This window comes from Anas acuta, chromosome 3 (assembly GCF_963932015.1).
Source record: "Anas acuta chromosome 3, bAnaAcu1.1, whole genome shotgun sequence".
Taxonomy (NCBI): domain Eukaryota; kingdom Metazoa; phylum Chordata; class Aves; order Anseriformes; family Anatidae; genus Anas; species Anas acuta.
Genome location: NC_088981.1, coordinates 57,370,199 through 57,492,094, shown reverse-complemented (window position 1 = coordinate 57,492,094; position 121,896 = coordinate 57,370,199). Strand labels below are relative to the sequence as shown.

Here is a 121,896-nt window from a genome sequence, read left to right as displayed (position 1 = left end):
CCTGACACCTGGAGCTGAGCTCCGTTTTCTATGCATTTCTGCAATATTTTTGCTCATTTCTTTCACCATATTATCTTCACCAGAAAACACAGGCAGCAGTGTAACTTCAACACCTTCATCCCTGCTATTCTCACTACTTAGCAGATGTATCCACACTTTCATTGTAGAAGAATTTAATAATTTCTTGAGTGCTATCTTAAAGGGTAGTAGTTTCGTGCACCTGTTCCTGCTCTCTTTTCTCAGCCCTAACGTTAAGCTAAGACTAATTCTCCAAGTCTGTCCAGCCTGTGGCTTAGTTGTTCTGCCAGCTGGTCCCTGAGCTTTTCAGACCTACAGTGCTCTGCATATCTACACAAGTGCAAGAGTCAGCACGCTGTGTTCTGCCAGCCTAAGAGCTCTCAAACCTTTTCTCATTTTTCTACCTTTATACAGCTGTCTTTGGATAAAAGAAAGCCATGCAAGCAGTGGTGCAGTGGAACAATCAAAGCTAACTGCAGCAGGAATGATACCATGGAGGAAGCAGCAGTTGTGATGGTGTAAGGATATGATTCAGCACCAGCCAGATGCAAGCTCTGCAAACATCTGAAGAACGCAGTGTAAAACTGCTGTGGTTCAGCTGCATAAAATGAGGCTCTTGATGTGCTGTGAAGAACTTGCAGGAAAATCTGCTCTCACTATCTGCTCTTCAAGCCACATCAGTATGTAGCATCATTCCCAGGGGAGCAGAATGGTGGGGAAAAATCTGGGCTGTGAATCAAAAAAAACATGCAAGAAATTGTAGAGTCTAAGAGAATGTAAGCATAGTGTTACAGCTACCTCAGGTCTCAGAGCACATAGTGATCATCAGAAACTTCTGGTCCCTATGTTCAAGGGACTACAGTGCAAGGACAAGGCTCCCAGCCACTCTGATCAGGTGGCATTCAGAAACAGCTTGCCTCTAGGATCTCAGTTCTTGGAAAATGAAAATGGGCCCAAGTTGAATCTTCTAGAGAAAGCAAATTGCTGAGTGATTATCTCCATGGATTGGTAGTACTCCTAGAGCTGCCATACCAGTTTTCTTCATTTGGTTAAGGCATTTCTGTGTCTTTTAACAAAGTGCATTCCTCACTTCCACTTCCTCCGTGGCAGAAAAAAACCTTCTGTTCTAAAGCAACTTCTTTTTTAACCGATAAAGTGTTTAGGTTTCTGCTTCACAAGGACTGCAGTCATCCACATACCGTGTATAATTACAAATTATTACCAAGTTAGTTACATAGCTGCAAGCATGTGTACAGCAACTGACTGTAGGACAGGAATATGGGTATCATTATTTGTGAAAGAAAAACTTCATCTGGAAAAGCAAAGGCTGGAGGAATTATCAGCTGAAAATCAGACTCAACATATGGAGATATCATAAATGCTGAGCAAAGTTTTTTGCTGCCATCCCTAGCTTAATGAGAACAATTTGTGTTGAAAGCTTTTGTAAATTCCATATGAAATTTTTATTTATCTTAGACACTGACCACATTTGTGTCTTCGCTAATTGTGTTACATGTGGTCTCCTTTGAAGTAATTGCACAGTTTACATTTTGATTCATTAACTAAATATTGGAACAAAAAATAAAAATAAAATAATAATAATAATAAAAAAAAACTAAAACAGTTTCAAAAACAATTCAATCAAATAAGTCTTGAAAGCGTATTATTTTAACAAGGCTGATTATGTTCTCAGATGAACGCCTCAGGACTCAGAGCAAACAATACCTCTGATGGATGGGAGCCTCTTCAGTTGCTCCGCGAACGTGCAGACTGTGCTGTTCACTAAAGCAGAACTCAGCTTCTCCTTTGGTACTAGCTTCCTGCAATCAGTCACTGCATCTACAGCAAAGTACTTTTGACTATATTTATAATATTCCTTTAAAAATATGCAGCCTTGCTTCACTTCAATTGACAAACACAGATCAGTGTGTGCCAGTCAGTCACAAATGATTTTTGATACATTGCAGTGGTTCCTGCCTCATTAACACTGGAAAAATGCAGAACGTGATAAGCCGCCTACCAACCGATGCAGATTTTCCCACTCTCTTCCTTGCAACTGAGCACAGTTTGTCACTGTGGTCTGCAACATGGATGAACTGGTCACTGGGGAAATTGCTGCAGGCAGCAATCTGCAGCAGACTCTCCAACTGCCTAAACTCACCCCTCTGTTTTTAAAAAGCTCAGGGTACATCTTGAACCTTTCCTATTAAAAAAAAAAATAATAATCCTGAACATAGCATATTATCCGTGTTTTGGATATTTACAGTACGTTTTCTTTATTATATGCCAGGAAATAAAAATTTGTTTGGCTTTGAGCTGACTTTTAAGAATATGCATTTGGGAAGAAACTACCACTGTGGCAGATCATTAAAAGATTTCTGGATGCCTTGTTTAAGTTCCTTTGCATAATTTCACCTACCTGATGATTGGTTGGGATGATATTCAGTGTGTTCATGCTACAAAGCTCAATGTTTCTTTTTATATACTCAGTCAGTGTCAGAGACTGGCATATTGCCAATAAATAAAGACTAGTAAAATATTTTTCAGTTATAGAATAATAACTTGGAGGACTGACAGCAAGGGAAAAGCTCTTTTAAGACTATCTAGATATTACCATGAGTAGCAAAGTACTGGAGTTACTAGAATAGCATTTGAGGAGCTATATGCCTCCAAATTAGGTAACAAAGTGATACCTATGATTGCTGGCACATTTGTACTTTTTTCTACCTGTGTGGTCGTTGCTCCACTGCTTTATAACAAGTATAAATTATCTGAATTACGAGTGTTGCAGAAACATTATTATTAAAATTTTAACTTGTACAAACAAAAACTTATATTAAATTTAAAATAAAATGAAAGTTATATTAGAAAACGTAAATGAAATCAGAATTTTTAGCATATACTGCTATCTGAATATTTCCCAAAAGTTTGTGGGTACCAAATATGTGATTATGCAATCACTGTAATGCAGCTGTGTTTATTTTATTGCATAGATCAGACAAACTGTACAAGCTAAGCATGAGCATGTTGTTCATAAATCAGTACGAAATGTAGCACAGTATGCAAGACTTACTTAGACCTTCTTTCTATTCCAAGTGTTTCAAACTTGGCAGAGTACGCATTCCTTGGAGGACTATGAATACGCCAACTTTTAAGCATTTCTGGCAAAATAATTTTTAGTTAGTTCAAGAGAAAAACATATAAACACTTTGCTTAATAATGTTGGAAACAAGTTTTAAATGCAGTGAAATGTACCTTAAGAAGTTCTGTTTGGCTTTTCTTCTTGTGGGGTGAAAGAAAGTATAAAGAACTTCAGCCCAAGGAACAGTTTGTTTAGAAGAAAAAAAAAAAAAAGCTGATTGTATTTGAGTCTCCTTCCAGGAGTCTCCCTTATGGTCTCTTTCAGAAATGTTTGCAGATTTAATCCCTGGTTGTACATACAGAGAAAAAAACTGCCTTCACTGGAATAGTCCTACTCTCATTATGTCCATCCATTGTATTCCAATATGTATTTAAGTCATCTTAAATGCTTTGTGACCAAAACTGTCCTTATTATAAAGGAATATGGTGCACACAGTCACAGGTACTCAGTTTGGACTGAATGCTATTTTCATTTAGTATTTCCAATGCAAAGGAAAATGCTTTAAATATTTAACTTCTCCTGTCCTAATTACAGTTATTGGAGCAAAATCATTTTAAAAATAAAACTCCAGTATACTGCTTAGTGTATGCATTGCTTAGAAACAGTTCTCTATGCAAATATTTATGTGCATGTATTCTCTTAGAAAAGAGATTTTCACTTACTTTGAGTTCTGCATTTGTATATGTCTAAGAAAACAAAGTCTGAAATTACAAACATGACTTCTGATGTCTGTCTGGTACTCTGGAAGACTTCATGTAGTCAGTGGAACTTTTCAGCAGTATATCTTCTATCCTGGAAAAAAAAAAAAAAAAGGTCATTTGACACTTCTAAGACATTATAGTGATTGTGTTTATACTGAGCCACCAAGCTCTAGAAGGGGAAGGGAATTCATTTTAAGACACAACACAAAGAAGTGACTAGAGGCCAACTACGCATCTGACCAAACATCTGAAACAATTGCAGACCGCAAACAACTCATTGTCCAACTTTGATATTAAGATAACAAGTTTGGAATGATCTTCCATGCTCTCAGCACATTCAGTGAAGGAATTCAGCTGTCTTGCCTTCACAGTTCTTTGCAGGCAGAATCACAAATCTCACTTAAAAATTGGACTTTATTGAGTTGAATCAAATTTTCTAAATGAGGCCTATGATTTTGCATATCAAATTTTCCATTTAAAAAAGCGTGTCTCAAGAAGAAACTGATAACTTTGCTTGTTTTTCATTTATGTCAAAAGATCTGTCAACAAATTAACCTACAAATTCTTTCCAGTAACCTTCAAAGTCATCCTACACCATGGTGCCCACAGAACCTTAGACAAAAATTTACTGCTATGCTAAAACCTTGGTGGATCATATAGATCCAGGTTGTCTGTTTCCCTTTTTCCCATCTTCTTTTTTCTCTTTTGTCTTGTATCCATCTGCTGTATAACCTTTGTAATAGGAATTGCCTTTATGTGCTCCTGAGTTTGTACCTTGGGATTATTGGCTATGACTGAAGATTCAGAGGTGTGTGCAGATGACAACACATATGACAAACAATGGCTTATGTCCATAAGCCTTTTTTTGTTCACACTAGAGGTGAGGCTGAAATTGCTTTGAAAAGTTAATCTTTATTTACTGGACCTTCCCTGACACCCCTGGTTACACCGTACTAGCAATTGTGCTCAGTGGCATTTCATAGAGGGAACGCGAGTAGTAGTTTATCCTACTGTCATTAGGTGTAAACAATGGAAAATAAATAAAACATTTTTTTTTTTAGGCACTTAGCCAAGCTATGAAAACAATGGAGCAAGTATTTTATTTCAATTGTTACCTTAAGACTTTTTTTTTCTGTCTTGCTCCATTACGATCATCTTATGATAAATTACTGAACAGTACAAAAAGCAGGCTTCAGAAAACAAAAGATGCACTTTGGTTCTTTGTGATATGAGCTGCACGTTCTATCTTGTTGTACTAAATTAATCATAAGCAGCATTCAATATTTAAACAATATTTCAATATTTAAAATGGGGAAAGAGCAGGTGCCTGCCAAGTACAAGTGTTATGAATTTCAGGTTAAATAAAATGCAACAATCCTTTCCGTTTATCATTTCCAAAACACAGCCTGCACTATGTCCCCAGTTGTACGTGAGGAAAACCTTCAGTCAAGTGTTTTCTGATCCGTTCTTGGAGAGTTCAGTGTTGCTGACCTTAATGGAATTCTGTAAATATCGTGTTGCTGATCTTGGAATGTTTGTAAACATCGTTACAGTTACAATGAGGGGCAAAATAAGCGCTTGCAAAAAAAAAGTCAGCAAGTTGCCTAAGGATGATGGACTTTCCCAAGGTTTATTATGATTTATTTTAAAAGCATATAATAAAATCCATCCTTATCTAATATTCAACATGCAAGCATTTCCAAGCTTTTTCTCAAGTCTATCAATGAGTCGTTTGTGTCCTCTGAGAAAGATTATTTATGATAAAATTAGCAAATGTGTGTTTATACACTTTGGTGGATGAGATCAGTTGATTATAAAGTATTTTAAAAAGCGAGCAAGCACTGACAGGGAGAAAGAAGGAGATTAAAAAGTGAGCAAGCAAGACAGGGACAGGGAAATCAGAGAAAAAGATTAGCAATCCTCCTGTGCAAAAAGTCTTTTCCCTACCTGATTCCTTCCATAACATTTCCTTTAGGTGTCTCACAGCCTTATCCTTCAAAAAAAAACTACTCTTCTTACCACATGCCAGTCTTCAGACACACAGAATATGTTTAAAAATAATTCAGAATGAGAATGTATTACATACTAGTGAACCGCCATTGTATTTCTCACTAATCCTAGTTTTACATCCCTTACAGAATCAAAAAAAAAAAAAAAAAAAAGTATTAAATTTGGGATTATATCTGAAGTATTGGTTGTGCTGGTAGATCCAATGAGAGACTCTCCTTTTTCAGCTGGAGTACTGGGGAGCACTAGTATTGAAGCAACTAACTTACAGTCCCAAAGTGCTTTTACTTCAGAGGATCTTACTGCACATTACACATATTTAAACCAAATACTTAGATGAGGGCAAATGCAGCTGTACAATGGCTTTGATATCTATTGAACAAACACATAATATGTAGAAAAGTAGCATGTTTTTACATAACTAAAAATTCTGTCATGATATGTACCTAGAGGGTGATCAGATCAAAGATGTATAAGGTAAAACATCTTCGCCAGAACTGTAGAGCAGTACTGGAACACAGATGACCTACTGAAGGTTTGAGACAAAGCCACAACTGACCTGATGTGACAATAACCTTGGTCTGAACAATAGGCTGTGCCACAGGCCTTTTGTGCAGTCTCTGTCCTTGGAGGATTTCAGGATAAAACCCTGGGTAGCCTGGTCTGAGCTCACAGCCCCTACTTTGGCTTGGAGACCTCATGAAGTTCTTCCCAACCTGAAGTATCCTATGATGCTATTTCCATGATTCTGTGAATATTTAATCCAGACTAACTAGGGAACGTATTAATTATATTTTTTCAACATAAATATCCTGACATGTAAAAGAAGGAAACTCCTCCTCCTCCAGAAAGATACACTACATTGCCACCTACCTGCATTGTCAGCTAGCATAAAACTGTCAGCTCTTCTACAGAGACCTCTGCCATTTGAACTAATGAAGAAAACTCCTCTGGTATCTACACTAGCATCATCAGCGGGAAACCACTGAACAGGAATGAGATACTACCAGTGACTACCACTGGTAGTGATAGGACTTGGATTTCAGGATTTGAGAGCCCAGGATTAGTTTCCAGGCTTTTTTTTTTTTTTTTTTTTTTTTTTTTTTAATATGTTCTAACAGTTGCAACCTGGAAAGAATGTTAATGGTCTGTTTTTCTTCACTTCATCCCCCCATCTCTGCTCTGAAGATTCCAGCAGTAACTTCAGTTGCACCAAATATAAGATATCACCTTCTCTTTTTATCATTATCTGTTTAAAACACAGACTTTAGAGTTATTTGCTGCTGCTGCTTCTCTTTTCGGCTGCCATAGGTAAGCAAACTTAAGCAGCAATCACATTTTTGGTGTATTTTAGTACCACTTTTGGTTAACTTCAGCAATAAAAAATTAACTTCTAAATTCAAGGAAGAATACCCACTATTTGAATTTGGCAACAGGCACTTGTTCCTATTCAATCTAGAGGGGTGTCTTGGGAAAGAAAGCTGGGAGTTTCCAGAGGCTCAGAAAAATCTTCAGAAAAATACTGAGGCCCGTAAGTCTTTGGGAGATGAAGTCTGAAGAGTATGAGGGAAAAGAAAGTTTCCACAACTAAAAATAATGGGGGGAAACTTCTGGTGTTCAGAAAAGAAGACAGACTTCCTTTGCCCAGGAGACATAGCTGTGAAGTTTTGGGAGTCTCCTGAGATGGGTAGGTTAAAGCAGAAGATAAATGCAACTGGAATCTGACAATGCTTGGTTAATGACTTCTGTATGTGCAACCTTGGAACTGAACATTATGAATCTTTTTTTCCCAACATTCTAGGAGTTATGCAAGCAAAATTCCCCAAATAACTGGAAAACAGGAGCATGAAAACAGAAGCATTGAATTACGAGGTTGCCATGTATCACTGCTAGAACTGTCTCCCAAATGATCAATGGTATTATAACTAAAGACCTTCCTATCTCTTGTACACCTTTCAGAATAAAATCCAAAGCTGGGTAGAAAGATTACATTTTATGACCAAGCCTATGTCTATAAAGATAACGAGTAATCAAGCATTAGCATTTGTTAGCAAATTGAAAAGGCAACTGGTGTCAGGGAGCAGTGAGGCCTGGCTGCTCCCCAGGAGAAGGGCCCTGTGTAGGTTGTGCCCTCAGTGATGGGGCACCATCCTGTGGGGTCTGAGCATTTCACAGGGTCCATCGACAACCCCAGGCACAGCAAACCCCAAACCAGAACCAGGGAACCCAGTGAGGAGCAGCTGGGACAGGGTTAGAGACAAGGCCCCAGGGCCGGTCAGGGCCATTTGGGCCTGCTGGTGTCCTGGAGTCCCTGGCAGCGTAACATTGCGATATGCTCAGAAACTGCACCTGAATCATAAATCTGTTGAAGACTGTAAAGTGCACAGAAGCAACACCATGCGTGTTTGCCAGCTTCTCATAATTTTTGCAGGTTTTTGCAACTTGCTTTTTTGGAGTTAGGACACTGGGTTGTAGGAACCTTTTCTCTGAGTGGCACAGCTGCCGTCATAGCTGGTGGCATTCAGCAAAGCCACTAGGATGTGTGGAATCAACTTCCATTGCCAGAGAGCTCCTATGTCCTGGGGAGATCACCACAGTCAGGGAGGGACTATAAAAGCAAGGGGTCAAAGCAGGGCTGGAGAGGAGAACTGAGGATATACTTAGACAGAGAGAAGGAACAAAGAGGGGCACAACTATCACAGGCATCTCCAGAAGTGAGGCAGGTTGGAACAAAACTGGAAAAGGAAGCCCCTGGAGAACATTACCGGGGAACTAAAGAGGTTGGTACGCTGTAGGACGCTGCGTCAAACTGAAAGGAAAGGAAAAGCTTTGAGCCTCACAGGCAGGCTTACCTGTAACCTAAAAGACTCTGCTTTCCGAGTGGTTCTGCTAGTGTCTTCTGTTCTCCCTCTTTCCTCTCCTTCTTACGCCACTGTGGTTGTCTGAATTACCTTGATGCTGGCCTGAGGAGGTTGTATATTCAACACATACATTCTGGCAAAAGCTTTATTCATTTATTTATTTATTTATTTATTTGTCTTAAAAGCAGGTCACATATTTAATGTTTTGGTAACTAACGGTATATTGATTTTAATTAATTTATTTATTTTCAGTAAGCTAACATTGGCTTACACGTGTCATACTCGTGGAGGTTTTGAACTACTTGTTCTCTGGTGTCACAGTTTTGACTTCAGAGGGACCACTCGTGTCTGAGATGCAGGAACTTATCAGTAATAATACATAAGTCTAAATATTTATCTATGCTAACATTCATTTATTTAGATAGCCAAATCATAGTGTGGAGAGAGACAGAGAGAGAGAGAATATAAATACACGTTGACACTTTTTAAGTGACATTTCTTGAGGGCATATCTGTCATCATTCTGTAAAGCAGCAAAAATGCATGCCTAACCCACGATTCTACATCTGTATTATTTCCATTGTTAGTTCATTTTCTTTATATATCATTTCAGCTTTGCTGCACTATCAGCAGCTTAGCTGGCTGATAAATACAGACACATTTTGTTTATGCTGCTCATCCTAAAAAAAAGGAATAAGCACTTTACTTCATATGAACAGGTATGTCCCATACTACGGTGTTTTGTTTGTTTGTTTGCTTTGGAAGGTAACACTACAGAAATGTCATACTTCCAAGAGTACAAGGTACAACCCTGTGAAATATACCTGAGATTAATTATATCAGCCAAAGAACAAGAGGCTTTCGTCACTTTCTTGGAAGCCTCTAGAACCAATTGCCACCTCATGTTAACTGAACGGGGCTTTCAAAAAGAAGAATCTATCTTTATTTGCATGCATATCTCAATACAAAATACATATTTCTTTGAAGTTCTTCTTCAAAGCATCTTCAAAGGTGGGCCTCTAGTTTGCAAGGAGATATATATGTAAATAAAATCAGATTCGATTAACTTTTTAATTTGTTTCTTTAACATTAAAATTGTTCCTAATAAAACATTTACCCTTGGATTGCTTAAGTCAACCAGTATATGCATACGCTACCATTGAAACGTTTGCTGGTGTTGTCAGAAAAAAAAAAAAAAAAAGAAAAAAAAAAGAAAAAAAAAGCCTTATAAAGGAAGAAAAAACATTTTCCAAACTGTGACTCATTACCACAATACAAAATTATGCAAAAGCTCAGCTAAATGGAGACAATCCAAAACATATATATATATATATATATATATATTTTTTTTTTTTTTTTTTTTTTTCCCCTCCTGGTGAGTGTATGATCTCATTATTTGATTCCAGAAAACAGTGTTATCTGCAATAGGATTTGTAGTATCAAATCATGACCACACTACCTTTGATTCTTTGCTCTTAACTTACTATTATCTTTCATAAGAAATTAATTAGTCATTATAAAATTACTTTCACTATGAAAACATACAATAATAAATAAAGGTCTGATGTTTTCCTGATTACTCACCCCTGTAGGCTCCAATAAATCAGATATAGAAGTGAGTAACAGACATTTTAATAATCATGTTTTAATATCAGGTAGTGTGCAGTGATAACAAATGTACTTGGAGCAAAACAATACCTGCATGCTAAAATTTATTGTAGGTTTTTCCTGGGGTGTCCTAGGGAAATCATACACTGGGCATATTCTGGTTTTATAAGAATAACTACGTATGTAGTTGATCCCTCATACTGAGAGATGAAATTGCAGCAGGATTGATAGTGGAATCTAAATGCTTTCCAAATATAAAAGTAATTTTATTTTAAAAAATGTTTCAATTTGTCATGGAAAGAATTTCCCTTTATTTGAAACAAACCAACAAACAAAATAAAATGTTCTATTTCAACTGCTTTGGAGAAGGAAGAATTCCTAGTCACCTTGCATCCTCATGGTCAAGCCTCTTTGCTTCATTCTGCACACACAGAACTCCCATAATCACGGGAAAAAAAGCCCTCTCTATCCAAACTGCAAGGAGGGTACATTTACTTGCTTACACAGTGTGTGAGAAATGAGATAGATGAACACCAGCTTTTCCGAAGTTACTTAATAGAAGCTTAAAAGAAACAATATTTATTGTATAGAAATCTCCCAAATAACTGCAAAAATGTCTCTGCAAATCTTGCTTTCTTTTGTAGGCCTCATATATATGTACATATATGCATATGGGTGGATGAGGATTCTACTCGTGCAGCTCTGGGCATGAGAGTTTGTGACTGGCTGAGAGCTTACATGAATGTTGCCAGCTCTTATTTACCTGGGTATCAGAAAACTTTTGTATTAAGAAATCAAAATGATAATAAACGACTCTTTCTGTTCTTCTACCTTTCCCATAAGTCTTTCACGACCACATTTTTGTTTAATGTATCTCCAGTGTTGCGGTCTTTTTTTTCTTTCCTTTTTCTTTTCCTCTTTCCTTTCCTTTTCTTTTCTTCTTTCTTTATTTTTTCTTTCATTTTTTTTTCCCTCTCTTTAACATTTTTCTTTTTCATTTCTCTTTCACATTTTACTTTTCCTTTCTCTTTTCTCTTTTTTCTTTCACTTTTTTCCTCTCTTTCACTTTTTACTTCTCCTTCCTTTTTCTTTCACTTTTTTCCTTTCTCTTTCATGTTTTACTTTTTCTTTCACTTTTTTCCTTTCTCTTTCACTTTTTACTTTTCCTTTCTCTTTTTCTTTACTTTTTCTTTCACCTTTTTCCTTTCTCTTTTATTTTTTACTTTTCCTTTCTCTTTTTTCTTTCACTTTTCCTTTTTTCTTTTCTTTTTCACATTTTACTTTTCCTTTCTTTTTTTCTTTACTTTTTCTTTCACCTTTTTCCTTTCTCTTTTATTTTTTACTTTTCCTTTCTCTTTTTTCTTTCACTTTTCATTTTTTCTTTTCTCTTTCACATTTTACTTTCCCTTTCTCTTTCTCTCTTTTACTTTTCTTTTCTCTTTTTTCTTTTAAAAATTTCTTTCTCTTTCACATTTTTATTTTCCTTTCTTTTTTTCTTTCTTTCATTTTTTCTTTCTCTTTTCTCTCTCTCTCTCTTTTTTTTTTTTTTTTTTTTTTTTTTTCTCATTTTCTTTCCCCTTTCCTTTCTATTTCTTCCTTTCTTCTCACTTATGCTTTTTTTTTTTTTTTTTTCCCTACAAGACATATAGCTTTAGTGTCAAACCCCAGAGACTATGTTCCCATGTGTGAACTTTTAGTCTATTGGTGATGGTCTCTGGCACAGTTCGACTGCAAGGAAATTGTTCAAAATGTACCAGAACCAATTGAGCACCTCAGACCCCAGCTGTATTTTCCTACCCAGAAATTACTTCCACTGCAGCTTAATGCCAGAGAGCATTTAAACACTGTCCTTCATCTGAGTGTAATTGCAAATGCAATCTCCTTCTGGCAGTACCACTTTACAGGCTCAGAGTGGCCACTGAGTCTCGCAACTGAAATACCTCATGGAAGTCCTGATGAAGCTCTGTTACAGCCCCTTGAATCTAATTCAAGATCCGGAAGAAGGCTCAGGATCAGTGTATAAACAGAGAATCACTTTTTTGGTATGAAAGAAGGTCCAGGCAGAGGCAGGGATACACCCTATCTGCGCACCATTCAGGGTAACAGCACCTTTCGTGCAATAGCTTTATATTGAGACATGCCATGCAAACAGGCATGGAAACATAGATACTACATGGAGCTGCTGGCCAGTGCTTGCACTCTGGCTGTTGCAGCTCGCATCACCCTTCACTCCTGGTGTGTAAGCAACGTGTGAGGCTTCATCAGAAAACATACATTTATGAACAACATGTTCTTAAAAAGTTGTACGACAAAGCATGGATCTGTATTTACTTTCTTTAGTTCTCTTTATTTACTCCTTACACTTAAGGGAAAGCTCTAAAAATGCAGTCGGAAAGGTAAAAAAGTATCGGAGGGCTCAGGAGATGACGAGCGCGAGGTGCTGCTGCCCCCTGGAGCACAGAGCCCGTCACCGACAAGGCTCTGTGCAGGGCTCCAGGCGTGCCCAGACAACCGGGCGTGCAGCCCCGTCCCTGGGTACCCGACAGCGCTCCGGAAGCCCTGCGGGCACAGCACCGCCAAGGGCACCCCGGGGGCTGCGGGACGGGCACCCCGAGCTCCTCACAGGCACCCCCCGGCGCTGCAGCCGCCCATCGCTGCGCCCCCACAGGCGGGCACCCGCGCCCCAACGGCCGCCCCGCCCCCTCATTAGCCGTTAACGGCTGCGCGCGGGAGGCGTGCGCATGCGCAGGGCGGGCCGGCCCCGCCCCCGCAGCCACGTGACCCGCGCGCCGGGCCCGAGCCGGCCGCTTCCGCGGGGGCGGGGTGAGGGCCGGCGGGGCCGGGGGTCCGCGCGCGCGGGGCAGGGGGCGGGGCCTGCGCCGGGGGGGGCGGGGCCTGAGGCCCTATATAAGGGGCCGCGGCGGGGGGGGTGCGGCCGTTAGCGGGGATGGGGCCGCGGCGGCGGCGGGAGGGGCTGGGGGGTGGCCGGGGGCTGGGCTCTGTCGCCGGGCTCTGTCGCCGGGTTGGGGGGGCTGAGGCGGCGCTGCTGCGGCCCGGCCCGTGCCGCTATGGCCGCTGCCGCTGCGGGAGGGGGTCTCTGAGCGCAGTTTTCTCCTGTGGAGGCGGAGGAGGTGGCCCGCGGGCGGCGAGGAGATGGAGGAGAGGAAGATCAAAAGGCGGAGCCCCAAGGCGGCCACCGCCCACCCCGCGCCGGCCGCCGGCTCCAAGAAGAGCGCCGTGCCCGCCAGCAAGAGCACGGCCTTCGGCAACCCCGCCCCGCAGCCCGCCGCGCAGAAACCCAAGCTCAAGAGGTACGGGGCGGGGGGGGGGGGAGGAATTTTTCATTCCACTTTCACAGCCCGATTGTCAAATGATTCTACATCTCAGATTGGCAAAGGAAGTAATGTATCATTTTGTCTAACTGCTTAATTTCTCCAGAGTAATAAAAGAGAAAGCCAAACCTCCAGGAGGCGAAGCAAAAGGGGCACAGGCAGCACCGATCCAGCACTCGTTTCTCACAGATGTATCAGATGTCCAGGAAATGGAAAGGGGACTTCTCAGCCTCCTGAATGACTTCCACTCTGGCAAACTTCAGGCGTTTGGTAAATGTGTGAATTATCTGTACGGAATGGTTGCTTTTTAAACTACCTGATGGTACCATTTGCAAACAAGTGTGCTATATTGACAGACGGCTGGTTTGTCTTATGTCTCTGCTGTATGAAGTCAAGGTCAATATGACTGAACAGATCATACAATATTTCAAAATGGTAATGCTGTTGTATGTTTGACTTTAAGATGATTAAAAATCCGTTTGATTGTGGCTTCCAACCAACATGACATGCCTAAGGCAGTACCTCAGCTTGAAGATGTAAGGTACCAAACTTAAAGCCCTTTTGATACCTTCTACTAAGAAATCACTCTTTGGTACCTGATTTTACAGTGTACTAACACTTCACGTGCTGTTGGTAATGACTCTTATGGAGTGAACCGTAATTCAATGCAAACTGCATTATACTCATCATATTCTTATGTTAACAACGTATCTTCCTATTCTTACTACTTCACAGTTGATGGAGCTTTCAAAAAGCCACAAGAAACTCAACTCTTCTACTTCATTTTTTTCCTGTATTGTGTAGAAAGATGCAGATATGCTTTTGCAAATTCAGCATTAGGTCAGCATGTCACATTACCTCCACATTGATTTTATGTGAGAATACAGAAAACCTATAATATATAAAGAATCAGTTACACTGCAAAAAATCCCAAGATTAATCAAATTTAGGAAGGTTTATTATGATCAGATTTAAAATACAGGGATTGAAACTCAAAATATAGCCAGTAAATGTATAATCTTAAAGTACATTCAGTGGTTATCAAAAAATCAGCACAACACTAACACCAGACAGAATGACTGAAATTTCAATGGTGGAAAAGGGAAGAAATCCTCTAGAAAACAAGTTAACTCATAAATTTGATGCTTAAATTCATATTCTCTGATGTAAAATACTGTATCTTCATGCTTTCAGTTTCCTCTGGTTTCTTTCTCTAAAACTGCTGTTTGTCGTTTTTAGGAAACGAGTGTTCCATAGAGCAAATGGAGCACGTGCGGAGTATGCAGGAGAAACTTGCTCGCCTCAATCTGGAGCTCTATGGGGAGCTGGAAGAACTTCCCGAAGATAAAAGAAAACTAGCCAGTGATTCCAATCTGGATAGGCTGCTATCAGATGTAAGTACAGGGAAGGCAGGAGACATGGTCCATGGACCTAGGCTTGTGATTAAAACACCGCTGGAGGGGTACTGATTCTGCACAGACTGCAGTCCATGATGAAACTTAGAACTGAGGAAAACAGTTACATAATAAGTGCACACAATAAGACACGTCTTACCTGCTTCATCTTGGTTTTGAGAAATACAGTACCTTGTTCTCTCTTTTTGTAGACTACTGCTTGTTTCGGTGAGTGGCACAGTCTAGCTGTACACTGTCTGAGGGTGTAGGCATTTTTAGAGACAACCTATGTATCAGCTAAGACCATTTTCCTGTGGTACTTCCTCTTTCATCTGTGGAAGGTGACATAAGGATTTTTGATCTATGTATTCAACACTTTCAGTTTCTCCTTTCTCTAGTGTTTCCATACAAACAAATAGCTAAACTGCTACCATTTAATTTCAATTGAACAACAAAATTTAAGATTTAATTGTTAAAATTCAAGTTGTTAAAACTTCTTGATATACAGATTTAAATTTGTTGTTAGAAAATTCAGTGCAGGTTTGCCTTGCTTTTTCTAATCAAATTACATGTCAGCTCAAACCACTAATGATTTGCTTTGTTGTTTTAATGGATTTCTTGCATTATATCAGCATAATTGTTGCCTTCAACTGAAATACTATTTCTGATACTTTCTGTGTTTATTTTGCAGTTGGAAGAACTGAATTCATCTATGTATCCTTTTCCTTAACTGTTTATTGTGCATTGTATTTACTAACTGTAAGCACGTAACCGTCTATTTGTCTGTAACTGGTTTCTTCCTAGGAGTCAAATCTGATCAATAATGTCCCTTCTTTGAAATTAGTACTGTAATACAGCACGGATTTTAGGTTCTTCTACTTCATAAACTACTAGATCTAATTACAGGATGTTTTTCATATAGTGATTTATTTAGCTAGAATTCAACACTGACAGTTTGTTGGCTGTAGATGACAAAGCCCATCAGAAGCAAGGTCTCTTCACATGCATTTTGCCAAGAAACTCTGAAACATTTATGCCTTCTATAGTATTCAGAAGTATTGTCTCATTGATAAGTGAATCCTAATTCCTTTATTTTTATCTAGAAATAGATGCAGCTCTTCAGCACTGATTTTTACTTTGGATATGGGGCTAGCCTTTTTTTTATTATTTCTCAAGTCAGGCTACAGGTGCATTGATTACTTCTGCTGACCTTAGATAACTGAACAAATGCATGCTCTTAACCCATCAAGAAGATGAAGCTAAATGGCTTGTCTTGCTCATTGTGCTTCAGTGAGCTAAGAATACAGGTGACAAGTGTTGCATTCAGTTTTTACTGTTGTCTAAATATTTCCTTTTTAAAAATGTGTTCATTGAGGAAGGTGGTACTCTAGTTTGAGAATTAAGATACAGAGAACACATACATCAGTGCACTATCTGTGAAAAACTCTCTAAGCCCAAGTCTCATGAACAATGTAAATAGAATGTAATAGTGGTAACATTCCTCTGCCATTTTCCCTTAATCTGTGAGCTAGCTCTGGGGTTAAGTAATGCTTCATTCTTACCGAAAGGATTAATCTGTTGGTTGAAAACTAATCTAGGTCTCAGTAGAACTGTATCTGGACTGGTGCATACCTGACCTGTCACAAGACTAAGTGTCACATAGTTTCATATAACATTATCTTGTTTATACCTCATCTATTTGTGAAAATGTTATTCCTTAATGTCTTGCTTCAGCCAAAAACTACATCTTGCAGATGCTCAAGATATTCCAAATAGTGCCACAGGCTGAAAGAACAGCTTTTTCAAGTTGGATTCTTGAAGTTTGTTTTTTTTCTTTTTGTTCCTGCCACTGGAATCTAGAGTTGTTGGTGGTGTTTTAATCATCTTACACAATGAAGAATCAAAGTACAAATCTAAGCGTTTACTCTTGTGCATTCCTCTTTGAGTACTGCATTTGGTCAGGACTCAGTTTCTAGGGACTGAAGTAGGTTGTGATGGTGGTATGATTTATATTATTGCCTTATTTAATGGGAAAAACGGGAAAGTAAATTTATTCTGCTTGGTGTTGTTCATATTGTTGAAAATGATATGTATATAAGTTCATTTGCATTTCTCCATATTTTCTGGAGATAGTAGTGCTGTTGTCTTTGTGATCAGTACACAGAAAATCTGCACACTATCCTTAGTGTGTTTTGTTTACCAGTACTGCCACTGAAATTTTAATTTATTGTCAGAAGACATTTTAAATATAAAATCTTATTTAGAGATGGTGCTTATGTTCAGCTGTGTTAAGAAATGAGTTCTTACAAGGTATGAATAGTTGCAACTGACTTTTTTCATTACTGAATAATTATGAAATGTCACTAAACAGAATTAGCATGCATGACAGCTGTCCATATAACTTGATTAAGTTCTGTGAAATTCAAAAATTTGATGAAGTTATTGTTCAATAAATCCAGTATAAGTGACTCTGCAGTTGTTTGTTATAATAATCTGGCAGAAACAACACCTCTGTATTCACAGGAAGAAAATCAGTATTAGTATGAAGTAAGGCTGCTTTTAGATCCAAAATTTCTATCCCGGTCCATGAAACCACACCTTTGGTTCTAGATTTTGTTAGATGATACATTCAAATTCTGTGTTGTATATACTTATAATACAAGGAGTATCATAGAATGGCTACAGTTGAAAAGGACCTCAAAGATCATGTAGTTTCAACCCCCCTGCTCTGGACAGGGTTGTCAACCACTAGAGTGTAATCATTAACCTTCTATGTGAGAGTGAAGCTTTCATCTGTCCAAAGGAGGCATGTGTCCAGTGAGTAAAGGATGTCAAATTGGAGAATGTTTTAGCTGCAAGATGCAGTTGTGGATTTCATCAGCTGCAGCTCCTTTCTCAGCTGCACATAGCACCAAGTCTGCACTGTGATGATGAAACCTGTGATGTTGTGAAACCTAAAGACAGCTTAGTAGAATAAGAATATAACACACTCCTCACAAAATGAGCTTATTGGTTAAAGAGTGGAAAAAACAACAAATTAGGTGATTAACCCTTTTTCACACTAACTTTTCACTGTCAGCACTATTGCCTTGCCTATGCAGAGCTCAGCATGTTTATATTTTAGCCTCATACCTTAAAGTATGTAAAGTTGTGGTGCTAGCTATGGTGGCAAGAGTTATAGCTGCATTTATACAAGCAAAATGTTTTCAGCAAGTTTTGGTTCAGGAGGAAAGCCAGACAGTCACTAACAGCAGTGTAGTATTGTAACAGATACAGGTCTCCAAAATACACGTTTAAGAAGTATTTTTCACAGCTAAAGCTATTTTACACTAAAGAAAACTTTAATTCCTTTTTGGGCTCTGTCATTTAATTCTGCTTTGGCTTATGTTGTCAACCAGGTAATTTACAGATGTGTGGTCTGTTGCTGTCTTAATCTCAATTGCTGTACCATTTAAGTACGTAATGCATAGGTGTAATTCAAGATACAGACATAAACCTGGTCCAAGAACAATACAAAAAGTAGTACTTCTTCAAGCATCTTAAGCCTGAAGGCAATAGCAAATCTTAAAGAATACAGTAACTGCAAATAATGGAGAAATTAGAATTCTTGTCTCTTCAAAACAAATTGTCTTTTACACAATCAATTAATGGTATATACTCCCTTATCTTTTTTTGGATTCATACAAGAAAATCTTACAGCTAGGTCTTTGAAGGGCTGAGCATGTTCTTATGTGGTAATAAACTAATCACTTCCAAGCTTTTGAAGGAAAGGAAGATACTTACTGTAACGGATCTGTGCAGTCTTTTGCAATTATAAAATTATACAAGCAATAAGTGGCTGCAGAGAAACTCCTTTTGTTATCTTGTTTCTTGAAGAGTTGTTTATGAAGATAAAAATGTGTTAACCTTGAATATTTCGTGCCTTAAACTTACACTGACAACAAAAAGTGTTTGAAAGGAGACGCTATTTCCTGCATCACCAGTCTAGTGCTGTCTCACTCCGAGACAGCTTTAGAACCATAATGAGCCAGAAAAGGAAAACAAAAAGGAAAACAAGAAAGGCTAAAAGAAAAGCAGTGTCTCCTCCAAATCCTCTTTCCTAAGAGGAGAGCTGAATTAACTGCCTCTTTGTTCAATAATGAAGGGATAGTCTTCAGACAGATCTTTCATTTAGCAGGTAAAACCGAACTCTAAAATTAATTTTTGACCTAAATATGTAAGCGCTGTTGTGTTTTTTTTTTCCCCAGTACATTTATTGAAATGATAAATGTATACAAATGTAAACATACTCATGTCAGCTGTGTTTTGAAGTGCTCAGCTGTGGGAAATAACAGCAACAAATTTATCAAGCCCTACTGTCCCGATTCCATCAGCATTCTGCAGGTTGTAGTTCACAACTATGTAACACAGAGGTACAAGAACAAGGTCACCTGAAAATTAAAAAGCTTGGTTAAGAATTTAGATCATGATCTTGTTACGGATTTCATTAAATCCATAACAAATCAGAGATTTACTGTGGAGTTTAGAGGCATGTCAGATTCTTACAAGCCACATATGAAATACTGAGACTGCTCCCTATTTACAGTGGATACTGTTAATATTTATTGTGTATACCCATTAGTCCCAAGTTGTTATATAGCAATTCAAAGGATTTCACCCTTAACACAGCATACACAGGGATTCTGAAGTATCAGTGTGTGATACTTAGCATTCTCATAAGCTCCAACTCTCAAAACATCATAAACTGTATTTTTTTTTTTTTACTTCTACTTGCTAAAGAAATGTAAAAATGTTCCCTCAAACTCCTCACCTTCCAAAAGTGAATAGAGAATCTCTATTCGTATTTCTTGAAACACAGGTTCATTATTTTTGCACATAGGTGTTATAGTCTTTCACACACAAAAAATAAAGGAAATTACTACATATTTCCTATAAAGTCAATAAAACACAGCTCTTGCCCAGGAGCAGCCCTGGGGGAATGCTTTGCCAATATAAAGTCTCCAGCTTCTTATGGGAACTCAAACCATCTGTCTTCACAGGGATCATCTCCCCACATACTCCCTCGTGTCCAGGCCTACAATCAAGAGAAGCACCAAATACAAACGGTGCTCTGAGGGTCCTTTTTCCAGGAGGGAGCTGCTGAGCACCTACCTATTTACCTCAGGCACGCTGGACAGGGGAGCTCACTTCTGGAAAATGAAGGTGACACCAGACCAGGCCTAGACCATCTCAACCCCCCCCCCCCCTTCCCCAAGGAAGCCAGCAGGATTAGTTTGTTCACACTGTTTCTTCTAAATGTACTTGAGTTTTATCACTCCTCATGCTATCAAATGAGAGATTACATGTTTGATGTCACATGCATTGATCAGTTCTTTCCAGATGCAAACACGTAAGCTCTGAGTTACCATTACTAACAGAACATTTTAGCCAGCAACACTGGAAGTTCATTCCCTTTTAATTACAAGCAATTAAATTCACTGTCAGTGATTTATGGCTAATGCAATCTCACTGTTGTCTTCATCACAGCCCTCCTTACTCCCTGTGAGATAATAAGAATATTTATTATGAACAAATCCTTACCACTCTGTTGACCGCAGAAGTACCAAACAGCAGCCAGTATAAAACTCTTGACAGTGGGAACAAGACATCAGAGCAGGCCCTACATAACAACTGCACTGTAAATGGAAGGAAGATGTTTGTTAGATCTGCATCAATAATGCAGAACAATCTAAATACAGTTCTAGGCTTTTGCTGGCTCATCGCAAGGAACTGCCACAGACTTTCGGTTGTTAGAGTAAATGCAAATGGGCTGCAGCTCAGTTGGTATGTTGTAATTTGTAATTGCCAATCTAGAAGACTTTAAATCATGGATAACCAAGCCTAGTCACACCTTTGCTTCTTTGCTTTTGAGAACGTGGAAGTTGGAAGTACTGCTATAAATGAATTTGAAATTTCTCTGTTACACATATTGTTACAGCATATTATATAATTTCTTTGCAATTGTTAAAAGCTTACAGGAGAAAAAATGCTGCTCCAAATCATATCACTGCAGCATTGCTTTCTGAAGAAATAAAGGATGTTTCTATTTTAATCTGGCACAGAAACCTATTGTATCAGTCTCTTTAAAAAGCAATGCTCTAGATGTTCAAAATACCAGAGATAAATTTCAACAAGATATAAATAGACTCTCAGAATGCACTGATTCATAAGGGTAACACTATTCCGTACATAAGAAACAGTATCAAAAACGCAGATGGCTGTGCTCACCTGATTCAGCTTTTGGTGCACAAGCACCTTGATGGAGGAGCTCAGCTTCTCTCTTCAACCTAATTACTTAGCACACCTTTGCCTTCTGATGCAGTAGTGATCATCATCCTCTGTGCCAGAAGTCCTTGCAGGAAACGTATTGTAAAATACGATGTCTTAAATTCAGTAGAAAACATGAGGATTTTATCCAAAGAGCATGGCTGAAATTTGAAGATGGCTGGAGACTTGGTTTTGAAGGCAAGGCAGTGGCTGGAAGTACCAGGCTTCTAAGTACGAGGATGGCCTGCAGCAACTGCTGTCAGAAGCACATGAAACTACCCGAGCAGATCCAGTTTAAACAGAGTTATGGATTCAGAAAGGTACACACACAAACACCAGCAGTCCCCTTGAAGTTGCCTGACACTTGCAAAGTTGCTTGTCTGAAACGGAAAATTTGATACTTATTCCTTACTTTTTGTCACATGCATTTTTAAGTTGTACCTTGGGAGAAGATGAAAGTGTGCTAAGTATTGCTTTACAAGGAAATTGATTGCTAATAATTTGCACTTTATGAACATCAAAAGCATGTTTTATAACTCCCTGCTCCTCATATGATCGTAGCACTGAAAGACTGTCCCTTAGAAACCCTCTAAAACATGGTAAACAGTGGCTCAACTGTGTAAGCTTATAAATCTACAGCCCCATGTTACTAGGTAATGATTCAGATCTTCTGCCAGAAAAGTTGAGTCCTCAATAGCAAATGAAAAACATCTTATAATAGAACATGGTATTACTTCTGTAAAAATTATTTAGCCAAGTAAGTGTTGGTGAGTACATGAGTACAAGAACAACCATAAAGGCTCTCTTTGGGTATGGTTTCAGAAACATTCTGCAGAAGTGCTTGTGCTGGAAAAACAAACAAACAAAAAGCCACCAACATCCTGGCAGGAGTACAGCCTTGCACATTAAAACACTATTCACTCTTCATTGCCTCTCCTAAATGAAAGAAGCCCAGCAAATAGTGGCAGGGTGTGATGGTGGAAGGCTTTAAAGGTAATAACTGGACACACTTAAGAAGGGAAAGGAATGGAAATAAGTTTTTTCCTTATCATTATTCATTTCTTTTTATGATTCAGCAAGCACTGTCTTCACATAGAATTAAAGAGATGCAAGATTCAAAACAGCTCCCTCTCTAGACAGTATTGGGGAAATTACTTTTTATCTCTCATCAACAGGGATACATTTTTATTTTCCATTTAGGAAAAGGTGATTCAGAAAACATAAGGTTGAATTCAGAGAAACTGAGTATAGCTGAGCCCAAGAGAGCACGGAAGACAAAGAGCACACCCCATCCACATGGGACAGACATTTTACACAATGCTGAAAATTTATTTTTAGTTTTTCTTTCTTAACTTCAACATAGTTTATCCTACATAAGACATTTTTACCATTAAGAGATCCTCTAGTTCTGGAAGTAAACAACTGCGAGTAAACTGAGGGGCATGAGGTACGAAAGTATTAAGAATACCTAACTTACATTGGGTAGACTTAAAGTACTGCTTTAATAGCAGTACCTTTTGTTTTTCACCGTTGCACTTTGGAAATGATCTCTGAAGACCAAAAATAGGCAGTGGAGAGAAAAAGCAATTGAAAAGCAACTCTAAAGCAGGTGGAATGAAGAAATAGGCACATCAGTAGCAGAAGCAAATTAAATGTGAAAACGGATGCTCATCCAATCTCAAAATCCTAGGGAGAACTTTTGCAGGTGTTTAAGAAATGCATGCCCCTATTCATCATCCTAACTGGGTACACGAATTCATGTACTCATGGCCTGTATTCACACATGCAATACAGAGAGCATCTCTCTTGAACTGAACCTAATTCCTTGCCCAGAAGAGCTTACAGTCTAAGATCATAAAAAATAACACATCAAGTAGTTGGACCAAGATAAAACAAATAGAGCAGACAGGGAAGTGGAAGTAAATATTATAAGGTATTAAAGTTTGGTTACATTACTAATTGAGGTATTTTTTGAATATCACTGGCAGTGATGTTCTTAAAACATAAGTGATTTTTCAGTTAGAAGCTCTTCTGATCAGGAAAAAATGTTGAACGTACAAAGTGATGCATTAAAAATAAGCCATAGAAACCCTTAAAATAGATTTGTTGGCAACATTCAGAAGTGTTCAATTTGCTTAAATTCTTCACTTAAAACATTATATGACTTATCATTCTGACAGATATGTAATGTTTGAATGCTAAAGGCTTTTTACCCTTAAGCTTAAGATGCAAAATTCTGATTTAGGAATCCTGCTGCTGTAAACATAGGATTAATACTTAAATATCAGTATGAAAAACATGCTACTTTTAAGGTGTATTTAACTTTAAAATAAACCGTACAGACAAGATACAGTTGGTTTAAAATCAACATCCTTTGACTACAGTGAAGTGACCTACTTTAGGCTTTTTCTTGTTTTGCATATCCCTGGTTATATCTTTTTTTTTCTTCTTCTTCAAGGCTTACACCTGATCTACTAACTGACACAACATACTTAAAATGTAAACTTCGTGCTCATTTAACTACCCATTTTTACATGCAAGTAGAAAATATCTTTTCACGCAACTGTGACTTGTTTTTCATACCAGGGAATCTTGCTTTGGATTAACATATATGTCATCTGTAACACTTCCATGACATTTGAAAAGATGTTGGAATAATTATAGTAATAAAAATTAACCACTCTGTAACCAAACCCAGAAACACTTCATTTTTACTGCAACAGCATATCCAGCAGAAAAATCTGACTTGAGCTGTCCTCTTGTAACAGAATCAAATATTAAGAGAATTTCATTTAAGCATAAAAGTGAGACAGTGAAGATAAGTATTGCTAACAGGCAATCCATTTAGTTTTAATTCTGAAAAGTACGCTCAAAGAAATCAACTGGAAATGCAGACTAAAGAACTGTACAATTCTTCCACCCAAGTCAGTACCAGCATTTACTTTTTAAAAGTTACAGCTACATTTAATTTGCTCACAGGAGGATACAAAAGGAGCATAGCCACAGATTACCAAGAGAATTTAATCACTTCTGACCAACAGCTAAAAAAAAATTGAAGAAAACGGTCAAGGGAGTACCAACTATTTCTTGTACATGCCACAAAATTACAAAAAGTTTTCTGAACACCTGTAATAATCCCCTCCCCCTATTTGAATGAGTTTCAATTCCCAGGTAAAGATGAATCAACAAAATTAAAATATTGTGCTGTTTTATTGGTGTAAAAATCACACAATTGCTAGTTCTGATTCTGCAGAGATACATCCATGCAGTTAAACATCTATGATCCCACAGCCAGAAGAAGCCATTAAATAGAATATCTGCTGTTAGTCAGCAATTAATGCAAATTTACATATGAGATCAAAAGGTGTGTATCATACAATATACAACAAATCCTAATACAGTACATCAACCTGAATAGCAGGATACACTCGGGGAACTCTGTTAATAGTGAAGCCTGTCTATATGCCAGAGAAATAAGGCCTGGAAACAAGATGACAGAAGGTACCCCAGAATTCCTAAGAAGCAAACTGTTCTTTTTTTTTTTTTTTAGATTTATTTATTTTTTGCTGGGAATTAGAAGTTCACAGAGGTATTGACACATTACTTGACAATACATTTTGTTATAGTGAAGACTGGTGGATGTGATCTGTTATTAAAAGGTAATGTGTGAAACATGCAATTACAGGTGGTGCTTAGGAAATGTGCAATTATGTTGGGGATTTACACCCAACTCTTCACAAAAAAAGAGGACTGAAAAAGGTCTGTTGGAGAGACTACCAATTGTACCATAAGTCTTTATGTGCATGCGGCTGAATCAGGGTCATGGATGGATAAATGTAACAGCTGGCGATCTGTGGTTACATACTCTGCAATGTATGCAACAAACACAAACCCAAATCCGTTTGATATGGTGAACAGCCTGCAAGAACTCTGTCAACCTGTGTAAGTCGGTTTTATTGCAAAGGGGCAGGCTTTCTAGGATTGTGAACAACTTACAAATTGTGAAAGGCAGTTTGGGAGGTACTATTGGCTGATGACACATTATTAGATTTTCTCTTTTCTGGCACAATAAAATAAATGCCACAGCAAAAGAAGAGTTTACGTGCTTAAAGTCAACTGATAAGCAATCCTCTTCTGCACAGATGTTTCAACAGGGAAAAAAGGAAACCACTAAGAAGTTCCAGTTGGAAATTTTGGCGACAAACTTTGCAAACTCAAGTTCAACAAAAATCACGGATGCCCACAGAAAACGATGTAAGAGGCAGTGTCACATTCAAGGAAAAAGTTTTTTTTTTTTTCTGTACTGAAATTAAAATACTTAAATACAAAAGTGGACAAATTGACAAAAGAGAACCACAACATTTAATGTAGAATAGAGTGCACTGAGCTAGATGCATGGATCTTTAAATAGGATCTTGAAACCAATACCCCTTTCAAAATTAGTAAATTCACAGTTAACGGCAGTAGGCTTAGAGGTGAGAGAAAGGTCGAAGTTGTTCCAGTTGGACTTCCAGGGAGATTCTCTCTTCAAGAACATCCTACAAAAGAAATATTTTCTACTGACTGTCCACAGAGAATTAACATTAAGTTTCCTCATGTGACCAAAGCTGCTAAATGTCAGCTTCAGTTTTGAAGAACTAATATTCAGATCTCCTCTAAAAACGTGGAGAGCTTTTCCCATAATCTGAATAGAAGGCTAGATAGTTAGTACACAAGCAAAGAATCAGTACTTTGCTCAAAAGCGTGGCTACTTAGTATTTCTCCACTTCTTTCAAGTCACCCAAAACTAGGAAGTTAAAACTACCTGCAAATCTAACATTTTCAAATAAAGTATAAAATGCTTTTTTTTTTTTAAGATGAGAAACTGACAATTTTCCCTCTCTTACCTGACTTATGCACCTTTACTCTCTTTAAGACAGTAACAAACGACAATTACACTTAATCTTTTTTTTTTTTAAACTGCTTATCTTCCAGTCTAGACAGTACCACTTCATGTTTACATTAAGTTTGATTATCTTGGTAATTAAAATTAGATGTAAGGTAAGAAGGATGGCAAAAGATGTTAAGAAAAATGGTGCCATGGTGCCTACAGACAAATTCAAAAAGATAACAGCTGACCTAGATAAATGGATGGCTGCAGCTCTTCTTATTGAGCTGCAAGCTTTGTATCCCATATATGTATGCATATATTTGCTTAGAAAATATTATTTTAATAAGACTAAGGTTTGCTTTTTCCTTCAGAAGAAAGCAAGCCACTTAATCTGCTTTTCTCAATACTGTTTTCAAAGTATCTGATGACCACAACAGCTACCCTAGATTATATTAACTTAAGGTTTCTGCAATTTTTGTGGAGTCAAAAGCAAATAAATGCATTGAAAAACATATTTAGTACTAACTAGTGTCCTCTGTAATTTCAAAAATTCTATCAAAACTAGGTATATTCTGTGATCTATAAAAACAACTAAATATTTTATGCTGATATCTTCTTTCCCATCTATTAATCATTGGTTTGCAGAAATGCCAACTACTGTGCATCACTGACATCTTGCCTTCTTGTGATTTTTTGTTTTAAATAAAGATTACTATATTACCTTTAGTTGCTGCTGAAGTTCACTATTCAATCTGGCCAAAACAGTGTTGGTTTCCTTGTTACGTCTGATTGATGCCTGAATTGCCTTCTTGTCCTTCCCAACAGATCTGAAAATATATTAGTAGTATTTTAAGTCATTTCATTACTTAACTGAATACTTCATTTACACTTCTAAACAATGAACAGAATACTCTTTTCAGAATTTTGAACTTGGTGTAGTGTTAATTTCCCCTCTTTTGCCTGGTTCAATTAATCTTGTTTGTGCAGAAGTCACATATACTTGGTTTCAAGGAAACAGCAAGAAGCACATTTTAGAAACTTCTCGTAACTACTTTTCCAAAGTCCCAACATACAGTAGCATCACATTCATTCATCTCAAAGAGACTGATGTAACAGCCTACTTTTGTGCTAGGGACAGAAAGACTAGATTTTGGACTGTTAATAGTAACTATTACTTAAAATGAAGTAATGCATCTTAATACTTCCACCACTTGTTTCCAACATACTCGCATAAGTTAGGGGTTCACACTCCAAAATTCAAGATCTCTACAAGGTCTCCCAGTAAGCAGGGGCTTTGAGATGATCTCATAAAATCAAAACTCCTTAAGCTGTTACATAAATCTAATTCAAACACATTGAAGTTGCTTGCAGTTCCTAGAACAGAAAGTGTGTATTGCTGTTTAAATGTAAACTTCCCAATAACAGATGTATTTATACACTTCTTGGGTTACCTAGGAATAGATGGCTGTGAAGCAAGAACAGCAGCTATGACACCTGTTTTCTGTGTATGTTCCTCAGCTTCAGGTCTTAGCTCATCTTCTGATTTTAATCTTCTACGAACAGGCTTTGGTGGTGGAGCAAGTGGGGTAGTGCCTTTACCCTGAAGGGGAAAACACAGCCTATTAATTCTCAGAAACCACTTTTTAACTTTGATTTATGACATGCTAATTTGTGTTACATACTTCTAGAACCAGTTACTTGGCTAACTGAATTAACAATCACGTTTTCTGATGGACATGTAACTGCATCTTCCTATTGTATAGATAAAAAAAAAAAAAATAAGAACTCTAGCTGACAACTGCAAATACACGAGTGCACCCTTTCCTTTCCCTCTAACAATTATGTTTTTATACCATAAAAGAGCTACCGTTACAAAGATTTTCATGAAAAACTTTGTTCTATTTCAAGCATTTGAACACTTGCAAGTATCTTAATTTTCTGCTGTCTAGAGAGTGATGCTAATCATGAACACCTTATGATGCAGTAATTCATCATACATGTGCCTATTTCAAGCAAATAATGGGTCTAATAAAATTGGGTTAAGTGCATAAAGTTGGTGTAATAAATCAAAACAAGCGTGAAATTTCATATATATCAGACAAGTGTGCTCTCCTTCCAATTTTATATTGCATACCGCACTAGTGGGGACATTAGCAGATGATTTCTCTTCGACTCTTCCATCTGCTTTGGCAACTCTAAGAGAACTTGCAGAATCAGAGGGCTTTTCGACCTAAAGGGATATTAAACTACATTTAGAAAATTAATGCTTAACAAGCACTTGATTCAGCAACAACTGGAATAAACAGAAGTATGCTGTGTTTCTTGTATAAGAACACTGTTAACGTTTCAATTAATAGTTGAAGTTGTCTTTAGAGACATAGGCTGGAATACAGTAAAAATATGTGCTTTGGAGCAAAACCATCTAAAACTATCTTGGTCACATTGTTCTGACCTGGAAGCAGCTCACAAAAAAGGCACGCAGTCAGGAAACCTCAGCTTTTTAGCTGTCCTATGTCATGCAGTAGGAAATGAGGCTCTGTATACATCTCAATCTATTGTAGAAATATCGTAAAGCTCTATTCACTTCAGCTGTTTGTCCAATGATATTGAACAAAACCGAATTACTGGGGTTTTAGAAGATGTTTAAAATACTTGATAGTTATTTCATTTACTAAGACCTACTGTCTACTTTAAAACTTACTATTTGGTACGTCATTTGGAAGGCTGGCAAGAATAAGCAGAAGAGAGGTTTTGCCTGTGCTATGTCTTAAATGTACAAATAATTATGTTTGTGCCCATATATGCTAATAATTACCAAATCTTTTGAATTACAACGAAGAATTGAGAGGAAAGCAAGTTCTTCTGCCTAGGTGTTTGGTGTTTAAAGAAGCACAGCCACCCATAATATAAGCGCTTTCTAGCAAGGGACAGGCATCACACAACTACAAAAAAAACAACAAACAACCACTGGTTCAAACAGCAAAAGTAGGTTTTAACAAAACCTCCTAAACTGTTGGTGGCATTAAACAATTGACATTTTCATTCCCACTCACCTGCAAGACTTCTGAGTGTGTTTCAATTTCATCTTCTTCCTCCTTGTTTACAGCTGATGCAGCAAACACCTCAAATTGACTGAAGTCTGCAAAATTTGGCTGCTCTGGTATTTGTTGAGGTGAGGTACTGGTATGAGCTATTAGGCCTTCAGCATCTACTGGGCGATGCACATGAGGACCTGCACCCTGCAATAAAGGAACAAAAATACTTAGTAACAATGCTCTTAACAGTTACCCAATGCTTAACAGTTACTTGATGCAGACTCTTGCCAAACAACAGTTTGTGACAGAATATTAAGTATTACTTGCTTTTTCAATCAAAGATTTATGTCCTGTCAGTAGAACAAAGTGCATCTTGTCTAAAACACAAACAGACCACTCTGTGTGGTTGGGAAAACAGAAACAGCTAACGGAAAAGGAAGCTCAGTCCTGTGGATGAGACCAAAGATGCGTGGTAGGACTACCTAGACTCACTGGACAGCACATATATTTCAGTTAGACATCTTAATCTAGTTCCTATAGGGGGAAAAAAAACATGATGATGTGATCAAACTCTGTGGAATGTCTGTCATCGTACCCTCTTTCCTTCCTGATAATTTCTGAATCAACTGGCTCACTTCAAGAAGTTTGATGAAAACAGAAAGCCAAGCAGGAAATAGATGTTACACATATTTCAATAAAGGAAAACACTGTACCACCAATTCAGACATTGCTGCCTATCAGAGAAAGCATACAGGAGAGCACTATTAAATATTTCCACTGCAAAATCAGTTTCAAACGAAATAGAAAAACAGGGTAACTACAAGGCCTTATTTCTGTTGTTTGTGGTCTTCTACATATGGCTCAAAAATAACTGCTGCTGAAAAACAACTCAAAAGAGATTCTACCTGTCCCATGTCAGATCTGCAGAACAGTTGAAGGATTCAGCTGTTTGAGACAAAAAGAATTTGTGCATAATTTTCTACCAAATCAGCTAAATGAACTGACTCAGATTGAGACTGTAAAAATGACCAAGTTTATGACAAGGGAAGTAGTGGAAACATGCCTTTTGGAGCAGACATTTTCTGTTAAAAACTGTTACCGGGTCAGGGTCATGGATGTAAACAAAAGCATTTATTTTGCAGAACTGTAGAAGATCTCCCAGTGGCTATACAGGCACAGGTAAAGAAGCGTGAAAGTGTAACATTTCTCTCTTTATTACAACTCAGAGCTCCAAAGCTGTTCAGTTCTTCTTCCTCTACTTGAATTCTTTCACATAGTCCCACCAGAAGCAATTATTTATTCAGGAAAGGCGAACATTTGGCTGTAAGTTTGACCTTTCACATCATTCACACCACAGTGGTTTCAAAAAAAGATCAGCTATTACTGCTCATTTTAGAGGGAAGTTAAAATTCAGAGTTAGATAAAAATAGTACTAAATAGTACTATCCAGTACATCAGGTTAGAGTATGACTTTTCAAAAGGGACATCACCTGCGAAGGCTGTGGTCTTGGAGGCACTGCGGGAGGATAGGCAACAACTCCAGCCTGTTGCTGTCCTGTAAGAGGAATCACATTTAGCTAAGTTTGTTACTTTTCAAATTACACGGTATCTAATTTTTTGACTGGTCAAAAAATGAAGAAATACAAACTTTGCCTGCATATAAATCAGTCATTTAGAACCACTACTGTAATGTCAACTTTCAAATTTGCAAATAAAAAAAAACAAGGAATCTGAGCACGTGTCTTGTCCTCTGCTCCCGTTCAAAGTATTCAGTCATACTTTCCTGATCTGCTTTTTCTTTTACTCCCATTATATACTGTTAACATTTCCCCCTTTTTTGTGATCCCAAGCTGAAATGTACTGACAAATCGTAAGTACAATAAGAACTCTTAACAACAGTACAAAAAATGACCTTTAATCATTTCATTGAGACACTTAACACTCATCTTTAACATATCCATTACCAAAATAACTCCTCTTGAAAATTTACTGGCATAAGCTATCCACTGCACATGGATAAACTACCGAAATGTTATTTCCAGACTTCACTTCTCACATTTGTCCAAAGGGCTACAATGGCATCACTTCTATGATTCAAATTTAGTCTTAAGTTACTTGCTTAAGCAAAGCGTTGTACAGATCTCAATACAAGCTAAGAGTAGCAATATTTTCAGCTTTTTCATTCAGAAGCAGTGTTTTAAAAACTTATTCTAAATCCCTCTTCAGAGGAAAAACGAAGAAATGGTCTGCATCAGAAGTACGTGCTAAAAAATAAAATATACTAGGTATTGACCTGGGGTAACTGAAAAGGATCTGTTCATATCTAAAGATGACGATCGAGAATGAGAAGGATGAGGCCTTGGCGGGGGTGGTGGTGGCGCGGTGTTATCTGGAGACGTTCCTGAATGTGATCTGCAAAACATAAAGCTGCCTAAAATCACTTTAGAGCCACAACAAAACTAAAATTCAAAATTTATTCTAAACATTTAATTAACAAGTAAAGGTTGACAGATGAAAAAGAGCCTGATGATTACCATTGATTGAAGAGTGCAAAATCAGTTTTAAACTTCTACTATCCTTTGATTTCAAGATTGTTTCTCTATTTATACTTAAATCTCCATTTTCTAGATTATTCTTATGTTACTACTAGTAATTTATCTTTAGGAAACCAATAGTTTCTCATAAACAACCCAAACGATGATAGTTCAGGAGTACAGAATCTTAAATATGGTAATTTCATCCAGGTGGTAGTCACTTTGATTTTCAAAGTATGTAAAATGTACTCAACATCCTAATTAAACTTAAGTTTAATGTCTTTGAAGAAGAGTATGTTTCTGTTGGATCTGCCTGCAGATATAGAAGGTTTAAGGAGCATCACAGCATACAAGATTCTAGTTCTTTGCTAGAGATTTTCCCAATCTCTACACTTGGTAGCATCTTCAGAAATTTTAACTTATTCTTAGGTATGATCACCATCTAGTGGATGTATGTTGCAAGTTCATCAAACACGGAGTTTAGAAAGGCATAAGGAACTTGAGTGGGATACTGGGATTTATTGCATACAATATTTTTGTGCAGCTTCCATTTAAAAACAGTTTGCTTAAACTTCCTTGCTCCATCTTGAGCAAGACAGATTTATTAAATCCCTCATATGATACAGCTACAATTTTATTCAACTCACATGTAAGCGATAAAATCTTTTCTGAATGACTGACTTCTGAAACATTTTTCTATAAGTGAGATAGAACTAGGAGAGGAAACAGGTACTGGAGGTTCCCATAGGTTTCATACAAAACTTGAAATTCCTGATCATATTAAGTCAGGCAGAAAATCAAGTTATCTCAACAGAAAAAAATGCTTTCTTAACGTACTCTCCAGAAGGATACTTCTGTGAATTTTCTGTGAATTGTGTAAACTTCCAGACAATGAAGTCTGAAGAAAATGAAGAATTAAGGGCACAAGTAGGATAAAAAGAAGGGAGAGAGGTTTTCAAACACTCCTGACACACAGTGTCACGTAAGTATCATTATCGGACACAGCCTTTGTTTTACTTTTTGAAAATACAAAAAGTACTCTAGACTTAGGGTAGCATTAAGGACAATGTCATCTTTATAGATAAAGTTGCAATTGGTATAAAAGTATAAATGGAAGGAAGTAGAACTGGGAGTGGACATGGCCAGATTTGTCAGTTCTAGATCGAAAATACCTGTGCCAGAAAGTGGCAGCTCATCAGAAAGCTCCACTCATCTACACAAATCAGCAAGAGAACCCAATCCAAAATCAGAGATGAAAAGAACGTGGAAAACAAACAACAAGCCATCATCTTGATAGTGTAAAAATATACAAAAGCAGGATAGAGTCCATTTTCCCCATTAAGTAACAATGGGGTAGAAAAGTTTTCAAGCTGCTGTACTGAAAGGTAACTGCAAATCTTTCTTTGGTACTGAAGTCACTCCAATTATTTTTGTTTTGAAACTCACCTCTGAAATGGATTGTATGGTGTTTAATGGCATAGCTGGTTTTTATCCTATTCAGGCACAGATTTAATGGGGACAATTAGCACCAGCTGGTACAGCACATTCTCTTATGACATACAATGCAGTTGCTGGTTATATGATTGCATAACTTCACCCCGCCCCTTAATTTGTGTTGGGCCTGTACCTGGCTTTCATTTTATAGAAGCCCATTATCAAAACAGATTAAGTTACTGCCAGGATTTAAAAAAACAAACAAACAAACAAACCTCTTGCAGTACATAATCACAAGGTTCTTCTCCATTAATGCCTAATGGATATCTTTAAAGATACCAAAAATTGGTTTCAAGCAACATTATGATCACCTGTGTTTACATTCCCTTGTATTTAAGGAGAAAGTATTTTCAAGATTTCAGACTGCACCTGGCTAATCCCAAACAACTCTTTAGATTGCACCTTTTTTTTTTTTTTTTTAAATTTGTGCTTTCCACATTAACACGAACAGCATACATTTTAATATGTTAAAATACAGACTGCTTCCACATTTCTGACTACTGAAGTAATAGTTTATCTGGCTGCCACTTCATAAGCAAGCTGTCAAAAAAAAACAACACAGAAGCTCAGAACAGGCTTCTTTAATCAATTCTTATTTTTTTTAGTCGTTACTCTACTGACCGTTGCCGCGTTACACTGCTTCCAATTTGCTCTGGATCTGAAGTATAGGAGTCCGAACTGCTGTAACCATCTGCTGGTAAAAGGACGTACAAAGTTTCATATTCATTTTGCACAATCAATGTATGCCAACAGATACAGATAATATATTGTATTTAAAATATTAAATGTAAATTTCCCGAGCATAGCTCTAAAACAACTTGACATTCCAACACTATAACAATTTAGCCAACAGAAGTAAAGGACACCCAGAAAAATGAACAAGTAGAACATGCGATTGTAAAAGCATCGAAAGTCTGTCACTGATCTTAGAAGTCAGGCAAAGCAAAAGATATGTACAGTACACAGAAAAACTATATAGTTTTGTTACTACTGTAACTTCTGTACCTTCAAGGCTAGTAGTCAGCTCTGTTTTGGACTAAATATCTATATTATATATAGATATATTTATATACATACATAAATATATATATTTATTTTTAACTGTTCATCTTTTGGTTAAGCCTACCTATAAAAATGAAAGATTCTATTACAGTATTGTTCAGACAGTTTTCTTAAGCTCACCCTTAGCCTTAAAAGCTGTCTAAAGCCAACTATTCTCATCAGAGATTAGTCTCACCAAAATCACAGAATTGGCATAGAATGAATGTTGACAGAAAAATGGCTGTCAAAGATTAATTTGGGATGATTCCAGAACACCTGGTGAAGCACAATGTAGGGTGGGTAAACAACAGGAAAAAATGTGACTCACACAATCAGCTACCAGTAAAGAGAAAATTCTACATAAGACTATAATAATTTTTCTGGATTACTTAGTCTCAAACGATTACTTTAACGTCTGAGGACAATGAAGTTTTCAAAAGTGTCAAGATGTATGGAATGAACCCAGACATGAGAATCCTGCACAGCTAACTTTCCTATTCATTAAGGCACCTTCTTACCTGTTCCTTTTTTTCTTGAAATTGGAGGTACACTGATCTAGTGAAATTGGCTTGACACCTTCACCATGCACAGCAAATTGAATAATACCTTATTTCACCTTAATTTCATATTAGAAGTTATTTTGAATGAGATCTAAAGAAAATTAAAAAAAAAATACCTAGATACACAGTCTTAAAAAAAAAACAGAATTTGTGGCTATGTGATGGTATTTAAGTTTCCAAGGATCAACTGAGAAAATTAAGCTTAAAGCAAAAGTCATGGAGACAGTTCATGGAGAAAGTGATCTTTCTCCAGACATCTCTACTAGTGTATATATTTTTGGAGCCATTCATGTAATATAACCTACTAAAATATGTGTAATCAATCCCACTTCTAAGGAGGGAAGAGCAAGACCTTCTGGACCAAAAAGTTTTACACCATTTCAATATGAAACTACTGGGTTTCCACTTCTAGTATAAGGAGTATTTTTGAAGTGATTTCAAAGCTATTTGGAGTAAAAAAAAATTAATAGTTACATAATGCAAAGGATTAGTCACTCAGCAAATGTAATCTTCACATATCGGCTAGTCCTAACTCATGTACCTGAACACAATCTTAAATAGAAGGGAATCCTTTGTGAGCATGACCAGTTACTTAAGTATGATAATGAGGTAAAGTTCCTATCAGGAATGATACAGGGACTTCTGCAGTGTTATTTTTCTCAAGAGTGGTTTCTGCTCTTCCATGCTAGTAGTGCAAGTTAGTCTCCAGCTTTGCTGGTATTTCATTATGAAGGGAGTTAATTTAGACTATCTTTCCCTTCTGACTGCAGTATTCCATCATCTTGTTTACGTAATTTAACAGGATTTTAAAATAACATTCACAAACTTGTCCTTTATGACATACTGAAGTAGTATGTTGCTTTAAAGTTAAAACAAACTGTGAAAACAGTAATTATTTTTGCTGCTTTTATTTTTACTTGCATAGCAACAGTTTCAACACTGTGGGTGCCAGGCAATCAGATGAATTAGTTTCTCCAGTTATCACTAAGCTTTTTTATTCTCTTCTACTTTGTTCCAAAACACTTCACTTGCAAAGAAAAATAACAGTGCAGTGTCTATGCCTAATGACTTTTCTTATATCATGCAATAGAGAAGCTTTTCCTTGCTTCCTGGATTAAGTTTGAGGTGCTCTTTACAAACTAATCACTTCTACGCTAAATTACTCTTGATGCAATAACTGAAAAATTGAGACAAAATAGAACTCTCTCAATACCAAGCTGATGCTCATAAATCTCCATCGATTTCTCAACTTCAAATACTATTTTAATATCTTGATCCTCGAACAGCGGAATAAGTGAAGTAAAACAACTAATGTTCATTTAAATTTTGATCAATAAACCACTGAAAAATCTGTACTCTTCTGTACAATGCTGGAAAACAAATGTAAACCTAGCAACAGAATATTCTTATTTAAGAATATCCATTTGTAAGAAAACATTTCCAAAACAGTGATATTTAAAAAAAAAACAAACAGAAAAATACATTCTACAAAATAAAATTGAAACTTATTTTTAAATGGATTCTGGCACAGATAAACACCAATAAGCAAATAAAGCAAACACTGAAAAATGAGATCAGCCCAGTAACTGAAGGAAATACATTACAGACTTTGTCACTGACTTAGCACAGAAGTTAGTCAGATAGTATTAATGCATGACTCCAGAGAACCTTGAAAAAATTAACTATCAGGACAGTAAATCTGCAAAAGAAAATCTTAGGATTGACAAAAAAGTATCAGATTTTCAATACAAAGAAGTATCAGAAATTCAGTTTCTAGGGGTAGCTTATGTTAAACAATTTCTTCAGGATTCACCCAAATGGTGTTACCCACAACCACGCTTACAAAACTGACAATAGCCATTTCTTTCAGTAAAAGAATGGGCATCCCTTAACTCAGTTTGAGAAACTACAGAGTGGCCTTTGTTACGCCAGAACCAGGTTTGTTGTATTTCAGTCTTCCTCTCAGGGAAGAATCCTTCCTAGTATAACAAAAATTACAGAAGTAATTGTACAATTACAAAGGTTAAACTATACTCAGGTAATGGAGTATGAAAGAACTCAGAACTTAGATCCTGCATATCATAGTAACTTTTCTACTGCAAGACTGTATTTGCTTATTCTTTCTTTTGCATCAGAGGGCTTCCTACTGAAAATGGAACTGTGCTTTGAAAGAACAACACAGGCCCAAGAAATTACCATGGAAGAAAAGGGTGTCATTGGAACAGTTCATGAAAAAAAAAAAAGTAAACAGAGCAATTCAGAAGGTGCATTTTTGCCATTTATATTACAACTGAAATACTTCTGCCTTAATGTGGCACAGTGAAGAATTTAAAGTAATGAGTTCTTCAAACTTTATTTTTACTGAAACATGTTCCCAGCTAAAAGAGAACAGGAAAACAATCTCCAAAACAAGTCTGTTTTGGAGCTCTAGATCTCATTCAGGCTACTTGTAATCTGGGACCTCTATGACTAATGAAACCAAAATAATGCCAAAGTTTTTGGACACAGGAGATGCTGAAAATCAAGGAGGCTATTATAAGCAAATAAACACTTGAAAAGCTATACCTAAAAAACAGTATCTCAAATTTTGTTTAGTATCTAAAACAGGTAACTGTCTGAAGATTTTATTGTCAAGAGGTTTTCACTCATCAAAAAAAGTTATACAGTTCTGAGGAAATCAGAATTAAATGATACTTAGTCAATTCCACTTTCCATACATTTCAATTTCTCATCCTAAAATTAAAATAGAAAACAAAGACAAAGAATTGATAAAAATGAACATTTTTGAACACAAATGCAGGAAAATATCTACAGTGACATTAGCAGAACCTTCTTAACACTATTTCTAATACATCATATCAGAAACATCTCTATTCTCAGGATATGTTTATCTCATTTTAGAGCATTTCATCCACTGAATATATCTACATTTTGCTTAACATAAAAACAAGATCAGAAGGTATTTGATACTTACTAACTGTATTTCCAGGTGTATATTTTACAGATGAACTCATTTTGTTTTCTTCTGGGAGATCAGGTGGTTTCACAAGTAGTGGGCTAGTAGGGTTAGTATGATCTGGACAGAAAAAAATAATCAGTCTAAATAAACAGATATAATCAAACTAGCTTTCACTTATGAGGTTAAAGCTTCACAGTAGCTTTCTGTGCCCTTATCTGAAGTGCTATACTGAAGACTAAAACTGTTATACTTTAAAATAATTGAGACATCAGAAGCGTTAACTTTGAAATTTACACTTTGTGTGCATTTCTCAGGATTGAGAGTTGTGAATCTTGATCTATTTACAAGGCTACGGAAATATTAAAAGAAGCATGTTGAGAACAGTTCTCTATTCTCATATGCTGAATGCTGAACATTACTTCAGGAAATACTGACATTAGCATGTGTCTATAAATTGAGACTGTGGACTCCATTGTTCAGGGAAAATTATCAGACAACCTTGTTTATTCTTGACCAGAGTATAAAGTAGGTTTACAGATAACTTTCAAATGCTATTAGGTTCCAAAAGAATAAACTGTATTTTTGACCACAGCAGTGTAAGTTGACTCTTCAAAGCTCAATTTCCTGTTAAATACACGATTTACCGAAGCAGGCTATGTTCCCCATCTTCACAGCCACCTCCAGAGTTTATTAAGGAAACCTATACATTCTTGAGGCCCAAATCAAACATACACCATAATGCTTCTTTATTACTCCAAGCAATAAGTCTTCTACAGATGGTGAAATCCTCACTGTAGCAAATGGCTAATTCAAACTCTGCATCTATCTGAACAATACTCAAACTCCTAACTCAGAAATTTCATGAATTGTTATGCTGGTTACAACTCAAGATATTTTCAAGTAGAAAAAAATAAGTCAGGATATTTAAGGAAGCAAACTCAACTCTAAGCGTACAACACTTTCCTGATTAGCAAGGTAAAACATCATACCACTTCCAGTTCTTTTGAGCTCCATTTCCTGCATGTGGATTTTGCTTGGAGTCATTCTTATGGGAACTGGGTGCACAATTGCAGTATCCTGTGGAGTAGATGGAGTAAGTGGTGTTAACCTAGTTTTACATTGTTCCCTTAAGAGTCCCTGACACCATGTGAGAAGTCATTTCTAAACAAAAATCCCGAAGTCTAATTTTACACAGTTCTAGCGAATTTAACATACCTATAAAACCAAAGCTGTATGAGCTGAAGTTCCTCTAACCATTTATAAAGCATAACCTAACATTCTACTTAAAGCACATTCAAAATGTTTTGCTAGATAACCATGACTATTGTAAATAGGACCCCAATTTTGACAGCTTTCCATAATTTTTGGCATACTGAAGTCTGTTCATCAAGTGCATCTTCAAAAAAAAAAAACCTTGAAAACCCTACTCCTAAGGTTTATTTATGATGCCTCATAAAATTACCTCCCTTTAAAATGGTATGACTAATTCCCAGTAAAATAGGTACTTTGTAGTATTTTAAGACAAATAGTTTCCGTCTTCTTTAAAGTGGTAAAAATCTTTGAAATTTTAGTATAATAAACCCAACAGAATGTATCTTTAGATAGACGTTGACTTTACACTTCAGCATGTTCTTTGCTATTCAGACTAGTGACTCCATTTCAGTGTAATTTATAGACAGCCTTTTTCACTTGGATAGGATACTAAACTAAGTGCAGATAGCTTTAAATATCTCAGAAATTTTGTTTTGTCCACAACTTAAAATAGTCATACTCATGTGAGATTTTTACTGTCATCTCTATTCAGAATACATGAATGGAGGGAACAATGACAGCATAAAAAAATAGATTATATTCTTTCCCTAGAAAAGACATCAAGGTTCAAAATTGCTGTGGTATCAGGTGCTTAATCTGGTTTTGACTGGTCAAGTAGATCACTTTCACCAAGAATAGTACATTTACATTATTCATTTGTAGAACTGTTTAAACTGATTTGTGCTACTCGACACAAATATAAACTTTTAAGACCACATTTTTAGCTATAGCTCAAACACTTGTCACATGAGGCTTCTAGGAATACATTAAGATATATTGCATTTTTCTCCCCTGTAGTGGGATTATCATGCAAAAATCACTTGCTGCAGTTACTTCAGCCCTCTGCTCTAATGTGCAGCTACTACAAAAATAATTTGTCTTGATTAAATGGATTTATACGTAAAGTACTAATAAAGATCAATAATCTAATTTTACAGAAAGCAACTTAACATGCTACCAACTTTCCCTTATAATAGGGCCATTATGTTAATATACCAGGAGATAAATGTATTTTTAAAAACGTTTTCTATTCATCTTTTTCCTCCAATGAAGCTGCTTTTCCAATTGTAAGGAAAAATAATTGGTCTATGAACTTACTCTTTAGATCATTATTAATAAATACTCAAGAAAGCTACTTCTCTCCCTTGGGAGAGCATCAGTAGTTGAAAAAAAATCACTGCACCACTGCTGAAACCGTTAAAATAAGAAGCCTGAATGCTGTTAGTGAAAATTTGCTGTCATTTCTGCTTACTGTAAGAAGACACAGTTACCAAGCATCAAAGATGCTTGCTGTTCTTTAAAAATGTTCTCAACTACAAGAATTGAGTACAAACAAAGGCATTTACCAGTATAAATTTCCATTGAATTTATATTTATGTACACATGTATACGCACACACACAAGTATATGGCTAGATATGAGGTTTCCACACATCACAATTCCACTTTTAAAGTTAACTGCACATGGGAAAATTTTGAAATTCAAATTTCTGTCATTTAATAATTATGTGCATGAATATATTACTACCTTGTTGTGGAAACAAGACAGCAATTGCTCTACATTGTTAAGTAACTATATACAAAGAGAAACAACCACTAACTGATTTCAAGAACAACTTAAAAAATATAGCGCATTTAACCCTAAAAGGTCTATCTTGGAGATGAAAAGAGGCTGCTTTTTTTAACTAAGTGACATTTTAATTTAAGTATTCCAGGCAATTCTGCACACTGGAGACAGTGCAGTTTGAGTTCTAGCTTCCAGCATCTTTCCAGCATCTAGAAATGCTATTTGCACATAAATATCAGTGATGTCTCAGACTGGAGTACTAATAAGAAGTATATATTTGTGTGTATGTACTATACTTGCATATATATGCAATTTTTGTAAATATTATCTTTTCAGAAGGGGCGTGTTTAATATTAAAAGCAGTTAAATGCCTATTATGTGCACCTATTAGATTTTGCTATATAATCAAATGACAGTGGACAGTGACATAGGGGTAATTGAATATGTAAGAAAAGCAGTAGGAAAAGTAGCAGCTAAATTCTAAAGTAATTTTAATGCACCTCAGAATCATTTCTGTGTTATATGTCCTGAAGTTTAAAACCAGCAGAACATGAAACAATGTAGTAGATTTCTGGCTCCGAAGCTGGACAAGATATGTAAGTACATCATCATTCAGGGCACTCCTCCCTAAGTAACATTAAAACAGCACAGCTTTTGCTGGAGAAATACTAAAAGCCCAATTAATAACCAAGTCACTGAAAACATTAAGAGTATGAAATATTACTTCCATTAAAGCCTGATAGCATTTTCAGTTAAGTTGACATTATTAGCTCCTAAGATTTTGTGCAAATAAAGATCTGCAGCTTCAAAGAGATACTGAAGACAGAATCTGAAAAGAGGACTAATTTATCACTGGGAGTGGCCCTTGAGTTAACTCATTTTCAAAATATATTAAATGCTTTGTCTACTACAGGTTTTGATAGCAGTGTTGTATTCCATCTATACAAAGAAAATTAGCATTCACTGCACTCAGATATTAATCTTAAGCAGTACCAGAAAACTTCTATTCCAAAAATCAGCAAAAATAATTAATAAGCCTGCCACCATTCCCAAAAAAGCAGTTCATGAAATCATGCATAACAGCTATATACAATGAATGGAAATTCAGTGTTAATAAAATTAATTTCAAACAAGCAAGCTAAGTGATTGACTTACAGGATCAGCTGGTGCAATGTTAGAATCAAATTGGGTCAGAGTTTGTGAGCTTGAAGAGCGTTCGCTAAATGTCTCCCACTGCTGAACAGACAGAGGAGAGAAGTCAGCATGATGAGAAAGATGGGAGTAAAAGATCACTGAGGAGGACTTAGCATAGTAGTTCGGATGTTGCACTGGGAAGTACTGTATTTGCACTGGGCAGTACTTGACTTAGAAACCACAATAACGCATAAAAAAAATCTTTCTATTTCAATCTGATATTGTTGTGCAACCAAGTTTATTGTCAGATTATCAATCTTTTTACATTTCATAATGAAGATACAGGTGCACAGTCAACTCGGAAATTATGTCGGAGTTTGCCAGCGAAAGTCATACAAGTTAAAAAACTGGTTAGCCAAATACTGTAGAGATTCCATCAGTGCCACCTGTTTGTGATTATAAGATCTACAGAAAGGTTCCTCAGCTTTGTAGTTGCCCAGTGTCAAATGTATTTAGCAAGCACTGATTTTCTTACAAAGTCTCAGATAAATGAATGCTGAGCAGAGTACTCCAATCACACCAGTTCAGCTTGCCAGTGCAACTCCTGAGAAGTGATTCTATTCTGTAAGAGTATTTTTACAAATCTAGATCACTGTCAAGGCAAAGAATTAAATTCAAACATACTGTTGATTGTTAAAAGCAAATAAGTCAATCTCTGAACAGTTTTACAAGATATAGGCATGCTTTATCAATACACAGTTGTCAAGAGTCCTCATGCTTAGTAAATTAAAATACAACTGGATCAATGAAGTACCAAAGTACATAAAGTTAATGTGATCCAGAAAACTAGATGTCAAATCACAACAGGAATGCTGAACTTGTTATATCTTGGTAAAATAACATATTAGCCTATTTTCAAACAAGATTTTTAGCACTCAGAATGACAAAAATGTTAGTATAGTCATGAAAATAAATTAATACTCTTGTCCCAGCTCTAGAGACAAATCAATGCGCATGTTTCCAGATGATACAGGACATGGTATATGGTGTTAGTCAACCCAATCTCATGCACTCCTCCACATGAAGAGATATTAAATTAATAGTCTGTATATAAAACTAGTCCAAAACAGTATTTCAGAAATAGCTCTTTACGGAAATTCCTAAAGAGCTGTTTTCAGTCAGCTGAAATTAATTAAATGAAATCTGGAAAAGACCCACTGAATTTATAAGAGCCTTCATGTATGATACCTTGCAGAGACAGGGCCTTACTTTTCATTCCAGACTTGCCAACAAAGGCAAAGACCATGGGATGTCATTCAGCTTTTTTTTTTTTTTTAATCCAAAACTACACCTTTTTAGGGAGGATGTAGAGCTTTTCCTTCCTGAATGTTCCATCTTGCTTATTGTAGGAGTCAACTTACTCAGTGGCACTCCACCCCTCCATGAAGAAGCACCACTGCAAGTAGTATGGAACTACACAGATGTGTTTAGTCAATTTTTACTAGGTGAAAAATTCAACAGCCAAATTCTGTCAGCCTTTTCCCTGATTTGGCCTCTTGCCTTTACACGGCTGCTCATTTTCATGAAATATGCAGTTTATTTTTATTTTAAAACTACCACTACCCTTTAAACTTTACTTGGCTAGTGGCTTCAACGTTACTGGCTACACTGGCAAATAGACTGTTTAATTACAGAAATCTCGCTTCTCAATTTTTCAACACTTTCATAAAGGCATACAGCATACACGTTATAACTAAAATAAACACATGTATATATATGTTTTTTTTATATATTTAAGAGATGAATGCTGAATTTACATCTTATTCCAGTCCTCCAAAAACACACTGCAGGGCATTTATTACTTGTCCTCAGGATCCATAGCTGGGCACAGATAAATGAATATCAACACCTGACTAAACCAGGGAACATGCTATTCATGCTTCATCTTGAGATGAAGCCAGAAGCTAGTTACTGTTAACTCCCTGGTTAATAACAAGTTACATATATCTCACATCTACTGGACTGTACCTAACTGTGAGAGATTTAAGAGTGCCCACAATACAAATAACTATCTAGGATAAATCTTCCACTAGCTGAATCTAAAATACCTGTCTTTAAGACTTGTATAAATCTTACAACTACTTTCAAAACATTTACTAAAAGCTACAATTCAACAACCTGAGCAATTACTAGAACTGCCTAAATATCTGAAACAGTCATGAACTCAAAAGCAACTCTCCGTATCTGTGTCAAAGCTAATATGACACTAGACTGCTTTCAACAAAAATTTAATAGGCTTTTCAATTTTTTAAGCTCTCAGAACTAAATGCTCAACATTGAAATTGGATGGAAAAGATGTCTAAAATGAGAAAGAAGTGATCAGTGGATTGTAGAGATGAGAATTTGAATAGAGATGAAAATATGAAGAATGGAGTATCCAGGTAGATTTTTACGGTGTTCCTTTATTTTGAAGTTTGAAGGTGACAACTTGTTCCATATACTCTGTGAGCTTACACTAACTGAACCTGGCAACTGGAGTCTAAAATTCAACTGCGAGCTAGAAAAAAATAAAAGAGTAACTAATGTTTTTTAAAGTAACTGGGATGCAAACTGCCTGGAATGGCAGTTGATCCAAAGCTGCATAGCTTTTTCAAACAACTCATTTGTTGATGACAACTACAAGAGTCAACAGTTAGACTGGTGCCTGCAGTAATACCAGAAATTTTTTCACAGCACTAAAACCTTGAGGACTTTGACCTAACTCAAGCTGGAAAGAAAATGCTGAGGAGCAAGCATGCACAGCGTACAGCTGAAGAATCAGAAGTTCCGTTATGTTAGATCAAGAACTCAGCACTTAATGTTTAACTCTTATTTTAGTATAGTTAATGTTTGGTAGTATATTTAGTCAGAGAACTTTTCCAAAGCTCTTTAAGTCTGATTTGATTTTCAGGAGAAAGTATCACAGTCTCTAGCTGGATATATAAAGTCAGTTTTGTAAAAGAAGGTCTTGGCTGATAGCAAGTTATAATTAACTTTGCTCCGCCAGTGTAATTGTCCTATATTCAGTTGATTTGAGTTGCATTGGGCCCTGAAAGAATTTGTTCAACTACAATGCAGCTTACCAAGTTAACTTAATAAATCTTTATCATAAGCATGTGGGAACATACCAATGCAAATTTTAATACATTTGGAAAGCATTTACAATATTTTAGCAACAACCGAGTATCTGCTTGCCTACCTCTTAAAACTTACTTTCTACCAGCAATCTAAGAGCCACTCTGTCAAACAGAACTCAGATTCACTACTTCACACATTTTTTATTTAAAGGTACTACTGTGAGGTTTGCATTGCCCTTGAAAAGAAGGGTGGACTCTTACCAGATCTCTTTCCCCTAGAGATAAAGGAAATTTCCTCTGCTCTTAACCTTTAATCCTAAAAAAATAATGTATTTTCCATTTCATACTGATTGCTTTGGTTCCTCTAAAACTTTTACCAAGAATCTTCTAGTCACTTGAATTTTAAGTAAGAAAGGAGCTACAAAAAGCTCTTTTAGTAAGAGGCAAGATAATCAGCTACTGACAGAACTATCTTAGATGTTAAAAAGTTTTAGAATCCTCTTGAGAGTCTCATTGTTAAAGTAACTTCAATACTTTTTTCTCTTATAATGAAAAATAAGCCTACACCATCTTTGTAGTATGGTTGCAGTCAGGAAATCAACTGAGTTTCTGAAATCAGAATAAAACACTGGCTTGTTCTGATTAAAACACACAGACTAAATAGGTTAAAACAAAGCAGTAAGAAGCTCTAGGAGTTAAACTCTTATGGACTTTATAAACAATGGACAATTTGTAAATAAATCCCTTTTGGTAACCTCAGCTCCAAATGCTGACAAAATACAACCTACTATGTAAGCAATCCTATACAGTAAATACAGACAGCAAACAATGACCAAGTGAATACCTGCAGCACAAAACAGCAAAAATTTAAAATTTAAAGAAATTTACCAGTGACTGTCTTGAGATCCAACTTTGTTTTTGATGTAATCCCAGAGCTATAATTTCTCTATATTACTTGTGAAGCATTTTATATTCTGTGGTAAAATTACCTCCAGAGATAATCTCAATGTCCAGATACATCAGAAATTTATTTTGAGATTTATTTTGAAGTTTTGCAAAAGCTTTTGCTGTAAAAGCCTTCAGTCATAAAATACTGAAACACTGAGAAATAAAAAATGAATTAAATCTCTCCAATAGGTATGACATGAGATCATTTAGTGATGAAAATAAAGCTTAATTAATATTATTGACAGCATTTTAAACACTAGCTCATGTCACAATAAGACAAAAATTAAACATTTTTACAATTCAATGTGTGGAATCTTTCACTGATTTTGTATCTGTTGTTCTGCTGAAGTTTCTGTCAATGCATTCACAACTTGCAATCAACGATACACTTATGAATTACGTATGCATACAGTTTAGCTATTGATGGTGGGTGGCAATGAAACAACTCTTAGATAGAAATGCTAACCTCACTGCTCTGATTCAATTCTGGCCAGGTCTGGTTTAGGGATGGCATTGATGGAGACTTGCTTGGAGGTGCTTCTGCTGGAGAGCTGGAATAACCTACCTCACCGGTCTGTTCCCCAACTTCTGAAATGAAAGAAATGACTATAAACCAAAATCATGAACGGCATTCAGTTTGTTTTCAAAAAAAGCTGTTCACATCTTAAGTGCTAAGTATCCCTTATTTAAACTTTTAAGAGAATTGTTTGGATTGGAAGGGACCTTAAATATCATATAGCTCCAACCCCCCTGACATGGTCTGCTAGACCAGGTTGCTCCAAGCCCCATCCAGCCTGGCCTTGAATGGTTCCAGGGATGGGGCATCCACGGCTTCTCTGGTCAGCCTGTGCCAGTGTCCCACCACCCTCTGAGTAAAGATTATTTTTTTTCTGAATATCTAATATAAATCTACCTTCTTTTAGTGTAAAGCCATTATTCTTTTCCTATCCCTACACCTCCTGATCAGATTATTCCAAGTAAATACCTAGCAACAGACAAAACAGTCAAATCACATGTACCATCAGGTGCTACCCTTCTTTAGAGGATCTTCCTGAAAAATCAGACTTTGAACGTTATTCCAAATCTTACTGGCTTCCCACCCGCTTCAGGTTTTAAATAGTACTTTCAAATCTTGATTATATGTACAGGTAAATATAATTACTGACAGGATGATAAAGTGACTTTACACTTGTGTTTATTAGCTAAAACCCAGCACTAGCAAGTTATCTTAAAGAATAAAATACGCCCTTACATAAGATAAAGTAAAAACGGTGTATCAATGCAAACAAAAAAATATGAAAACAGATGAAGTAAACCACTCCCTTAAAAGACCATTCTGCAAAGAGGATTTAAGTTTTAAGCCTCTTTACGAAAAGAATGATGTTTCCATTCATTTCATCTTGCAAACTGAACCAGTCTAGCAGCTGTCACATTGCAACTGTACATTGTTACTGTAATTACAATTTTCCCTGGGCTTTCAGCAGGTAGAATCCCTTGCAGAAAGCCTCGTCCTCCAGAGTTGTACCTATTTTCATGATGCAGCACTCTTTTGTTCTGTTCTAACTATAAAGGAATTGGGTAACCTAAATGTAAACAGCAGATTAGACATCCTGCATGACACAATGAAATCCTGCTTAGTGTCAGCTAATTTGCTACACAGACTACAAGTAATGCCTTGAAAGCTTCCAACAACTGAAGTTCAGTTTACAAATGTATAATGTAGCAAGAATAGGTGGAAAAAGTGACTGATAAGTAGCTATACAAACTAACAATGTCTATAGACCAGAGAATTAAAACTCTGAACAAGGTAAAATACTGTAGAAGACTATTTAAATTACCACTTAAAAGGACTGCTTGAAAGAAAATAATGCAGAAATTATAATCTATAAAAAATTTTAAAAGGATTGGTTTCAGGCTTCTCAGCAACTAAACTCTACAGCCTGATCTTCTGCTATAACTCTGTATTGTGTCTGCTGTCTTTCATTGTGAAGAAGCTCATGACAAATCCAACACCAGATGGTGTTGCATGGTTTGGAGGGGGTGGGGATATGTAAAATTGCTGCTCAGAGAAAAATTCAAACTGGGAATGCTTGAATGAATGGTGGCCAATCACACCTTGAAAAACCAACAGCAGCCAATATTTCTGAAGTACTGCTGGAGACAGCAGGAGGCACAGCCTAATAACAATATCCAAAACTCTTCCAGAAAGAAATAAAAATTGTCCCATCTTAAGCCTATAATCTAACACCTCAGTCTTTAAACAAAAAGAAAACAGAAAAACCAGTAACTTGTCAAAACTTCAAAAGTCTTATACACTTTGAGTAAACAGCCAGGTGCGAAGTTGAGACTTGTTTCCAAAATTATGCCCAGTACCTGTACGACTGTCCTTCCGAATAAAATGCCTTAAAATATTAAAGATACAAGCTGTATCTAACATCTGCTTAGGAAAAAACTGACAATAAACATTATATCAAGTTATCAAGACCTTCAGAGGCAGCATGATGTCTGCAAGTAACCAGTATGACATTGCGGCCACTGTACACAACATTAATATACTAAATTCAACATATACCAGTAGTAATATTTTAGAAATACGTATTTCTACTACTAATCTTAAATGCAATGTTAAAAAATAAAAGCTGAAAACTGCTGTGGACAGGCTACGTGGCTACCTGTAATTCAAGGAATTTACAGATAACCACATGAAAAATTAAGACATTTCTGAAAAAGTTTGAGTACAGCTAATGAGACACAAAGCATGACAGATTCTCCATTAAAAATTGTCCAGAAGCATAAAATTAATTCATAATTATGCTGTATTTTGTTAAAATTCATAAGTCATGTTCTATTTTGTTAAAAACTGTACTTTTTAATACAAATGTTTTTAGTTAGGAATGACATAATTATGAAATACACTTTTAGCCTTAAAAGCATCCTGTAGAAATTAAGTATTATTGCAAAAATTCAATCTGTTTTCTGTTATTGAGGAAGGCATCTCTGAGAGACAAAATACCAGCAACAGAAGAACTAAATTTATCTTCCTTAAAAAGAAGTGCCATTGCTGCAACAGCCTAAACAAAAAACAAATTTACAGAAAAGCAAAATCTGCTCTGAGTTTCATAAAGGATTGTTAGCTTTTATAAACAGAGATAAAATTGAGTTTAAAGGAAAATATTGATGTTAATTTTCACAATAGATGTTAGACTAGTGTTCATTTCAGCTGCAGATCATAAATTCCATCAAGACAGATGCTACGAACAGTACTCAATTCTTGAAATAAATGTTTAATGACTTGGAGAAAAGTATCTGCACAATTTTCTGATTTCATACTCTCCTCACTGCAGTTTTCTTCTACAGCTAGTTTTTACGTTGACACATCTGACTCATTCTGAAAGGCTGGCATTATCTATTTACAAATACCACAACACAATGTTGTATCTTAAGTGAAGCTGCTGCAATCCAGATGGTTCTTTTAAGTGTATGATCCAATTCAAAATACTAAAACCATTCAAATGCATTACAGAATTGCCACATTATTCTAGGAACTTAACACACCTCATTTCTCTCCCTGATCAGCATAAAGATCACAGAATCATAGAATGCTTTGGGTTGGTAAGGAATTTGAAGACCATCGAATTCCACCCCCCCCCATGGGCAGGGATGCCACCCACTAGACCAGGTCGCTCAAAGCCCCATCCAGCCTGGCCTTCAACACTTCCAACCCAAGCCATTCTATGATCTATGAAGGACGGGGCATCCACGACTTCTCTGGGCAACCTGTTCTAGTGCTTCACCACCCTCTGAGTAAAGAATTTCTTCCAAATATCTGAACTAAACCTACCCTCTTTTTAGCTTAAAGCTACTTCTCCTTGTCCTATAACTACACTCCCTGACGAAGAGTCCCTCCCCAGCTTTTCTGTAGCCCCCTTTAGGTACTGAAAGGCTGCTTTAAGGTCTCTCCGGAGCCTTCTCTTCCCCAGGCTGAACGACCCCAACTCCCTGTCTTCATAGGAGAGGTGCTCCAGTCCCTCTGGACTTGTTCTAATACTTCCATGCCCTTCTTGTGCTGGGGGCCCCAGCGCTGAACACACACTCCAGCTGGTGCCTCACAAGAGCAGAAGAGGGGAAGAATCACCTCCCTTGCCCTGCTCGCCATGCTCCTTTTGATGCAGCCTGGGGTATGGCTGGCTATCTGGGCTGCAACTGCACATTGCCAGCCTATGCTGAGCTTCTCATCAATCAACACCCCCAAGTCCTTCTCCTCAGGGCTGCTCTCAATTCATTCTCTGCCCAGCCTGTATTTGTGCCTGGGATTGCCCTAACACAGGTGCAGGACATTGCACTTGACTTTGTTGAAACTCATGAGGTTCACACAGGCCCACCTCTCAAGTACGTCCAGGGCCCTGCAGCTGTTATCCCTTCCCTCCAGTGTGTCGACCGCACCACACAGCTTGGTGTCACTGGCAAACCTGCTGCGGTGCACTCAATCCTGCTGTCCATGTTGCTGACAAAGATGTTAAACAATGCCAGCCCTAGCACCAACCTCTGAGGAACGAGGAACACCCCTCATTACTGATCTCCATTTGGACACTGTGCCATCGATCACAACTCTTTGAGTGTGACCACACAGCCAACTCCTTACCCACTGAGCAGTCCATCCATTAAATGAATGTCTCTCCAATTTAGAGACAAGAATATTGTGTGAGGTTATCACCACCTCCTTTAAAAATTGTTTTCAAAATTCTGTGGGGCAACAGTGCTATACCACACAAAATTCAAATGGAAAGATACAGCAAGTTTCAAGTGCAGAGCTGAAGCTTCCATGCTTCCAGCATGGAAGATGAAGGAAAAGTTTCTAACAAAAAAAAAGTAAATGGTACTGTTAACACACTGAAAAAGTTTAAAACTGATAACAAAGAAAGTAAAGGGAAAAATCAAGTAATTCACTTTCTTGAACTGCCTGAAAGTATGGTATTGTTGCTTCAGTCAGCAGAACAGGATCACTAACACAATTTTTTTCTTTGAGAAGGTTGTTATCCCACTAAAAATTTAGTCAAAAAGCTATTTCAGTGCCATACTTTACAGTTCCTATTTCTAAGGTGGCTGTGTAGTGAGCTTTTATTGAAATACAGCTTTTTATGGGAAAAAATATTAAGAAATTTAACGGGTTGATCTTTCTAAGCTTAATTTATAGTCCTCAGGGTGAACACATCTTAATATACACAGTAACCTGCACTTAGATATATTAGTAAATTTTAAGTATAAATTAATAGGTTACAGAAATATGGACTTGAACTGCTGCACCTACAGGTGAAGTTACAGCTAAGTCAGTAACTTCTCCTAAAATATTTAATCATAATATTTATCTGGTGATAAATCCATGTCAAGTGCTAGAAAAGATTAGCTATTTCCAACACCAGTGGCCCAAATATAGAAATAAAGAAATACACTTAACTGTATAAAACTTAAGAAGTTTGCAAGTCTCTTTTCATTGTTGCCATTAAAAACATCGGCAGAATCAAGTATCAGTTGGATTTTATTTATTTTTAGCATAGTTTACACAGCATAGTAACCTTTCAATATTCACCAGAATAAGATAACTTTCCTTTAATATGAGAGAGGAAAAACATTTTTAGTCCTCTCTAAGAAGTTTTTCCTCAAATTTAAAGACTACTTTGTACTTCATAAAAATAAGTACAAGTTTTAACAAAGCTGCCTATAAAGTAACATATACAACTTCTTGGTTTATGTCCAATATATAAAGTTTCCAGACAACTTCAGTTATATGACAAAACTCTCAAAATTGGCTATGCCAATGAAAGCAGTGGACCGACCAGGTACATATGTAGATATTTCTACATGTATAACAATATTATTTGTTATTCCATATCTTATGAAGATGTTGCTTGGCAATCACCTTGACGCAAAAATAGAGTGGATAGTTTTTAGGCATTTGCTCGACCTTCACCCAATTAATTGTAGATTTTTCTTACGGAAGTCTTCTCCATAGTAACGTGCTTACTCATACTGAGAACACTGTAGTTGCTGCTGACTGCAGCTGAGAGGCTGAGGAACTGAGCTACTCCCACAGAACATGGTTTAATTATTAAAGCATAGGTAGCAAGAGCCACTCTATCTAGTTTAAGAACTCATCAATAATTGCCAGGTTAAAAATCTCTGAAATCTGACAAACACAGTAGGAAGGGACCCCCCTTTTGAAACATTTAGTAAAAAGAAAAGCTCTAGAAAACCATGATACCCATACAACACCTACAGTATAACCTGACATTCCAAAGCAAAGACTGCTTAATGTTGTTTTTCTAGCCAATAGATTTCACTTTTTAAAAAAGCAACACAAACATAGAAGTCATCAGTAGTGAATGGTACCTAAAAACATCTTTCCTCTGAACACAAGATTGTAAGCAACATTAAAGTAAAAAGGCTACAAGTTTTATTACCTATTACCTATATTCAAAGCCTCACCATCAAGAATGGTTAAGAATGGAATTCTGAGGAATTATCTTAATTTTAACACAATTATTTGAAGTTCTACAAAGATTCAGTATTCAATGCAAGTATAGTATTTATGAAGTAGGTTATAAATATTCAGCTTTATTTATCTGTTTTAAAATAATAAAAAAAGATTACCAAAACCAGCCTGTTTTTAAATAGCACATTTACATGGGATAGTAGTTTGCTTTTCAGTGATGCTTCCACTTTGCTTTCTAAGTGTTTTAGACAAATATTAACAACCTGAACTCATACATTCAACAGTTTACCTGGGAGCAACCAAATCTAAAGGACTATGCACAGAAAAATTAGTTGTGAGGGCAACAGAGGATAAATTCTGCTGTTTAGTCAAGTGTAGAATTAAAATATCTGTGCTATTTAATCCTGTGCTTTTAAACTACCTAACTGTCCTACTCCTAGCACTTAATCTCAGAATATTTTTTTAAAGTACCTTTAAGACTTAGAAACTCATGCCCTATTTTCAGAAGTTTTAGCAAGCAAAGCATATTTATTTGAAACCAAGTTTGAAGTACATTTGGATTGGTAATTTGGAATACAATGGTAACCATAAATAAATCTATACTGTGATAATCTTGTTTTCCTTAAGTCACCTGTAAAGAACACAGGCTGCATTTCCAAATGAGACCATATGTATACTATGTTTAAATAGCATCTCCATGTAGAGAAATATATATGTGCTTGGATTACATCTGAGCACCGATTAAGATTTCTAAAAATTGCACAATGATTCACTTTTCACCAAGTATAGCAAAATGATCACTCACAAAACCTACAAGTGTCTGCTGATATAATATAACGTTAACTATGACATCAATTGCAAATACCAAAATTTGTGCTGAAAAATGTCTTACCCGTTGAGTCTTCCAAATCAATCAGTTTAGGCATTAAACTTTCAGGTAGCTTTTCTGGCAAATCATATCCATTCTTCCTAGCAACCACCAGATGAAATGCAGCACAGAACTCATCCAACGTCAGTGCACCGTCTTTATCAAAATCCGAGAGTTCCCTAAAAAAGGAAAACTTAGTATAAACATAACAGAATTTCTTAAGTTTATTTCCAAATGACAAACTTTTGTTGTGCTACTTAGAAGATCAAAGAATGCAGCCTGTAGTTTATTTACCCTATTAAGCACTCCATATTAGTGCTACGTGCTTTATTCTTCAAAGGTGAGCTTTTATCAAGTGACATTTCTTAGAATATATTTAAACCTACTTATTTCTCTCCATTTTGTTTAACTTTTACTCCTTTCCCTGCATTTGAGACAGTACTACACAACATTATTGGTCTCAGATTTCTGGTATACTAAAGCACTTTCTTAAAGTGCCTAGAAATGATACTGCTGAGGTAACATGATTTGTTTTTCAATAGGAAAAAATGAGTTAGAAATCATTACACTGTTTGAAAGACTAAATCTGTCAAGGTAAGCCATTTAATGATAGAATGCAATGATGCAGTATAAATTCTAGAATACAATAAAAGACAAGATCTGCATCGAGTCAAAGATGAATTGATTATAAAGTACCACTAATTGCATTTAAAAATATTTGCATCTGTATGTTTAAATAAAACATACTGAGACTCAAAAAATACAGAATTAAGAAATTTATTATTTGTATTTAAATACAACTTTAACAATATAAAATCTCAGAGTACTTCTTACTCTGAAGGGCTTGAACTTTCTTTACAAGCTAAAAAAATGCTTTTTTAGTAGTGTCAGGCTAGACCCAGTGAGGCCCACTGAAGTAATATTTGCATAAATGTAAGACTAAACTTGCTAGAGTAATAGTGAAATGTTACTTAACACAGTCTAGAAAACAGAAAATCAGGTAACTGATTGCCAGGTAGCTGTGATCTTTCAAAACAATCTCAATACGCATTACACTTACCAAATATGAGAAAGTTCAAGAATAGGTAGTTTTGATTTAGTGAAAAATTCTTTAGCTGCAGATCCTGAAAAATTACAATAACAATTTTTAATATTTGAACCAAGTTAAATAATTAGAAGATTTGCAGATTTATGATCAAGGAGATAAGCTACTTGGCAAAGGTTTGGGGAAAAGGCATAACTTATTTCTAGAACTGAAGCAAAAAAGGCAAACGGGTTTCAAGTCCTTTCTTGAATTACACTGCAGTTTACCAGGAAGCTATCAGTAAAACGCAGAACTTTCTTTGAAATGCTATGCAAACCTGGAGTACCCAACAAAGTCTTTGTAACAGAACTACTGCACCCACAATTATATTTTTTTAAAGAGTAACTTACCTGGTATAAATCCGTTTAGATCAGGTTGAATGGTTTTAAACTGATTAACATAATACTGCCTTTGTTCATCAGTAATTTTCCAGGGGTCATCATAACTACTTGATTGCCTACGAATTTCATTGGTTGTTGTAGCTGATGCTACAGTTCGTACTGTTGTCTGGTCCTGAAATGAAATATTTTTCCTCAGTATTATCTACCTAAAGTGTTCCTATGAATTCTGAACTTCTTGCCTTCAAAAAGTAAAGCATAGTTAAATCTCACAGTTCTTTAGAAACTACAAGAAACTATCAACAGATTGCATCTACAGGATAGTGACAGGGTATTTTTGCACATGGATACGCATGGGTAGGAATGATTGCAGGTATGTAAGCAAAAAAAAAAAAAGCACGGCACATTTGCAAAGAAGCTAAGCACAAATAATTCAAAGTCATAACTGCTGACATTTCTAAGATTAGTAACTTCCAGTTAAATCACTCCAAATGAGGTCAACTCAATTTAAACAAGTATCTGCTGGGTATACAGCACTGAACAGACTACAGCACAGCTACATGGTAAACATCTGCAGTGAAAAATATGAAAAAAGGACTGCAACAATCTGAATGAAGCAAATTAAATACCAATAAAGTGTCACACCTGGACAGAAGCAGGATGCATGGCTAAAAGAGCACTGGTTGGTGGGGTATCTGCAAAACTGACCCAATTTTCTTGGTGAGGTGGTGGTGAATGGCCAGACCATATGGGATCACTAGAAGTAGATGAGCCTGAAAGTAGAAGAAACATTTATTTCAGAACACAACCCTGAAAAACTGTCTTAGAACTACAGGTATGGAAAACAGTGAAAAAAGCCTGAAACACAAGCTCCTGCCAGGAAGACACCCACTTCAAGAATGGTGAAAAAAAATAAATCCAAATTACACCAAGGTTATAAGAGTCTTCCCTGACAACTCCCGTAGATTTCTACATTAGATAAACTTAAATTTGTACTAAAAATACAGAAGCAAGGAATAAGTTTATTGCACATGTGTGAACTTTAAATTGGCTTTTATACATTTAATAATTCTTGAATAACACTCATAGTTTTAAGTTAATTGAAATGAGCTCCTGTATGGACGGTTATTTGGAAGTGGCAAGTTATCTCAGCATGCCACTTACTTTAAACTTTTATTTTTTAGGTTTTAGTTTGTCTTTCAAAAACACAGCCTTTGAAATTCCTCTTAATCTCACACTTTTTGGCACATAAAATTTAGAATTTAAAAAAAAATTAACTCAGCTACTTAAAAACAGTCCAGTTTATAAAAGGCATACTGATGACATCCACAGCGTATTAAATAACTGGAACACAGTAACTGTCATTCACCCAGTGCCTTGTTATAAGCTACTTCTGAAATACTGCCGTTAAAACAATGATTAAAACAATTATTATTAAAACAATGATGAAGCAAACCTTAAAAGATTTAGCCATCCACTGTTCTGCATGCAAAGAACTCAGAAGAGGGAAAATGAACCATCTGAAAGGCTAGAAGAATTCCAGGACTCCCTTCAACTCCTCAATTTTTAAAAGAAATGTTGAACTCCTTAGATCTAAACAGCAGTTGTGGAACTGAGTACTTTACTCTTCTTGATCAAGAAAATGCTTTCTCTTGAAATGCTTTATTTCAAGAAGAACGTAAATAGAATTTGAGAATAGAATGTCTCCTCTGTAGAAGCAGATTCCCTTTTAAAAGGCAGGCCATCTTTTTGTGAGTTTTTATAAACACACCACACAACCCACAAACAAGAAGTATGTTAATGACACAACTGACACCAAGATCAAAATTGAAGCAATAAAACCCCCAAATCTATTCTCAAGAAACTGAGAAACCAGAAGAAGCTAGAAGAAATCCATTTTCATATTGGCAATTTATTCTATGAAATTAATAAACAGTTTCAGGTTCTTGGAGACTGAAAACACTACAGGTACACAATCTGCAGTAAGCACAAAGGAAATCTGAAAATCAGTGAGGCACACTTAGGGCTAACACCTAGAGTACCAGTAATGTTGCTAGTATACAAAGTTGCTAAATAATATTTGACAGTATGCAATTACTTTTTAGTTCCATAAACAACCTTTTTCTAAGAAAGTAATGAGAAAAACGGTTAAAACCAGTTTGTTTGTTGTTCTCCAATGTACAACAACCATAATTGTACATGACACATTTAAACTCACATTACAAAGAAGAAAAAGAGAGACTTTTAGGAGGAGGATATAAAATGATTTTTGGAAGAAATAAATCAAATATACAAAATCAAAAGGTTTCATTATTTCTGATTTTCAACAAGATAATGAAATAGAACCCCCCACACACACTTTTTTTTTTTTAATTGGCTTTACCAGGATAAAGAGCCACTATTAACTGACTTGTCCCCTAATGTGCCTCCACTTCTGAACGCTCCCCATTTGACCTGGAGTTTCCAGTGACTAGCCCAAATTCCTGAGACTAAAGGCAATGTGTTTGAGCACTCTTTTTGCCTTCAGTGTTCTTCAGTAGCTAGCCTAACTCTAAAGCTTCAGAAAGAAGCATGCAGGAAAGCTCAGTTTAAATCCACCATCTCTCTCTCTCTCTCAGTATAGGGCTAACTAACTAGACTCAGGCAAACCTTTTCCATCTCTACTATGAAAATGCCATGTTCCAAATTTACTTTTGATGAAACTGATTTCCCTTTCTCTGTCCTGCAGCAACTGACATTAGTACCACTAAACTTGTATGTTTCTTCCTACCTTTATTTCTTCCAACAGTTTTAGTACTGTTCAATCTGTACCCCCCTTTGAATTGCACCTTTTCCAGGGCAGTACTGTCATAGAAATGAGGACACCAGTAGCACCGAATTGTATTAACTTCCAAGTACTTCACACACATTAGTCCTTTCACCCCTGTTCAAATCTTCCAGGGACACTCTTGTTCTGCAGTTCTGGCTATGCTGATTTTTTAGGGGACAGACATCCCATGTCTTTTAGAACATTTGAAAAAAAAGACTGCCTGTGTGGACACCTAGTCTGTGGACAACTATACACACATTCCTGAAATACCAGCAGCCAGTAGCTCTCAATCACCAAAAACTACACTTATTTTGCACTTTAATTAGAAAAACAAAATCACTCTCCAGTTTCTTCTCAAACTACAAAACCAGACTGGGAACCCTGAGGTAGAAGAGAAAGTTGACAAAAACTGAGTCATAGGGAAGACTCAGAACAGTCAGTACTTATGATCTGAAAAGCAAATGAAGAAATAAAACTTCAAAACTGTGTGCTTCTATCACAGAATGCAATCAAAAGCACTGTGAATCAAGTGTATGCCTAACACTGATTATCAGATATCAGATTAGGACAAGCTAGAGAAGTCTTAATGCAATGTTTACTATGAAGACAGAGCTTGAATTCCCATGGCTGCTCTATATTCTTCTCCTATAACTATGTGTTGGTATTCAAGCTAACTTCTGGAAAGTGATCTAATTTCCCGTGGGAGAGAAGTTACCCCTTCACTTTAGACTGTTTCTTATGTTTGTAGTTTATCTAGATAAGAAGTAGCTTATACTTTTCAATAAGACATGTCAATGTGGATTTTCTTTTCAGATCTAATTTTTCAAGTAGTTCTGCAAACTAGCTCTCCTTACCACTAATTTGTGAAGAAACAAAACCAGGTGAGTAAAACAATGAAATGCTGTAGAGCTCCTCCCTCCCTGAATAACCACACATGTAACAAGGCCAAGTATCAGTAATTACTCAAGTATTAAGTAGGAGACAAAGGATAATATAGCGCCCTACAAGCTCAGTAAATTCAAGCAATAGACATCCTCCACTTCTGTCCACAGAGTTTCCTGATTGCTGATTTCAGTAGCTGTAGCAAAATCAGTCCCAACAAGGAAAACAAATGAGGACAGCTTGGGGCTGCAAATTCTCTTACATATTCAAGCATTGAAATAAAACTTTCAGGTAATGCCAAAGAAAGCTAGCAGAGTCCCTATGACTAAACAGAAAACATTTTCTGACTAGTTTAAAATCATTATTTGGATATTACCAACATAAATGCTCTGTTTCCAGTCCAAACTACAAGATGATCAAACTTAGAAATAAGCTCTAGTCCCATGGCATGCCACTCAATCATTTTAATTTGGGCATACAGAAGGGATGTTTTCTCTCAGGTTTCTCAGAGTCAGCATGCTTCAAGATGCTGAAGCTTGAATGCAAAATGAACTGAAGGTAACAGATTTTCTTCCTCTTCTGTAGTTCTAGAAGCAGGAGGGTCCTACCTCATATTCAATTCTGTTTCTGTATGTAGCAGGTTTGGCTGGGATGCAGTTATAGCAGCTAATATGGTTCTATGTTTTAAATCTGTGACCAGAACAATAGTGAATCAGTGTTTCAGCTATGACTGAACAGCGTTTGCAGAGCATCAAAACCTGTTTCTCTCTGCCCCCTTCAGTGAATAGACTGGGGAATGTGCAGGAGGCTGGGAGGTGATACAACCAGGCAGATGACCCAGAAGAACCTAAGAGATATTCCACACCACATAGCATCATGCTCAGCAATAAAACTTGAAAAGGCTGGGGGAGTTTAGCAATCAGACATTTTTGCTTGGGAACATTAACACAACAGTTTCACCTTAACACATGTAAATCAAACACCTAGAAGACTTGGTAGGCTCAGGTTTTAATAGAACTGACTAACATTTAAGGATGAGACCTAAACTAACCATAAACTTCACTTCCCACAGGTGACCAGTGTCTGTCACCAAACTGTTCCTGATGTTAAAGTATGTCTTCTGTGGTCCACCTTAACAAGAAGTCTTGAACAAAGATGGTAACAAACCTTAGCTTATGATTTCAGATCACTTGTGTAAATTCACTGAGCTAGTCATGACAGTGTCTCAGATTCCAGCTTCTTATGAAGAATCACTATCGTAACTAAACTAGTGGGAAGCTAGGTGGCAAAAACTGTAAAATCCAAATTCTTTTGTTCTGTTGAGACAGGAACCAGTTTTCTTCCCCAAGAAATTTAGAACTGCAGCTCTAAGTGCTGCTTGATACTTCTGATACAAGACTATGTGTAAGGTCAATTAATGACAATTGAGTCATTATCTATGAATTTATTGTACACCTGATTTGATACAGAGAAGTACTATTTTATTTTCTTCATTGTGGGAATATGATGATGCACTGGAATGTCTTTCCTATGCACAGGTCACTATTTCTTTGACCTCCTCTTTCTTCAAACAGAAATTACACTTCAATTTTTCCTTGATTAAGTGCAACACGTTATTATTAGACCCATTAGAAATATTTTCATACTTGAGGGTACATGCTTTAAGTTGACAACCCCACCACTACTCTCAAACAGTATTTCACATACTATGAAATGCAAGCAGAGAGACCTGGGTTCTTATTGTTCTTGGATCACAAGTGAAATGGCATAGTTCTGCCTCAAGTCCTAGTGAAATAATGCAGCCGCAAATTACCTGATTTCTCAGCAACATTTTACATCAGAATCAAGATGAGCTTGCAGCACTGTTTTTAAGGAAAGCAAAGAAGCTATCAAATTTCTATTTCAGGCTTGCAATAAAAGCAACTAAACTTTGCAAAGGAAGAGGTATCAAGGAACTGAACACTGAAAAAAAGAATCACAAACAGTATGCTTAAATGGCTGGACTAAAGCCCAAACATACTAATAATGTTTATTTTTCATTCTAAATTGAGTATTATTTACTATTAAGTGCCAGCCAAACACTGACATCAACCTGTGCATAAAACCCATTTCACTTCTAAATGTCCATGAAAATAAGTTTTATTTCTTTTTTTCAACTAATTCTAACAACATAATACCTGGTCCTCTATGGATGCTTATAACTACAGAGTAAGAATAAACTGAAAGATCAATTAGAATATCAAGGCTGAAATAAACAACCAACGACAGTTCAACCTGAAATCAAAACCTACAAAATGCAACTATTATTTATGAGTATCAAAAATGAAATCTGAATTAGAATTACTGCACCATTCCCAAATGCAACTCCAACAGATATCAGAAAATAAAAGAGCTTTTTCAAATTTGAGATACTAAGGGATAACACTTTAAATCTGAGCACAGAAATACAACAGTGATGGTCTTCATGTTAAATGAAAAACACAAAAGGATGAAAACTTCATAAAAACAAGTGATTCTACTTTGACACATCTGAGATACAGTAGCTTCAGTCATGCTTATGTGAACTTTAAAGGAAGCAAAAAGAGAATTAGTTGTTCCAACAAGTCATCTCATCTACCAGAAACATAATTCAAACAAAATACATTATCTGCTTCTTTCCTTGAGCTCGCCACATTTCTGTGTATACTGACGGTTCCTACCAACGAGGTGTCAGCTTCATATTATAACTTTCCTCTTTCATCTTCTCGCTCCCTCCAAACTCTCAGCATTTCCCATATCATGCTGAGAAATGGATCTGCAGTATACAAGGTAACAGATTCCACAATGTTGACAGCAACATGAAGGTTTGAATCTACAACAAAGTTTCCAGAATTGGAAAACACAAAGATAAATTGCTCTAAACTCAGTTACTCATTTCAGAATTCCACAACTTTGTGCTACAGCTGAAGCATAACAGAAGACATTTATACCTGGTTGTGCTTCACTAAATGGAGCCCAAAAAGGCCCAGGTCCAGCAAGAGGTCGTTCATTATTCCCTCCGCTGGGATGGCGGCTGTGCTTCCTCCATGTATGTGGAGAGGTTGGCGGGGACTGCTGTGGTGAAACAACTGGAGATGTGGACTCCTAATAAAACAAAGGAATCTTTTAAGTTTTGTACTACATAACTAAATACATGAAAGCCTATCTAAAACTGTAACTTCTAGAAACAATCATCACTACAGTTAAAATACACTCAGTGAAAATTTTAGTACTTATCAAAATGAGGGAATAGATGTCAGGTACTGTACAACTCGCATTGGACATGCTCATTTCAAAAATCTACCATATTTTTAATCTGCTATTAAGACAATAGCAATGCCAAGTTAAATGACTTTGTTTCAAAGGAAAGTCTCACATGACTCACTTTCACTTGTGATAGAAGTTACATTTGAACCCAGGTCTCAAAACAGTTACTATACAACCTATCATCATACCTAAATTTTATCACAATTCACAATCCAAATTTCTTCTAAAAAAAATAAATCAGAATTAAACACTGAAAAAAAATATAGTCGACAATGTCCATTATTTTTAAATATACAAAAATGTAATGTATTTTTTTCTCCAAAAAAAGTAATGCAGTTTATGATATACTTCTCTGCTAGGCACACTAAGGTAGTTGTCTTAATTTTAAGGTTCAAGCTTTTCTTTAATACCATATTGTACTACTTCCCCCCCAAACAGACACGAAAATACAATCAGTGTAATTTCTAACTTAGAAAAGTTCTCACAAGATAACCATATTACCATATAATTCAATTCTGAAGTAAGATATGATGGAAAAACTGTTTAAATTGTAAAAAATATTTATATCATAGAATAATTTCCTTGCTAATTTTTAAATTAGTTTGCTATACCTTCCAGCTCTAGCTAAACTATAGTAGTGAAAACAACTACAAGAAGGCAAAGCTTAAGCTCCAAATTCCCTAAAAAGTAAGAACAAAGCTAAGACATCTCAAAAGTTGTTTCAGCACTAGACCAAAATATCTGTTTGGTACTCTCTCACCTGTATATATTATATGGTATAGGCTTTATTTACCTTTCCAGTTCACCCACACAGCAGAGACTAACACACCTTCTGTAAATAAGTTTTCAAGCATTTACTAACACATGTATGTGTGCTATCCCTAACTTGTGTTAGTTTCAGAGACAGCTATCTAAATAAACTGAAAGCCACAAGAATATATCCAGAAAGGAGCTTCCTATCAGCTAACATACCATTGAGTAACAACAGCCAGATCGACTGTAGGTTTCCACACAATTATTCCCAGAACATCATCTACACTTTGCCAAAAAAATGCAAAGGCCATTGTGTTTTTTAACAATATTACCTCTGGAAAAATCTAAGTCAACCAGGAAGTGCCATAAATCAGCATTCTTCAGTCATGCATACTACAACTACATGTATCCTAACAAAAAAGTTTTAAAGGTCCATGATGACAAAATTAGTTTCTAATGTGCTGATGCAGACTATTGAAATCCTAAACATTTACATATTTCCTACAAATTTGGAGCTTCAGCTTACAGACTCCAAAATTATTAAATAGAAAAACCACACAACTAATTCTGATGTCAAAAAGCTTCTGGAAGAAGGATTTGACACATCTTCAGCTTCTTCATTATGAGACATTCGCAAAACATTTTAAATCAATTTAGCAAGACACAAATGTGCTCTCCCCTATGCAATCTCCGTCCCTCTCAAGCCACTCCTCACATTCATTGAGCTAACTTACTAGAAGCTTAAAACAGCTAAACACCTTTTATATATATTTTATAATATTTATATAAAAAATGGCTCAGCTGAAGTACTAATAGCTTGATGCAAGCATAAAGAAGGAAGACGCAGGCCAGAAAAGACTGAGAGGCAGGACAATAGGAACATTGACTCAGATGCAAAAGCAGTCATGGAAAAGCACAATGAGTAAGGGCTTAGTGAAACTAACTACATACAGGTTAACTCACCCTTTATAAATAGAAAACCAACAAGGTGCCTGCCTTTACAGTGGACAAACAGTTCACATTTTAATATACTCATGCCTAAGAGTAAGTGAAAACTTCCTACAACAGACCACATGGACTTTACACCAGACTTCTAATTTTATTAAACAGAGGTAATATATTGCTGAGGAACACCTCTGTTCCTCAACAGCCACATACATTCACTCTCAGAATGCTCTCAGCTTATGGGAGATTATGATGCAGTTGAGAAGGGATGTTCATTTTCCTCTGTCCAATCTATTAGTAAAAGAATTTGTTTTTGAAAGCCTAAAATATCTAGGACCAGATTTTCTGAGAGTATTACAGTAAAGAACCTAACTGGAATGCTCTTCAAAATCCTAACATGTAACAGCTACAATAGTCTGTGCAGCTCAGGTCACTGACAACTTCCTGGTTTTCAATTTTATCAATTTTAACAGAAGTTACCCACCTAATCTCTTTGGGAACTTGAACAGATTTACTCATCTGCATATGTATCATTACGTTAATATATCATTTAATAAATCAGCTACTATTAAAATTTTACAAAATTGTTTAAGCACTTTCAAAGCAATTCAATTAAATCCTTAATAAAAATTCAATTAAAGATTTTAATTTCTATCTAAACAAAACTCAATATAAGTGATAGTAATTGCAACATTCTGGCTTCTACTATCTTAACACATTTATTTTCCCTCTATTTTATTGCAGAAAACAGATGTAAATTAAAGTATGTTGAAATAATTAACATTTTCATGTCACGTCAAACCATTGAGAACACTTCCCAATTCCAAAAATAAACATAGTTAACAGGCAAAAATTCTGTGATACATCTTAATTTAAAAAAAAAAAAGTCACATTAAAAATCAACCTAACCTAAACTGTTAAGAAAGCATGATTTTTGTTAAACTGGAACTACTAAACTAAGACACTATGAAGGAACTTGCACTTTTGGGGGCTGATAAGCAGTAACTAAACATGCTAATTAAAAAAAAAGGTGTTATAATATATGGCTCTATGAAGAGAACCATAGTGAATGTAAGTCAAACAAACTGGTGTAAAGCAAAACAATACTGTGCTAAAGCATCTCTGGAGTGATCTCAACCTCAGAAGGAAATTGCAAGCATACTTGAGTCAAATGGGATTATAAACCTTTTCCTGGATCTCACACCTCAGGCCAGAAGAAAGCCTCCTAAGAAGAATTCCAGAGACAATGAAGCCAGACATGGTATCCGAAGGGTAGCTCTAAAGGTGTTGTGATCCAGGTCCTGATACCACACAGCCTGCATAAGAGTCAGGGAACAGATCCATTATGAAGAAAGATCATGCTAGAGGTGGTAATTGCATTGCAGAACCCATGATTCGGTAATTAACTAGCATTCATATTGAAGAACAAAATAGTCCAAGGTTCAACGGGACCTTCTCTACATGAAGCACTACACATTTTCAGATGGGAGTGTGGCTCAGCCAAACACAAACTTGTTTGACCTCAAGAGTCTGAAAGGTTTTAGACTAAATTTTGAAGAAAATAACTAAAACCCCAGAGAAAGAGGATAAATCGCACTTTTACTCAGGTCGGCTGATATTTTTGTGATTTTCTAGACAAAGGAACCACACTACACTTAACCTGAAATTCAGAATACTTCAGTGTGGTGCCATGCAAGACAATTCCAATAACCTGTAGATTAATACAGGAATCTAAGTGGCAAAAGAACCTGCTACGGAATGAACTGCATTAGCATGAGAACTATGAAGTGAAAGCTCTAACAACACTCCTAAAAGACTGAGTTGGGGAATGACCTAACTTGACGCTGTAGGTAATTGTTTATACGCACTAAACAGTGTACTGATGAATTCTGACAACAAATGTAAAGTGGGCATCAGAATTACTTCAGAGACATAGATAGCACTACACTATCAGATTTTAAAGTGAAAAATAATTTCTTGCAGAACAGAAATATCAAAGTGCATAATCAACATCAACAAGTTGAAGAAAAGACTGATGCATAACAACTTGTCAAATATTGCAGCCGTGGAAAAAGCAGATCTGTCAAGATATGATGTGAGACAGATACATCAGAAACAGGAAAGTACCTTGAAAATAATTACTAATACTAGAGAGATCTCATCTGAAACAAGAAATACAAATCTAGTCAGGTATTTCGTATGAGAACAAATTTGGATCAAGGACCGAGAAGGATTACAAGAATTACTGTGAAATATTTTGTCAAAAAAAAAAAAAAAAACCTGAGATTGTGGCATATATGTAATCGTCTATAATGTCAGCAAAAGTGTTTTGATCCGCCTACTGTATTATTTGGCAAGAAGAAATTACTCTAGCAGAAAAACCTATTTTCTCCCTGTGTTTTATCTCCACTAGGGTCTGCAGTCAACATACAGTTAGTAAAGGTTTGATTCATTATTTGTCTTTACTCATACAATCAGTTTTGTAGCTTCCATGAGAGCAGAGCATGACTTCAGTCATCTACTATTCATATTCATTAATATTAAAAACCTACAAATTTCTGGCTAGTGCTTCATTTACATAATACCACTATAAATTAAAAATTTCACCACAAAAATGGCTAGCTAAAAAAAAAAAAAAAAAAAAAAAGGAAGGACGTTCTTTAATTTGCCTTCTGCTTACTTTAAAAGAAACCTCATTTACAACTGTTTTCAAACACAACCTGATCGCGATTTCCTGACACTCTACTGCCTCTGAATGGAGCTCATTGAGGGGAACTGCGAGAACGATACATTGATGAAGAAATAGTTCTAGCTATGACATTCCAGTATACAATACCTAACGTGAAATTCTTCTACATACGTTATTTTTAATTACGAAACATGAACCTGTGTGTGACAAGTTTCACCAATACAGAAAATGGCACATGAAAGTAACCAGGGCCAAGTTATCATCAGATTTCACCTGAAATATTCTGGCTGAAATATTTTTATGAAATCCATGTATTTTGAAGTAGCTGACATTGTCAAAGCAGTTTAAGGAAAAAAAAAATATCGAAATCCAAAGTCACTAATAGAGTATCTAACAGCTAAATGACAAGCTCTGTAAATGAACTATATAAGCTTAAGACAAATTCTTCCCAAAAGAAAAGTGACCTCTAGAAAAATAATTTACTTCCCAAACTCCAGCTCCTTCCATCTTCATCACCGAAAGAGGTAGCATATAATGGCAAAGAAAGAAGTTTAGACTGAATTAAGAAATCTGAGCAATATCTCCAGGTAAAGACAATTGGATTGGAAATTTCTAGGAAACAAACAGCCTCTCTGGGAACTTGGGAAAGGAACTTGGGTTCCCATCACTTTTTCAGTTGAAGGGCATTCAAATTCTCTTCTCATTTTTAATACGGTATCCCAATCAATAAATATTAGATTGGGACAAGGCTGCTTGAATAGATTCATCATACAGTCAGAAATCTAAGTATCAGACACAGAAAATGTAGTTTTACAACTGGGTGCAAAATCAGATAATACTTCCCTGATGTTCTGAACCAAGAATACAGCTCAAAACTGCTGGACTCAATGCAGTGTTGTCTGCTACATCTGCTCCAAGACTGTTTCCTGTGCCAGATCTCTCAAAGCACTTGTACACAGACTTTCTTTATCCTGATACTCCCATACAGATTTGTGTAAGAGAGAGATACCATGCTGTTTACATTAGCCAAGACAGAAAAATGAAATTTGGACGCTTATACACCTTTGAGTATGTGGTTTCTTTTGACAGAATTTGTAGACTTCAAACACCAGACTTTGTTATTTTAAAGTTACAACAGGTCATATTTCTTTATCAAATTGCAGCCATTCACCAAAAACTCAACACCCAATTGGAAGCATTTCAACCAAACTAAACTCCCATCATCAGATCAAGTGGATCTGTGATTGTTGACTTCTCTATGGGCCTCTCTGGAACTGTATTTCAAACATACCTACCCAAAGTTGGACAACAACAAGCTATTTTCAGACCTACTGTAAGACCTCATTTCATTAGACTCCATTTGCAATTTGGAAGGAAGTAGCAAGTGAATAATGATTATAGGTGGCCTCTGCCAATTTACCTCAGACCACTAAAAAAAAATGGATCAACCTCAGCTACTTCCAGAGAGATTAATAAACATTTGTTGGTGAGCGAGTTCTTTGACTCACAGCAAGATTAGGAATAATCTCCAATTTACTTGATTCTCTACTAATCAAGCTCAGGAAAGAGCATGCCATGGCAGAAGAAAACAGGAGAGTCAACACCTATGCACAGACACATACATCCTGGAAAACACAATATTTAACTTAGTATTCTTGCTTTTTCTTGATTTCCCCATGGAAAGAGAATGTAAACACTATAAATAAAGAATTATGAGGAAGCACAAAGTTGTAAGCCCATATGGTTTTCATTCATTCATGTATTATTCAGTGGCTTAAAAATGGGAACCAGTGAGCAAAAGGAAATCAGTGTCTCATTACTACAACACAATGAAAAACTGTATGAAAATGTGTCTTATTTCTGGTTCTTATCTTCTGTACTTAATCAAAATCCTGAACAATAAGATCTAAGAAAGAAAGCAGTCGCTGTGAGGTTTTTCTAAATAAAGTATTTCAGCTTTAAAGTTATAACAGCATATTGAAGGACTAGACATCCAGTCTTCAATGGCATTCAGTAATGCTTTTGTGAAGACCAGGAAGCTGATGTGAACTAACTGACAAACTAGATACTAATATAATAATTACCACTTCATAATTGCTATCATATCTTACACATTTATTTTGCCTTCTGTCTCAATTCTTTATCACCACCAATATTTCAAACATGTTCTAAGACTGCATTTAAAAAAATACCCGCTACAAGGATTTTAGCAGTTTATGTAGTATATAACACATTATAATATTTGTTTTTTAAAATAAACAACATTGAAAGCAACAAAGTTTAGAAATGCTATCAGATTGATACCTATGTGGCAAAGTAGCAGTTATGAGTCCTATTTAATCTCTTAAAGTTAATTTACCTGTTGATCAGTTGATGTACGTTGCTGAACAGCATCATGGCTCACGGAGCCTTTTTTGACTTGTATCCTGCCAGGTGGAGGAGGAATCACACCTGAATATGAAGCTGGGTTATCAGCATCCGAAGAATACAAGGCTGTATGTCTTGATTCTTGTTCATTCTTTGACACTACAAATCTGGGAAGAGGGAGGTCCTTTACTGTTTAAAAAAACAGAGCAGGCCATTTACTGTACAGAAGTATGAATCTTGAAAAAAAAAACAAAAGCATGCACTTGATTTTGTAGTTAACAATTTTGTGTGCCTCTATTTAAACACTGAGGCCACTGCTACAGTCAAGCCAACACCTTCAGGTTGGAAAAACAGCAAATGCCTTTTCTGCATCATGCTTCACAGTTCTTCTACCCACATTCTAGTAGAAGACTTCACATAGCTCCCTTAAGTTAACATTTTTGCCCTACAAATCTGCATTTAATGGAGTGGCAACCAGACAGTCCAGATTTAGCTAGTTTTTATCTTAGTTTTACCAAGATTTTAACTACTGAAGTGTGATTTGCAGTAACTATCTAGATATTATCATTTCTAGCACATACATAACATAAGAACATGTTCATTAAAATGGTTCATCAGCAAAACAGATGCTGAAATACCACAATTTGTTCACCATTATCTTTTGGTGAGTTGCTGTAATTTCTATTTATAGCAGACACTATCATCTAGCCGTATTGAAAAAACTGCAAATAATGACTGAACACATCTGTGTATACCTTTCTACATGAGAAACTAAATTAGTTGTTTTAATGAGATACAACTGGGAACAATATTCAATATCACCTTACTTTATTCTGAACATCTATAAAATAGTTTCTACAAAAAATAGAAGGTCCTTAGCTTTATGTATCATAGTTAAGAATCATCTACTTCTCACTGCAAGATTTCTGTCATTTTTCTGAATCCCAGGCAGTTTTCTCACTGGTCTACTGTGAATCAAAATAAACCATGAATTTGCCACACAGCTTACTCATATATGTGGTGTGTTTGAAAAACAATTTACAAGCATGGGCCAAGTTTAATTTCTCCCACTGATTACTGTACATTGATTTTGACATTGAAAATCGTTAGTGGTACGATCAGTTATACTAAAATTAACAAAATAGCATATGATTTATTACAAAAACCTTAAACATTAAACTGATTTGTACTTGAGTGTCATTTGAATCAATGGCATTCAACAATTAGAGACAACTTTTTGTATCCAGTATTGAAGAAAAATTGTTCCAGTAAGAACAAGTTGTTGGTTTAAGCCTCAGTCACTAGGCACAATTCAACATGCTAAATGGTTTTCAACACAAGAAAGGAGCAGGCAACACAACCTCTGCTAAATTTCTGGTCACTCATCAGACAAACGTTTTTAAAACAATTTCTAATTTCTTCCTCATTCTTGGATGCCCATTTCCACATCTTCACTGTACTTTGTGTTGCACTGGGAAAATCATTTCCACTGCTGAAAAGTGAACTAAAACCATCCCACAAAAAAAAAGTGAAAAAGTCATTGCATAGAACACTACAATGTCTGACACTGGGGGAGTCAAGAGAGCTCTCCTATGAAGAAAGGTTGAGAGAGATGAGGATGTTCAGCCTGAAGAAGGCTGCAGGGTGACCTTATTGAAGCTTTTCAATACTTAAAGAAAGCTTAAACAAAAAAGATGTAGAACAAATTTTTGCTCGGGCAGATAATGACAGGACAAGGGGTAACAGCTTTAAGCTAAAAGAGGGGAAACAGATCAGAGGAAATTCTTCACTCACAGGGCAATGAGTTGCCCAGAGTGGATGCCCCATCCCTAGAGGTGCTCAAGGCCAGGCTGGATGAGGCCCTGGGTGACCTGGTCTAGTGGGCAGCATCCCTGCCCATGGCAGGAGAGTGGGAACTAGACGGTCTTTCCAACCCAAGCTGTTCTACAATATGAAGTTAGAGTCTACACAACTGATTCTTCCAACATGAGGTTTTGGCATGAGGTACCTAGCTAGCACCATCTCACAAAATAACAGCCAGGGCTTGTAGGGAGCACGAAATACTGTTTAAAGACAAGACTAGATAATGATTTGTTCTTATTGTACTATTAAGTTTTTACATGGGAATTGAAATATAAGACATTTTTATTTCTGTCATTTCCCTGTTACAGCAGAAAAACTCATTTTAACACTATGACATTTGCTATAATTCAGAAATTCCTGAATTATAACTGCAACAGCTGTTACAAATGGAATTATGATCTTGAATTCAAACAAATTATAAAGTTTTCCATACTTTTCATGCCCACATCCTTGTTAACATCATCTTCCACCAAAAGTGGTATTCCATACTTAGAAAGCAAACATTACGTTAGAGAGACTGCTCATTAATGTCTCAATTTTTAGCCTCCTGGAAGGAAAATTTTCTGCGATGGCAAAAATAAATTTAGATGCCTGTAGTATAATTAAAGCCAGTATTTTTAGTAAACAACATTAGTCTAATCATAAAAGTATTTGGTTAACTGAGAATCAACTGGATAAAAATTGCATTGAATGGACTTAGCACCCAAAATTTGACCATAGTTTGTTCTCAGCAACTTGCGTAAAAAAAGCTTCCTGCCCACTGAAGAGAAACACAGGGAACCAAACAGCAAAACAAGAAGAGAAGGGGATAGAAAATGTAAAACAGTGAAAAATATTTAAGTCACAGAATAAAAAAACATGCACAGAATACAGAGATATAAAGTAAATGTCCTAAAATAAAAGCCTTAACTAACTTTAAATATTTAAGCTTTGAAGAGAGAATGGGCAGTTTAGTTTGGGACAGCTCTAACAATTCCTCTTCAAACCCTCCAGGAGATGGACAACAGACAAAACCCAGCTGGTCAGGCTGCTGAACCCTAATGCTCAAAGGAAGATAATCCAAGCTCAGAATCATTTTAAGAGTCTTTAGCTGCTTAGTATCTGCAACAACATCCCCCAAATTATCCTAGAAGCAGGGACTTCATAGACAGGACTGGAACCACTGCAACCAAGGCAACAGACAACCAAAGCTAAAAACAGGGTAAAAATAAAATGGTCTGTTAATTATACTTTTTCTATTTAGTAGGTTTGGAACCGGTTACAGAAAATTATTCCTAGAAAAAAACATTACTAGTATTTCTAGTATAGCTATAAACCAATGAAAGGTACACCATCATGGAAGTTCCAACCGTTGCTTTTTTGTAACAGTTTTCATATTTTTGAATTAATTCTGTACCTTCAATTCTTTCCTTCAAATTCCTTCTGATATCACAGCTAACCTTTTTCTGATATCACAGCTAACCTTTTTCATATTAGAAAGTCCAGTTAAGGTATCTAATATTAAAATCAAGCATATGAAAACTCTGAAATAATTACATATAGAGATTATAGACTTGCTTCAATGGGCATTTGATAAACAATGGCGGGATTATTCATTAAGTCCCAATTCTATGAAGTATTAGGAGCTGAAGGTTCCTTTTCCAACTTGCTGATTCTACGGCATTCTGCTACAATTTTCTGAAGCTGTAGACCATGCAGCACAAAAGCAAGGGTAAAAGTTTATACACAGAGGGTGGCTTCTGAGCAGAAAGGAACTTGAATATTAGCAAAGTGTTGCATAAGACTATATGCTTTTCCAAAAAGCTACAAAAAAACATGAAAGCAGTATAAACCATTTGTACAACCTAGAATAAACATAATTGGAAAGTATACTTGATGATTCCTTGCTTCTATAGGACTGAGGTATTTGATAAAGCTATCAAGTGGCTTTTAATGTAGTTTCCTTACCTACTCTGCTTAACCTATATTTTTCAGAATGAAAGAAAGCTTAAGAGTTTTTATATTTTCAGCATATAAAAATTGTCATAACATGTATTCTACAAACAAAATTTGCCACAGAAGTCACCCTTATACAAAGCCGCACTCCAAAAATATCTGCAAGCGGAGAGTTGTGTGCTTGCTGCAAAAGGCTGCAGTGGCTTACAGTTCAGTACATCATCTTCCTAAATCTCTTTTCATCTCAGAGACATGGATCCACTTACGGAAGGCTACAGTAGAGCCTCATATCAAAGCTCTCTGTGGTGTTCTGAACCCTCATCCTAAAATGAGCATCTCCTATTTCTAATTAGTTACCCACATCACAGCTGACCTTTGAAAAAACAAGATAACGTGTTTTAGCTGATAAAGATCTTGTACAGCTCAGGTTTTTCAATAGAAAGATCTTAAGCCATTAATCTCTGTATTTGGGCTACACAAGGGAGAAAACTGTCAAGCCAAGTGTAAAGGAATGTGTCACTGGAAAAGGTAAGTGCATTTGTTGCAATCAAGGCTCCATAAGCTCATCACCTACAAAAGCCTGCAAACGTGCATTCCTCTTTTCCTTCACACATTAGTCCTAATAGTACTTTATTCAGCAGATGCAGCACAAAAGTTATCACACATAGTAATATACAGAATGAAATTGTCCTCAACACTGTAGTCAGTAGTATTTGCCCGCTTGGCCCATGATAGCCCAGCACTTACCTTACTCCTACCGAGTGGTATCTTACTCCTACTGAGTGAGGTATCTCATTTATTGCATAGTAAGAACACACTTCCTCATAGTCTCTCCACAGCTGGTATTAAGTTAGCAACACATATAAAAAGACATACCATAATAATTTACAAGATTACTCTAACAAACTGTGAGGCAAATACAGTAATTCTGCTTAGCATCTGAGTTCCAACCCACCCTCCCCATCCTTTATTTTACCTGTATTCAAGCTTTCCACTCTTAGAGGGAGACCAGACTGGGCCACAGCAACAAGTTTCAAAGCAATATAAAACTGACTTCTTCCAAAATAGCCAAGTCTTGTTGCACCGCAGAGCTCCATAATCTGCAACAAAACACACAGTTACTTCTATAAGGAAACTTAAAATACAAGCTGCTCTACAGAAGCAATTTCATACATTTCAAAGCAGCCTCCCTTGCATTGAATGCTCATAACTTTCTATATACAACCTTTCAGTAACAACTTCACATGGAATCCCTAAATAGTAGGTGGCAAGACTTAAAGAGAATCATATTCTTCACAACCAGAAGTTGCAAGCCTAAATCTTATGTTTTTCCCAGTTATCTAACTTTTTTTTTTCACCTAGGCTCTCACAGATGATATGAGAATAAAAGACACTACTGGGGTCTTTTTAAAAAAAAAAAATAGACTAGAAAGCTCATAAACATCCTACTTCACTACTAGCTATTCTATCAGCAGCTATACTGTCTTTGGTTCTTAACTACTGCAGAAAAGAAAAATCTGCTTTTAGGGGTATTAGTATTATACTGATTGCCAGATGTAATCCAGAAACATGACATGAGGGTTTTCAAGTTCAATTCTCAAAATTGAACAGGATGTTACTAATAAAATTAGAGAAATGGTCCTGCCCCTTATTTCTCCTTGATTTCTGCCTGAAGAATTTCCATGGAGATGGTAGGATTTATAAAAAGTAAAAATTTGAAGACAGTTGTAAATGGTGTCTTCCAGCCTATTCTGATAGAGGTTTGCTACAGCTCAACTTCCAAGTTGTAAAAATAAACCTGTAAAGCATTCAGAGCACAAGAAAAGCATGGACGCATATATATATGTGTATATATATATATATATATATATATATATATATATATATATATATATATATATACATACACACACACACACACATATATATATAAAATCACTTCAGGACTGAAGAAGGCAGATCTTTACATTCTCCAAATGATGACAGAGATGCTCTGTTTCATTTAAGAAATACAGCACAGAAGTGATGTTATCTTATTCCCCTTTCTTCCCTGATATGCTATATCAAAGTGATTTTGTATCTTTTTGTTATGAATTTAGAGAAATTTTGGTCCCTTCAAGCTGTCACATTCAAACACACTGCTTGCTTCCACCACCCCCTCCACACACACACTTTGGGAGTCTGCAAACCTGGTAGGGATACATTCCTGCTTTGGTAAGGTCTTTGCTAAGGCAAGACATTAAATATGACATGCCCCAAGTCAGACTGAATTCAACAATCCACTATTTCTTTTAACCCACCCAGCAGTCTCATTTAGACTGTAATGTTCCAAATGAGACACAGCAATGCTTTTAGACACCATGGTGAAAGCCTTGCTGAAGTCAAGGTAGACAACATCGCTGCTCTACTCCCCTTACACAGCTCGTCTTTCCATCATAGCAATCTGGGTGACAAATTTCCTTACAAATTCACGCTTGCTAACCCTAGTCACTACTTTTGCTAAGAAATGGCTTCCAGGAGCACGTGCTCCATGATTTTCTCGCAGACTGAAGAGTGCCTGACCAACATGCAGTTCCTTGCTGAAGGCAGCTACATGTCCTTCCCCAGTCACCAAGATCCCTGGTCTTCATGATCCAAGAATAAGAAAGAATGCTTACAATGACATTAGCTAGCTCTCACAACACACTCAGAAGCACCCATCTGATCCCATGAACTTGATATTTCTCAAGAAGCCTAATCTTTTCACAATACTACTAGTACATCTCCTTCAAACCCCTCTCCAGGCTCAAAGGCCTGTGAAACCTTGTCTATGAAGATACATGCAGAGAAGGTACCCAAATTTCAGCCTCATCTACATCCACTAGTCACAAATTCCCCTCCTCACCCTTCACATCAGAGCTGAGTCATAAGCTTCCAGTTTAGCAAATCTAGACTTGAGATATCTTCTTAGTCTCCTAACTACTAGGATAAATGTTTATTGGACTAAGAGAAAGCTGTCCTGACAGGTTTCTCAGTTCTCATGAGAAGCAGTCCTGAAGGACAGAGAAGTTCACATAGAAGTTCACAGTTACTGGTTGCAGGCAAGTTACAACTGAGAAACAGTCAGATTTGATTTCACATAGCGACTGAACCACAAGGCCCAAAGGAGTTAGTCTGTATGCTGTAGAATTGTTAAAACAGGAGAGAGACTTTGGTAACTACTATCAAACACATGGCTTTATTAACTAAAGCTGAGCTAGATATAGCCCAACAAAAGCTCCTTAGGTATTTCCTTACCATGTACCAGGATTCTAGGACCTCATGAAAATAAGCTGTTGTGAAACCTGTCACAGGAAGGAGTGGGAAGCTGACAAAGACTTAGTCCCAAAGCACTCCCAGGAGGATCAACAGGTCTACAGCTGTGCATAGTGCTCATAAATCCTGCTGTACAGAAGCTATATGCAATAATTCACTTGCATACATCTGCATTACACTTCCTATGTTGTCCTACAGCACCTGTGTTATTTGGATTTTCCCAATATACTATTTATGCAGCATAGTATCTGGACAGATGTCAATGGATTTCTTTAATGTTTATTAACTAAAGAGTTCAATAATTCTGAATACAGTACATTAGTATCAATACACTAGTTGGACTGCAGGGACTGCCATAAGGAAACAAGTGACAGTAAACTGTCAGGTGAAAACTCAAAAACTTTGAGGCATCAACATCTGAAATAAATTGTCCATACCCAGCCTAAGGATAAAATAATAACACTAAGTTTAAATAATTGGCAGAATTAAAGCAGTGGAGACTCAACAAGACTCAGGTAGAACAAACAAAATCAGTACAAGAGCTATTTTGCTTTTAAAATAACCATCATATCCTGGGAAACTGCTGAGTATCCACGTACTTGACAATAATTAAAGAAAAAAACTTGTGGATCCAGTGATCTAGCATGAACAGATAAATAAGTAAGCAGACTGGAAAAGCTTTTTATGAAAGGAAGCAGTGACATAGTTATTTGAAGCCTATGCAATCATCAGGCAGCAATGGCTTTTGGCAATTTCAAAATCAGTGCCAGACTAGAAGTTGTCTTTTTTGGAGCTAGTCAATACTGCCAGGTTGAAAAAAATTTTAGTTGAAGACTAGATTAATAATTAAGCTACAATGGCAGGCAAGTACGAGAGGGGAAATAAAGCATGGATTCAGAAAGTGGAGAAAAGTATAAAAAAAAAAAAAGCCATTTAAGTATCATGAGAATGAAAAAGCAAAGGATACAGAAAAAAATTCCTGTACACTGCTGAACAAGGAGCTGTCAAATCCACCCAGGCGGATAAAGGAGTCCTCCAGTTCAAACAGACTCTAACCCAGACACGTGATTGACGGTTGAGCAAGATCACTAAACACAAAGACCTAGTGGAGCCCCTCAGCTGACTGACAGCATGCTTGAACATACCCAAAACAGCCTACCTATAATCTTCTTGAAGGAGGATTTAAACACTCAACAGGCAAGGCAGTAAGCTAAACTGACAGGACCAAAAAAATAAAAATAAAATCAAGGGATTGCTTCTGTGAGATTTGTTTTATGTTTAGGACTTTCATCTTCTTAGGACTATTGAGGATAAGGAATAAATTCCTTAAACTCTTTGAGGAATGCAGAGCCATCTTCAAGACAAAATGCTCTATTGCTGTTTTCACCTCCTCAGATATGAGGATCCTGACATTACAGCACTGCGATTAACGAGGTTCATGCCAACAGCTCTGTGAAGCTCTGGACTAGCTTGAAACTGTTGATACAAAAATCAGTACAGCAGCTGTCAATTAGGAAGTTGCACACAGTGCATTTGCATATTGCAAAGAGGTAACAGTAGCATTAACAATATTAGGAGCTGGCACAGATCAGACATTCACAGGAAGCAGTATGTTGACAAAGGACACCTCTTTGAGCACATACTTTCTAGAACTCTTACTGGTTTCAAATAAGGGGTCCTTGGACTTGGAAATCAGAATCAGAATCACAGAACTGTAGGGGAATGTTTGTGAACTGAAAGAAATGAAAGGTTAAGAACTGTTTTAGAAATCCAGGTGACGTGGATTTCTAAATAACATCTATCAGATGTGTCAAAATGTACTTCTCAGACCTCAGAAAACCTCTCTGGGAAAGTTTTCCGGATTATCACAGTCCCCTGCCCCCAGGCTCTTTTACAAGGCAAATCAAGCCCACAATCTGTAAACATTATTTATACAAAAGTACAACAGTTTTTAACTTCTTCAATGGTAAGGCAATAAAGGAAATAAGATGCATGCCACCTACATAGTAAAGATAAAAATCTTTCATCTGCTTGGAGAGAGTTACTAAAGAACTAACCAATCCATAAAAAAGGGCTGAAAGAGGCAAGACTGAGGCACTTTTCAAGGCTGGCAGTGACAACACACATGGTGGATGGCAAGAGGAGAGAGTGAACAAAATCACCAGTGGACCTTCTGTAACATGTCAGCCTAACTAGGATGGTAACACAAGTCTGATACCCAGTAAAAGCATATAGACACAAAGTTATTTTTATTTTATAGATAGGTATATACAAATCACATACAGATATTAAGAAAGAAGCAGAACTGGGATTCAGAATAAACATTTTGATCCCAATTTTATAAACAGATTCTTAATCTGAGGTATTCTAGTAGTCCTGCTGTGACTGCATTTTCTTATTGGTATAATCCTGTGTTTGTTTTATAATTCATAAACACAAAGAAAGAATGTACATTACGACAGAACGGTTGAAGGTGGAAAGGATCTCTGCAGATAATCCAGTCCAACCACCCTGGGTCAAAGCAGACTCAGCTACCGCGGGTTGCTTGGGACCACGTCCAGTTGTGTTTCAAGTATATCCAAGGAGGGAGACCCTACAGCCTCTCTGAGCAACCTCTGCTACTGTTCCGTCAACCTTAGAGGAAGAAAGTCTTCTCTTAGGTTTAAATGAAACAATTACCAGGAATTACTTCCTATAAGCTAGGCACTTGCAAAACAAGTTTCCTTGTAAGTTTGTATCAGATATTGTAAAAATTAAAGTTAAACCAGACCATATGAGCACACAAATGCATCATTACTCAGTACGTGATATTCCAGTTTTGCTACACATATTGACCATAAATTTTTAATTGAAAAACAAGCAATACATTTAAAACAAGCTAAGGGTCTACACTTCAGACAAAAAAATAAAAAACAATAACCTGTATGCTGTTTTTACGTAATTTAATAAAAAAAGTAACTATGATTACAGAATGATTTTGATTAATAGTTTAAAATAAAAAAACATTGTGTCAATAATGTTATTTCTGTCACCCATATGCACTCATTCTTTGATGAGAATCCTTTGATGTCTCCAATGACAAGAAGAGCTTTGCTCTCAGCGGACAAACATTAAACAGAAAATGACATGATACTGTCCAAATTAAAAGTATTACACTACAGCCTCATACTGGGTACTAGGATATGCTGTCATACAAAAGTGTTCTTCTGAAGTCACATAACCCACTCAACTCAGCTACAACAAAAATTAACCATAACTTGACAGCGTAATGTAACTTGGTATAAGGGAACTTGAAAAAACATTTTAGTAACTTACATTGTAATCAGTGATCATTACTGTGTACAGAAAGACCTAAGACCACCTATTTCCTGTGTTTTTTTTCTGAATTGAGTAACTGTTGCCTGACGTTCGTTACCTTTTAATGTTGTTATTCTACAGCCATCTTCAACAGATCAATTTCTGTGACTTCATTTTACCAGATCTACTTCACTAACTGCAGACCACTGTCTTCCAGCCTGACAGCTCTCCAACTAGTCTCTCTCACCTACCATCAGCTAGACAAAACAATATTGGTTAGTTATTAATCAAGAATTTTGGAATTTCCTTCAGAAAAATCTCACTTGACAATAGGCAGCTTCCCAGATGCAAGACTTGTTTACAACACGGTGTAGTAAGAACAAGACAGAACTGACAAGAGATCCTCCTTCCGATGGGTTATTTTTAACCAAGTTGAGTCTCTGACCCAGTTCCCTGCAGGGCTCCACAAACCTTGGCACACAGGAAGAGAAAAATGGAGAGAGGACAAACAAACTGCCACTAAGGGAAACAGCCCTAGTATTGCTCAGGATTCTACGCTTCACCACTGCAGTATGCAGTATTTGGCATATTTAAACAGACTTAAACCTACCTGAAGATCACTGCAAAGATCATTGCTGTATTTAATTCAGTAACTGTGAAGTAGAAAACATTCGTGTGCTGAACAGCAAGTATAATATTACCTAGATCTAATACATACAGTTGTCTTATTAGGTACTTTCATATAGCAGGAAATACACTCAGCTGATACTAAGAATTCCCACCTGCAGGGTATATTTGGGACAGTGATGCACTTTGTTGCACAAGGAATAGTAAGGTCTTCCTTTCAAGTCCAACTGACCATTTCAAGATGGATCTCGGTCAAAGCCACAAATCTGGCTTCAGAACACAGGCCTTTAAAGAAACAGAACCAACAGCACTGGAGTACTTCCAAGAAGATGCGCACTCTCTGGCAATGAACTATTTTGTTTCCTATTGTCTCTATATATGGAAACATATACTTATCTGTCCTTGATTTTCATGCACTGCATGTAGCCATGGTGCAAGCAGACTACTAGAATATTGTCAGGGAATATATTCTGCAACAAATAGCAATATGAAAAACCTACTCATTAGCTCTGAGAATCAGTTCTCTATGGATAAAGCTAAACTTTCCCATTCCACAGGTCATTTCAGGTTCAGACATACATGCGATTCACAAGTTTCAGAATTAATCACTTCAGAAATAAAGAATTTAATTGGCTTTTAAAAAACTGAGCCAGCATTTTAACTCTGAGGAATGATTCTGCCCCAGTATTTGGGAATTTGTTTTACAAGGGTGTTGACTCCCTGAATAAGGGTTGACAGAGTTGTAGTCATGCTTATGCTCCGTTAATAGAAAAGCAGCAGACAAAAAGCACTGAACCTCTGAAATTCTGCTATGACATACACATGAAATACATCTATTTTTTAAGAAGTAAATGCATTGAACACTACAATTAAAAATTAATTCAGTGTTTTCACATACTGTACAAATTTTTGAACCATTCATATTTTAGATCATTTCTAAATCAATATTTTTTCACACCTCTTTATTATTTATCATTGTTTCACGCTGATGGGTAAGCTTATCACCACCACAGTTCTCTCGCTCCCCCTTCTCAAATGGAGGGGAGAAAATATGATAAAGGTCACAGATTGAGGTAAGAACAGGGGGATCACTCACCAATTACCATCAAAGGCAAAACTGACTCAGCATAGGGAGATACTGAGATCTATTGCCTACTGATAACAGGCTAGACCAGCAAGAACTAAAAGCAAACTAAATACAACTCCCCATCCACCCCCTTCAACCTCCTCCCCTAAGCAGTGCAGGGGAATGATGGTTGCAGTCAGTCCCTAACACTTTGTCTTTGCTGCTCCTTCATTCTCAAGCTCTTCCCCTGCTCCAGCTAGGGTCCCTCCCATGGGATGCCATCCTTTCTGAACCAAGCTTCCCAGAGGCTACAGCTCAAGAACTGCTCCAATACGGGTCCATACCATGGGGTCCATCCCTTAGGCACAGACCGCTCCAGCACAGATTCCCCATGGGCAGCAACTCCAGCCAGATCTCCAGCCCCACCCTCCAAAGACTACTGATCTAGAGCCAGAGGGCTAACTCTTTAACAAATTATTGCCAAGTATCGTCAAAAATAGGACAAAAAGAAGCATATCCTTCCTGACATGCTTAATAGGATCAACGGAAAATCCAGATAGACAGATGAACTTAAAAAGCAACTCCTGTCCTCCCAAGTAAAGGAGTACAAAGCCATAGCTGGAAGAACTGAAGGTAGAGTTGCTCTCTGCTTGCCCCAAGATGTTCTCTACCGCTGGTCTGGTAGAGCAGGTGCTCATGTGAAAAAGGTACCTATGACTAGTAACAATAATAAAGCAGCAAGGAGAATTCAGAATAAAAAATAATGAAACAGCAAAACACAGTCCAGAAAAGCCACTTTCAATTCTTGACACAGAATGAGAGGTTCTTTTAAAAGGAGATACACCACATACGTGTCTCTTCCTATGCAATTTTACATCACTGCTTAACCTAAATAGCTCTTTCCTCAGTCACGCCACTGTTGTGTGGCTCCTTCTCTGCTCTCAGTTGCACAATTCCCCCTTCCTGAGTGCTAGATGATTCTCATATCTGATCGCAGTGTGATTACTCAGTAAGCCTGCAAAAAGTGACAGTTATCTGTTGTTTTATTAAACTGAATCCGTTTAGTTTACAGCCAATAAACACTTCAGCAGCTACAAGACACATGGGAGCGTGTGGTTGGCAGCAATGATTTGTTCATTTGCCTTTAAACTTCTTGCAAGGCTGCAGCTTTAAGAAAGCTGTGTGCTTTGCAGTTAAGAGGTGCAGAAAAGGTAGAAATGAGGCAACTGAACAGAATGTCACTGCAAAATCCACAAAGTACTATATGCCTCGCCCAAATAAACCACCTATAGATATCAAAAATATATTTACACACTAGGTTACAAAGAATTCCCCTCCTTTCTCCTGGTGGTGCCACAAAGAATTCAAGCAATGGGAGAGGAGTAAACACACACTTTAGCACCAACTCGCAATGCCTGAGCCAGTCTGTGACAATTTGAGACACCCAGGATGACTCCATCATACTCAATTGATTGTATTTTCTAGAACAAATGGTAACAGCCAAAGCATCAATACAAACCCTGAGAAAGCAGCCAACTTCAGCAGGTAATGAAGAAGTCTTGTATTTTACAGCAATATATTTAGCATTTCAAAGTATTACTACAATAATAAATCTTGCTGGTTTCTTCATGGGAGGTCACATGGATGTTCTAACTGCAGATGATCCTGCCATGCAACTGCAAAATTTCTTCTGAATTGCTAAATGCTGAACAGAACAGCATGCATTTGATTTTGATTCCTTTCAGACCTCATATGCGGTTGATACATTCCACTGATTGATATTCCTTGTTAGTTATTTCCTTACTTTTTAGATTTTAGTATTTTCATCAGAAGTCATTTTTCATCACTCCACCAGAATAAACATGAAACAGAAAAGCCTCAAAGAGTGAACACAACCTACTGGCTTTTCACTAATGTAAAGTGAACATTCAGACATTCTCCATCCCAGAATTAGTGGTGACACTGTGGCCTGGCCAAACAGGACTGCTCAGATCAGTCTCGTTATACCTGAGCACTTCTACAAGTTCACGTGAAGCTACTGTGCCCACTACATCATGCTGCTCTCCCACCTAAATCTGTTTTCCTCAGAGTATTAACCTGACCAGGCAGTACTGATCAGTTTCTTAGCTTTGCACTGCTTGCCTTCTCCCCAAAAAGTCTACAAGCCTTACTGTTTACCAAAGTTGAAACAAGACGTAATTAAAATTCTAAGAACTGCACATTTATAGGGCTCTATTTGAGGCTTAGAGCTACTAACACACACTGTTCTTAAATGACTTAAGACATTTTGTTTCTGAAAAACAAGTGGCATACGTCACTGCTGTAAGAACAGATTTTTCTCCACAGTCATGCCTAATTTTCTGAAGCAGCAGTAAGTCAGCACCAAATGCTAGATTTTGTACAGCCCCGTGCTGGTCACTCTCTTCTGGGGTTACTGAAGTTGAAAGAGACACGTTTGAAGCAGAGCCTTCTAGCTGCTCTGATAATATACTCTGAGAGCATTTTAGATCTCCTAAGTTAATCATTCCAGCAATTCAGGTCAGACTGTCTTTTTTTTTTTTTTCCCACCCCAAGTCTTTTAACCTATCAAAACACTGTTTCTATACTCAGACAGGCATGTCTAAGCTTTAATGTACTTTTTGTATAACAAGTGCAAGGGATAATCTAACTCTTTGGACACCAACCCCAGCTGGAAAAACACACAGGTCACAAACACAAGAACCAGCTCCCTTAGTGCCTGACTGAAAGAAATACACTGCTGCCTTAATAATATCCCTGTGGTCTAAAAAAAAAACCAAACAAACAACAACAAAAAAATGTAAAGGTAAGAGAACAAGTGGGAAATATATCTTCCTGCTAACCATTACTGTGTTGCATTACACTACACATGGAAAATGTTCAAAACTTTAATACTAAAGAATCATCTTTACAGGAAAAACAAGTACAAAACTTGTCAACTTGATAACTTGATTCTAAGACAGATGCATTTGTCACAAAAGGCTCTGGTATTTGAATCATAGAACAGTTTGGATTGGAAGGGACCTTAAAGATCACCTGTTTCCTGATTCTTAATGGGTATTAATCATCCCTGCTGTGCTCTGATGACAAATTTTAAAAAAAACTGTCTACAAACAAAGCTGAGCTGTGACACTCCAAATTAGCTGAATGCTGTGCTGGCACACAGAATTATGAAGGGATTATTTACAACAGAAGTGACTATACATTATGAATTCCAGTCAATTTCAAAAGCTTAAGAACAATCACACTGAGAAACCAGCTGAAAACAAATGCAAGTCTAATAGAGCTTATCTACAGTACTGAAGTTTTGCCATCAACTTCCTGCCTTTGGTTTGAAAAACAATAATTATTCTCTGACTAAATGCTAAGTGAGATATGAGACTACTCAAACTAATTAACTGCAAAGAAACTGATTTGCAGCCCAGTACAGTTTCTATGAAGGTAACAGCATTCACATAAAACATTTTTACCAGAAATCTACCAAAAATTCTAAGCACAATGCACAGGATACAAATCTAGGCATCGCTTCTGGCACTAGCAAAAAGTAGACTGCTTAAATACCTCATCTTTACAGAGAAAGAAATCTAACTTACTGCTCATCTGAAAGAAAAATACTCCACCACAACAGCATTTTAGGAAAAAAAATATGTAATTCACATCCTGAATGTTCTTAGCTGTAGATCCAGGCACTGCTTCTATTTACAACATTTCTAACAATTCATTTCCTAAATGAGAACCGGGATACAAAGCACATATAAACATCCCTTAGATAAATATGATATAGATTATTTACTTAGATTACATATTATAACTATAAAGGGCTACAGATGCAACAGTTTTTCTTGCTCAGGCTAACAAAAAATAGTAGTTTTCTTGTTCATGCTTAATATAATCATATATTTCTACATTAGAAGAATGCTTTAATAATCAGCTCTTACAAATATGCCTCAGAAGAAATCCAATTTTGTTTTAAAATGTAGAAAACCTGTGAGCTTTAAAGTAAAAAATACGTAATGTATCAGCTGGATGCAATTAAATGATCCTTTTTTTAAAATAAGGCTTGTTTGCAGTTTATGCAAAGATCATTATTAGGAGGAGAAAGGTTTTTACACAGCATGCATTTTTGAGAAGATCTGAAAGCATTATACATTTTTAAATACATTCCAAGTCCAAACTGAAGGTACAGATTTGCACTGCACAAGAAATTCTAACTTCTTATCTAACTTCTTACCCCACCAGCTCTGAAAATATCATAATTCTGACGAATTTGCTGAATTTAAGTACAGGTAAACCTATACATGCCCTGGTTCAGCTTCCAGTTACAGTTGGCATTTAGTAAATTCTACTGATTTGATAAACAGGTAGTCTTTGTGTAGAGAAGTTCACTGAAACGTTAATTGCAACAATAAAATCACCCTGAACGAAGTTTTATTTTCTTAGATCACTTTTCTCTTTAAAACCCAGCATCTAACAAAGTAGTCAACATTTTCAAACCAAGACCCTGCCATTTCATTTTGCCACGTTTTGCCTCTGGACTGTAATCCCAACTGTAACTGCACCCCGTGCCAACAGGTGAGCTCTGGCACCTTCGGAAACTGCCATTCCGTGCTCTCCACGTTTGCCAAAAGCTATTAGCCCAAGAACAACAGAAGACAGCATATGCTTGCATCTTAGTGGTTTTTCTGCACAACTCAGAAACTGTAGTTGATGAATTAGGCTTTACACTCGGATTATGGACCTTACAGTGAAGCAGCTGCATCCCAGGTATGCACTTTCTTTCAATTTTCCACGTGAAGGCGGAAAACTGTGACAAAGGGTAGAGATAGGCAAGCAGTGACAGCAATTTCTTTACAATGACACAGGAATGATCAGAACTAATCTGTCTGTAAAGACTCCTTAGAAACATGCCTGAAATTACAGATTGGCAAACAAGTCAAAAATAGGCTTTATATTATGTTTTTAATGAGTTAGAGCAACCACAGTTGTAATTGAAAAAAATAGCGTCAACTGTGTAATTAATTCACCTGTCATTCAAACACTTTGTAACACAAAATTAGAAGTTGGGTAACTACTGTATACAACACCAACACTGAAGATTACAGTTCACTAGATTTAGAGAAAGTACGTGCATTAAACGTTTGTTGTTTAATGATAATGCTGTAATTTTAAAGTGAGATGCTTTGACTCGCCTATTTCAGATGAGTACTATATGCACAACAGATCGTATTCTTGTCCTGTGAAGGTTCTGTAATTCATAATCAAAGAGTGAAAGTTCAAACAAATGGGACAGCTGCCATATGAATCCCACACACAAGTAAGGAACTTCTCTTTTTCCCCTTTTGTCTGAATATAGCTTTTACAAGCAACTTCACTGCCAGCACAGAGGAACCAGGAACAGACTTGAACAGCATACCTACATTAGCATTTTAGGTCAGATGCGAGGAGTACTTTTGAAGCAAATCTTCTGATCACCCCCACTGCTCTGGTTCACGCTCCGGAACCACCTCAGAACAGGCAACTGGATTTCTTTTGTGTGAAGCTAACCTAGAAGGCGCACTCGAGGAATGCACCTAATGAATTCCTGCTAACACTCACTCTGAGACACCATGCCAGAACTTTGTCAAAGCGAAGCTTGTGAAATGCATATACAGTGTCAGGTCCTCAGCATCTCTTGTGTTGTATTACTTGCTAACATAAACACCAATGCACAGGCAACTGAGCCATCAATCAGGCAGCTGACACAAGCGAAAAATCAACAAAAAAAAGCAACAAAACTTCTGGCTAAACAAGCCCCCTGAACCAGCTCACTGTATGTTCAGAAGAATAAGGTAGTTCCAACTTCTGGTGGTTTAAGCTACTGTGAAACTCGTGCTAAGTCAGAACTGAAATACCCAGCAACTATAAATGAGGAAGGCTCCCCTCTTTTCCTTTGTCAGCGAACAGTTTTCCTGCCTCTTTCTTTGTGCCAGCGCTAACATCCGTTCAACTTCAGTGTTAGGTGATACAGAGATTAAAAAAAAGCAACAAAAACTGTGATTTTCTGCCTGCGTAGCCCCTGGAATCAGTCTAACAGAACAACATGGGATGGCCATTGGTGTCTGTACAAGGGGAAGAAGCAGCAGGAGCACGTGGCCGGGGGAACACTGAACCACCTCCTTCGGTGGCAGCTCACCACAGGACTGGAGTAACTGCAGTGTGGAACCGTGCCCTGAGAGCAATTTAAAAAACTCCTAACTGTTGTGAAGTAGCCCAACTTGTTATCTCAACACACATACTTTTATCCACCATTTTATGCAGATCTTCTACCTGAATGCTCATTTCAAGGATGTGCACAAGAAGGCAGAAATACAGGTTAATGAGATGTCCTCACATGTGCAGTTAAGGTTGTAAGGCTGTGTGTGGTATTTACGCTGCGGTAGCGATAAGGCTGTCCTTTCACAGATGCATACTATGTGGCAGGCACCGCTCTTCACTCCAGATTTTTGTTGCTTTGTGAGCATATGTTTTATATGCACTGATCATAACTGCTTCAGCCTTCTGCATGTTCATTTATTCCCATCTAATAGGCAGCTGGTGGTATCCCTTGGAGCCAGAAATGAGAATGATTAAGAACAATTATTATAAGATCACGTATTGAGTTTTCCTTTTGCAAGACAAGTCTCAAACACGGCTTCTTGCAGGACAGGTTGCATGTGCCAACAGCCCCCAAACAGACTTAGGAACAAAACAAGTTACGAGTCTAAAAATGCAGCTAAGTCACACATGCTCATTTTCAATAGGATCAACTCTGGATTATTCAAAAGGTACCTACAGACCTATAGTACTGAAGAGAAAAAAACTCCTGTAGTTCCTCAAGACTACCTGGCGCCTGCAAGTTTGAAGAGCAGCAATTTTGCACTCTTTTGTATACCTACAATGTACTTAGCATTTCACTTGACTAGTACTCCACTTGCATTCCAGGATTATGTAAGAACTGGGTACCTGAACCAAGTTCCTTTCCCTCACAAACACCGGGTGCTTCAAACAAACAGGTAAGAACCCAGTACAGTGTAAAGTAAAATTCCATTTTCATCAGGGGGTTTCGTTACCTCTTAAACTCGTATCATCCTGAGTTTTAGTTGCACGTTCACACCTTCTGAAGGAACAAATACAATTTCCCTCAGAAGAACACTCACTAATGTCTTCGTGCCTGCATCAAGCAGAGGTACAGCCATATTTCAATGAGTACAAAGAAAAGCTAGGCAACCATATTCTCTCCCTCAAATTTAAAGTACTTCACAGGTGACCAATAGCAATTGCACAAGACATTTTAAATGGGTCAAACTGCTAAGGGCATTTTGACTTTCTTTGTATTATTTACAGTTTCATTCCTCATGCAATCTAACATCTTGTTTGCTGTTTTAATGGCAAGGTTTTCCTTGAGATCACCACAGAGATAAGCCAGGTCTGCTTCTTAAATTCACTTATTTAGAGCCCATGGAACGATGCCTGAGTAGTTTCTCTTTCCTTCAGATGCACTCCACTTGGCAAGAAAATATTTCACCTCCTGTGTGACAGATAAGGATATAATCTCTGGCCACTTTCATTCAAAATGCAAAGTGTCTCCAAGATCTTGCTGTAGATCTCCGCGTAAAAATCTCCAGCATTAGCCTGGATCACAGTGTAGAAGAAGTAGGCAAGTTTGATGGAAAAAGAGATTTTAAATACAACAAACAGGTAAACATTCACGTTCTCAGGATGATTCTTCTGTAACGTGTTGGCCACACACAAAAAGGCGCAGTGGGTGGCCCCTGAGAAACCTCATTCCTAATACTGAACGTGCAGACTCTCTAACCATAAAGTCCAGTCTAACAAGTCATCAAATAAAAGACTACTAGTTTTACCAGTAAGAAGCATTTCTTATTCACCCCACTACTGCTACTTCATTTAAAAACACAACTGCTGACAACTATCATCTTTCATACTGAGGTGGAGTACATGATTCAGGGCACCTTACATTCCTTTCAACTAAAGAAGTCACTTTTATGGGCCCAAAAGAGATCAGTAATCCTTGTTAAGGGCAAGTTTTCTCCTGAAATCTGGTACTGAACTGCTGAAGGCTGAAACTTGTGTGCTGTATTTCTGGCTACAGTAACTTTAGTGTTTTGTTAGAAGGCCACCTTATCTCACTGGGAAGAGGAAGACACTCTTCTGCATGGAAGACAGAATGGACAGTGGGTAAAGCTATATCCGAAAGAAGTTTTTAGGGTGGCTCGAAATAACACATGAATTTCAAAGTATTGAACACAGGGTACTCCAAAAGCCGCAAACTATTGCAAAGAAGTATTGATATGAATGGTTCACTGGGGATACTATCCTCAAGTGATTACAAGAGGCACACCAGAGCAGACTTCTCTATGCCGGTAGCTCTGTGCTACTACTACTACCTTTTAGATGTTACCTGGCCAAGGAAATAGCATTACAGGTCTGTGTGTACATACTGTAAGCGCAGACTTACGTCACTATTAACACTCCGTTTTTCACTGTTGGAAGCATTTTGATAACCACAGCTAATACCTGTGGGGCACAGACACTGCTCCACCACCCAGCCGCTCTCCCACCTCGCTCCTCACCGGCGGGCTGCGGGCCCGGCCTCCCCCACACCCCCCAGACCCTTTTGGGGCCAAACCAGCAGGCCCAGCTCCCCCAGCAGCTGCCTGACCCCACCGCCGGGCCCTCCCTCACCCCGGGGCCTGCTGCGAGGGCTGCGCCGTCCCCTCCCCTCCCCTCCCGGCTGGCCCCGGACAATGGCTCCGCGCCCCCCGGCCCGAGCCCGGCGGAGGGAAGGGAAGGGAAGGGAAGGGAAGGGAAGGGAAGGGAAGGGAAGGGAAGGGAAGGGAGTGTCCGGGGCCGTCCCCCCGCGGGCAGCAGCGCCGGGGCGGTGCCGGGCTCCGCCGCCGGGCGTGGGGCCGCCAGGTCTACCTGCATCACCACGTCGTTGGGCAGCTGCGCGGCGCGGAAGAGTTCGAGGACGCGGCCGTTGGACGCCACCTTCTTGGTGCTCTCGGTGTCGCAGTACGCGAACAGGTCGCAGTAGTAGCGCTGCTCCGCCTCGCTCAGCGTCAGGCCCTCCATCTTACCCACCGGCTCCGCGCACCGCCGCCACCGCCGCCGCCTCCCCGCATCCACCGGCTGGCGGCGAGAGGGGCGGGCGGGCGGAGGGGGGGCAGCGGAGAGCGCGCAGGGGGCCGCCGGGCTCGGCTCGGCCCTGCCCTGCCCGGCCGGGCCCTGCCCCTCCCTCAGCGCCCGCGGCCGCCGCGCGCCCCCCGCCAACCGCCGCCGCCGCGCGCGAGCGGCCGCCCGCACCGAGCCCCCGCCAACCGCCCCCCGGCCCGCCCACGCGGCGGCGCGCCTGCGCGCACCCCCGCCCCGCGCCTGCGCCCGGCCGGAGGGGCGGGGCCGTGGGGGTGTGGGCGGGGCTTAAGGGCACCGCCCCGCTTCCCCCAGGCCCGGATGAGCCGGGCCCGGCGCCGCAGCGCCCCCCGGCGGGCGGGAGGCGGGCGGGGAGGGGAAGGGGAGGGGAGGGGAGGGGGCGCCGCCATTTTTGTCCCCTCAGAGAGGTGGTGGTGGCTCTCGCCCTGCCCTTCAGCACCTCGTCCTTCCTCCCTGTCAACCCAACATGGTGTTTGTTGTTCGCTGCGTAAACCACAGGCTCATCTTCCACTCTGTTTCAAGTGCTTACTACATCATCCTCCTGCTGCAAACTAAAAGTTCCGATAAATTGTATTCATTAAAATAATAAAAGATCTTCCCAAAATGCATCATAATCGAGTTCTTGCAACCCCAAGTGACAGTAATGTTGAAACTACACAAATTCTTCACATTTCAGATTCCTCACATTTCCCACTTACTTAAAATTCCTCCATATAGGCTACGCTGAAAATATAATTACCTTTTTGATATTATATCTGGTTATTATGATTGTATAGGCTGAGATAAGGCCAACTTAGCAGCGTAGGTCACTTAATTAGAGCTTCTCTGACATCAGAACCTCTGTACTACAACAGACGTAACCTTTCTTCCACTGCCTAATTGCGCACGGCAATCCTATTAGTTTTACAGAGACGTTTGTATAAGAGATTTTTAAAGTACTTATTAGTAGACGATTGGGTTCCAAGTGCCTTTGCTTCTTACAAGTTCAGTGATTGTGCTAGCATGGGCACTGATGTTGAAATATTAGTATATGTGTATATATGGCCATAAACTTCATCATAAACTAGAGTAAGGACACTGAAATAGTTGTATTTGCCAAAATAATTTTGCACGAGTTTTATGTCTAAAAAGAATATGAACACCTTATTTTAATTGAGTCCTATTTTACATTTTTACGTATGTTTGCATTTTTTGCACTGGGAACACTCTTTTGACATTAATGGTGTTTACTTGGCTGCAACAGTACGTGCAAGCCACAAAGAATAACAGAGGGAGGAGATTCCCTAGAATGTATTATTACTACAGCTCTAAATCCAGACAATGCCAAAATAAGTTTAGTAAATGTATACTTCACTAAAACCATGATATGTCACATCAAGGTGTGTGTGTGTGTGGAACATACTGTGCTTTTCACTGTGTATAGCACCACTCTAAAGCTGTTTAGCTATTTGGAGAACAGGTTGCTGGATCTCACTTCCAGTTCTTATACCTTAACCTTTGTGCTAGTTCACAGACTTAGCAGAAAGAATAAGAATGAAATGATATGTAGCAAATTAATTTCTAATTCCCAAGGAATCATTGTTGCCTCAGAGTCCCAGTCCAGTGTTTCAGTGTTTGGCTGGTAGATCTCCTTTCCCCCAGACTGGATGCTTGCCAATCTCCAGTCCAAGGGGAGTTTTGCTGTTCAGAATATTACCTGTTCCCCTCAGGTCACAGTCAGCACTATGGATATTAAAAAAAATAATAATAATTTCAGTGAATTCTCACTGAGGATTTCTGTCCTGCTTTGTTTGGCTGGACGGTATGCAGTTTGCTACAGGATGGGCTGAGGAAAATACTATTAAAGCATGTTTGTAAGTTAGATTAATTTCTCCATATTTGCACTTTTCAGTGCAACCAACCTACACAACGAGACCATATGTCTATTATTAGTTCTCTTGGTTTGGGAAGATCTGTATCACAGCATTTCCCAGTGTTCATGTTAGATATGCAAAGAAGGGGGTTTATGGAAAAATCCCCACCAAAATATATAACCAGTAATACTTTCATTTTTGATATAGAAAAATCAGTCTATTATACATGAAAAACTTGATTAACTGCCTTGAATTATGATTTAAAGATAGCAAGAGAAGGAACTATCTTGGCTTTTAAAGTGTTGTACCTTTCATTCTCTCTTTTTAAGATATCTTCTTAGAATTCAGAGTCCTGACCAGCTAAGAGTTAAGTCATTCCCCACCTGGTGCCTAATTTTACCGTATTTTGTTTTCTGTGTGAATCAACTATTAAATGACATATTGGTACTGAAGCAATCATCCTTTTAAGGGATCAGAGTCAGAGAAAATCATCATCGTCATAGGAAGGTCAAGTCTAATGATCCAATTAATGGAATGAAGCGCAAAGTTATTTTGCTGCCCATCAAAACTCTTATAATCAGAGCCAAATTATATACATCAATAAAACTTTTTATTTTAGAAAAAGAATACTTTACATCTTGATGTGTGACCAGAAATATATGTGTTCATTGCTACTAAAAAGAATGTAAAAGAAAAAATGTAAAAGTAATATTTTACTCATTTAAGGGAAGTGTGCCAGTTAAAACACTGTTCAGGTCTCCGTATATTTTATCAGCTGTGAAATTAGTACTGGTTTCGAGAAACTAGTTGCTACACATGTTGAGACTCATTTCTAAAAATAAGCATAACTCAAACATACAGGGTCTAGTCTGCCAGGTACAGTGGGAATGCAATGTCTAGGATCTACCTGGTTTTGATGAGGGCTTCTGATCTCTGAGTTCTGATGACAGTGAATCAGAATTGCACTCCTGCACTACCTTTGCTTGCAGGAAAGCATATTATATGCCCAGATACTATGTTTTTAAATGAAAACAACTTTAAATAAATTCCAGCCTTTTAAAATATGTATTGGGGTTCACTTTCCATCTCGCACCTGGTTCCCCAAGTTTATTAAAATGACCCTGAGGTTATTTGTCATTCTAAATTCTTTCACATACATAATGCTGTGGAGCAGGTTTTACAATCTCTGTCAATATACTCCTTTACTTACAGCTCATCAGGAGCAACAGAAACTTGTTCTATCCTGATCCTTCCGTGAAAAGATGAGTAGATTAAGGCTAGAAATGAATGTGAGGTGTTTAAAAAAAACTTGCCACCTCTGACTTCAGAGTTGTTTTTGTTGTTACTGTCTGCTCTTTTCAAAAAGAAGGTGCTTTTGGAGGTGGCATGTTTTATTTGCAGACAGAAGAATGTTTTCAGAATGGTGTTAACATTTATAAACGGAGGAAGCCCCGTTCTGCTTTTCTAAAAGCCTTCTTTTTTCCTTTGGCTAGAAGCTACATTTGAATGCAAAATTTGTCACTTTACAGGTATCTGTACCTACACTTTTGTACATTTCTGGAGGTATGTTACAGTTTGTAACCGCTTTCCATCCTTGATGGAAATTGAATCCTTCCATTTGGACAATTGCAAAAACCATTGCTTTATGGTAAGGTTACACCTGCCCCTTATTTTACTTTCTATGAAATAGCATCCATATTCCAAAGAGCCTACCCTCTCTTCTACCAGTCCTGCTGGTTCAAAAGGGTGTTCCACTTTTGAGACTATGAAATCTTCATTGGTGGATGAAAAAATTCTTTCCATACATAGAGCTATGTAGCAGCCAGTCCCAACATGGGGGTGTTATTTTTTCCTTCTGTGCAAGGCGAGTGCTTTTGCAAGGAGTGTTCAGCAAGCAAAGAGGATCTGGAGCAATTTTGTTACTCACCACAAAGTGGTCATTCTGGTCCCTCCTACACCTCTGTGCAGGCACATCCCGTAAGGGCAAATAATAGCTTTTTCTCAGCAGCCTCTCCAGCGTGTTGTGTCACCATTGGAATATGTACAGGATCCTGGCTGGAGACATCTACTATCTGTGGAGTATTTCGTAGTATTTCTTTGTGTAAATTTCCACAATGGAGGATGAGTAATACCTTTTCTGTATCATTTGCCATTGCATTTGCTCAGTTTTCCCTGCTCTCTCCAGTGAGCTTTTAATTTGTATAAATCTATAATAACCCCTATAAAAGTTTCACTTATTTCAGAAATTAACCCCTTTTCTCCTTCATCCAAATAAGGAGAAAAACAAACACTTTGAAGTGGAAGATACTGGAAAAGCAAAGCCTTTACTCCTTTATGATTTGGGCAGATTTCTACCTGAGATTTCGTACCTGCACCTCAAAAGCTGGGGGGCACTTTTCCTCACCCCAGGACAGCTGTGTGGTCACTTCCAGAGAGGAACTCTGACAGAGAATGAGTGAAGGGAGAATGTCCCTTCATATTTACCTCGACCTCAAAAGCTTGAGCAGCTGGTCAAATCCCACCTCTCTTTATATTTTAAAACTATCATTGTTTCTTCCAAAGGAGAGGATGTCTTCTGCTCTCATTAAACTATCAAATAAGTTTCTTGTTAGAGAAATTAAAACTCCTCTGAAAGCCTTTCAGCATTTAACTCAAAATCCATCTGGTCTTGTTGCCATATTTATTTACAGATTATTCATGCCAGTGTCTACATCCTCTTTTATAAATACAGCCTCTATTTATAATTCAGTAGCATTAGGAGGAGTAAGATACTTCAATTTTTCTTGTACTTTATGGTATTATCTAGCGTACATACTTCTGTATAAAATTATATATTGATAAAATGATGTTTGATAAGGTTTTAATCAAATTACTTTTTCTTTCATACATTCAGGTTACTTCTGTTGTCCCTCAATGTCTTTCTTTGTATTGAAGTCCCCTTAGCTGAGGCTTACATTACTGAAGCCCCAGCTGGTCTGAATGCGTTCTTACACCCCCTTCACTACCTTTTTTTTCTTGGTCTTAGCTCTGTCTGGGTTCTTAAGCAGTTCCCATTGTTCTCCTACTTTTTTCTCTTTCCTCTTCCCCCCGAATGTGGAAGTGCACTCCAGCTTGCTGATGGAAGAGGATGTTATCCCTCCCTACCTTAAATAATTACCTCCATCGGCGAGGATTGTTAATGGCTATTTCAGGAAGCTTCTGGCACATTGCTGAATTTCTCAGAAATTGGTTACTAGGTGGGAAGAAGTGCTGAAAGCTAAATTTCACCTCTTTATTTGTTTCCCATATTACACATATACCGCTCTTTCCTTTTCCTACTTTCTGCTTTCACTGTATGCATAATTGTAATGCTCCTTTTCCATTTCACTTATGTTTCAGTTTCCATCTTACTTTTTTTCTTTCTTAACCATTTTCCGTTAAAATCAGTTACTCAGTGATGATAGTTTCCCCCTTTCTCCTTTCCTTCTGCATTTTATTTCCTCCCACTAGCAACACAACCTTCCAATATGCTAATAGTGTTATAGTCTTGGGATTTGTACTCCAACTCATCTTCTCCTTGTACCTTCTCTCTTCTGGGTTCACCAGCTTGTTATTTCACAGTGGGATTCTGCCTCTTGGTCAAAACTTGACCGGGCCTGTTCTTTGAGCTGTTTTCCATTAATACCAGTTTTCCAATGATTTTAAACCCTTCCTTTTTCTCCATAGTGATATGGGTTGCTCTTGATATGTTAAGATAAATAAAAAATGAACCTCCTGCTAAGTCTTACATTTGCTTATGATAGCAATAAGCTAGTCTGTGTCTTTTTACTAAAGCCCTCTAGATGAAAAATGCCTCAACTTGCTTTTAAATCTGCTTCTTTTGTTAAAAACAACATAGATTTTAATGATTTTTGCCAGATCTTTGGGTCGCATATAGGAGGAATATTAAGAATTCTGTGTGCTTCATCTGTGGTGACTGTAAGAAAGAGCCTAATAATTGAAGGTCTTTCTCTTTCATATATTTTACAGACTCATTTCTTCGCACTGCAAAGTATATAGAACATACACAGAACTGAAACTTCCCTTTGCATTGAATTTCTCAAGACGTCAGGGAAGAAAGATGAAGTTTTCCTTTATAAATAATTCCTAAAGCAATGCTCTTACCATCATAACTTCCTGCTAAACCTGACTCAGTTAGCAAATGCTAATGACAATCCTGTATGTAATGTGAAATCAAGAAATGTTCTTTGAACTGAACCTATTATTTGATCAGAGTGGATATACACTTAATTACCACACATTTGAATGTTTTTAAAGAAATTGCATTTCTTTATTTTTGAAACATCATGTTCTGTTCCAGTCATTTTCGGAGGGCTATATTTGGTAGAACGGGTGCTAAATCTACACAGTGCTAAGGCTGTCTGAATCGAAGAGGAATTATTGCCAAGTACTTCGTTTCTGCCTGTGCCTCCTAGGAAAAGGTTCAAATCGTACAGTTCTTGCAATTAATCATAGAAGGAGCATATTAGGAACCGACAGGAAGGAATGGATATAGATGTATAAATAAAGAAAAAAAAAATTGCATCTTTTGCTATCCTCACATTTTTTTCATATAACTGCCAAGTTTTGCATGTCTGCATGTGTGCTTCCCACCAAGGTCCATTGACAGGATTTGTCTGTGACAGAGGAGGGAGTCTGCCCTGAGCACATGAACGCATCTCCCTCTTCTGGAAGGTGAATTAAGAGGTGAAGAAAAGCAGCTCTTTGCATCATTCCTCTTCCAAAGTGCCTTTTCTTTCATGCTAAGGGTGGTTTGGCTCTTTTACAGAGGAAACAATTCTCATTTGGAAGGGATTAGAACGTGTTGTCGCCTCTCTGATTGAAAGGCTGGGTCCCGAGCTGGTGTCTCTTCTGTGCTCCACAGCAGATCAGACAACTGCGGTGCTACAAGGCAAGGCTGATTCTTTACAGGAATCCAACCACTGCTGTTGTCTGGCTGAGATGGTAATCTAGAACATATCAGCATATCAGCTCCCAACACACAGGGAGATATACTAGCTCTTCCTAGCCATAGCCAGCTCTGGAAAATGTCTGGATACTGCTTGTTTTTATAGACCTCTTAAAAATGCCTCAGATATCAAAAGAGTAAAAGCTGAGGGCAGTTATTTTGAGGAGGATCTTGTACAGACAGAAGAACTAGCACTGGACAGCACGCAGGGCCTGTGGGGAGCTGTGAGCTCATGCTAGCTTCCACAGATCTCCAGCTACAGCTCCTAGATGGGCAAGAGCAGAAAGCTCTTCTACCATTTCCCAGCTCATTCCAATGAGAATTGGTGTGACCCTGGCCAAACAGCCCAGGCTGAGGGCAGCCAAGAGTGGGCCAAATGTACTTCATAACTCAGACCTTTTCCCTCTTTATATTTGATTATTGTACTCCAGCCACTCAAACAACTGAAGAATCAGAAAAAAATACTGAGGGAAAAAAAAAAAAAAAAGCAAAGTTTCTTGAGGGGCAGATTATATATTTGTACATTTTCATCTTACTCTCTTGGAAGAGATAAAACTCATTTTGAATGAGTTGTGATTGAAAAGCTACAATATTTTATATGAAAGCAAAACAGAGGCAGCAGCTACCTTTGACAAACAGCCTTTTTATCAAACGAAGACTCTACTGATATTGTCTGTGTTGTACAAGAGCCATTTATATATTATTAAATATCCGAATACCCTAAGTGGAGATGATGCACTCTAAGCAGCAGAGCCCTGCTTTTTCAAATGAGGCAGAGTCAAAAAGGAGACAGGAAGCTGTAAGAACAATAGGTCTGGTCCCACTTTCCTCTTCTCTTTATATAGGGATGTTGAAGGAAGTGAAATGGTTCTGTTTCCTCACATCTGACCTGTGAGAAAAATAGCTTTTGCGGTTAGTTTTTAGCTTGGGAACGTGTACAAACTGTATTTCCCAGTAATGAAATAAAGGATGTGTATTCCTCAGAAAGTGAGCGAATGAAAAAGAGTCTACTTCTGGTGAGGTACTAGGCTTACCACCTTCTGTTCGCCTTCCTCTGTGATGGAAATACTCTCTGTTATAGTAACTAATTAACAGGCATACCAAGTCTTTATTGATGACTATTAGATATTTTGAGAAGCTGTTAATGCTGAGGATAATTTGTGCATTTGCTTTAGGAATCTTTGGGTAAACAAGAGAATGAGGTCAACAATGCAGCCTTGGTACTTCAGTTATTGCATTATGAGTTATATGTCTCTTAACCTACAACTCTGAACAAAGAACTGTTTTTTCATCCATGTGCCTTTAGCTATCAAAAAGTAAGAAAACAGCTCCAAGCTGTTTACTGAAACTCTCTCCACAGTAGTGCTCTTCAATAGGTGAGACCCTTATCTTTCTTCTTTACTATATGACATAACCATATATTCTCAGAGTCAGGTAACTAACAAAATAGACATTTTACTTTCTACTGTGGCTACTAATGTAGGTCTATGCACAAGTAATACAATCTGAAAGCCTGATCTGATACTAGGGATGTTTCTATTCCTACCCCAATTCTTAGACACTGCACTTTACCCAATGATTTCTTAAACACTGTTTGACTTTTCAGGGAGGATGTTAATTGAATGCACTGTGTTCTCTATGCAGTTCATATTACCCCACTTTTCTAGCATCTACAGATAAAAAGTTCTCAATGGCTGATGTACATCCCAGTGCAATTTCTTCTGAAAGGTGCACTGAGGAAATGCCAGCTGAGATCCATGGAAGTCTTCTAAAAGATTAGAGCATGAAGGGTCACAACCCACCCTTTTAAGGAAAAACAGGAGGTGAGGATCTCTCTAACTTTTTTTCCATCCACTGTCTTTTCTCCTTTGCTTCCATTGGCAAATAAAATAATCAGTATGGAAGTGAAAGAGGGAAAGTTGTACTCTTTGGCTTTGCAAACCTCCCTATTTCTACATAGAATTGATCCACTGATTGGCATAATTATCAGTTTACTCTGTTTTAGACATTCTTTCTCCATTTTTCCTCCACCCATAGGATGTCTGTGAACTGTCTTCTTAAAGCTCCAGCTATGTAACTGTGCAAAATAACTGAAAATAAGACCCTGTTCTGTTTTTTATTTCTGTTTTAAGAGCTCACCTCTCCTGAATATACTCCTAAAGAAGACAGATGGTATTTCCTTTGTACCTCTTCCCAAATGCTGTACAAGTGCCTACACGTGCCTTTTCTCTCTGGTGGACATGCATACCTTGTATATGTAGCTGGCAAGTTCCGCATCCTGCGCTGACTTACTCTACTTAGTCCATGATGCATCTCATCGTCTAAAGAAAAAACAAAAGCACCTTCCCATTTCTGTTTCATGATATAACCTTAATTACAGTTATTTATGTGCCTTTTTTTTTGGTGCACAGATACTCACGTACATAGTTTCCAGAATCATCAACAGCCCTCCAACCCCATACTGTTTCTGCCAAAATTGGAGGCCATCAGAAGTACAATTTCATGACACCTTGTTTTATTTCATAAGGCTCCCTTAAATTCAAAATGGAGATGAACATTTTAAATGGAGTAATATGCTGGGGAATACAAGAGAAATACAGAGAAAATGCTTTTCTGTGTGCAACACAGCTTGTCTGTTTTTCTTGACTAAAAATAGGGAAAGTGAGATGCATTTGTCCTATTCATTTGTGTCCATTGTACATTTGTGTGACAAAGAACAGATATTTGCTTCAAAATATTACATCACAACACCCTGAGAAGCATTTATTGAGAAGCACTTATATACATGTAACAATTATGGTAGGGTATCTATGAGCCAAACAAGAAGGTAGTTACACTTAATTTTCTTAACTATGTTTTTAAATCTAATCTTCTCCAATGCATTGGAGATGCTTGGAAAAAAAACTCCTCTAGAGAAAAAAAATGGTAAGATTTATCCCAGAATTTTTGGATTCACAATTATAAATAATGCAGCAAATGAAAATTCATGCAAGATTATAAATTGTGGATGCAGGAGAAAAATGATGCATCAGTTTGTAATCACCCTCTATGGTATGTTCAACAGTGTAAATTAATTTGGTGTACTTCATAGTACTTCCCTAGTAGATAGTTGTCTACCATTTGAAATCAGCAGACAGTTTGACCTCCTGCACCTTGACAGAAATTCCTCCTAGAACATCAGCTCCATAGGTGAGACTGTCAGCATTTGGAGTCTGACTAGAGCTTTGTGTTGTAGTTTCAAACAGCATCAGATGATGGAGGATCAAAAGGCTTGCAACTGCAGTGACAATGAAATTAATAAAGTTTGAACAGTTAAGAATTTGAACCTAATTTGAATTTCAGAGCTGGTATTGAATCTTAAAACCAGAAAACTGCATTTTAAGAACACACTTCTCCATAAGCAGGAACCAATAAAGTGCTCCTTGACTTTGACTTTAAGTCAAGTGTACTTGAGTTCAAAATATAGGGTAAATACAATCTAATTGCAAAGATTATTGGAGTCAAATGATCCAGTATCTTGCACCTTAAGCAAGTTTTTGAGATGAGAAACTTGAATGTGGAGTAGCAAAGTTACAGGTTTTATTCCTAAAAATAATGCGTATAAAACAGGATCATTGCATTAAATGATAATTAACTGTCATTAGTCCACTGACATGCTTCCATGGCCAGTAGGAGGTCTTGACATTCCACTGAAAAAAAAAATAATGTAGCAAGCTTTGCATTGACAACATTTCATATGTTAAATTAATGTTTTCTGACAAATGTCAATTCACAGCACTATTGCAGTAAGATTTCCTTCAGGAGAAGATTTGATGTCCTTCTGTCATGAGTCATTATAAACACTTGAGCTTTAGGAAGGAAATTTATATGAAACTAATAAATTGAGATATTATACCTAGAGCTGTATTTGAAGGGGATGTGAATAGTAATTCTCTATTAATGTAGCTGTCATCTCTGCTACCATTAGTTGACAACCTTATGTAAAGCCAGTTTTGTTGGTTTTCTGAAAAAGTCCCCAAAATGTCAGTATGTGTATGTATATGTGTAGAGAGAAGGAGAGGGGGCTTTTGTTGTTGCTTTTTGTTTTTGTGTGATGCATACTAAACAGGAGTACAGAGGGACTAGATGACTCATCTGCTACCATCCTATTTGGAAATTAAGAGATGTAGTGCTGTTGCCTTGCTACAAGAGATACTTTGATGAAACAAATCTGAGAAAGTAATTAGTCTTCATGTTCTTCTCTTTCACAAATATTCATTGTTATAGCAAAGAACACCATAAAACATGAAATACAATCAGCTTTTTATATAGTTTTTCTCTGTGTAAACTGTCCCCAAACACTTTTTGATACTCTCCAAAAAACACATCACTGCACATCCTCTTTGTTTCACAGCCTCATATGGAAAAGCATTACCCAAGCTCAACATGAATCCTGCACTAATTCTGACCTTGTGTGTGTTTAGACAGGTTTTGAGTTTGGTCCTAAGGTTCTCAAGTAACTACTACCAGACATATGATTAAGGTCATCCCATACTTCTTTTGACAGTCAACGTTATGAGTGCAGTCTTTTAGGCTGTACTGATGTAGCATATTTCTGACATTACGCAGAGGTTTACTCTCGGGTTAGCTGTAGGGCAAGTCATTTCAGTCATTTACATCAAGAATTTTAAGTACTCCTCCCCTTTTCTGCTCAGCTGTAGTAAAGATTAGCATGCTTAATCTAGGGAGAAGAGGCATTGCATTGTTTGAGGCATCTAGTGGATAACAAGGAGGGGATGATGCCCTGAGGCCATTTCTGAAATAAGGCCTCCATCACAGGCAGACACAGGTGAATAACAGTGTAAGTGAATCACTCCATTTAATTCCATGGAAGTGCTCATTCAGGTGCCAAGACTGTCAGCAGTAACTGTGTCTGTATTTATAGTCTGTCTTGTTCTGAGGCTGGCCCGTCACATTTACTTTTACACTGAAAGAAATGCTTATGTTTTGCTAGGTTACTTTTTCAGCTCATCAGAAGAAAAAAAGATAAAATTTTTGTTTTGTTTTGCTTTGGTTTTTGTCCTCACAGGAAAAGCAAAGACAAGAATCCATACAATTAATCTTTTAAGACATGGCTTTACAGGAAAATTCGTGTAAGGTTTTACAAAACTAAGTTCTTTGTTTTGGAAAAAATATTTTCTCCCTTGAAACAACTGCTGACTTAAGACAGAGAGAATGGCCAAGTAAGACTAATGACTGGACCAAGAATGATGGAGATGCTTTGGGTACAGAGTTGATAAGAGAATACAGCGCTATTTTCCTGGTTGAATGGCTTGTCTCAAACAATATAGTTGTTCTGACTGTCTCTAAAAACAACCATACTCTCTGATTATTGTTTACTCCCCTCAGATTTCTATGCCAGCACTGAGCTGCTGTGATTTTATGTTTCTTAATGCAGCCAGTGACCCTGTCTTGTTCAAGGAAAAGGTATTTTATTTTTTTCTGTGGTGTTGCAAAGTCCATGGGAATTAGGAACGTAGTCAGTCCTCTTCCACTTGAAATCTTTAAATCATGCAAAGACATATTTTTAAAGACATATTTTAGCCAGGGCTGAAGTAGCTTTACTACTTTAGGTTGAGTCACAACCCTACGCTGGGTTGCAGAGCATGGCACACCCATGTTGAGAAGTGACTCACGGCAGGCCAGCTGCATAGATACGTGACGGGACTGGGCTAAGACGCACACTCCTGGTTGAATCACAACACTGTAGTTTTTGTCCAGATTTGGAGACAGTAAAAAGAATTTCTGGCATCTTGCACTGGTGTGAGTTGCTGGTGTGACAGCAAAGGGATTGTGCAGGTACGTGCAACAGGAATTCACGTGTCTACTGAATCAACAAGTCAAACAAAAACCCGTTGAAAGAACAAAGTGAGACCTGGGTTATGTAAGAGGGCAGATAAGATGATCTCTTCTAGTGGTAAAATCTGCTAATCACAGGGTCAGACCTTAGAACGTTTTCTAGAGAACATGTTTCTCTCTCAGCAGAGACCTCCATGTGTGCTTGTGGTGCATGTGTCTGCCTATTCACAAGCACATTATATAATGCAACAAAAACTCAAGAGAACAGTATTGTACAAAGCAAGAACTGCATAGTTTATCTATCATAAAGGTAGTTATTTATTTAAAATATGCTGGAAAACTGACAATATGGCCATTACCGAGCAAATGACCTTGTAACTCTTTTACACGCCTTTTTCAAGCTGAGCCTGTGCTGCCTGTCTCGGGAGAAACCTGTTAAACAGCACGTTTACAACATGTTTACTGCAAACACTAAACACTTTTGCAAAACTAATTTCTCATGGGATAAGAAGACAGGCTGCATTCAGGATCAGTAACTACCTCAAAGGTAGGAGGAGACAGACATAGAGCTGGTGGCCAACTTTCCTGCAGGAGAAAGTACTTTTAGCAGGATCTCCGCTTGAATCTGTGTTGTTCAAAGTTGTTATTGATGACAGTTAAAAACATGACAACGTGTGTGTGTCCTATTTCAGATCATACAGTAAAACAGCCAATGGTTGTTTTATTGAAAAACACAAAGTAATATGCGGGGGTGGAGGGAACAATCCTAATTATCTGTAACAGAACAATTAATTACTACCACTTTGCAAATAGTTTGTGAAATCACCATGCACAGTGCTCAGCAGTTTTCGGAAAGGCAAGTAAGATGTTGGAAATTGTTAGGACTGAGGACAAAATAGAAAGCATCATTATGCCATTGCGTATGCTTTACCCACACACTGAATAATGCTAACAATTCTAGTAATTCAATCTCAAATAAGAACAAGGAATGATGTGTAGAATTATAAAGAACAACAACAAGGGTCACCAACATGGGAAGGCATTCAGCTTTCGAGAAATTAAAACTAAGATTCTTCAGCTTGAAAATAAGATGAGCAGTGGGAGAGCTATAGTCATGACCCTGATGGAAAAAGATGGAGATGAAATAATTCCTTGCTTACAACATAGGAAATTGGAACCACTTACTGAGTTCTCAGGAAGGAACATAAAAATATGCAAGAAGAACTGCTTTTTCACATAGTTCCATAAATTAATTAAGCAATGATTGTCATAGGATGACATGAAATGAAAGTTTAAGTTTAAGGAATTAGACAAATTCATAGACAAATATCCACCTCTGGCTTTGAAACGAGATGATTAGGTTATAACTTTTAGCTCAGGAAATCCCTAACCTAATCCAGTAAGTGCCAGGAGCCTGGAGGGAAACCAGGGGATCAACCGATAGTTTTCATTTACTATATTCTTTTGCCAAATGCCTGCACTTGGTCGCTGCTGGAGGCAAAACACTGGGTTAAACTGATTGCTTGATCAGATCAGTGCGTCTGCTTTGGTTTTCTCAAGCTGCGCTTTAAACCTTGTGTTGCATAATTCCTGGTTTGGGCTGCCTTGATGTAGAATTGTAAATCTGGGAGGACAGAAACAGTGCAATGAGATGCTAATAAAGGTCAAATTAGAGTAGTCTGTGTTAAGGTGGAATCTCATGACTTTTGGGGACCACTCATGGTAAGTATAGGAAGAGGAATTTGAATCATGAATATGATGATGACCTTAACCAATGATATGAAATATGTATGAGCACTATCTCCATGCCTGCCCCGTGTGCTTGTAAAGGACTATTTTACATAGGTTTGGTTTTTTGTTTGTTTGTTTTAAGTATCATTTCATGGGAACGGAAAAACAGAAATTCACCATCTTCACAATTTTCACATTTCCTGCTCTCTGCTGCTGCTCCTATAAGGACATACTCAGCCCTTCAGTCCTTATGCTGCCCAGCTCATTTTCATACTTTGACAGATCACTGTTGCCTTCATTGTCAGGATAACAGTTAGTTTTGATTTTTGATTTACCTAGAATTTTTCTAACATCACATGACAACAAAGGGCCAAAAAAAAAAAAAGTAGTGAAAGCAGACTATGCTTTGATAGTCTCCTGTTATCTTCCTTAGGGCCAATACTTGGGTACATGACATTGTTTCTTTACAAAAGACAGAATTCAGATTTTTAAAAAAAGGAAAAAAGAAAAAGAAAAAATGTGTATGTCCTCAAAAAAAAAAAAAAAAAAAAAAAAAAAAAGGTGGGGGTTAAAAGAAACTAAGGTAAGAAATTACTTTTTTTTTTTTTTTTTTTTTTGGTCTTTTTCAGATATGTAGTTGGTATACTTCTCATAAATCAGGAACTGTGATTCAAAACAGATTTAGAGAAGATTTTCTAACATAGATTTCATAATAATAATAACAACTTTGGCATGAAATGTCCCAAACTATTGCTCAATCAAACATAAATCATCCATACTAATGATTACCTTCCTCAAAACAAAGTCCTACATTATTTGTGCAAATGTAATGCTGTTCTGATGACTAAGGAATCTAGAGTACTTATGTGATACAACTGAAAACATGTTGTTAAAAGTAAAAACATAAAATTAACACTTTTATTCTATACTACTACATAACTGGAGCATTTCCCATACTTACTGAAGTGCTAATTAAATTCTATTTTAATAGATTTATCTTATATTTTCCTTAGAGTTCTGTCCATTTTGCTATAGTATTTAATATTGTGTTGGCCAACAAAATGACGATCATAAGAAAAGCAGTGTGTGCATATGCCAACTACATATGCCAGGATATGCATAGTTACAGTGCTCTTTAGATGCTACACTTTTTAGAGGATTCTCTCCTTTCTTTTGATTCAATTCAGACAGGCTTAAATCTAATTAATTTCATTATAGACCTGGGAATGTAGCCTTTAACTTATTTTTTTTCCAACTATCAGGGTTTGTTTTTTTTTGGAAAGAGCACCGCTTACAGGTGTTAAATATGGCTAATCTGTTTCTGATTATATATTCTGCAGCTATCACCTGATTAATATTATAGCTCCTTGTGCAGAAAGCAGCACTTTTTAATAATCAAAAATTCTGATTTTTATTATGAAAGGTAATATTTTAATAAAAACAGTGACATTTAAAAAAATGAGAAAGGAAGGGGTGTGGTCTCTTATACATCCCTGGAGTGATGAAAATGGATCTTCATGGTATCATTTCCACTGTATAAATCAATTAATCTAGCTGCAGGTTCTGCCAAATGAACCCTAGCTGAGCTTCTGTAGTAGTTTAAGATGCCTTTAGCAATTCATTCATCCTTGTACAGCATAGTGATGGACCAGACCTAGCTGCACAGCTCACAGCCTGAGAGAGGGTCTCAGTTTTGCCTTTAGAAGATGGTGCATGATGATGTGAACTGTGGGGACTGGAAGCAGCCTCTTACTCCTGCTCTGCTCTGGGGGCAGCCGTGCCTGTTGAAGAAGTGAGATGGTAGTAAGATAAAGAGCTGGGATGGTAGTGCCTGGGCATTTTCAGAAGAGATTTGCTGTGAGTCAGGCTGCTGGCCAGGAGGCTGGTAGTGGTGGTCTCGGTGCTCTGGAGGATTTTGTGCTGCTCTCAGTTTTAATGCCTGTGTCCCTGGGAGAAGATATACATATTTCTAGGAGCTGAAAAGGATGCAAAGAATGACAACAGCAGTAGCAAATCAAAATACATTCTGTCTACAGGAGGCTGCAGTGAGGAGGCTGTTGGTCTCTTTTCTCGGGTGACAAGTGTCAGGCTGTGAGGACACAGCCTCACGTTGCACCAGGGGATGGATGTTTAGGTTGGACACAGGAAGAATTTCTTCACAGAGAGGGTGGTCCAACATTGGGGCAGGCTGCCCAGGGAAGTGGTGGAGTCCCTATCTGTGGAGGTATTTAAGAAATGTGTGGATGCAGCACTAAGGGACATGGTTTAGTGGTGGATTTTGTGGTGATGGTCGGACTTGCAGATCCTGAGGGTCTTTTTCCAACTATTCTACGTTGTGAGCAGGAGCAGGACGTGTTGGGAACTGACTGGGAACCGAGGCGGCAGCGGGGCCGATCCATACCGCCCTAGCGCCGGCTCCTCGCGGGAGGGCGCTGAGGCGCTCGGCCGGGGGCGGCGGGGCGAGGCGGTGCGGGGAGGCGGCGAGGCGGGGCGGCCCCGTCCCCTCCACCGGCCGGGCGGAGCGAGGCGCCGCAGCCACCGCCCTCAGCCGGCCCCCGGCGCCTCGGCCTGCGCCTTCCGGGGGGAGACAGCGGCGGCGGGCGGGTGAGTGGCGGCGCCTCGCCTTCACCTCACGCAGATAAACTGCGGAATTTGTGTAGCCGGGAGGGTTGAAGGCAGGCGTTGGGGAGGAGGTGGTGGCAGGGGCAGCGCGGTGCTGGGCGTTAGTTTGTTCACAGCCACTTGGGTGTTCGTGCTGAGGGTGGGTTAGGGGGTGAGGCTGGGTCTGAAACCCCTGCTGGTAGTAAGCCCGCTTAATTTTGCATGTAAAATGATTTATTTTTTTTTTAAGTGAGTTTGGGATCTGAAGCTCAGCCTCTGTCAACCTCTTTGTCTCAGGCCAATTGGTGAAGGGTCAGGAGGTGGAGCTATGCCCCCCCTGCCTACTTTAGCTCAATAAAAAGGGAAAGCAGGGGAGCTCTCCTGTCAGGAAGGGCTTGTGATGCACCCGGATGCTAATTTTTAACACCGTTTACTTAACCAGATCTGTGCAGAAATGCTGTTTCTTGAACAATTGCTGTGGTCGCTCTGCTCACAACTCTGAGACTCTTTTGGACGGCGCTGAGCTCCAGGGTGGCTCCCTGTAGCTTTTGTTCCAGCCTGTGTGCCAGCACCAGCAGAAGCTGCATTTGATGCTTTGCTTTCCCCGTGGGGCACGGTTTCGTGTCCTTCCTTCGATGCCCACATTCGCTGAAGGAGTTCCGCATCGTGTTGGTGCTGCTTTTTATACTGCATCACGAAACAGCTTTTTAGGTGCCTGCGGTTGTTAATCTGGGATGTGTTGTAGCCAAATAGTACTTCCCGTGACTGTAGTGCTGCCGTCTACCAAGCTGCATGTGGCTGCAGTGACGGAAGGCATTGGTGCACACTGGGGGAACTTTCAGAGCAGAGGTGCATGAGATAAGTTTTGCTTCTTGGGATCTATATGAAAGGAGATGTGTGCTGGCTGCCTTAGGACACTTCCCTGGCTTGTTTCTGGTTGGGTTTTGGTCTCGGTAGCAGACGTGTGGCAGATGCTGTCCTTTCAGGCACGGCATGCACAGACCTGCTGTAACCAGCTGGATGTCTGGGCTGTCTCATGAGTGGAGCTGTGGTGGGGTTTAAATGCACATGCAAACCAAGGCCACTCACCTACCATTCATCCTATATCCCAGAGGGAAACATAAAGGAAGATGCTCCCTTTTTATTGTGGGTGTTGACAGAAAGTTGCAAGGACCCTGAAGACCTGTGGTGTTAGCAGGATGCTTTGTTTTTGTGGCTGCCTGAGATAATGATTGGCCTAAGCGCTTTAAAAGCCAAACCAAGCAAGAACACATAAAAACACCTTCTCCTTCTTCTCTTCCCTTCCCCCCCCCTTTTTTTTGAGATGAGTTCCTTGTGTTTGTGTATAGAAGGTACCAAGGTGGTAGCTTCTATCCATTTCTCCACAGACGTAGGGATGTGAAGGCTCTTTATCCTTTCAAGGCTAAAATGTCAGAAGATCCTCTAATTATGTGCCTCTGGGCTAACTGGGATTTACAAAATATTGTGATACTCCTGATGAACAGAGAACAGGCCAAGATGAACATGTGCAAAGGATTTACAGGTCTACTAATAACTTTGCTACAAATTTATTTTATGTTCTAGACCACAATGAACGTGGAACATGAAATTACCCTCTTAGTTGAGGAAATTCGGCGACTGGGAACCAGAAGTAAGTATTGTATACCTCTGAACATGCAAATGTAATCATGTTATACCAACCTGTTGTGAACCTGGCAAATTTAGTTAAGCAGGTTCAGGTAACCTGAAAATATATATTCCATATATATTTATTGCTAGATTGTGCGGTGCTCCCTGTGTCCTATCCCTTAAAGCAGTCCTGTTGTGAAGTTAAACATTTAAGCCTTTGCAGCAGAGAGGAAGCAGACCTGAAATCCTGCCCCCACTACATTTTTAGACAAATTTAAAATTACCTTTTTTAGACAAAGATACTTGCTGCAGTCTTCAAAGAAATGACACCTTTATATTTCACCTCCTTCTTTTGTAACTTCTGTTTTTCGAAAGTTGCGTACTTCAGTTATATTCATCACAGTGTTATTTAGAGGGAATTGGTCTGTATGCCTGAAACTCTAATCCAGGAGTTATAGTCCCTAACTTTGCTTAAACTTCTTTAGAATAGAGATTTTTATCTTAAGATTGCTTTTCATTGTTAAAGCCCCACTTTCTTTACAAGTATTTGTGCAATTTGTGGATGTAGGACCTGCTCACATATTTAAATTCTGATGCAGTTTCATTTAATTGTGTTTCTTTTTCAAAACCTGATACATAAATCTTGTACTTGATATGACTGTTTAAGAGTTTGCTGCTTAAGAAAAACCTAGCTAACCTTTTAAAATTCTTTCTTTGTGTGATAAATGACTTCCCATTATACCTTCTTCATAAGGAACCTTAAATATTAATAGGTGGGGGGGGCGGAAAATATTTAAACGTTTTAGGTATTCAAGACAACTTTCCTTCTTATGCTTCAAGGAAGTTTGATAGCCTGCATTGTTCATAGGCTCCAGAAAGACATCAGTCTTTCATAACATAAACATAACAGATATGTTCCTTGATACAAATCTCTGGGGCGGGGGGGAAAGGAAAGTCTTGACAGGCAGGACCTTTGTCTACCATTAATCATCAGCATTCGTAGTATGTTTCCCATAATGAAGTCAAACCTCGTGGAAGTGAAGTTAGGTTACTGGCAGCTGGGAAATACTATGGGGCTTACCTTCAGCACTCTGACTGCCTATCACTTCTGTTCCCCCAGTCACCTCCTAACTGAAAGAGTATCTGCATGTGCTTTCATGTTTTGTCTTTGATTTAGATGCTGATGGACAAGTGAGCGTGAAATTTGGTGTGCTCTTCGCTGATGAAAAGTGTGCCAACCTCTTTGAAGCCCTAGTGGGAACTCTTAAGGCTGCAAAACGACGAAAGATTGTCACTTATCAAGGAGAACTGCTTTTACAAGGTGTTCATGACAATGTTGATATCGTACTACTGCAGGACTGATGCAATCTGCATTTCAGTTGTGTGCTAATTGGATTGTTTGAGACAATGACTTGCAACATCCTCTGAATCAGGCTGATCATTCTATAGTGTTTTTGATGTATTTTCTATGTCTTTATAGTTGAAAGGAAATGATCCTATTTTGGAAAAACATTCCCTTTTGTAATTCTTCCTAAAACAGTACTGTACACGATTAAGGTAAAAAATGCCAGTTCTTTTTTTTTTTTTTTTTAAATCTCAGGTAATACTCCTAAATGTACTTGATGGTTATTTTCAATATATGAAGAAATAGAACTGGTGTCTTAATGTTTACAAATCTAAACGTGCCATGAAAGTATAAAATAAAAGCACATTCTTCGATTTATATAATTATTGCAGTGGTTGATTCTCTCTTTATTTGCAATCGGAAATGAAGGCAAACTGAATTTCTATAAGCATCATAGTTAAATGACTGCACAGGCAGCATGCCAGCGAGATAGAATGTTCTTTCTTTGTTACTGCTCCTCACTCCAAAGAATGGGCATTCTTTGACTGAATCACGTGGCAAAATTATTTCCAAGAGTTGGATGTGTAAGTAGTCTGGCTTCATAACAGGTTTGTAAGCAAACTGAGCATGACATATTCAATGAAGCACAAAGTAGTAATAATTTGCTTCTGTGTGGCAATCACAGTTTACTTCCCACACTGCTGAATTTCCTCAACAGAGTTTGCTGTAACCTCCAACCCTTCCTGCCCCTTGATGTTCCTCCCCTTAGTGTAAGGAGGAGTGGCTAAAGCAAACCAGTGCTGCAGCAATTCCTCATCACTCCCAGCTCCATCAAAGCAATGGCAGTGAGGAATGCAGTTTAAGGCAGATGTAAAGCTTCTTCAGTTTGACAAGGGAAAGAGCACATAAACACACAGTAAGCACGGGTTGGTTTTCCAGCTAGAGTTTCCAAACTCATTGCCTTTTAATTGCAATTTTTGGTATTGTCTTGAGTTTTTCTCACGGATCTTTAAGAGACAAATGCTCACTTGCTTGCATCAGATTTTGTTCAAGGAGCAGATTGTGCACAGAAAGCCACGAATAATATTCCACCTTGTTCAACTCTAGCAACATGGCAATGTAATATGCTTTGTATTTTTTCCCTAGACTTCTGGAAGAGGTGGGTGTGGAGCTCCCTGAAGGCTTTCATGCAGTCTTCACCAAGAGGGGTGCAGCAACTCTAGGTTGTGATTATTTCTGCTCACAGAAATCGTAGGTTCTTTAGATCCCTCCAAGAGAGGAGAGGGGAAAAAAAGCCATTTTGAAGGTTTTCTAGCTTACTGCTAATCCTTGGCAGACAAAAATACTCCGTTGTGTGGGGAGAAAGTTGCTGCATGGGGAAAGCGGCAGTGGGTAAGCAAGCAGTATGCTGCTCTGTGCTGCCCATCCCCACAGCTCTTGCAGTTATCGAGCGGGTGAGTTTCATAGAATCACAAAATGGTTTGGGCTGGAAGGGATCTGGAAAACCAACTAATTCCAGCTGCCCTGTCCTGTACAGGGGTTTCACCCACTAGACCAGGTTGCCCAGGGCCTTGCCCAACCTGAACACCTCAAGGATGGGACATCCACTTTTCTGGGCAACCTGTTCCAGTGCCTCACCGCCCTCTGAGCAAACAACTTCCTCATATCTAATCTAAATCTACTTTTTTTTTTTTTTTTAATTTTAAAGCCATTACTCCTTGTTGTATCATGACACTCCCTGATGGAGAATCCCTCCCCAGCTTTCCTGTATGCACCTTTTAGTTGGTTTGTGTTTTGTGCAGTCTTTTACTTGTCTTTTACATGTGCAAAGTACTTTGAAAAGTCTTTACTTTCAGATGCAGAGAGTGCATGCATGATTATGGATTCTCCACAAAGCCGTGTAAGCTCAGCTGCTGTCCCTTTCATCTCTGTTTGCTCTGCTTGGTGCAACAGGAAAACAGCTGAGATCCTGTGTGCAAACAGATCTGGGCTGCCTCTGCCTGTGCTGGCCTCAGCATCTGGAGAACGTGGGGAAACTTGAGCCGGGCTGGGTACGAGCTGGCTGTGGTCAGAAGCAGCGTGGGCTGCTGGCATGGCTCGCTGGTGTCAGCGATTCTGTTTGCAGACCTGAGTGCTCGAGCGCACGCACTGCTGTGCCCTGCTGCTGGGAAGAAGGGGGACAGAGGCCAGGACCCCTGCATTTGGGAGGAGGTCTGGCAACTCTGTGTTACTGGATAACCACAATTGTTTTTCCCTCTGTGTTTTGTCAAAAGCCTGAGTCATTGTCTGGCTTCCCAGGATAGCCTGAGTATGCTGACAAACTGAGTGCTTTGTGGTGTTTTGAGAAGTGAGTTTTGGCATGGAGAGCAGCAGCCTGCCCCAGCCAGGCTATAGTTCTCTGTTCATGGCACCTCCTTAAGCACAGAATGGGCCTCCCTCCGTCTTAAAAACTGAGGCAACTGTAGATTCAGGGCTCAGTGCTGGGCTGGAGCTGAGACAGGATTATGAAGAGACTTTTATGCCTCACTTTAGATTTATCCTCTTAACTATGCTGATAAATGTATTCAGTGCATCTGGGAACACTTGGTAGCAAGAGACAGAGAAACTTGACACTAAAACAAACCTGGGACAACCAGAGCAGACTGTGACTATGTGCTGCTCAGGGGAGCTGAGACTCGTTGTCCCTCTGCTTCTCAAAGCAGACAAGGAACAACGTGAACAAGAATGCATCTCCAAGAACTAACTGCATTGCGCAATGTGTCCAGTGGCCACAGAAGTGTGCAGGCTTCTTTAGGCTCTATGTAAGTACTCATGGCTTCATTTCTAATTTTTTATTTATTTTTTCACGTGTGGGACCACACCTCTGTGAAGGAAACAATTACCACAGCTGACTGCCTGGATACAAGATGTGGTTCCTGGAGTACTTGACACAATAATAGAGAAGCTAAGTATGGGAAAGCCATTACCTATTTTTGTGAGCAGCAGGATGATCAGCAGTCCCCTGTGAGGGGTTCGTGACCTTACCAGCTGTGGGTCTGAGGGAGGTTTTGTAGGTTGGCCAGGAGCACCAGTGATTCCAGAATAGCAAGTGTCATCTCCTGACTGCCCTGAGCAGGCAGTCTTTGACAGCAGCATGAAAGAGTGACCAGTAGAGTGGTTGCCTGCATGTGATGATGTTAGGAAATTAAAGAGTGGCTTAACTAATTCAGTTTCCTATCTGTGTAAGACATGAGAGCGTGGTGGAATCTGTGAGCAAGGTTAGACAAGCAAATCTAGCTGTTGCAATTTAAGATGTTACTACTGTATGTCTTCAGCAGGGCCTGTTGGAGTAATTGTGGAGTGGAGCGTGTGCAATCACCTCAGCTGTTTCCATGCAAAATACAGTGACTGAACATAAACGTGCCTTTCAAAGCAGTTTTGGCTAAGCTGTAAATTCGCTGAGGCACGGGTTTGTATAACCTCTGGCAATGGGTGGTAGCAGCTTCAACTGTCACAGCTATTTCTCATGTGAGCGTGTTTTTTTTTGCTGAGAACTTGAGCAAACAAAGGGTCAAAATATATGCCGTAATATCTTTCCTAGGCAATTTTCAAGTTGGAACAAATTTTGAAAATGCGTGTTGTTTTTGCTTATTTCTCATCTCCCCTCCAAAGCTTTTCTGGAGGTGTTCTTTCCACTTCAGGGGATTCCTCTCAGTGACAGCCATGCCACTTTTGCCATTCATCTCCGCGTAAAGCTGGTTGTCTTCACTTGGTTTGTCACAAACAACACTTGAATGAAAGAAGAAGAGTAGGAGGAGCAGGAAGTTCGTCTATGCTAAAAAATGATTATATTGCCAGTCACACTTAGCAGCTTTATTTACACATAGTTGGATGTTTCAGAAACAGGCTGAGATTCTCTTCTCCTCCAGCAGCACTGAGTAGTTAGTAAGCAAGTTTAAACAGTTGCAGAGCCTTTGTTAGGCCATTAGAGCATGAACCAGTGAATGTCACAGGCCTGGCCTTATGACTCGATATCAAAAGCTTAATCAGTAATGATATTTTCATATCAGCCCCTCCTAGTATAAGAGAACAGTCCTAAGGGTTTGGTCTACACAGTATAGCATGAGTCATGTTCACCACTGCCTGAAAATCCTCCATCTGATATATGATGTCTGGTGTATGGTGGGAATCACGGTTTCAAGGATTTAAAGCAGACCAGCCAACCAAACAACAACAAAAAAATAATATGCTTTTCTTTCTGAAGCTGGCAAAATGTTATGAAAGTGTTCATGTCCTTCTCAAGCAAATACAGCACATGGTTGCTCTGTAATAAATGGATTTTTTTCTTATGGAGTATAAGAAAGCAATTAATCCCAATGTCAGCTGTGAAGGGTAGTCTTAAATACAAACAATTTGAAGGAAAATGAGACCCTAGACCAAAAATATGTTTCAATGTCTGACAGCTGTCTGGAACAACGTATGATCTGCCTTGATTAAAAATTAGTTTGGTGACCTGATGACTTATTTAAGTCTAAATACTTCTCAGTACAAAAGTTGGTATGGTATAGTTTGTTTCTCAACCCAGAAGATGCTGATATATGCCAAAATACTCTGTTTGTTTGTGCTGGCCTACAGACAAGTCTTTTTTTTTTTTTTACTTTGGAAACTGTACTCTAAGCTAATAATGAAGACCCAAATTTACCCCTTTGATGCATTTACTGTGTATTGCAAAAAAAAAAAAAAAAAAGACAAAAACACGAGAACACGAGGACAAAGGAAATACTTACAGTGCTCTCAAGTATGTGCAGACAGCATTGAAGTTAAAACTGTTGATGTCACAGTTGACACTAAAACACAAAACTCTTCCTTTGCTCAAAGATGCAACCCTTGTACCAACTTAGATTTTCTGAGGCTTGATTTTCAAGGAAAGGTATCTTCTGCATTTTTAAACCTTCAGCATTCTTAAATAAAATCAATAGCAGGCTGAAGAGTAGCTCCAGTACAATGATTTCAGAGTATTTGTATGGTCAATATTTCCAGGTATTCCTTTTTTAAAAAAGGCATGGTATGGGTTAGGCAAGGGTAAGTGCTTAACAGTGTTTCTAAAAAGCCAGTACATTTAAGATCTAGTTACATAAACTACTCAATATGAAGTTGTTCTAATAAAGTTTTCCAGAGGGTGGCAGTTCAGTGTAGTACTCTAAGTACAGCTTTAACCTCAGATACAATACAGATGCATATTTCAGTAACTGAAGCTAGGCTCCTGGCAGGTATTTTGAATAAAACACCTGAAGTCCTATCTTGTGATGCAGTGTAGATATCATGCAGATGATGCTTATTTCAGGCAGAGCACCTGCATGACTCCAGGTCAAGCACCAGGCTGGTACCCAAGGAGGGAGTGGTACCACCTACAGAAGCACCTCCAGACTCTTGTCCCATCAGGTCCAGACCCAACATCCTTTTGGAGAAATGCTTAAATCCAGGTACGGATGTTTTCACAAATGCTGCAGATTTATTTTCATGACATTGCTCCTTTTTGGAGGTCACTCACATACAACACTGCATGACACTGAAAGTCTTACAGCCACCTTGCCATCCTTAAAGTTGTTTCTCCAGACAGGATAATAGCATATACCGTGTATTTGTATATGCATGTTATGTAAACGTATTGGCACATACTCGAGAATGGACTGTTTTTTCCTAATGGGGAACTGCTCAGTAAATGACAATTACAGGAAAAAAAATATATATATGTATAGTGAGCAGCATTTAGTGGTCTTTTCTAAGTCTTCTAAATGTTGCAGAAGATCACTTTGGAGGAATTTAAATAATCTGGATGCAGGACTCGAAGGTAAACTAAGTCTTCAGATGACACTAAACTGGGAGGAGCTGTTGACTCCCTCGAGGGTACAGAGGCCTTGCAAAGAGACCTTGACAAATGATAGGGCTAGGGAAATCATCATCTGCATAAAGTTTAACAAGAGCAGGTGCCAGATTCTGCAACTGACATGGGGCAACCCTGGACATACATACAAACCAGGGAACTAGAGGCTGGAGAGCAGCCCCACAGAAAGGGATTTGGGGATTCTGGTTGACATCAAGTTGAACATGATTCAATATGGTAACCAAAGGGTCAACCATGTCCTGCGGTGCATCAGGCATGGCATTGCGAGCTGGTCAAGGGAAAGGGTTGTCCAGTTCTGCTCTGAAATGATGTAGCCTCACCTCAAGCAGTGTGTGCAGGTTTGGGCACTAAAATAGAAGGACATAAAAGTATTAGAGAGCATCCAAAGGAGGGCTACAAAGATGTTGAGGGCAAGATATATGAAGAGAAGTTGAGGTCCCTTGGTTTGTTCAGCCCAGAGCAGAGGCTCTGAGGGGAGGCCTCATGGCGGCCTGCAGCTCCCTCAGGAGGGGAGCGGAGGGGAAGGCGCTGAGCTCTGCTCTCTGGGGACAGCGACAGGACCCGAGGGAACGGCATGGAGCTGGGACAGGGGAGGGTCAGGCTGGGGGTTAGGGAAAGGGTCTGCACCCAGAGGGGGGTCAGGCACTAGGACAGGCTGCCCAGGGCAGTGGTCTTGGCACCGAGCTGCCAGAGTTCAAGAAGTGTTTAGACAACACTCAGAGGGTCTGATATCTGGGTGGCCCTGTGAGGAGCCAGGAACCCTCTAACTCAGGATATTTTATGATTCTGTGAATTGAGAGTTTATACTTTGCAGGTCTTCTGTGAAGCTTTGGTGAAAGGTGACATCCAATTGCCAGGTCTTTGTACTAGTCAAGAGGCTTTGTCTGTCTCTGTAGGAAATGTTCTAAAAAACTTTCTTTAAAAAATGGTAATTTGAAACATTGTATGATTTTAGTGGATGTCTGCTTTCAGTTTTCTTAGGAAAAAAAAAGAGAGAAAAAAAAGAGAAAAAAAGAAAGAAAAAGAGAAAAAAAAATGAGAGAAAAAAAGAGAAACAACTGAAGCTGAAGACAATCAACACCATCTCATAGGAGTTCAGCATTTTGCCACCGCAGAACAGAAGTCAGTTATGGAAATAACTGCATTATTGGTACATTTGGTTGTATTTGAGTGAATCTTGAGATTCAAGAATGTGATTCAAAGCATCTACATGGTACTCGGGCAGCTACAAATCCATAGGCATCTAAATTCTGACTGGAAAACTTTGATGGGAACCCAAAGTTGCATGAGACTCCATATAGCCAGAGATATTGCCACCTTATTTGTGTTAGAATATCAAAGTGCTCGTCTCAGATCTATGTCTGTGAGGGATCAGCACGCACTCATGCCTGAATTCCCCCAGGATCTGCGCTGGGAAGCATGGACACTCATCCCCATACAAAAATATCTGTAATTTTCTTCATGAGGATCCACCAAGAGACTTTTCATTACCTGGGCAAATCATTCTGGTTTGGAGGGGGCAGGAGCATGCTTGGAGCAGGTGAGCTCAGGTAGCTGCTGGCCCTACGTGCTTACCTCTTGCATGGCACGGAGCGTGCTGGAAAACATGTCAGCAGATGGAGAGAGAGCACTTTATAAAAGCTTGTGCCTCAGGCTCCTCGGGGAGTTGGTCAGGGCTTCTCTGCTAACCACACTGAAGGAAACAACTTGCTCAAGCAAATGCACCAGGGTGAGATTCCCGAACCCCCGTCTTACTTTGCCTCGCAGAAAACAATGCACGCTTTGTGTATTTACATTTGTATTGTATTACGTTTAAACAAGCCCAGGCAGCTGGCTAGATAGAGGGGAACGGCCATGGTGTGGCTTCTCAGAATTGTTTTCTTCTCTATAAACACATTTGGCAGCCTGCAGCCTGCATCAGCCTGGTTCCCTGTCAAATACCTTGCACAGTGAGGAAGAGAGCTCCTAATTGTCCTGGGGACCCCATGCATAAATGCATGCCCTAATAAGGATCTCGACAGTTTTGCTGACATTATTGAATACAAGTCTAACAATATGCAGGCTAGAAAATGAAAGGTTAAAAAAAATGACAAAGCCACAAGTCGCATTATCATCACTTTGTTTAGGCCTATAGCCAACATACTTCTGTTACATTTTTAAAACAGCCAAACACAGCTGGCTCTGCTTTTGAGTTTAGAAGTTACGCATTCCCCTGAGGTCTGCAGCCCGAGCACCGTCAAGATGCACTGCTGCAGGAAAGCTGGGGTGAGACATGATGCACTCTGCTGTTCTGCAGAAACGAAATCGAAACCAGCTTATTTCTACAGAAGTAAGAGGAAATAAATGGTATAAACAATGCAAAGTAAACGATACTGTGAATTCTTCCTTAATACATACTGCTAGCAATCAGGCAAGTGCCTTTTTAAAGTTGCTATGTTGATCTCCATTTTAAGTGAAAAAAGAAACATAGCTGAAACTGTCTACAAAAATCCTGATTTGTGCCATACCTTGCAATGTGTGTATGTGTGTGTTGCTGTCAAGCTTTATGACAGTCTCCTTTAAATTTAAGAAGGAAAACTAATCATCTTTGCCCATCTATGTTATTACAGGCTATAGATGATAGCAACAATCTTGGCCAGTTAATGATGTCTTGAGGGTAAAATGCAGACAGTTGGTGTTTTATCTATTTATAATCATTTTTAAAATGGCAGTGCCATCCCTTCACTCCCACTCTACCTCTCCCACACACACTCAGCATTTTATGAGTCAGGCTGTGAAAATATGGAGAGGCTGATGTAAAGATGAGGTTTTAGAAAGTTCTTTTGTAAAGAGTGGCTGAGTCTCTTCTTAGCTATCCTTTTTTTTCTGACTGCAAATGGGTCATGTCTTCAAGCTACTTTCTACAGGATGAGGGCAAGGTTTTTAAAATCTAAAACCTGAGGGTATTCTATGGTTAAGGTGAGGTCACAAGAAAAATACATTTTTTGCATCAAATTTCTAAGAATATTTCTGGATTTCACAGGACATTTATTTTTGCCAGTGTTTAGCAGTCAATGGGGCCATTTGTATGCTACAAAAGTATGACCATGGCTACAGAAGCAAGGGGACAGTCAGAATGAAAATCACAGATATAATAACTGCATTCATTATTTATGCATGTCCACATCCTCTGCACAAGTAGTTTGTGAGACATCCAGGCATAATGTCATGACCTTATGGCTTCATGGCCAACCACAGTTAGTGGCACTGTACTATGGATTAGTGACACCATACCATGGATGGTACCAAGGCCACAGCTCAGACATTAAATAACATTCTAGATGCAGTCTTTTATTGTGATTTTAACCCCTGCCACGTGAGCATCCCAGTCCTGCCCACAGTGATGAGGTGGGGAAGTGGAGTGGGGGGACATGGTGTGGGGACACACACCCTGCTCCTCCTTGCTTGGTGGCACGCAGTGTGCTGCTTCTCCACCACAGCTCTGAGATGTGGCTCATGGGGTGACTGCCCAAAAGGGTGGCTGTCTCTTCCCTCGCTGGAAAAAGTTAAAGGTAGCTGATCAAAGAGACAGCCATCTGCCTTTCTGGATAGCACCAGTGATTTTTGCTGGAAATTCTTTGAAATAAATATTGTTTCTTTGATATGTCTATGCATGCAGACCTGGATGCAGTACCCCAGGTGGGACCTCATGAGTAGAAGGGGACAAGTGGCTTCATAAAACATCCATTTTAATGATGCACAATAAAGAGAGGAATATAAATAGTGAGTAATTGAGATGATGGACACCAGGTATTTATGCAGCATCTGGCAGGCCCCAGATGGATTTTTCCACAACATGCTGTGCAAATCCCCTCCATGGAGAGGTTCCTCCTCTTTGGCCCTCTGAGATATTTTCTTTACAAGAAAACAACCCTATTCCTAAACCGTATTCTTATGAGAACTTGTTGCTGCATTCCCAGTCAAAGGCAAGGCCACACAGGTGGCCTAATTGCCAGCAGTGAGTGAGGGATGCCTGCAGGTTCCTCTGCTGCGGCGAGGTGGCCGGGTTTGTCCTGTGGCCTAGGGTGTGGGCAGCACAACGCAGCCCCCAAAATCACTCTGTACGAGCAGCACAAGCAGCACATGTGCTGTTGGACTGCTCAGGTTCACTGATGTGGGTCACTGAGTTCTCCACGTAGAGTGGTCCCCTGGTCAGGAGCACTGCAGAGATGCTTTCAAGTCTTTATCTCTTACTGGGTGCTATGAACAGTTACTTGACTCACATCTGATACAGTCTTCTATCTTACAGGTGGTTATGGCAAGGAGAACTGGGGAAGCACTTTCTGTAGTTGTTTTCAAACAAAGTGACTGGTCTTTCAGAAAACTTGGGTGTTTCACACGTTACCGTGGAGCTTAGAAGATGCCCCAGGGGAATTTTGCCAACTGAAAATTTTCTATTATGGAAGAACTGTACCATATCACATGGAGTTAGGATATTAATAGCTACATAATCCCACTTGGTGCTGTGTCCTGTTTTTGTACCTTCCTTTTCTTAGATTCAGTCTTGCATCAGACAGATGCTGCAATACTGGCCCATATTATACTGACTCTCATACTTCTTTGCCCTGTCTAAACTGTAGATTCACTGCCAGTGAAAGAGAGTGAGGGAGCTGTGGTTATGGTTGGGGAGGAAATCTGTAGTAGTTGCAGGCATACAACTGAATTTTATTTTGAAATATTCACTTGCTTTATACTCCTGCTTTTGGTCTTTGCAGAAGTTTCATTTCCTACACGATGGAGCAAACAAAGCAAGGAGCATCATTACTTCTCAGTCTTGCTTCTATTCCTTTTCACAGTTTTCACCATACGACAAGATCCCTGTGGAAAATAATAATAATTAAAGGTTATCTCCCATTGCACGTATACAAGAAACTGAACTAAGGCTGCGTGGAAGGTATCATTGATAATTCTGACATGTTTAACCTCAGTTTAGAGCACATTATGTAAGTAGTGTGTTTAGTAAGAGCATATATACATATCAGTATCGATAGTTACATATCGATAAGCATATATACACGTATGCTTATGCGTGCACACTCTTGCACAGAGGTATATTTAATGCATATGCATTTCCCAAGGATATAAAATATGCAATTTCTTGTCTTTGATAGGGCTTCTGCTCAGTTATTTCAGCAGGATCTTGTGTGTGCAAATGCTGATGGCAGAAGGTCCGTGGCAACCTAGAAAATCCTGCTTGTCATCCCAGCTTGAATGGAGCTCTGTGGAAGGCAGGCAGAGCATTTGTCACCATTCCCCTCCAAACTTGCAGAGGCTTGCTACAAGGCAGCAGTAGCGACTGAGCTCCTCCAAAAAGGTCAGACATCTTTTGCAATAGCAAATACTAACTGAGCTGAATGCACAGCTCCTCACAACCTGCACATACAAGTCCAGTTTGCTCTCCTACCAGCTGTACTGCTGAACTAAGTCATGGCAAAATGCAGAGAAACTTGTTCAGGAGAAGAATGATTTTGGTATGCTTAGAAATTTGGTAAACTTAGTCTTCTCTGAGGATAAACGGTGGCTTTAAGAAGTGAGTGGAATGTTTAAAAGCATCCTGTCTGATCCACTGTCACTAATTACATCATACTGAGCATCAATAATTGACAACTATTTGTTCTTGAATCCTGTTTAGAGCTTTCCTTTCTTAAAATTTCCCATTAGCACACTAGAGCTCTCAGGCAGGGCAGGTCTAGCATAAATAACACATAAAACAGTTGCAAGCTGTGCTTTCCCTGCAGTTCTCAAGACTGACTGTGAGCAAGGTTAAAGGACAAAACAGTAAAGATGATGATGTTTACCTGCTCTCCATCTGATGTTACTAGTGGGAGTGAAGCTGCTGTGCTTCCATTTTTTCTACTTCCATTTTATGTAACTTCCACAATTTTGCAGGCACCCTTCGTTTTGCCATCTTTTCCTGCTTATTATAGCCTGGCAATCTTGTGGAAGTGAGAAAAGTGTCACTCTAACTTCTTTCTCCTTACAGAATAAAAGCACTCGTTCACCATGGCTTTGCACCTCACGAAGATGGCAAAATGATGTACAATTATTACTGGATCAAAAGAGGTGTTTTATGCTCAGTTTGCACAACAGTAATGATTACGCCAAGTGCAAACTGCTGTACAATTAGGCCCAGTGTTTCTAAATACATGCAGAGCTAGAAAGGCTAAGTTTTACTGAAAGTTTTCCAGCAGAAAGTATTTGATCTCGCAGCTTGTGCTTTGATGTTTGTTGCATATGTCTCAATCGGAGCT

General features: G+C 38.2%; 3 protein-coding genes across 21 annotated transcripts; 2 read left to right on the top strand and 1 right to left on the bottom strand.

Annotated features, from left to right (window-relative positions):
* The first annotated feature begins 13,033 nt into the window (after nucleotides 1-13,033).
* On the top strand, nucleotides 13,034-17,530 carry CCDC28A (coiled-coil domain containing 28A). Of its 3 annotated transcripts, XM_068677273.1 has the most exons (6): nucleotides 13,034-13,159; nucleotides 13,459-13,647; nucleotides 13,775-13,938; nucleotides 14,908-15,062; nucleotides 15,754-15,776; nucleotides 16,797-17,530. In XM_068677273.1, exons 2-6 carry the CDS (start codon nucleotides 13,490-13,492, stop codon nucleotides 16,849-16,851), a joined length of 555 nt encoding a protein of 184 aa, XP_068533374.1. In that variant the 5' UTR covers nucleotides 13,034-13,159; nucleotides 13,459-13,489; the 3' UTR covers nucleotides 16,852-17,530. The 3 variants fall into 3 exon arrangements, 2 of the variants coding, with proteins under 2 accessions (XP_068533374.1, XP_068533373.1); XR_011095002.1 differs by lacking the exon at nucleotides 13,034-13,159 and having other exon boundaries at nucleotides 13,279-13,647; nucleotides 13,775-13,957; XM_068677272.1 differs by lacking the exon at nucleotides 13,034-13,159 and having other exon boundaries at nucleotides 13,286-13,647.
* Nucleotides 17,531-24,559: 7,029 nt separating this feature from the next.
* Nucleotides 24,560-89,940, bottom strand: REPS1 (RALBP1 associated Eps domain containing 1). 16 transcript variants are annotated; one of them, XM_068677269.1, is made up of 20 exons: nucleotides 89,508-89,939; nucleotides 73,221-73,344; nucleotides 68,439-68,635; nucleotides 61,377-61,530; nucleotides 55,362-55,489; nucleotides 54,729-54,891; nucleotides 54,355-54,418; nucleotides 53,319-53,473; nucleotides 46,403-46,542; nucleotides 41,894-41,974; nucleotides 38,851-38,938; nucleotides 37,877-37,978; nucleotides 33,923-33,995; nucleotides 31,567-31,685; nucleotides 30,764-30,828; nucleotides 29,292-29,477; nucleotides 28,373-28,468; nucleotides 27,733-27,838; nucleotides 26,960-27,065; nucleotides 24,560-25,906 (listed from the first exon to the last, which is right to left on the bottom strand). In XM_068677269.1, the coding sequence occupies exons 1-19, from the start codon at nucleotides 89,658-89,660 to the stop codon at nucleotides 26,986-26,988; spliced, it is 2,274 nt and encodes a 757-aa protein (XP_068533370.1). In that variant the 5' UTR covers nucleotides 89,661-89,939; the 3' UTR covers nucleotides 24,560-25,906; nucleotides 26,960-26,985. The 16 variants fall into 16 exon arrangements, with proteins under 16 accessions (XP_068533370.1, XP_068533357.1, XP_068533356.1 ...); XM_068677256.1 differs by having other exon boundaries at nucleotides 27,690-27,838; nucleotides 33,923-33,992; XM_068677255.1 differs by having other exon boundaries at nucleotides 27,690-27,838; nucleotides 41,894-41,971.
* Nucleotides 89,941-106,614: 16,674 nt separating this feature from the next.
* On the top strand, nucleotides 106,615-110,105 carry ABRACL (ABRA C-terminal like). Of its 2 annotated transcripts, none has more exons than XM_068677252.1 (3): nucleotides 106,615-106,751; nucleotides 108,333-108,399; nucleotides 109,555-110,105. In XM_068677252.1, exons 2-3 carry the CDS (start codon nucleotides 108,339-108,341, stop codon nucleotides 109,737-109,739), a joined length of 246 nt encoding a protein of 81 aa, XP_068533353.1. In that variant the 5' UTR covers nucleotides 106,615-106,751; nucleotides 108,333-108,338; the 3' UTR covers nucleotides 109,740-110,105. The 2 variants fall into 2 exon arrangements, with proteins under 2 accessions (XP_068533353.1, XP_068533354.1); XM_068677253.1 differs by lacking the exon at nucleotides 106,615-106,751 and adding an exon at nucleotides 107,017-107,597.
* The last annotated feature ends 11,791 nt before the right edge of the window (nucleotides 110,106-121,896 follow it).

What these genes read in the sequence shown, in the direction of transcription:
- ABRACL (XM_068677252.1), top strand. Translation starts at nt 108,339, where the DNA reads ATGAACGTGGAACATGAAATTACCCTCTTAGTTGAGGAAATTCGGCGA. An exon ending in TCGGCGACTGGGAACCAGAA is followed by an intron (nt 108,400 to 109,554) that starts GTAAGTATTGTA and finishes TCTTTGATTTAG; the next exon opens with ATGCTGATGGACAAGTGAGC.
- CCDC28A (XM_068677273.1), top strand. Translation starts at nt 13,490, where the DNA reads ATGGAGGAGAGGAAGATCAAAAGGCGGAGCCCCAAGGCGGCCACCGCC. An exon ending in CAGAAACCCAAGCTCAAGAG is followed by an intron (nt 13,648 to 13,774) that starts GTACGGGGCGGG and finishes TAATTTCTCCAG; the next exon opens with AGTAATAAAAGAGAAAGCCA. An exon ending in TGGATAGGCTGCTATCAGAT is followed by an intron (nt 15,063 to 15,753) that starts GTAAGTACAGGG and finishes TTTATTTTGCAG; the next exon opens with TTGGAAGAACTGAATTCATC.
- REPS1 (XM_068677254.1), bottom strand. Translation starts at nt 89,660, where the DNA reads ATGGAGGGCCTGACGCTGAGCGAGGCGGAGCAGCGCTACTACTGCGAC. An exon ending in TCTAAACGGATTTATACCAG is followed by an intron (nt 54,419 to 54,728) that starts GTAAGTTACTCT and finishes GTAATTTTTCAG; the next exon opens with GATCTGCAGCTAAAGAATTT. An exon ending in CAAGACCACAGCCTTCGCAG is followed by an intron (nt 29,478 to 30,763) that starts GTGATGTCCCTT and finishes CCTTTATTGCAG; the next exon opens with GGTGCAGGTCCTCATGTGCA.